This window comes from Lampetra fluviatilis, chromosome 62 (genome assembly GCF_964198595.1).
Source record: "Lampetra fluviatilis chromosome 62, kcLamFluv1.1, whole genome shotgun sequence".
Taxonomy (NCBI): Eukaryota; Metazoa; Chordata; class Hyperoartia; order Petromyzontiformes; family Petromyzontidae; genus Lampetra; species Lampetra fluviatilis.
Window position 1 is genome coordinate 2,280,286 of NC_136336.1, and position 144,179 is coordinate 2,424,464.

At 54.2% G+C, this 144,179-nt stretch overlaps 3 protein-coding genes across 3 annotated transcripts; 1 reads left to right on the forward strand and 2 right to left on the reverse strand.

Moving 5' to 3' along the window:
• The first annotated feature begins 15,450 nt into the window (after positions 1–15,450).
• LOC144951482 (uncharacterized) lies at positions 15,451–26,866 on the forward strand. The gene is made up of 3 exons (XM_078881790.1): positions 15,451–15,932; positions 24,342–24,645; positions 25,363–26,866. The coding sequence occupies exons 1-3, from the start codon at positions 15,639–15,641 to the stop codon at positions 26,283–26,285; spliced, it is 1,521 nt and encodes a 506-aa protein (XP_078737916.1). The 5' UTR covers positions 15,451–15,638; the 3' UTR covers positions 26,286–26,866.
• An 8,813-nt stretch (positions 26,867–35,679) lies between these two features.
• On the reverse strand, positions 35,680–99,208 carry LOC144951386 (macrophage mannose receptor 1-like). Its single transcript, XM_078881625.1, has 30 exons — positions 99,133–99,208; positions 95,514–95,978; positions 94,961–95,131; positions 93,640–93,804; positions 92,951–93,064; positions 92,009–92,161; positions 88,626–88,799; positions 84,808–84,971; positions 83,895–83,999; positions 78,282–78,397; positions 77,088–77,391; positions 73,878–74,005; positions 73,684–73,771; positions 72,863–73,007; positions 71,743–71,781; positions 68,665–68,831; positions 68,213–68,280; positions 67,562–67,662; positions 64,758–64,903; positions 61,100–61,211; positions 60,506–60,657; positions 59,511–59,616; positions 55,680–55,909; positions 55,533–55,553; positions 55,094–55,262; positions 54,417–54,569; positions 53,799–53,915; positions 52,898–53,065; positions 38,804–38,851; positions 35,680–35,921 (listed from the first exon to the last, which is right to left on the reverse strand). The coding sequence occupies exons 1-30, from the start codon at positions 99,206–99,208 to the stop codon at positions 35,680–35,682; spliced, it is 4,407 nt and encodes a 1,468-aa protein (XP_078737751.1).
• A 17,236-nt stretch (positions 99,209–116,444) lies between these two features.
• Positions 116,445–135,891, reverse strand: LOC144951431 (hypoxanthine-guanine phosphoribosyltransferase-like). Its single transcript, XM_078881677.1, has 9 exons — positions 135,767–135,891; positions 128,356–128,462; positions 127,579–127,762; positions 127,150–127,215; positions 125,485–125,502; positions 122,914–122,996; positions 122,332–122,378; positions 121,621–121,697; positions 116,445–120,584 (listed from the first exon to the last, which is right to left on the reverse strand). Exons 1-9 carry the CDS (start codon positions 135,806–135,808, stop codon positions 120,528–120,530), a joined length of 681 nt encoding a protein of 226 aa, XP_078737803.1. The 5' UTR covers positions 135,809–135,891; the 3' UTR covers positions 116,445–120,527.
• Positions 135,892–144,179: the final 8,288 nt, after the last annotated feature.

A 144,179-nucleotide genomic window follows, 5' to 3' on the forward strand; every position in this document is an offset into this window, starting at 1 on the left:
CCCACCCCCCTCCTCCTCCTACCCCCACCCCCCTCTTCCTACCCCCACCCCCCTCCTCCTCCTACCCCACCCCCTCCTCCTCCTACCCCACCCCCTCCTCTTCTCGCCCCCACCCCTCCTCTTCCCGCCCCCACCCCCTCCTCCTCCTCCTACCCCCACCCCCCTCTTCCTACCCCCACCCCCCCTCCTCCTCCTACCCCACCCCCTCCTCCTCCTACCCCCACCCCCCTCTCCTACCCCCACCCCCCTCCTCCTCCTACCCCACCCCCCTCCTCCTCCTCCTACCCCACCCCCTCCTCCTCCTACCCCACCCCTCCTCCTCCTACCCCACCCCCTCCTCTTCTCGCCCCCACCCCTCCTCTTCCCGCCCCCACCCCCTCCTCCTCCTCCTACCCCCACCCCCCTCTTCCTACCCCACCCCCTCCTCCTCCTACCCCACCCCCTCCTCTTCCCGCCCCCACCCCCTCCTCTTCCCGCCCCCACCCCCTCCTCCTCCTACCCCACCCCCCTCCTCCTCCTACCCCACCCCCCTCCTCCTCCTACCCCACCCCCTCCTCCTCCTACCCCACCCCCCTCCTCCTCCTACCCCACCCCCCTCCTCTCCTACCCCACCCCCTCCTCCTCCTACCCCACCCCCTCCTCCTCCTCCTACCCCACCCCCTCCTCCTCCTACCCCACCCCCCTCCTCTTCCCGCCCCCACCCCCTCCTCTTCCCGCCCCCACCCCCTCCTCCTCCTACCCCACCCCCCTCCTCCTCCTACCCCACCCCCCTCCTCCTCCTACCCCACCCCCTCCTCCTCCTACCCCACCCCCCTCCTCCTCCTACCCCACCCCCTCCTCCTCCTACCCCACCCCCTCCTCCTCCTACCCCACCCCCTCCTCCTCCTACCCCCACCCCCTCCTCCTACCCCCACCCCCCTCTTCCTACCCCCACCCCCCTCCTCTTCTCGCCCCCACCCCCCTCCTCTTCTCGCCCCCACCCCCTCCTCTTCCCGCCCCCACCCCCTCCTCTTCCCGCCCCCACCCCCTCCTCTTCCCGCCCCCACCCCCTCCTCTTCCCGCCCCCACCCCCTCCTCTTCCCGCCCCCACCCCCTCCTCTTCCCGCCCCCACCCCCTCCTCTTCCCGCCCCCACCCCTCCTCTTCCCGCCCCCACCCCCTCCTCTTCCTGCCCCCGTCTCCTCATCTCCCTGACGCACGCCTCTGCAGGGACACGTGACACCTGCCCTGCTTCGTAGCGCCGTGCACGAGAGAGGGATCAGTGATGGAGGCGGTCGCGTCCCGGTGCTGTGAGCGCCACCGCGTGCACGCGCATGGGAACCGACGCAGAGGAGTCCATAAGATGGAGCGTTGATGTTCAACTCCACAGCAACAAACAAAAACCTCCCGTGTGCCGAGTCGACAGCCCCGACCGGTTTACACGGATCGGTTACACGGGGATCCTGCTGCTGATGCTGCTGAAGTCAGCATCAGGAGGTCTGCCGTGGCCACAGCCGATGATTTCATCACTGCCACCATCGTCATCACCGCCACTACCACCACCATCACTGCCACTACCACCATCATCACTGCCACTACCACCATCATCACTGCCACCACCACTACTACCATCATCACCGCCACTACCACCACCAATACTACCATCATCACCACCACTACCAACATCATCATCGCCACTACCACCACCACTAACACCATCAATCACCGCCACTACCACCATCATCACCGCCACTACCACCATCATCGCCGCCACCAACATCGCCACTACCACCATCATCACCGCCACCATCACCGTCATAACTGCCACTATCACCAACAACAACCGCCATTCGCCACTAAATTGCGGTGACGTCACCACGACGCTTGTGCCAGGCTAGGTGCACGTTAAGGCCACGTGAAGTGTCGAACGCCCGCTGGCAGGAGGTCACGGGGCAGACCCAGGTGTCACGGGTCAACTGACTGAGATGACTGGCTGATGCACCACCTGTGCCCCCTACTGTGCCAACTTGCTGTGCTTTAGCCACCCGGCGCTCCGCTCGTTGTTGTGAGCGTCGCTCCTCCGCCCTCCGTTGTTGTCGGAGGGCGACTGCCTCCAACTGCCCAGTAGCGTCCTTCACGAGCCTCCTCCACTGAGGCCGATCTTGACACCGCTGGTACCAGTCATCGGCAAGTCCACTCAGCTCCACGTCCTCCTGTACCACATCACTCCATCTCTTTCTAGCCCGTGCCGCGCCCGTTTAGCCCCCTCGATCCGGCCGAACAAAAGCTGTTTAGGCATGCGGTGGATGGGCATGCGGGCTACATGACCCAGCCAACGCAGCCTTGCCTGCCGGAGGAGCTCACCGATGGGACTATGCCCAGATCTTTCAAGGATTTGTGAGCTCCTCACACAATCCACCCAGGTTAAACCCAGGATGGATCGTAGGCAGGTCAGCCTAAATGTTTCCAATCGGCGAAGATGCTCCATTAGGGTCCACGTTTCGCAAGCGTAGAGAAGGGAGGGAATGACTGTGGCCGAGGAGACTTGAAGCTTCGTGCGGAGCGACAGACCAGGTAGCTTCCACACAGCGTTACACAACCGATGAAAAGATAATGCCGCTCGACTGATTCTGAGTGAGACCTCTGCTGTCAAACCGGAGCCGGTCATGAGCACACTGCCCAGGTATGGGAAACTATCCACTCTCTCCACAACTGCCCCATCACCGATTGGGAGTTGTGGGGGTGGGTTGCCCGATGGTAAAAAATACCCAGGCAGGTGCTTAGTTTTGGTGAGGCTGATGGTAAGGCCCCACCTCTTTGTGGCACGCTCCAGTCTCAGCAGCAGCGCCTCCAACTCCTCCTTTGAGTGAGCGACAATTACCAGATCATCGGCATACATAATGTGGTTGAGCAATAGGAAGCCATCCCTTGATCGCACCCAGGCATCGATCAGCCTCCCATTGTATCTGTACCAGATGGAAATTCCTCTGGTACAGCCATCAAAGGCTTCACGAACTACGTGGTCGAAAAAGATGTTAATTAATGTTGGAGCCAGAGGACATCCCTGTCGCACCCCAAGGTGTACAGGGAAAGGCTCCGACTCCCGGCCACGTAGTTTTACCCGGGCCCACTCACCATCATGAAGGTCCTTAATGATCGTGAGCAGAGGGTCAGGGACTCTGAAAGCACGAAGAACAACCCAGAGCCCAGGCCTACTGATGGTATCATAGGCCTTGACCAGGTCAATAAAGCAGAGATGTAGGTCTTGTTGGAATTCCCTACACCTCTGTTCTAGCAAACGGACAGAATATGGCATCTGTGCAGGACCGCCCTTTCCTGAAACTGCATTGGGGCTCCGCAAGCCTCTCCTCAGCGTGCCTGGCAAGGCGATGTTGAATAATGCTTGCCAGGACCTTTCCCGGCACACTGAGGAGTGAGATGCCCCTGTAGTTGTTACAGTCTGTGCGGTCCTACTTTTAAGGGGGACCACCAGGGCATCCTTCCAATCCTGCGGAACCCGTCCAGTGGTCCACACTGTTGTTATGATGTCAAATAGGGCAGCTGCTGCATTAGAGACACACGCAGCTGCTGCACTAGAGAGACACGCAGCTGCTGCACTAGAGAGACACGCAGCTGCTGCACTAGAGAGACACGCAGCTGCTGCACTAGAGACACACGCAGCTGCTGCACTAGAGACACACGCAGCTGCTGCACTAGAGACACACGCAGCTGCTGCACAAGAGACACACAGCTGCTGCACTAGAGACACGCAGCTGCTGCACTAGAGACACACAGCTGATGCACTAGAGACACACGCAGCTGCTGCACTAGAGACACACAGCTGATGCACTAGAGACACACACAGCTGCTGCACTAGAGACACACACAGCTGCTGCACTAGAGACACACACAGCTGCTGCACTAGAGACACACACAGCTGCTGCACTAGAGACACACAGCTGCTGCACTAGAGAGACACGCAGCTGCTGCACTAGAGACACACAGCTGCTGCACTAGAGACACACAGCTGCTGCACTAGAGACACACAGCTGCTGCACTAGAGACACGCAGCTGCTGCACTAGAGACACACACAGCTGCTGCACTAGAGACACGCAGCTGCTGCACTAGAGACACGCAGCTGCTGCACTAGAGACACACAGCTGCTGCACTAGAGACACACGCAGCTGCTGCACTAGAGACACACAGCTGCTGCACTAGAGACACACACAGCTGCTGCACTAGAGACACGCAGCTGCTGCACTAGAGACACACAGCTGCTGCACTAGAGACACGCAGCTGCTGCACTAGAGACACACACAGCTGCTGCACTAAAGACACGCAGCTGCTGCACTAGAGACACGCAGCTGCTGCACTAGAGACACACAGCTGCTGCACTAGAGACACACGCAGCTGCTGCACTAGAGACACACAGCTGCTGCACTAGAGACACACACAGCTGCTGCACTAGAGACACACAGCTGCTGCACTAGAGACACACGCAGCTGCTGCACCAGAGACACACGCAGCTGCTGCACCAGAGACACACGCAGCTGCTGCACCAGAGACACGCAGCTGCTGCACCAGAGACACACGCAGCTGCTGCACTAGAGACACACGCAGCTGCTGCACTAGAGACACACGCAGCTGCTGCACTAGAGACACACAGCTGCTGCACTAGAGACACGCAGCTGCTGCACTAGAGACACGCAGCTGCTGCACTAGAGACACACGCAGCTGCTGCACTAGAGACACACAGCTGATGCACTAGAGACACACACAGCTGCTGCACTAGAGACACACACAGCTGCTGCACTAGAGACACACAGCTGCTGCACTAGAGACACGCAGCTGCTGCACTAGAGACACACTGCTGCTGCACTAGAGACACACAGCTGCTGCACTAGAGACACACAGCTGCTGCACTAGAGACACACGCAGCTGCTGCACCAAAGACACACGCAGCTGCTGCACCAAAGACACACGCAGCTGCTGCACCAGAGACACACGCAGCTGCTGCACTAGAGACACACGCAGCTGCTGCACCAGAGACACACGCAGCTGCTGCACCAGAGACACACGCAGCTGCTGCACCAGAGACACACGCAGCTGCTGCACCAGAGACACACGCAGCTGCTGCACTAGAGAGACACGCAGCTGCTGCACTAGAGACACACAGCTGCTGCACTAGAGAGACACGCAGCTGCTGCACTAGAGACACACACAGCTGCTGCACTAGAGACACGCAGCTGCTGCACTAGAGACACACAGCTGCTGCACTAGAGACACGCAGCTGCTGCACTAGAGACACACACAGCTGCTGCACTAGAGACACGCAGCTGCTGCACTAGAGACACGCAGCTGCTGCACTAGAGACACACAGCTGCTGCACTAGAGACACACGCAGCTGCTGCACTAGAGACACACAGCTGCTGCACTAGAGACACACACAGCTGCTGCACTAGAGACACACAGCTGCTGCACTAGAGACACACGCAGCTGCTGCACCAGAGACACACGCAGCTGCTGCACCAGAGACACACGCAGCTGCTGCACCAGAGACACGCAGCTGCTGCACCAGAGACACACGCAGCTGCTGCACTAGAGACACACGCAGCTGCTGCACTAGAGACACACGCAGCTGCTGCACTAGAGACACACAGCTGCTGCACTAGAGACACGCAGCTGCTGCACTAGAGACACGCAGCTGCTGCACTAGAGACACACAGCTGATGCACTAGAGACACACACAGCTGCTGCACTAGAGACACACACAGCTGCTGCACTAGAGACACACAGCTGCTGCACTAGAGAGACACGCAGCTGCTGCACTAGAGACACACAGCTGCTGCACTAGAGACACACAGCTGCTGCACTAGAGACACACAGCTGCTGCACTAGAGACACACGCAGCTGCTGCACCAAAGACACACGCAGCTGCTGCACCAAAGACACACGCAGCTGCTGCACCAGAGACACACGCAGCTGCTGCACTAGAGACACACGCAGCTGCTGCACCAGAGACACACGCAGCTGCTGCACCAGAGACACACGCAGCTGCTGCACCAGAGACACACGCAGCTGCTGCACCAGAGACACACGCAGCTGCTGCACTAGAGAGACACGCAGCTGCTGCACTAGAGACACACAGCTGCTGCACTAGAGAGACACGCAGCTGCTGCACTAGAGAGACACGCAGCTGCTGCACCAGAGACACACGCAGCTGCTGCACCAGAGACACACGCAGCTGCTGCACTAGAGACACACACAGCTGCTGCACTAGAGACACACACAGCTGCTGCACCAGAGACACACACAGCTGCTGCACCAGAGACACACGCAGCTGCTGCACTAGAGACACACGCAGCTGCTGCACTAGAGACACACGCAGCTGCTGCACTAGAGACACACAGCTGCTGCACTAGAGACACGCAGCTGCTGCACCAAAGACACACGCAGCTGCTGCACCAGAGACACACGCAGCTGCTGCACTAGAGACACACGCAGCTGCTGCACCAGAGACACACGCAGCTGCTGCACCAGAGACACACGCAGCTGCTGCACCAGAGACACACGCAGCTGCTGCACAAGAGACACACGCAGCTGCTGCACTAGAGAGACACGCAGCTGCTGCACTAGAGACACACAGCTGCTGCACTAGAGAGACACGCAGCTGCTGCACTAGAGAGACACGCAGCTGCTGCACCAGAGACACACGCAGCTGCTGCACCAGAGACACACGCAGCTGCTGCACTAGAGACACACACAGCTGCTGCACTAGAGACACACACAGCTGCTGCACCAGAGACACACACAGCTGCTGCACCAGAGACACACACAGCTGCTGCACCAGAGACACACACAGCTGCTGCACTAGAGACACACACAGCTGTTGCACCAGAGACACACACAGCTGCTGCACCAGAGACACACACAGCTGTTGCACTAGAGACACACACAGCTGCTGCACCAGAGACACCCACAGCTGTTGCACTAGAGACACACACAGCTGTTGCACTAGAGACACACACAGCTGTTGCACCAGAGACACACACAGCTGTTACACTAGAGACACACACAGCTGCTGCACCAGAGACACACGCAGCTGTTGCACTAGAGACACACACAGCTGTTGCACCAGAGACACACGCAGCTGTTACACTAGAGACACACACAGCTGTTGCACCAGAGACACACACAGCTGTTACACTAGAGACACACACAGCTGCTGCACCAGAGACACACGCAGCTGTTACACTAGAGACACACACAGCTGCTGCACCAGAGACACACGCAGCTGTTGCACTAGAGACACACACAGCTGTTGCACCAGAGACACACGCAGCTGTTACACTAGAGACACACACAGCTGTTGCACCAGAGACACACACAGCTGTTACACTAGAGACACACACAGCTGCTGCACCAGAGACACACGCAGCTGTTACACTAGAGACACACACAGCTGCTGCACCAGAGACACACGCAGCTGTTGCACTAGAGACACACACAGCTGTTGCACCAGAGACACACACAGCTGTTGCACTAGAGACACACACAGCTGTTGCACTAGAGACACACACAGCTGTTGCACTAGAGACACACACAGCTGTTGCACCAGAGACACACACAGCTGCTGCACCAGAGACACACACAGCTGTTGCACTAGAGACACACACAGCTGCTGCACCAGAGACACACGCAGCTGCTGCACCAGAGACACCCACAGCTGTTGCACTAGAGACACACACAGCTGTTGCACCAGAGACACACACAGCTGTTACACTAGAGACACACACAGCTGCTGCACCAGAGACACACGCAGCTGTTGCACTAGAGACACACACAGCTGTTGCACCAGAGACACACGCAGCTGTTACACTAGAGACACACACAGCTGTTGCACCAGAGACACACACAGCTGTTACACTAGAGACACACACAGCTGCTGCACTAGAGACACACACAGCTGCTGCACCAGAGACACACACAGCTGCTGCACCAGAGACACACACAGCTGTTGCACTAGAGACACACACAGCTGCTGCACCAGAGACACACGCAGCTGCTGCACCAGAGACACCCACAGCTGTTGCACTAGAGACACACACAGCTGTTGCACCAGAGACACACACAGCTAATTCCACTAGAGACACACACAGCTGCTGCACCAGAGACACACGCAGCTGTTGCACTAGAGACACACACAGCTGTTGCACCAGAGACACACGCAGCTGTTACACTAGAGACACACACAGCTGTTGCACCAGAGACACACACAGCTGTTACACTAGAGACACACACAGCTGCTGCACCAGAGACACACGCAGCTGTTACACTAGAGACACACACAGCTGCTGCACCAGAGACACACGCAGCTGTTGCACTAGAGACACACACAGCTGTTGCACCAGAGACACACGCAGCTGTTACACTAGAGACACACACAGCTGTTGCACCAGAGACACACACAGCTGTTACACTAGAGACACACACAGCTGCTGCACCAGAGACACACGCAGCTGTTACACTAGAGACACACACAGCTGCTGCACCCGAGACACACGCAGCTGTTGCACTAGAGACACACACAGCTGTTGCACCAGAGACACACACAGCTGTTGCACTAGAGACACACACAACTGTTGCACTAGAGACACACACAGCTGTTGCACTAGAGACACACACAGCTGCTGCACCAGAGACACACGCAGCTGTTGCACTAGAGACACACACAGCTGTTGCACTAGAGACACACACAGCTGTTGCACCAGAGACACACGCAGCTGTTGCACCAGAGACACACGCAGCTGTTGCACTAGAGACACACGCAGCTGCTGCACTAGAGACACACACAGCTGCTGCACCAGAGACACACACAGCTGTTGCACTAGAGACACACACAGCTGTTGCACTAGAGACACACGCAGCTGTTGCACCAGAGACACACACAGCTGTTGCACTAGAGACACACACAGCTGTTGCACCAGAGACACACACAGCTGTTGCACTAGAGACACACACAGCTGCTGCACCAGAGACACACGCAGCTGTTGCACTAGAGACACACACAGCTGTTGCACTAGAGACACACACAGCTGTTGCACCAGAGACACACGCAGCTGTTGCACCAGAGACACACGCAGCTGTTGCACTAGAGACACACGCAGCTGCTGCACTAGAGACACACACAGCTGCTGCACCAGAGACACACACAGCTGTTGCACCAGAGACACACGCAGCTGTTGCACTAGAGACACACACAGCTGTTGCACTAGAGACGCACGCAGCTGTTGCACCAGAGACACACGCAGCTGTTGCACTAGAGACACACACAGCTGTTGCACCAGAGACACACGCAGCTGCTGCACTAGAAAGACACAGCTGCTGCACTAGAGACACACGCAGCTGTTGCACTAGAGACACACACAGCTGTTGCACTAGAGACACACGCAGCTGTTGCACTAGAGACACACGCAGATGCTGCACTAGAGACACACGCAGCTGCTGCACTAGAGACACACGCAGCTGCTGCACTAGTGACACACACAGCTGCTGCACTAGAGACACACGCAGCTGCTGCACCAGAGACACACACAGCTGCTGCACCAGAGACACATACAGCTGTTGCACTAGAGACACACACAGCTGCTGCACCAGAGACACATACAGCTGTTGCACTAGAGACACACGCAGCTGCTGCACCAGAGACACACGCAGCTGCTGCACTAGAGACACACACAGCTGCTGCACCAGAGACACATACAGCTGTTGCACTAGAGACACACACAGCTGCTGCACTAAAGACACACGCAGCTGCTGCACCAGAGACACACACAGCTGTTGCACTAGAGACACACACAGCTGCTGCACCAGAGACACACACAGCTGTTGCACTAGAGACACACACAGCTGCTGCACTAGAGACACACACAGCTCTTGCACTAGAGACACACACAGCTGTTGCACTAGAGACACACGCAGCTGCTGCACTAGAGACACACGCAGCTGCTGCACTAGAGACACACGCAGCTGCTGCACTAGAGACAAACACAGCTGCTGCACTAGAGACACACGCAGCTGCTGCACTAGAGACACACGCAGCTGCTGCACTAGAGACACAGGCAGCTACTGCACTAGAGACACACGCAGCTGTTGCACTAGAGACACACGCAGCTGCTGCACTAGAGACACGCAGCTGCTGCACTAGAGACACACGCAGCTGCTGCACTAGAGACACACGCAGCTGTTGCACTAGAGACACACGCAGCTGCTGCACTAGAGACACACGCAGCTGTTGCACTAGAGACACACGCAGCTGCTGCACTAGAGACACACGCAGCTGCTGCACTAGAGACACACGCAGCTGCTGCACTAAAGACACACGCAGCTGCTGCACTAGAGACACACACAGCTGCTGCACTAGAGACACACAGCTGCTGCACTAGAGACACACGCAGCTGCTGCACTAAAAACACTCGCAGCTGCTGCACTAGAGACACACACAGCTGCTGCACTAGAGACACGCAGCTGCTGCACCAGAAACACACGCAGCTGCTGCACTAGAGACACACGCAGCTGCTGCACTAGAGACACACACAGCTGCTGCACTAGAGACACACACAGCTGCTGCACTAGAGACACACACAGCTGCTGCACCAGAGACACACACAGCTGCTGCACTAGAGACACGCAGCTGCTGCACCAGAAACACACGCAGCTGCTGCACTAGAGACACACGCAGCTGCTGCACTAGAGACACACGCAGCTGCTGCACTAGAGACATACGCAGCTGCTGCACTAGAGACCCGCAGCTGCTGCACTAGAGACACACGCAGCTGCTGCACTAGAGACACACGCAGCTGCTGCACTAGAGACACACGCAGCTGCTGCACTAGAGACACGCAGCTGCTGCACCAGAGACACACACAGCTGCTGCACTAGAGACACACATCTGCTGCACTAGAGACACACGCAGCTGCTGCACCAGAGACACACACAGCTGCTGCACTAGAGACACACACAGCTGCTGCACTAGAGACACACACAGCTGCTGCACCAGAGACACACACAGCTGCTGCACTAGAGACACACGCAGCTGCTGCACTAGAGACACACGCAGCTGCTGCACTAGAGACACGCAGCTGCTGCACCAGAAACACACGCAGCTGCTGCACTAGAGATACACGCAGCTGCTGCACTAGAGACACACACAGCTGCTGCACCAGAGACACACGCAGCTGCTGCACTAGAGACACACGCAGCTGCTGCACTAGAGACAAACACAGCTGCTGCACTAGAGACACACACAGCTGCTGCACTAGAGACACGCAGCTGCTGCACTAGAGACACACGCAGCTGCTGCACTAGAGACACACAGCTGCTGCACTAGAGACACACGCAGCTGCTGCACTAGAGACACACACAGCTGCTGCACCAGAGACACACGCAGCTGCTGCACTAGAGACACGCAGCTGCTGCACTAGAGACACACGCAGCTGCCGCACCAGAGACACATGCAGCTGCTGCACTAGAGACACACACAGCTGCTGCACTAGAGACACGCAGCTGCTGCACCAGAAACACACGCAGCTGCTGCACTAGAGACACACGCAGCTGCTGCACTAGAGACACACACAGCTGCTGCACTAGAGACACACGCAGCTGCTGCACTAGAGACACACACAGCTGCTGCACTAGAGACACACACAGCTGCTGCACCAGAGACACACACAGCTGCTGCACTAGAGACACGCAGCTGCTGCACCAGAAACACACGCAGCTGCTGCACTAGAGACACACGCAGCTGCTGCACTAGAGACACACGCAGCTGCTGCACTAGAGACATACGCAGCTGCTGCACTAGAGACACGCAGCTGCTGCACTAGAGACACACGCAGCTGCTGCACTAGAGACACACGCAGCTGCTGCACTAGAGACACACGCAGCTGCTGCACTAGAGACACGCAGCTGCTGCACCAGAGACACACACAGCTGCTGCACTAGAGACACACATCTGCTGCACTAGAGACACACGCAGCTGCTGCACCAGAGACACACACAGCTGCTGCACTAGAGACACACACAGCTGCTGCACTTCAGACACACACAGCTGCTGCACCAGAGACACACACAGCTGCTGCACTAGAGACACACGCAGCTGCTGCACTAGAGACACACGCAGCTGCTGCACTAGAGACACACGCAGCTGCTGCACCAGAAACACACGCAGCTGCTGCACTAGAGACACACGCAGCTGCTGCACTAGAGACACACACAGCTGCTGCACCAGAGACACACGCAGCTGCTGCACTAGAGACACACACAGCTGCTGCACCAGAGACACACGCAGCTGCTGCACTAGAGACACACACAGCTGCTGCACTAGAGACACACACAGCTGCTGCACTAGAGACACGCAGCTGCTGCACTAGAGACACACGCAGCTGCTGCACTAGAGACACACAGCTGCTGCACTAGAGACACACGCAGCTGCTGCACTAGAGACACACACAGCTGCTGCACCAGAGACACACGCAGCTGCTGCACTAGAGACACGCAGCTGCTCCACTAGAGACACACGCAGCTGCCGCACCAGAGACACATGCAGCTGCTGCACTAGAGACACACGCAGCTGCTGCACCAGAGACACACGCAGCTGCTGCACTAGAAAGACACACAGCTGCTGCACTAGAGACACACAGCTGCTGCACTAGAGACACGCAGCTGCTGCACTAGAGACACACGCAGCTGCCGCACCAGAGACACATGCAGCTGCTGCACTAGAGACACACGCAGCTGCTGCACCAGAGACACACGCAGCTGCTGCACTAGAAAGACACACAGCTGCTGCACTAGAGACACACGCAGCTGCTGCACTAGAGACACACGCAGCTGCCGCACTAGAGACACACACAGCTGCTGCACTAGAGACACACAGCTGCTGCACCAGAGACACACACAGCTGCTGCACTAGAGACACACGCAGCTGCTGCACCAGAGACACACGCAGCTGCTGCACTAGAGACACGCAGCTGCTGCACAAGAGACACACACAGCTGCTGCACTAGAGACACACAGCTGCTGCACTAGAGACACACACAGCTGCTGCACTAGAGACATACGCAGCTGCTGCACTAGAGACACACGCAGCTGCTGCACTAGAGACACACAGCTGCTGCACCAGAGACACACACAGCTGCTGCACTAGAGACACGCAGCTGCTGCACCAGAGACACACACAGCTGCTGCACTAGAGACACGCAGCTGCTGCACTAGAGACATACACAGCTGCTGCACTAGAGACACACAGCTGCTGCACTAGAGACACACGCAGCTGCTGCACTAGAGACACACACAGCTGCTGCACTAGAGACACACACAGCTGCTGCACTAGAGACACACGCAGCTGCTGCACTAGAGACACGCAGCTGCTGCACTAGAGACAAACACGCAGCTGCTGCACTAGAGACACACGCAGCTGCTGCACTAGAGACATACACAGCTGCTGCACTAGAGACATACACAGCTGCTGCACTAGAGACACACAGCTGCTGCACTAGAGACACACACAGCTGCTGCACTAGAGACACACGCAGCTGCTGCACTAGAGACATACACAGCTGCTGCACTAGAGACATACACAGCTGCTGCACTAGAGACACACAGCTGCTGCACTAGAGACACACGCAGCTGCTGCACTAGAAAGACAATTCTAGATTTGAAGTTTTCGTGACTGCAAGGATCCATACTCTTTGGTTTTTTCGGTAAAGTCACGTGGGTGCAAAAATATAAAATAAATTAAAATGAAAACAAATACAATTAAATCGTATTGTTTTTCCTGAAAGGTCACACAGACACACACGTCGTCGTTGTTGTTGTTGACATGGAGCGTGTTGATGTATTCGTTGTTGTTGTTGTTTGTGCACCATTGTCAACGAAGCATCAGGTGTCACGTGTTACTGAACAAGTGCATCGGTGCACCAGGAGCTGCTGATACCGCCCCAGGGGAGATGAGGGTAGGAGGAGGTGGAAGAGGAGGAGGTAGAAGAGGAGGAGATGGGGAGGAGATGAGGAGGAGGAGATGGGGAGGAGATGAGGAGGAGGAGATGAGCAGGAGGAGGTGGAAGAGGAGGAGGTGGAAGAGGAGGAGATGAGGGTAGGAGGAGGTGGAAGAGGAGGAGGTGGGGAGGAGATGAGAAGGAGGAGATCGGGAGGAGGAGGTGGAAGAGGAGGTGGAAGAGGAGGAGATGGGGAGGAGAAGATGGAAGAGGAGGTGGAAGAGGAGGAGATGGGGAGGAGGAGATGGGGAGGAGGAGAGGAGGGTAGGGGGAGGTGGAAGAGGAGGAGATGAGGAGGAGGTGGTGGAAGAGAAGGAGATGGAAGAGGAGATGGGGAGGAGGTGGAAGAGGAGATGAGGAGGAGAAGATGAGGAGATGAGGAGGAGGTGGGGAGGAGGAGGTGGAAGAGGAGGAGGTGGAAGAGGAGGAGGTGGAAGAGGAGGAGATGGGGAGGAGGAGGTGGAAGAGGAGGAGATGAGGAGGTGGTGAAAGAGGTTGATGAGGGTAGCAGGAGGTGTAAGGGGAAGAGGTGAGGACGAGATGTGGGAAGAGGCGGGAGAGAGACCCACGGCGAGGCTGGACTCTTCTCCCCACGTGTCTCCGATGTGGCCGTCCAACCTCCACACGCTGCATCGCCCTCGTGGGGCCGTGGTGGCAGCGACCACGGACCGCACAGAAAAACACACCCACCAGCGTGGTCCAGATGTCTTGTGACCCCCCCCCCTCACACACATTTAACTGTTTAAAACTTGATATGTGTTTTGAAAGTAAATGTTTACTTAAAACAGAAATGAATAGGCAACGGGAAACCAAAAATAAAATAATGTTTTCGGTGTCAATTAATTGGGAGTCACAAGACATCTGGACCACGCTGCCGTCAGCGCCCCTTCAATGTCGGGGCAGGAACAGCGGACACGAAACTCTCTCTCTCTGCTGAAGCCCTCTCGTCGCAGCCGCAGCAGCAAGAGCTCGACATCGGCACACCGAGCTCCTGGACCGTATCGCTGCTGCTGCTGCCATCGTGATGAGCAAGGATGGAGGGAGCGGCTACCACGCCCAGCGAGAAGCCAGTGGGGCCCTCCCTCAAACTCCCCAAACACAAAACTCAACTGTGATCAAGCCCTCCGCAGCATCAGTGCCCTGGTCTGGCGCCCGTGCCAGACTGTCAGCAAGTCGAGGAGGAGGAGGGGGAGAGGAGTGAGTTTGTGGGGACGGGACACAGAGGAAGTTCTTCTCGACTCGAGCCCTCCCCTCCCCACACGGAGCCATTAAAATCGCAGCGGCTGTGTTGCTTTGCTCGCTGCCTCTCCCACCCCCCCATCGCACCACCGCCCGCTCCGGTAGTTTTTTTAGGGAACGGAGGGGAGGGAAGGAAAGTAGGGAGGGAGGGAGGAAGGGGGCAGCGGGAGGGGGAGGAGAGGGGAGGGAGAGGCGAGGACGTGGCGCATATCGGCCACACTTCTCCGAGCCGAACTTCCATTGCAAGCCCCCCCCCAGCTCGCAGAGAGTACGCGGGAGCTGTCCCTCCTCCTCCTTCTCCTCCTCCTCGACCTCACAAAGTGTCCTCCGCAACCCACCACCGTCAATCCGCCCCTCCTCGCCATGGCCGCGTTGAGACAAAGAGGAGGTCCCGGGGCTGGCGGTGGCGCAGCAGGAGCAGCAAGAGTCGGGTCCGCCGCCGCTGCCTCTGCGGGCCACGTGGCCAAGCCGACCGGCGGCCGCGTGGCCTGGCAGCTGGTGCTGCTGCTGCTGGTCGTGGTGGTGGTGGTGCTCGTGGTGCTCGGAGCGCCTCTCTACCTCGTCTGGGGCCGCGTGGGGGAGACGCGCGAGACGGCGCAGAGAGCGGCGGACGCGAACGTCGAGTTGGCGCGGAGGGTGCAGGAGGTGGTGAGCCAGGTGAGGGAGGGGGGGTGGTGAGGGGGGGGGGAGGTGGTGAGGTAGGTGGTGAGCCAGGTAAGGGAAAGAGGTGGTGAGCCAGGTGAGGGAGGGGGGGTGGTGAGGGGGGGGGGAGGTGGTGAGGTAGGTGGTGAGCCAGGTAAGGGAAAGAGGTGGTGAGCCAGGTGAGGGAGGGGGGGGGAGGTGGTGAGGGGGAGGTGGTGAGGCAGGTGAGGGAGGGGGGGTGGTGAGGGGGGGAGGTGGTGAGGGGGGGGGGGAGGTGGTGAGGTAGGTGGTGAGCCAGGTAAGGGAAAGAGGTGGTGAGCCAGGTGAGGGAGGGGGGGGGAGGTGGTGAGGGGGAGGTGGTGAGGCAGGTGAGGGAGGGGGGGTGGTGAGGGGGAGGTGGTGAGGCAGGTGGTGAGGCAGGTGAGGGAGGGAGGAGGTGAGGGGGGTGACGGAGGGGGGGAGGTGGTGAGCCAGGTGAGGGGGGTGAGGCAGGTAGGTGAAGGGGGGAGGGAGGGAGGGGGAGGGAGCGCTTGCCCCCAACAGTCTGTTAAGCCTATACGGGGTGGGGGTGAATCTTTGTCTTTGTGTGACGGGAGGGAAAGTTGCACCTAGCCTGGCACTAGCACAGTGGTGATGTCACCACTCTGTGTGTGTGTCAGGACTCGTTGTGCACCTAGCCTGGCACGAGCGCTGTGGTGATGTCACCTCTGTGTGTGTGTGTTAGGACTCGCCGTGCACCTAGCCTGGCACGAGCGCTGTGGTGATGTCACCACTGTGTGTGTCAGGACTGGTCGTGCACCTAGCCTGGCACGAGCGCTATGGTGATGTCACCACTCTGTGTGTCAGGACTCGCCGTGCACCTAGCCTGGCACTAGCACAGTGGTGATGTCACCTCTGTGTGTGTGTCAGGACTCGCCGTGCACCTAGCCTGGCACTAGCACAGTGGTGATGTCACCACTCTGTGTGTCAGGACTCGCCGTGCACCTAGCCTGGCACTAGCACAGTGATTATGTCACCTCTGTGTGTGTGTCAGGACTGGTCGTGCACCTAGCCTGGCACGCGCACAGTGGTGATGTCACCTCTGTGTGTGTGTCAATACTCGTAGTGCACCTAGCCTGGCACGAGCACAGTGATGATGTCACCTCTGTGTGTGTGTGTTAGGACTCGTTGTGCACCTAGTCTGGCACTAGCACAGTGGTGATGTCACCACTCTGTGTGTGTGTCAGGACTCGTTGTGCACCTAGTCTGGCACTAGCACAGTGGTGATGTCACCACTGTGTGTGTTAGGACTCGTCGTGCACCTAGCCTGGCACTAGCACAGTGGTGATGTCACCATTCTGTGTGTGTCAGGACTCGTTGTGCACCTAGCCTGGCACTAGCACAGTGGTGATGTCACCACTGTGTGTGTCAGGACTGGCCGTGCACCTAGCCTGGCACTAGCACAGTGGTGATGTCACCACTCTGTGTGTGTCAGGACTCGTTGTGCACCTAGCCTGGCACTAGCACAGTGGTGATGTCACCACTGTGTGTTAGGACTCGCCGTGCACCTAGCCTGGCACTAGCATAGTGGTGATGTCACCATTCTGTGTGTGTCAGGACTCGTTGTGCACCTAGCCTGGCACTAGCGCTGTGGTGATGTCACCACTGTGTGTGTCAGGACTGGTCGTGCACCTAGCCTGGCACAAGCACAGTGGTGATGTCACCACTCTGTGTGTTAGGACTCGCCGTGCACCTAGCCTGGCACTAGCACAGTGGTGATGTCACCATTCTGTGTGTGTCAGGACTCGTTGTGCACCTAGCCTGGCACTAGCGCTGTGGTGATGTCACCACTGTGTGTGTCAGGACTGGTCGTGCACCTAGCCTGGCACTAGCACAGTGGTGATGTCACCATTCTGTGTGTGTCAGGACTCGTTGTGCACCTAGCCTGGCACTAGCGCTGTGGTGATGTCACCACTGTGTGTGTCAGGACTGGTCGTGCACCTAGCCTGGCACTAGCACAGTGGTGATGTCACCACTGTGTGTGTCAGGACTCGCCGTGCACCTAGCCTGGCACTAGCACAGTGGTGATGTCACCACTCTGTGTGTGTGTCAGGACTCGTTGTGCACCTAGCCTGGCACTAGCACAGTGGTGATGTCACCACTGTGTGTGTTAGGACTCGCCGTGCACCTAGCCTGGCACTAGCACAGTGGTGATGTCACCATTCTGTGTGTGTCAGGACTCGTTGTGCACCTAGCCTGGCACTAGCGCTGTGGTGATGTCACCACTGTGTGTGTCAGGACTGGTCGTGCACCTAGCCTGGCACTAGCACAGTGGTGATGTCACCACTGTGTGTGTCAGGACTCGCCGTGCACCTAGCCTGGCACTAGCACAGTGGTGATGTCACCACTCTGTGTGTGTGTCAGGACTCGTTGTGCACCTAGCCTGGCACTAGCACAGTGGTGATGTCACCACTGTGTGTGTTAGGACTCGCCGTGCACCTAGCCTGGCACTAGCACAGTGGTGATGTCACCATTCTGTGTGTGTCAGGACTCGTTGTGCACCTAGCCTGGCACTAGCGCTGTGGTGATGTCACCACTGTGTGTGTCAGGACTGGTCGTGCACCTAGCCTGGCACTAGCACAGTGGTGATGTCACCACTCTGTGTGTGTCAGGACTCGTTGTGCACCTAGCCTGGCACTAGCGCTGTGGTGATGTCACCACTGTGTGTGTCAGGACTGGTCGTGCACCTAGCCTGGCACTAGCACAGTGGTGATGTCACCACTCTGTGTGTGTCAGGACTCGTTGTGCACCTAGCCTGGCACTAGCGCTGTGGTGATGTCACCACTGTGTGTGTGTCAGGACTCGTTGTGCACCTAGCCTGGCACTAGCACAGTGGTGATGTCACCACTCTGTGTGTGTCAGGACTCGTTGTGCACCTAGCCTGGCACTAGCACAGTGGTGATGTCACCACTGTGTGTGTCAGGACTCGCCGTGCACCTAGCCTGGCACTAGCACAGTGGTGATGTCACCACTCTGTGTGTGTGTCAGGACTCGTTGTGCACCTAGCCTGGCACTAGCACAGTGGTGATGTCACCACTGTGTGTGTTAGGACTCGCCGTGCACCTAGCCTGGCACTAGCACAGTGGTGATGTCACCATTCTGTGTGTGTCAGGACTCGTTGTGCACCTAGCCTGGCACTAGCGCTGTGGTGATGTCACCACTGTGTGTGTCAGGACTGGTCGTGCACCTAGCCTGGCACTAGCACAGTGGTGATGTCACCACTCTGTGTGTGTCAGGACTCGTTGTGCACCTAGCCTGGCACTAGCGCTGTGGTGATGTCACCACTGTGTGTGTCAGGACTGGTCGTGCACCTAGCCTGGCACTAGCACAGTGGTGATGTCACCACTCTGTGTGTGTCAGGACTCGTTGTGCACCTAGCCTGGCACTAGCGCTGTGGTGATGTCACCACTGTGTGTGTGTCAGGACTCGTTGTGCACCTAGCCTGGCACTAGCACAGTGGTGATGTCACCACTCTGTGTGTGTCAGGACTCGTTGTGCACCTAGCCTGGCACTAGCGCTGTGGTGATGTCACCACTGTGTGTGTCAGGACTGGTCGTGCACCTAGCCTGGCACTAGCACAGTGGTGATGTCACCACTCTGTGTGTGTGTCAGGACTCGTTGTGCACCTAGCCTGGCACGAGCACAGTGGTGATGTCACCACTGTGTGTGTCAGGACTCGCCGTGCACCTAGCCTGGCACTAGCACAGTGGTGATGTCACCACTCTGTGTGTGTGTCAGGACTCGTTGTGCACCTAGCCTGGCACTAGCACAGTGGTGATGTCACCACTCTGTGTGTGTCAGGACTCGTTGTGCACCTAGCCTGGCACTAGCGCTGTGGTGATGTCACCACTGTGTGTGTCAGGACTCGCCGTGCACCTAGCCTGGCACTAGCGCTGTGGTGATGTCACCACTCTGTGTGTGTCAGGACTCGCCGTGCACCTAGCCTGGCACTAGCGCTGTGGTGATGTCACCACTCTGTGTGTGTCAGGACTCGCCGTGCACCTAGCCTGGCACTAGCGCTGTGGTGATGTCACCACTCTGTGTGTGTCAGGACTCGTTGTGCACCTAGCCTGGCACTAGCGCTGTGGTGATGTCACCACTCTGTGTGTGTCAGGACTCGTTGTGCACCTAGTCTGGCACGAGCACAGTGGTGATGTCACCACTGTGTGTGTCAGGACTCGCCGTGCACCTAGCCTGGCACTAGCGCTGTGGTGATGTCACCACTGTGTGTGTCAGGACTCGCCGTGCACCTAGCCTGGCACTAGCACAGTGGTGATGTCACCACTCTGTGTGTGTGTCAGGACTCGTTGTGCACCTAGCCTGGCACTAGCGCTGTGGTGATGTCACCACTGTCTGTGTCAGGACTCGCCGTGCACCTAGCCTGTCACGAGCACAGTGGTGATGTCACCACTGTGTGTGTCAGGACTCGCCGTGCACCTAGCCTGGCACTAGCGCTGTGGTGATGTCACCACTCTGTGTGTGTCAGGACTCGTTGTGCACCTAGCCTGGCACTAGCGCTGTGGTGATGTCACCACTCTGTGTGTGTCAGGACTCGTTGTGCACCTAGCCTGGCACTAGCGCTGTGGTGATGTCACCACTGTGTGTGTCAGGACTCGCCGTGCACCTAGCCTGGCACTAGCACAGTGGTGATGTCACCACTGTGTGTGTCAGGACTCGCCGTGCACCTAGCCTGGCACTAGCACAGTGGTGATGTCACCACTCTGTGTGTGTGTCAGGACTGGTCGTGCACCTAGCCTGGCACTAGCACAGTGGTGATGTCACCACTCTGTGTGTGTCAGGACTCGTTGTGCACCTAGCCTGGCACTAGCGCAGTGGTGATGTCACCACTCTGTGTGTGTCAGGACTCGCCGTGCACCTAGCCTGGCACTAGCACGGTGGTGATGTCACCACTGTGTGTGTGTGTCAGGACTCGTTGTGCACCTAGCCTGGCACTAGCGCAGTGGTGATGTCACCACTGTGCACCTAGCCTGGCACTAGCGCTGTGGTGATGTCACCACTGTGCACCTAGCCTGGCACTAGCGCTGTGGTGATGTCACCACTGTGCGTGTTGTGGGTAGCGCTCGCGACGCGGCGACCCGAGTACGATTCCAGCTCACGGCCAATGCCAGTGAACTCGTCCCGGGCCTCCCCTAGGTCGACTCAGCCTCAAATGAGTACCTGGTGTGCTGTGTAAAACATCGCCACTAGGGAGACAAAGGCGGCCGGACGTGATGCTGGCCACCCACCCCCTCGTGTGCCACAGTGCCGGCCTTCATCACAGGTGCTGCTACTTGCCCCTACAGTCTGTTGAGGCTATACCTCGCCTGATGTCACCTGTGTGTGTGTGTGTGTTGGGTCTCGTCGTGCACCTAGCCTGGTATGACTCGATGGGTAGTGACCGCTAAATCTTCACTTCAAGCTTTCGCGACTGCAGATGTTCACATTCTTTGGGTCTTTCGTGTAAAAATGAACGTAGGTGGATGACGACCGCTTGTGTTGTGATCGAAGCGTCGTAGTTTTTGTTGTTAATTTTTTTTTCCTTTGAATACGCAAAGAACACAGTGACAGTGACTTGTGCGCCACATTCATTCAACACCGTCGCAACAACATCAACAAGCACCCAGTTACGAGGTCAAATCGTGGCTGTCGGGGTGGGGGTTGACACGGCACATCATCATCATCCGCTTCTGCGTGGTCGATAAAACATGGGTGCGTGGAAGTCAACAGCCGGTTGTCCTGTGGATATACTCGCCCCGGTCACAGGAACGTGGCATTCCCACCACTCGCTCACGAGTGCCCATTTGAACGAGGAATGACTGCACGTGACTCTCTGCGAGGATTTGCAATTAATGTCACTGAGCAGCCGAGAGCCTTGGCCTATCCACTGCTGGCTGAATGGGTCTCGCCTCCCTCCCACCCCCCCCCGTAAATATTGAACGTGATAAGAACCAACGTTGGCGCAACGTTAGGCAAACGTTCAAACCACATTCGAACGTTGGGCCAACGGTGGTGAAACGTTCGTCTTCTGGTTCCGACCACATGCCAACTTTGGCTCCACGTTACCAACGTTGAAACCGTAGTCGAACGTTGCCCCAACGTTGGCCCAACGTTGGGCTAACGTTGGGGCAACGTTGGCCGAGTGCTTCCAACCACGTGCCGACGTTGGCGTAACGTCGGTGACTTCGCCGTGGAGCTGCGTGCTGCTCGTGACGAGTTGAGCGAACCTGAGGCACCATGGGGGGTTGTGGCAGGGGGGGGGTCTCTCCCCCCCCACCCTACCGACCACGTGACCCGCGTGTGTGGACGTAGCAACTCCTCGCCGGTCACGTGTGGGCACAGCTGCCCCCTGTGGGAGCTAGACAAGTGAAGGGGGCAACCACCACCCCCCACCACACCCCCCACATCCACCGCACCCACCACAACCACCCACCCCACCACACCCACCACCCCCACCGCACCCCCCGCACCCCCCACACCCCCACCACAACCACCACAACCACCCACCCCACCACACCCACCACCCCCCACCACACCCCCCACATCCACCGCACCCACCACAACCACCCACCCCACCACACCCACCACCCCCACCGCACCCCCCGCACCCCCCACACCCCCACCACAACCACCACAACCACCCACCCCACCACACCCACCACCCCCACCGCACCCCCCGCACCCACCACCACACCCCCCACCACACCCCCCGCACCCACCACACCCCCACCACACCCCCCGCACCCACCACATCCACCACCACGCCCACCACACCCACCACACCCCCCACCACACACCCACCACTACGCCCACCACGCCCCTCACACCCACCACCACACCCCCCACCATACCCACCACATCCACCACCACATTCACCACCCCCGCCACACCCACCACACCCACCACCACACCACCACACCCACCACACCCCCCACACCCACCAAACCCACCAGCACACCACACCCACCACCACATCCACCACCACACCACCACACCCACCACACCCCCCACACCCACCAGCACACCACACCCACCACACCCACCACCACACCCACCACCACACCCACCACCACACCCACCCCACCCCTCACACCCACCCCACCCCTCACACCCACCACGCCCACCACGCCCACCACCACCCCACCACACCCACCACACCCACCAAACCCACCAGCACACCACACCCACCACACCCACCACCACACCCACCCCACCCCCCACACCCACCACGCCCACCACCACCCCACCACACCCACCACCACACCCACCCCACCCCTCACACCCACCACGCCCACCACGCCCACCACGCCCACCACGCCCACCACCACCCCACCACACCCACCACACCCACCAAACCCACCAGCACACCACACACACCACACCCACCACACCCACCACGCCCACCACCACCCCACCACACCCCCCACACCCACCACACCCCCACACCCACCACACCCCCCACTCCCACCACCACCCCCCACTCCCACCACCACCCCACCACACCCACCACACCCCCCACTCCCACCACCACCCCCCACTCCCACCACCACCCCACCACACCCACCACCACCACCGTGTAGCCTCGACCAGTCTGTTGGTGCAGGTGCTGGGTCACGAGCAGCAACCTCCTCCGTGAAGGCCGCCTCTGGGAAGGCCGCCTCTGGGCACAAGGAGGGCTGGTTGGGGCCCGACGGCACGCCAGGCCACCTTTGCCTCCCCGATGCTGATGGATGTTTGTTTATTTATTTATTCTAAAATTACACAACACCGTACCGGGTACTCGTTTTGAGGCTGAGTCGACCTAGGCGCGAGGCCCCAAAGCCAGTTCAAGCCATTCGCCGTCATTTGCGGTCAGTCGTGGCCTTTGGAGCGCAGTGCTGAGCTCCGAACCCAAAGACAAAGTTCCCCCGTGTAGCCTCAGCAGACTGTTGGGGGCAAGTGCCGTGAAGGCCGGCGCGGCACGCGATGGGGAGTAGCACTCACACTGGCGAGCCGCTCGTTGCAGAGGTTCGCGGTTGGAACCCGGCAGGCCGACCTGGTTAATTCTGCGGGGTGGAGGGTCTCCGCGGTGTGGTACAATATCGAAGGTCACTATGGTGCGATTATCGCGAATTATATTAATTTTTTCACACGCAGCCTTTCACGGCCTATATCACTATTCACAATCAGTTAATCTGTCTCTCTCCGCCTGCTCTCAATCTCTCCATATCTCTCTCCCTCTCTCTCCACCTCTCTCCATCTCCACCTGTCTCTCTTTACCTCTCTCTCCACCTGTCTCTCTCCACCTGTCTCTCCACCTGTCTCTCTCTCTCCACCTGTCTCTCCACCTGTCTCTCTCTCTCTCTGTACCTCTCCCTCCGCCTGTCTCTCCCCGTCCCCCCTCCCAAGCTGGAGCCGCTGCGCGTGTCCGCGGAGGGGACGCGGCGCGACCTGGACGTGGCGGTGGCGCGGCTCGACGCGGCTGACGGCGCCGCGAGCGACTCCCTGGCGTCGCTCGAGCGCCGGCTGGCGGTCGACATCGCGGCCTTCACGCAGGAGCTCCGGCAGGAGCAGCTCCGGCGGAAGGAGCTCCGGCTGGAGGTCACGGCCGCAGCCTCCTGGCGGGAGCGTGTCGACGGGGAGATGAGCGACGCGCTCCAGAGGCTGATCGCCGTGGAGGAGCTCGGCACAGGAGTCGCTGCGCGGGACGACGGTCAGAACCACGTCCGCTCGCTCACTTTCTCGCTCACTTTCTCACTCGCTCGCCTGCCTGCCTGCCTGCCTGCCCGCCCGCCCACTCACTCACATTCTCACTTGCTCGCTCACTCGCTGACTCACTCAGCCACTGACCTGCTCGCTCACTGACCCGCTCGCTCACTGACCCGCTCACTTACTCAGCCACCCGCTCGCTCCATCACCGGCTCACTCTACCGCTCACTCGCTTTCTTACTCGCTCACCCGCTTGCTCACTTGCCGGGCCACCCGCTCACTCACTTGCCCGCTCACTCTCTCACTTTCTTACTCGCTCACCCACTCACTCGCCTGCTTTCTCACTCGCTCACCCACTTGCTCGCTCGCCCACTCATTCACCTGCACACACACTCACTCACCCGCCTGCCCGCTCACTCACTCGCCTGCCCCCTGACTTATAAGTCGATCTTTGATAGTTGTGTCCGCTCGCTCTCGTAGATTAGTTAATACCGAGTGGTTATGCGCCGTGGGAGGCGGAAACTAGAGTTCACGGAGAAGACCCACGTGTGCTTGCGAGGGCGTAACACTCCATCCCCAATGCAGATGGAACGGACGGATATTAGTGGGCACTTGGCCGCTGTGCCACCACCGCCGCCACCGCCACCTTGGGCTCCTCCCCGCCGCGCGCTGCAGGGGAGGTCGTTGACCCGTGGTCCCCCCGCCCGTCCCACCCCCGCAGAGCTGCGGCCTCGCCTGGAGGAGCTGACGGGCGGCCTGGAGTCGCTGCGGCGCGACCGGCAGGCCGCCGCCGAGCGCCTCGGGCGGCTCGAGGCGGCGGCGGGCGAGGGCGGCGCGGAGCGACGGGCGCTGGCCGAGCGCCTTTCCTCGCTGGCGGCCGCGGCGGCCGAGGAGCGGCGGGAGAGGGACGCGGACGCGTCGCGGGAGCTCGGCGCCCTCCGCGCCGCGCTGGACGCCGCCGAGCTGCGCTGGGAGGAGGCCCGCGGGCGCGCCGAGGCCGCCCTGGACGGCGCGCGGCGCGACGTCGACGGCCTCCGGCGGACCGCGGAGGACCACGAGGGGCGGCTGGGCGAGGTGGCCGAGGCCGTGACGGCGCTGGAGGAGAGGGCGGCGGAGAGCGGGGAGGGGGAGGCCGCCGGAGAGCGGCTGGGCCGCCTCGAGGAGCGCGTCGCCGGCCTGGAGGAGGCGCGGGGCCGGGAGGGCGGCGGCGGCGCGGCGGGCGCCGAGGCGGCGGCCGAGGTGGAGGAGCTGCGGGCGGCGGTGGGCGACGCGGTGGAGCGCGTGCGCGCGGCGGAGGAGCGTTGGCGCGGGGCGGCTGAGAGCGCCGGCGCCGCCGACCGTCTGCGGGAGCTGGTCGGCGACGCGGTCGCGCGCTCCGAGGAGAGGCTCGCCGCCGAGCTCGAGGCGAGAATTGCCGAGGTGGCGGCCGCCGCCGCTGCAGGGCAGAGCGAACGACGCTCGCCCGGCGACGACGACGACGGGGGCGATGATGTCGCCAGCGACGACGCCGGTGGCGACGAGGGGGAGGTGGAGACGGCGGGCATCTCGCTGGGCTCGTTGCGCGAGGAGCTCCGCCGGGTGACGGAGCAGCTGGCCGCGGTGCAGAGCGCGGTGCTGGAGGACGGCGGCGGCGGAGCGCAGTGACCAAACCACAAACCTCATCGCCCCGGCGCGTTTTGTTTTTGTGTTCCACGTCGCCCTCCCAAACTTGTGCAGCGCAGGGACAGCTGCCACCGGTTGGGAGGGGTGGGGGGGGTCCCCGAGGTTCGACCGCAGTAGCGCGACGCGCTCCGAGTTGTCGGTGCGATCAACGGAGTGGGGGGGAGGGGCGACTCCGGAGTCGCGTTGATCTCCTCCCCCTCACAACCCCACTTCCACTACCTCCCCCCCAACCCAGCGGCGTCGATCGGCTCGATGTTTCCGCGCCACGTTCAGTTCGCGAAGTAGCTTCGTCAGCAGCGAGCGGAGCGACGAGCTTCGCCCCACGACCGCCCAACCCCCCCGCGGTTGCACCACGGCGCAAGCGGGATGCGTTGCGACAAGTCACTCCGCGTGCCGTGTGCCTCTAAACCCGTGCCGTGTGCCTTTATACCCGTGCCATATTCGTTTATACCCGTGTCGCACACAGGTGGCTCCCGTCACTTGCCGAGCGAGCGCGTTAACCCCTCGTGCGTTTTTCCAATTTCGTCTTTTGAGCTCGCTACGACGTCATTTTCACCTTAAGTTAATAAAACGAAAAAAAACCCGAAAATCTCTTTCACGAACGGTCTGAAGCTTCACCCCCGCCCCCCCCCCCCCGCGAGTGATCATTCTAAATCGCCGGCGTGACCGGCGATCGGCGCTTCCCTTCCCCGGTATACTTTGGCAGTCGGCGATGTCACCCCCAAGGCACCACACGCAGTCCCCCCCCACCTACCTCGTGACGTCGTACCATCACGGGCAGCCCGTGTCGTCGCTCCTCCGTGCGTTTTTTACCCGTCGGGGATTGCGCATGGCTGGGCCGTCCTCGGGCTCCCCCCCCACCCCCCTTTAACTGGGGTGGGGTGGGATGGGGTGAGGTGGGGTGGGATGGGGTGAGGTGGGGTGGGATGGGGTGGGGTGAGGTGGGGTGGGTTGGGGTGGGGTGAGGTGGGGTGAGGTGGGGTGAGATGTGATGAGGTGAGGTGGGGTGGGGTGGGGTGGGATTGGGTGGGGTGAGATGGGGTGAGGTGGGGTGGAGTGGGGTGGGTTGGGGTGGGATGGGGTGGGATGAGATGGGGTGGGGTGGGATGGGGTGGGGTGGGGTGGAGTGGGGTGGGTTGGGGTGAGGTGGGGTGGGGTGGGATGGGGTGGGATGAGATGGGGTGGGGTGAGGTGGGGTGGGGTGAGGTGGGGTTAGGTTAGGTGAGGTGGGATGGGGTGGGGTGGGGTGGGGTGAGATGGGGTGGGGTGAGATGGGGTGGGGTGAGATGGGGTGGGGTGGGGTGAGGTGGGGTGGGATGGGGTGGGGTGAGGTGGGGTGGGGTGGGGTGGGGTGGGATGGGATGGGGTGGGGTGGGATGGGGTGGGATGGGGTGGGATGGAGTGGGGTGGGATGGGTTTGGATGGGGTGGGGTGAGGTGGGGTGGGATGGGATGGGGTGGGATGGAGTGGGGTGGGATGGGGTGGGATGGAGTGGGGTGGGATGGGGTGGGATGGAGTGGGGTGGGATGGGGTGGGATGGAGTGGGGTGGGATGGGGTGGGATGGGGTGGAGTGGGGTGGGGTGGGATGGGATGGGATGGGATGGGGTGGGATGGAGTGGGGTGGGATGGGGTGGGATGGAGTGGGGTGGGATGGGGTGGAGTGGGGTGGGATGGGATGGGATGGAGTGGGGTGGGATGGGGTGGAGTGGGATGGGGTGGGATGGAGTGGGATGGGGTGGGATGGAGTGGGGTGGGATGGGGTGGGATGGGGTGGAGTGGGGTGGGATCGGGTGGGATGGAGTGGGGTGGGATGGGATGGGATGGAGTGGGGTGGGATGGGGTGGGATGGAGTGGGGTGGGATGGGATGGGGTGGGGTGGGATGGGGTGGGGTGGGATGGGATGGAGTGGGGTGGGATGGAGTGGGATGGGGTGGGATGGAGTGGGGTGGGATGGGGTGGGAAGGGGTGGAGTGGGGTGGGATGGGGTGGGATGGAGTGGGGTGGGATGGGATGGGATGGGATGGAGTGGGGTGGGATGGGGTGGGATGGAGTGGGGTGGGGTGGGATGGAGTGGGATGGGGTGGGGTGGGATGGGATGGAGTGGGGTGGGTGGAGTGGGATGGGGTGGGGTGGGATGGAGTAGGATGGAGTGGGGTGGGATGGGGTGGGATGGAGTGGGGTGGGATGGGGTGGGGTGGAGTGGGATGGGTGGGATGGAGTGGGGTGGGATGCAGTGGGGTGGGATGGGTTGGGGTGGAGTGGGATGGATGGGATGGAGTGGGGTGGGATGGAGTGGGGTGGGATGGGGTGGGATGGGGTGGAGTGGGGTGGGGTGGGATGGGATGGGGTGGGATGGGATGGAGTGGGGTGGGATGGAGTGGGATGGGGTGGGGTGGGATGGGGTGGGATGGAGTGGGGTGGGATGGGATGGGATGGAGTGGGGTGGGATGGGATGGAGTGGGGTGGGATGGGATGGGATGGAGTGGGGTGGGATGGGGTGGGGTGGAGTGGGGTGGGATGGGGTGGGATGGGGTGGAGTGGGGTGGGATGGGATGGGGTGGGGTGGGATGGGATAGAGTGGGGTGGGATGGAGTGGGATGGGGTGGGGTGGGATGGAGTGGGGTGGAGTGGGGTGGGATGGGATGGGATGGAGTGGGGTGGGATGGGGTGGGATGGGGTGGGGTGGAGTGGGGTGGGATGGGATGGGATGGAGTGGGGTGGGATGGGGTGGAGTGGGGTGGGATGGGATGGAGTGGGGTGGGATGGGGTGGGATGGAGTGGGGTGGGATGGGGTGGGATGGGGTGGAGTGGGGTGGGATGGGATGGGGTGGGGTGGGATGGGATGGAGTGGGGTGGGATGGAGTGGGATGGGGTGGGGTGGGGTGGGATGGAGTGGGATGGAGTGGGGTGGGATGGGGTGGGATGGAGTGGGGTGGGATGGGGTGGGATGGAGTGGGGTGGGATGGGGTGGGATGGGGTGGAGTGGGGTGGGATGGGATGGGGTGGGATGGGATGGGGTGGGGTGAGGTGGGATGGGGTGGGGTGGAGTGGGGTGGGTGGGATGGGGTGGGATGGGATGGGGTGGGATGGGGTGGGGTGGGGTGGGATGGGGTGGGGTGGGATGGGGTGGGGTGGGATGGGGTGGGGTGGGATGGGGAGGGGTGGGGTGGGGTGGGATGGGGTGGGGTGGGGTGGGGTGGGATGGGGAGGGATGGGATGGGGTGGGGTGGGGTGGGGTGGAGTGGGGTGGGGTGGAGTGGAGTGGGGTGGGATGAGATGGGGTGGGGAGGGATGGGATGGGGTGGAGTGGGGTGGGGTTGGGTGGGGTGGGATGGGATGGAGTGGGGTGGGATGGGATGGGATGGGGTGGGGTGGGGTGGGATGGGGTGGGGTGGAGTGGGGTGGGATGGGATGGGATGGGATGGGGTGGGATGGGGTGGGGAGGGGTGGGGTGGGATGGGATGGAGTGGGGTGGGATGGGGTGGGGTGGAGTGGGGTGGAATGGGGTGGGGTGGGGAGGGGTGGAGTGGGGTGGGGTGGGATGGGGTGGGATGGGGTGGGGTGAGGTGGGATGGGGTGGGGTGGAGTGGGGTGGGGTGGGATGAGATGGGGTGGGGAGGGATGGGATGGGGTGGAGTGGGGTGGGGTTGGGTGGGGTGGGATGGGATGGAGTGGGGTGGGATGGGATGGGATGGGGTGGGGTGGGGTGGGATGGGGTGGGGTGGAGTGGGGTGGGATGGGATGGGATGGGATGGGGTGGGATGGGGTGGGGAGGGGTGGGGTGGGATGGGATGGAGTGGGGTGGGATGGGGTGGGGTGGAGTGGGGTGGAATGGGGTGGGGTGGGGAGGGGTGGAGTGGGGTGGGGTGGGATGGGGTGGGATGGGGTGGGGTGAGGTGGGATGGGGTGGGGTGGAGTGGGGTGGGGTGGGATGGGGTGGGATGGGATGGAGTGGGGTGGGGTGGGATGGGATGGGGTGGAGTGGGGTGGGATGGGATGGGGTGGAGTGGGGTGGGATGGGATGGGGTGGGATGGGGTGGGGTGGGATGGGATGGAGTGGGGTGGGATGGGGTGGGGTGGAGTGGGGTGGAATGGGGAGGGGTGGAGTGGGGTGGGGTGGGATGGGATGGAGTGGGGTGGGGTGAGGTGGGATGGGGTGGGGTGGAGTGGGGTGGGGTGGGATGGGGTGGGATGGGATGGAGTGGGGTGGGGTGGAGTGGGGTGGGATGGGGTGGGATGGAATGGGATGGAGTGGGGTGGGATGGGGTGGGGTGGGATGGGGAGGGGTGGGGTGGGATGGGGTGGGGTGGGATGGGGTGGGATGGGGAGGGGTGGGGTGGGATGGGGTGAGGTGGGTGAGGTGGGGTGGGATGGAGTGGGGTGGGATGGGGTGGAGTGGGGTGAGGTGAGGTGAGGTGGGGTGGGTGAGGTGGGGTGGGGTGGGGTGGGGTAGGATGGGATGGGGTGGAGTGGGGTGAGGTCGGGTGGGGTGGCATGGGGTGGGGTGGGATGGGGAGGGGTGGGGAGGGGTGGGGAGGGGTGGGGTGAGGTGGTGTGGGGTGGGGTGGGATGGGGTGGGGTGAGGTGGGATGGGGTGGGGTGAGGTGGGGTGGAGTGGGATGGAGTGGGATGGGGTGGGGTGAGGTGGGGTGGGATGGGGTGGGATGGGGTGGGGTGGGGTGGGGTGGAGTGGGGTGGGATGTCGTGGGATGGAGTAGGTTGGGGTGGGGTGGGATGGGGTTTGTTGGGCTGGGATGGAGTGGGATGGAGTGGGGTGGGGTGGGATGGGGTGGGATGGGGTGGGGTGAGGTGGGGTGGAGTGGGATGGGGTGGGATGGGATGGGGTGGGGTGAGGTGGGGTGGGGTGGAGTGGGGTGGGATGGGGTGGAGTGGGGTGGGGTGAGGTGAGGTGAGGTGGGGTGGGTGAGGTGGGGTGGGGTGGGGTGGGATGGGATGGGGTGGGATGGAGTGGGGTGGGATGGGATGGGATGGAGTGGGGTGGGATGGGGTGGGATGGAGTGGGGTGGGGTGGGATGGAGTGGGATGGGGTGGGGTGGGATGGGATGGAGTGGGGTGGGGTGGGATGGGATGGAGTGGGGTGGGATGGAGTGGGATGGGGTGGGGTGGGATGGAGTGGGGTGGGATGGGGTGGGATGGAGTGGGGTGGGATGGGTTGGGGTGGAGTGGGGTGGGATGGGATGGGATGGAGTGGGGTGGGATGGAGTGGGATGGAGTGGGGTGGGATGGAGTGGGGTGGGATGGGGTGGGATGGAGTGGGGTGGGATGGGGTGGGATGGAGTGGGGTGGGATGGGTTGGGGTGGAGTGGGGTGGGATGGGATGGGATGGAGTGGGGTGGGATGGGGTGGGATGGAGTGGGGTGGGATGGGGTGGGATGGAGTGGGGTGGGATGGGTTGGGGTGGAGTGGGGTGGGATGGGATGGGATGGAGTGGGGTGGGATGGGGTGGGATGGAGTGGGGTGGGATGGGGTGGGGTGGAGTGGGGTGGGATGGGATGGGGTGGGATGGGATGGAGTGGGGTGGGGTGGGATGGAGTGGGGTGGGATGGAGTGGGATGGAGTGGGGTGGGATGGGGTGGGATGGAGTGGGGTGGGATGGGATGGGATGGAGTGGGGTGGGATGGGGTGGGGTGGAGTGGGGTGGGATGGGGTGGGATGGGGTGGAGTGGGGTGGGATGGGATGGGGTGGGATGGGATAGAGTGGGGTGGGATGGAGTGGGATGGGGTGGGGTGGGATGGAGTGGGGTGGAGTGGGGTGGGATGGGATGGGATGGAGTGGGGTGGGATGGGGTGGGGTGGTGTGGGGTGGGATGGGATGGGATGGAGTGGGATGGGATGGGGTGGGATGGAGTGGGGTGGGATGGGGTGGGATGGGGTGGAGTGGGGTGGGATGGGATGGGGTGGGGTGGGATGGGATGGAGTGGGGTGGGATGGAGTGGGATGGGGTGGGGTGGGGTGGGATGGAGTGGGATGGAGTGGGGTGGGATGGGGTGGGATGGAGTGGGGTGGGATGGAGTGGGGTGGGATGGGGTGGGATGGGGTGGAGTGGGGTGGGATGGGATGGGGTGGGATGGGATGGGGTGGGGTGAGGTGGGATGGGGTGGGGTGGAGTGGGGTGGGTGGGATGGGGTGGGATGGGATGGGGTGGGATGGGATGGGGTGGGATGGGGTGGGGTGGGATGGGGTGGGGTGGGATGGGGTGGGGTGGGATGGGGTGGGGTGGGATGGGGAGGGGTGGGGTGGGATGGGGTGGGGTGGGGTGGGGTGGGATGGGATGGGGAGGGATGGGATGGGGTGGAGTGGGGTGGGGTGGAGTGGGGTGGGGTGGAGTGGAGTGGGGTGGGATGAGATGGGGTGGGGAGGGATGGGATGGGGTGGAGTGGGGTGGGGTTGGGTGGGGTGGGATGGGATGGAGTGGGGTGGGATGGGATGGGGTGGGGAGGGGTGGGGTGGGGTGGGGTGGGATGGGGTGGGATGGGGTGTGGTGGAGTGGGGTGGGATGGGATGGGATGGGGTGGGATGGGGTGGGGAGGGGTGGGGTGGGATGGGATGGAGTGGGGTGGGATGGGGTGGGGTGGAGTGGGGTGGAATGGGGTGGGGTGGGGAGGGGTGGAGTGGGGTGGGGTGGGATGGGGTGGGATGGGGTGGGGTGAGGTGGGATGGGGTGGGGTGGAGTGGGGTGGGGTGGGATGGGGTGGGATGGGATGGAGTGGGGTGGGGTGGGATGGGATGGGGTGGAGTGGGGTGGGATGGGATGGGGTGGAGTGGGGTGGGATGGGATGGGGTGGGATGGGGTGGGATGGGATGGGATGGAGTGGGGTGGGGTGAGGTGGGATGGGGTGGGGTGGAGTGGGGTGGGATGGGGTGGGATGGGATGGAGTGGGGTGGGATGGGGTGGAGTGGGGTGGGATGGGATGGGGTGGGATGGGATGGAGTGGGGTGGGATGGGGTGGGGTGGGATGGGGAGGGGTGGGGTGGGATGGGGTGGGGTGGGGTGGGATGGGGTGGGATGGGATGGGGTGGGGTGGGATGGGGAGGGGTGGGGTGGGATGGGGTGAGGTGGGGTGGGGTGGGTGAGGTGGGGTGGGATGGAGTGGGGTGGGATGGGGTGGAGTGGGGTGGGGTGAGGTGAGGTGAGGTGGGGTGGGTGAGGTGGGGTGGGGTGGGGTGGGATGGGATGGGGTGGAGTGGGGTGAGGTCGGGTGGGGTGGGGTGGCATGGGGTGGGGTGGGATGGGGTGGGGTGGGATGGGGAGGGGTGGGGAGGGGTGGGGTGAGGTGAGGTGGGGTGGGGTGGGGTGGGATGGGGTGGGGTGAGGTGGGATGGGGTGGGGTGAGGTGGGGTGGAGTGGGATGGAGTGGGATGGGGTGGGGTGAGGTGGGGTGGGGTGAGGTGGGGTGGGGTGGGATGGGGTGGGATGGGGTGGGGTGGGGTGGAGTGGGGTGGGATGTCGTGGGATGGAGTAGGTTGGGGTGGGGTGGGATGGGGTTTGTTGGGCTGGGATGGAGTGGGATGGAGTGGGGTGGGGTGGGATGGGGTGGGATGGGGTGGGGTGAGGTGGGGTGGAGTGGGATGGAGTGGGATGGGGTGGGATGGGGTGGGGTGAGGTGGGGTGGAGTGGGATGGGGTGGGATGGGGTGGGGTGGGGTGAGGTGGGGTGGGGTGGGGTGGGATGGAGTGGGGTGTGGGTCCCTTTGACCAAGACTGCCGGAACCTGAAAGAATGAAAAACGCTCGCAGAAACGCTCGCTCCAGAAACGCTCACCACTCTTCCACAAACGCAAGACCTTTTAAAACTCCGCAATCTCATGTTTTTATTTATCACAAACGGCGCAAGCCGGCGTGTAGGTAGTGCACAAGGTGGGGGGGGGGGGTGGGAGGGTGGTTAACCGACTCAAGTAATTAGCGACAATTAATGCGGCGACAATTAATGCGGCGGGGGGGGGATAATAAAATTACGACACTCAGATTCCCGTGATCGGCTGTTGGTTGTGCGGGGCGCGGTTCAAGACGTTTAAATCATGAGGACACCGTGAGATATCGTCAGGACAAGGTCCAGGCAGTAAGAAATAACAATCCAGGAATCCGGAATGACTTCCTGCATTAAAACAAAGCAACTTGTATTTTGATGTTAGCAGGTAAGACCCCACTGAGCTACGTAGCTCTTTTTCAGAAGCGAGCTGGCCATCAGGAATGACAGCGCGACGAAGTGGCTCATCATCATCATGATCACGTGGAAATCGACAGCAGACAAACCCTCTAGAACGCACGTCGATTCTAAATGCGGAGGGGAAAGCCGAAGGAGCCGGAGAAAAATCCACTCCACCATGGGGGAAGAGAGATAAACACCGCTAACTCCAAATAAACAGCAGGCGTCGGGGGTCGGAATCGGACCCACGACCTCCTGTACACCAGGCGAGGGAGAAAACATCTCATAGCCACCGCGGCGTGAGAACGCCCCCCCACCCCCCCGCGTGCCCACCCCCACTCTGCTCACCCCCCCCCCACCACCCCCCACCCCAACGCCCGCAGTGGGACCGACGCTCCGATCGTAGTTCGGGAATTTTCAACAAATTAAACGTTTGTCGCAGATTAGTGTTTAAAACGAGTGCAATTATCTTAAATTGGGTGTGCGTGTGCGGTAAACTCTCAATCGACGGCCGTTTTCAGTTCGCGGGCCGACAAAAGATAATTCGGGGCCCCGATTCGCGTGTTCCGAAACGATCATACAGCCGCACGTCCGTCTCTCTCCGAGCTGGTGGTCTAGACAAGGCCGAGACGACCGCACGCGCAACGCGGCGATCGCGTGCCACGCACGCGAGGCGCACCGACGGCAGCCGTGCCTTCCCGCCGCTTGTGAGCGGCACAGCCTTTGGCGAAAAATCTTGAGTTGGTGGTCTAGGCAAGGCCGAGATGCACGTTGAACTTCGTTCGCACCGTGCGTAGCCAACCGGGCTAATCGTAAGGTGCGGGGTGGCAAGGACGGCCTCTTTGCCGCGCGCGCTCGGGAGCACCGACATTCCTGATTCTCTTCCAGGGATATTTCCGCACTTCGTGCGTTGGCTTGTTTTTGTTTGGTGCGAGAAAGCATCAGAAACGTAGCCGCGACCCCCGGCAACAATCGGATCAAAACGACGACGACAGCGGCTTCTCCGTGACCCTTAAACCCAACTGCGGTCCCCCCCCCCCTTGCCCGTTGTCAGGGGGGTCCCTTTGTACAAATTCTCCCGTGCCCACCCCCCCACCCCCCCCCCCCGACCCATCGCCACCCCACCCCCCCCACAGTCACTGCTCTTCCACGTCCTGCACGAGGGCGTTGGTGTCGGCGTCGTCCGCGTGGGCGCCGTAAAGGGCGTTCTCAAACGAGCCGCCGTCGTCCACCCGGGCGGTCACCGCGGGCCCCCCCCCCGCCTCGCCCGCCGCCCGCCCCCCACGGTAGCGAGGGCAGCCAGCGCGGGGGGGGGCAGCCCCCCGGCGCCCCGAGCCGCCGCCGCTGCCGCCGGCAGAGCCAGGCGAGGGCGAGGGAGGCGCAGGCGGAGAGGGCGAGGACGCCCAGCGCCGTCGCAGAGGCAGAGCCGCGGCGCAACGAGCCCGGGAGGTCTGGAACGACGGACAAGGTGAGGCGGGGGTGGGTGGGGTGGGTGGGGAGCACATGAGAGGGCGGCTGACCACGTGTAAGCGTGTGTCTGTGCGTCAGTGTGTGTGTGTGTTCAGCACAAACAACTCCCTATCGCCTCCGTGGTGCCGGACGGTAACGCTGTGGTGAGCAGTGCCATGGGGGAGAAAGACCAATTTCATGCCATTTGTAGTCACCACAGCGGCCAAAGGGGGCTCTGGACGAGTGCGAGGGGCTGGTAACCCCTCCACCTTCAATCTAAGTACCATTAAACCACATGGGGGACAAATCTAAGCTTGTGCCGCAGGCCCCGGGGGACAGGCGTCTACGACGTCTCCTGGCCAAACCCCATTTAGTGGAACCAGGAAACTGAACCTGCACCTTCGGGGTTCCTCCAGAAACAGCAAAAAGCCACTGCGGGTGGCCATGTGGAATGTTCGAACGCTGAAGACGAACATCCGTGGAGGGATGCAGGCAAGGCCGATGAATCGGATGCCTTCTATAACCTCCTGTCACAGATGCTGGCTAAAGTGGCCCCTCGGGATAGAGTCATCCTGTTGAGTGACTTTAATGCTCGAGTGGGTCATGATTCTGGTAACTGGGCTGAAGTGACTGGAAGGGATGGGCCAGACCAGCTCGATAACAACGGTAGGATACTGCTAGAGACCTCATAGTGTAACTGCTAGACTTATGTGCAGCCCATATGTTTGTAATTACCAACACGCTGTTCTGGCATCAGTGCATCCACACAACATCATGGATGCACACTGGGTCCAAGCAAGAACATCTGCTGGACTACATAGTGACAGAACAGCTAATGCGGCCCCATGTCCTTGACAGCAGGACCTACCGTGGAGCTGATCTGCCCAATGACTATCGGCTTGTCATCTGTAAGATGCACCTGCCATTCTTCCACTCTGGTGGTGGGTGTACATTCAGGACCCCATCCAAAAACCCTTAGTGGCATGGTATCAGCTAGCTGATGAAAGTTGCAAACGAGAATTTCATCATCGCTTGCAGCTGGGGTTGGCATCGTCCCCACTCCTCCTGATGCCGAGGGGAAATGGGTGAGGTTTAGGACTGTGGTTCATGCAGCTGCAATGGCTGCTTTGGGTACACGGTCCAAACTTCCCCAGTGACCCTGGTTGACGGAGGCGGTGTTCCGGCTGGCTGAGAAAAAACAACAAGCCCACTCTCATCATCTACAGCAGGAGTTGGGAACGTACGGCCCACGGGCTGTGTAAGGCCCGCGAAATAATTTAGTCTGGCCCTGCCAAGGCAACCGCAGGCGGGACTCGAAATTCAATAAATCTAGGAGAAAACCTGGCAAAGCAGTTGCGAGTAGCAACATCATCAACACCAGCTAACATCAAGAGAAGCAGTTCCAGCCATCGCATTAGGGGTGAGTTAATTAAATGTTTGACCAAATATAACAGGATAATTTTTAAGTTGATAATTTTGTATGGACCGCAAATTATGTTATAAATATCCAAATGGCCCTTGGCAGAAAAAAGGTTCCCCACCCCTGGTCTACAGCATCCCAGATCAGAGAATGAGGAGGCTTATCGCAGCCTTCGCTCGGAGGTTCGGAGAGCCGTGCGGCATTGCAAGGATGGGTGGTGGTCACGGGTTGTTAAGGAGATGGAGTCTGCCTCAGTAGCCCACGATCACAAATCACTCTTTAACGCCATAATAAAGGTAACTTCCAGCACCACACCTATCACCACCATTAGGAGAACGGAAGGTGATCCGATCTCTGACCGCTAGGAACAGGTTTGCAGATGTGCTGAGCATTTCTGTGAGGTCTTGGGGGAGGGGAAATCCCTCAGCCTGAAAGCATCATGAGGCAAAGTGGGAATGACCCTTCTGAGGCTGCCGTGCCTCAAATATTTGAGGAGGAAGTCACCCCCTGTGAGTGGCTGGCTGAGGTGCTATCCGTTGAGGAAGTACTGAAGGCAATCCAGAGTCTGAGACCAGGAAAAGCACCGGGCAGAGATGATCTCCCAAGCGAAATGATGAGGGAGGTTGGCGTTTGTGCGCAGACTGCCCTACATGACATCATAATAACAGTTGGGACCACTGGATGGGTTCCGTAGAATTAGATGGATGCCCTGGTGGTCCCCCTCTTTTAGAAGTAGGACTGCACAGACTGTCACAACTACAGGGGCATCTCCCTCCTCAGTGTGCTGGGAAAGGTCCTGGCAAGGATTATTCAACATCGCCTTGCCAGGCACGCTGAGGAGAGGCTTGCGGAGCTCCAGTGTGGTTTCAGGAAAAGGTGGTCTTGCACAGATGCCATATTTTCTGTCTGTCTGCTACAGCAGAAGTGTAGGGAATTCCAACAAATTCTAGATTTGAAGCTTTCGTGACTGCAAGAATTCATACTCTGTGGTTTTTTCGGTAAAGGGGGGTAAATGGGCACAACATGGGCTAGAGAAAAGATGGAGTGATGTGGTACAGGAGGATGTGGAGCTGAGTGGACTTGCCGATGACTGGTACCAGCGGTGTCAAGATCGGCCTCTGTGGCTCGTGAAGGACGCAGTTGGAGGAAGTCGCTCTCCAGCAACAATGGAGGGCAGAGGAGCGACGCTCACAACAACGAGTGGAGTGACTAAAACACGGCAAGTTGGCACAATAAGGAGCACAGGTGGTGCGCATCAGCCAGTCATCTCAGTCAGTCGACCCACAGCACCTGGGTCTCTCCTGTGACCTCCTGCCAGTTGGCGTTCGACACTTCATGTGGCCTCAACGTGCACATGGCCTGGCACAAGCGCCGTGGTGACGTCACCGCCAGTTAATGGCGGTTGTTGTTGTTGTTGTGTGTGTCGGTGTGTATGTGTAGGCGCCAGCATCTGTGCCTCCTCACCAGTGGGGTCTATTGCCGAGGACGACTTGGCCGGGCTCGCCAGTGGCTCTGCAAAGAAAACACCGACAGCATGAACCCACGCGGCACCACCGTCGCCGCCGCCACCATGAGGATCTGCCATTGTCTTTCCTCTGCCTTTGTCCTCCTCTGCCTTTGTCTCTCTGCCATTGTCTTTCTGTCTTTGTCTTTCCTCCTCTGCCATTGTCTTTCTGCCATTGTCTTTCCTCCTCTGCCATTGTCTTTCTGCCATTGTCTTTCTGCCGTTGTCTTTCCTCCTCTGCCATTGTCTTTCTGCCTTTGTCTTTCCTCCTCTGCCATTGTCTTTCTGCCATTGTCTTTCTGCCATTGTCTTTCCTCCTCCCCTCCTCCTCCCGGACCAATTCCAGCAATCCAATTCCACCTGCACGTGACGAGTAATCTGATGACATCTGCACATTACCAGTAGTGCGAGTCCAAATGTGCTGAACTAGGAACGAATTGTAACGTTTTGATTACGTGACCAACCTTTACTAATTGGCTACATAGATACGGCCGCTGTGTCGCCGGTAACATCTACACGTCCGCCGTGACACGGTTACATCTACACAACCACCATGACACGGTTACATCTACACAACCACCGTGACACAGTTACATCTACACAACCACAGTGACACAGTTACATCTACACAACCACCGTGACACAGTTACATCTACACAACCACCGTGACACAGTTACATCTACACAACCACCATGACACGGTTACATCTACACAACCACCGTGACACAGTTACATCTACACAACCACCGTGACACGGTTACATCTACACAACCACCTTGACACAGTTACATCTACACGACCACCGTGACACAGTTACATCTACACAACCACCGTGACACAGTTACATCTACACAACTACCTTGACACAGTTACATCTACACGACCACCGTGACACAGTTACATCTACACAACCACCGTGACACAGTTACATCTACACAACCACCGTGACACGGTTACATCTACACAACCACCGTGACACGGTTACATCTACACAACCACCGTGACACAGTTACATCTACACGACCACCGTGACACGGTTACATCTACACAACCACCGTGACACGGTTACATCTACACAACCACCGTGACACAGTTACATCTACACAACCACCGTGACACGGTTACATCTACACAACCACCGTGATGCAGTTACATCTACACAACCACCGTGACACGGTTACATCTACACAACCACCGTGACACGGTTACATCTACACAACCACCGTGACACAGTTACATCTACACGACCACCATGACACAGTTACATCTACACAACCACCGTGACACGGTTACATCTACACAACCACCATGACACGGTTACATCTACACAACCACCGTGACACGGTTACATCTAAACAAGCACCGTGACATGGTTACATCTACACAACCACCGTGACACGGTTACATCTACACAACCACCGTGACACAGTTACATCTACACAACCACCGTGACACGGTTACATCTACACAACCACCTTGACACAGTTACATTTACACGACCACCGTGACACAGTTACGTCTACACAACCACCGTGACACAGTTACATCTACACAACTACCTTGACACAGTTACATCTACACGACCACCGTGACACAGTTACATCTACACAACCACCGTGACACAGTTACATATACACAACCACCGTGACACGGTTACATCTACACAACCACCGTGACACAGTTACATCTACACAACCACCGTGACACAGTTACATCTACACGACCACCGTGACACGGTTACATCTACACAACCACCGTGACACGGTTACATCTACACAACCACCGTGACACAGTTACATCTACACGACCACCGTGACACAGTTACATCTACACAACCACCGTGACACGGTTACATCTACACAACCACCGTGACACAGTTACATCTACACGACCACCATGACACAGTTACATCTACACAACCACCGTGACACGGGTTACATCTACACAACCACCGTGACACAGTTACATCTACACAACCACCGTGACACGGTTACATCTACACAACCACCGTGATACAGTTACATCTACACAACCACCGTGACACGGTTACATCTACACAACCACCGTGACACGGTTACATCTACACAACCACCGTGACACAGTTACATCTACACGACCACCATGACACAGTTACATCTACACAACCACCGTGACACGGTTACATCTACACAACCACCATGACACGGTTACATCTACACAACCACCGTGACACGGTTACATCTAAACAAGCACCGTGACATGGTTACATCTACACAACCACCGTGACACGGTTACATCTACACAACCACCGTGACACGGTTACATCTACACAACCACCGTGACACAGTTACATCTACACAACCACCGTGACACAGTTACATCTACACAACCACCGTGACACGGTTACATCTACACAATCACCGTGACACAGTTACATCTACACAACCACCATGACACGGTTACATCTACACAACTACCGTGACACGGTTACATCTACACTACCACCGTGACACGGTTACATCAACACGACCACCATGACACAGTTACATCTACACAACCACCGTGACACGGTTACATCAACACGACCACCATGACACGGTTACATCTACACGACCACCGTGACACGGTTACATCTACACAACCACCGTGACACGGTTACATCTACACAACTACCGTGACACAGTTACATCTACACAACTACCGTGATACAGTTACATCTACACAACTACCGTGACACAGTTACATCTACACAACCACCGTGACACGGTTACATCTACACAACTACTGTGACACAGTTACATCTACACGACCACCGTGACACAGTTACATCTACACGACTACCGTGACACAGTTACATCTACACGACCACCGTAACACAGTTACATCTACACAACTACCGTGACACAGTTACATCTACACAACCACCGTGACACAGTTACATCTACACAACCACCGTGACACGGTTACATCTACACAACCACCGTGACACGGTTACATCTACACAACCACCGTGACACGGTTACATCTACACAACCACCGTGACACGGTTACATCTACACAACCACCGTGACACAGTTACATCTACACGACCACCGTGACACGGTTACATCTACATGACCACCGTGACACGGTTACATCTACACGACCACCGTGACACAGTTACATGTACACAACCACAGTGACACAGTTACATCTACACAACCACCGTGACACGGTTACATCTACACAACTACCGTGACACAGTTACATCTACACAACCACCGTGACACAGTTACATCTACACGACCACCGTGACACAGTTACATCTACACGACCACCGTGACACGGTTACATCTACACGACCACCGTGACACGGTTACATCTACACGACCACCGTGACACGGTTACATCTACACGACCACCGTGACACAGTTACATCTACACAACCACAGTGACACAGTTACATCTACACAACCACCGTGACACGGTTACATCTACACAACTACCGTGACACAGTTACATCTACACAACCACCGTGACACAGTTACATCTAAACAAGCACCGTGACATGGTTACATCTAAACAAGCACCGTGACACGGTTACATCTACACAACCACCGTGACACGGTTACATCTAAACAAGCACCGTGACATGGTTACATCTACACAACCACCGTGACACGGTTACATCTACACAACCACCGTGACACGGTTACATCTACACAACCACCGTGACACGGTTACATCTACACAACCACCGTGACACGGTTACATCTACACGACCACCGTGACACGGTTACATCTACACGACCACCGTGACACGGTTACATCTACACGACCACCGTGACACGGTTACATCTACACGACCACCGTGACACGGTTACATCTACACGACCACAGTGACACAGTTACATCTACACAACCACCGTGACACGGTTACATCTACACAACTACCGTGACACAGTTACATCTACACAACCACAGTGACACAGTTACATCTACACAACCACCGTGACACGGTTACATCTACACAACCACCGTGACACGGTTACATCTAAACAAGCACCGTGACATGGTTACATCTACACAACCACCGTGACACGGTTACATCTACACAACCACCGTGACACGGTTACATCTACACAACCACCGTGACACAGTTACATCTACACAACCACCGTGACACAGTTACATCTACACAACCACCGTGACACGGTTATATCTACACAACCACCGTGACACAGTTACATCTACACAACCACCATGACACGGTTACATCTACACAACTACCGTGACACGGTTACATCTACACTACCACCGTGACACGGTTACATCAACACGACCACCATGACACAGTTACATCTACACAACCACCGTGACACGGTTACATCAACACGACCACCATGACACGGTTACAGCTACACGACCACCGTGACACGGTTACATCTACACAGCCACCGTGACACGGTTACATCTACACAACTACCGTGACACAGTTACATCTACACAACTACCGTGACACAGTTACATCTACACAACTACCGTGACACAGTTACATCTACACAACCACCGTGACACGGTTACATCTACACAACTACCGTGACACAGTTACATCTACACGACCACCGTGACACAGTTACATCTACACGACCACCGTGACACGGTTACATCTACACGACCACCGTGACACGGTTACATCTACACGACCACCGTGACACGGTTACATCTACACGACCACCGTGACACAGTTACATCTACACAACCACAGTGACACAGTTACATCTACACAACCACCGTGACACGGTTACATCTACACAACTACCGTGACACAGTTACATCTACACAACCACCGTGACACAGTTACATCTAAACAAGCACCGTGACATGGTTACATCTAAACAAGCACCGTGACACGGTTACATCTACACAACCACCGTGACACGGTTACATCTAAACAAGCACCGTGACATGGTTACATCTACACAACCACCGTGACACGGTTACATCTACACAACCACCGTGACACGGTTACATCTACACAACCACCGTGACACGGTTACATCTACACAACCACCGTGACACGGTTACATCTACACGACCACCGTGACACGGTTACATCTACACGACCACCGTGACACGGTTACATCTACACGACCACCGTGACACGGTTACATCTACACGACCACCGTGACACGGTTACATCTACACGACCACAGTGACACAGTTACATCTACACAACCACCGTGACACGGTTACATCTACACAACTACCGTGACACAGTTACATCTACACAACCACAGTGACACAGTTACATCTACACAACCACCGTGACACGGTTACATCTACACAACCACCGTGACACGGTTACATCTAAACAAGCACCGTGACATGGTTACATCTACACAACCACCGTGACACGGTTACATCTACACAACCACCGTGACACGGTTACATCTACACAACCACCGTGACACAGTTACATCTACACAACCACCGTGACACAGTTACATCTACACAACCACCGTGACACGGTTATATCTACACAACCACCGTGACACAGTTACATCTACACAACCACCATGACACGGTTACATCTACACAACTACCGTGACACGGTTACATCTACACTACCACCGTGACACGGTTACATCAACACGACCACCATGACACAGTTACATCTACACAACCACCGTGACACGGTTACATCAACACGACCACCATGACACGGTTACAGCTACACGACCACCGTGACACGGTTACATCTACACAGCCACCGTGACACGGTTACATCTACACAACTACCGTGACACAGTTACATCTACACAACTACCGTGACACAGTTACATCTACACAACTACCGTGACACAGTTACATCTACACAACCACCGTGACACGGTTACATCTACACAACTACCGTGACACAGTTACATCTACACGACCACCGTGACACAGTTACATCTACACGACTACCGTGACACAGTTACATCTACACGACCACCGTAACACAGTTACATCTACACAACTACCATGACACAGTTACATCTACACAACCACCGTGACACGGTTACATCTACACGACCACCGTGACACGGTTACATCTACACAACTACCGTGACACGGTTACATCTACACAACCACCGTGACACGGTTACATCTACACAACCACAGTGACACAGTTACATCTACACAACCACCGTGACACGGTTACATCTACACAACTACCGTGACACAGTTACATCTACACAACCACAGTGACACAGTTACATCTACACAACCACCGTGACACGGTTACATCTACACAACCACCGTGACACGGTTACATCTACACAACCACCGTGACACGGTTACATCTACACAACCACCGTGACACGGTTACATCTACACGACCACCGTGACACGGTTACATCTACACAACCACAGTGACACAGTTACATCTACACAACCACCGTGACACGGTTACATCTACACAACTACCGTGACACAGTTACATCTACACAACCACCGTGACACAGTTACATCTACACGACCACTGTGACACAGTTACATCTACACAACCACCGTGACACGGTTACATCTACACAACCACCGTGACACGGTTACATCTACACAACCACCGTGACACGGTTACATCTACACGACCACCGTGACACGGTTACATCTACACGACCACCGTGACACGGTTACATCTACACGACCACCGTGACACGGTTACATCTACACGACCACCGTGACACAGTTACATCTACACAACCACAGTGACACAGTTACATCTACACAACCACCGTGACACGGTTACATCTACACAACTACCGTGACACAGTTACATCTACACAACCACAGTGACACAGTTACATCTACACAACCACCGTGACACGGTTACATCTACACGACCACCGTGACACAGTTACATCTACACAACCACAGTGACACAGTTACATCTACACAACCACCGTGACACAGTTACATCTACACGACCACCGTGACACAGTTACATCTACACAACCACCGTGACACAGTTACATCTACACGACCACCGTGACACAGTTACATCTACACAACCACCGTGACACGGTTACATCTACACAACCACCGTGACACAGTTACATCTACACAACCACCGTGACACAGTTACATCTACACAACCACCGTGCCACAGTTACATCTACACAACCACCGTGACACGGTTACATCTACACAACCACCGTGACACGGTTACATCTACACAACCACCGTGACACAGTTACATCTACACAACCACCGTGACACGGTTACATCTACACAACCACCGTGACACAGTTACATCTACACAACCACCGTGACACGGTTACATCTACACAACCACCGTGACACAGTTACATCTACACAACCACCGTGACACGGTTACATCTACACAACCACCGTGACACGGTTACATCTACACAACCACCGTGACACGGTTACATCTACACAACCACCGTGACACAGTTACATCTACACAACCACCGTGACACAGTTACATCTACACAACCACCGTGACACGGTTACATCTACACAACCACCGTGACACGGTTACATCTACACAACCACCATGACACAGTTACATCTACACAACCACCGTGACACGGTTCCATCTACACAACCACCGTGAAACAGTTACATCTACACAACCACCGTGACACGGTTACATCTACACAACCACCGTGACACGGTTACATCTACACAACCACCGTGACACAGTTACATCTACACAACCACCGTGACACGGTTCCATCTACACAACCACCGTGACACAGTTACATCTACACTACCACCGTGACACGGTTACATCAACACGACCACCATGACACAGTTACATCTACACAACCACCGTGACACGGTTACATCAACACGACCACCATGACACGGTTACATCTACACGACCACCGTGACACGGTTACATCTACACAACCACCGTGACACGGTTACATCTACACAACTACCGTGACACAGTTACATCTACACAACTACCGTGACACAGTTACATCTACACAACCACCGTGACACGGTTACATCTACACAACTACCGTGACACAGTTACATCTACACGACCACCGTGACACAGTTACATCTACACGACTACCGTGACACAGTTACATCTACACGACCACCGTAACACAGTTACATCTACACAACTACCGTGACACAGTTACATCTACACAACCACCGTGACACGGTTACATCTACACGACCACCGTGACACGGTTACATCTACACAACTACCGTGACACGGTTACATCTACACAACCACCGTGACACGGTTACATCTACACAACTACCGTGACACGGTTACATCTACACAACCACCGTGACACGGTTACATCTACACAACCACAGTGACACAGTTACATCTACACAACCACCGTGACACGGTTACATCTACACAACTACCGTGACACAGTTACATCTACACAACCACAGTGACACAGTTACATCTACACAACCACCGTGACACGGTTACATCTACACAACCACCGTGACACGGTTACATCTACACAACCACCGTGACACGGTTACATCTACACAACCACCGTGACACGGTTACATCTACACAACCACCGTGACACGGTTACATCTACACGACCACCGTGACACGGTTACATCTACACGACCACCGTGACACAGTTACATCTACACAACCACAGTGACACAGTTACATCTACACAACCACCGTGACACGGTTACATCTACACAACTACCGTGACACAGTTACATCTACACAACCACCGTGACACAGTTACATCTACACGACCACCGTGACACAGTTACATCTACACAACCACCGTGACACGGTTACATCTACACAACCACCGTGACACGGTTACATCTACACAACCACCGTGACACGGTTACATCTACACGACCACCGTGACACGGTTACATCTACACGACCACCGTGACACGGTTACATCTACACGACCACCGTGACACGGTTACATCTACACGACCACCGTGACACAGTTACATCTACACAACCACAGTGACACAGTTACATCTACACAACCACCGTGACACGGTTACATCTACACAACTACCGTGACACAGTTACATCTACACAACCACAGTGACACAGTTACATCTACACAACCACCGTGACACGGTTACATCTACACGACCACCGTGACACAGTTACATCTACACAACCACAGTGACACAGTTACATCTACACAACCACCGTGACACAGTTACATCTACACGACCACCGTGACACAGTTACATCTACACAACCACCGTGACACAGTTACATCTACACGACCACCGTGACACAGTTACATCTACACAACCACCGTGACACGGTTACATCTACACAACCACCGTGACACAGTTACATCTACACAACCACCGTGACACAGTTACATCTACACAACCACCGTGCCACAGTTACATCTACACAACCACCGTGACACGGTTACATCTACACAACCACCGTGACACGGTTACATCTACACAACCACCGTGACACAGTTACATCTACACAACCACCGTGACACGGTTACATCTACACAACCACCGTGACACAGTTACATCTACACAACCACCGTGACACGGTTACATCTACACAACCACCGTGACACAGTTACATCTACACAACCACCGTGACACGGTTACATCTACACAACCACCGTGACACGGTTACATCTACACAACCACCGTGACACGGTTACATCTACACAACCACCGTGACACAGTTACATCTACACAACCACCGTGACACAGTTACATCTACACAACCACCGTGACACGGTTACATCTACACAACCACCGTGACACGGTTACATCTACACAACCACCGTGACACAGTTACATCTACACAACCACCGTGACACGGTTCCATCTACACAACCACCGTGACACAGTTACATCTACACAACCACCGTGACACGGTTACATCTACACAACCACCATGACACGGTTACATCTACACAACCACCGTGACACAGTTACATCTACACAACCACCGTGACACGGTTCCATCTACACAACCACCGTGACACAGTTACATCTACACAACCACCGTGACACGGTTCCATCTACACAACCACCGTGACACAGTTACATCTACACAACCACCGTGACACGGTTACATCTACACAACCACCGTGACACGGTTACATCTACACAACCACCGTGACACAGTTACATCTACACAACCACCGTGACACGGTTACATCTACACAACCACCGTGACACAGTTACATCTACACAACCACCGTGACACAGTTACATCTACACAACCACCGTGACACGGTTACATCTACACAACCACCGTGACACAGTTACATCTACACAACCACCGTGACACAGTTACATCTACACAACCACCGTGACACAGTTACATCTACACAACCACCGTGACACAGTTACATCTACACGACTACCATGACACGGTTACATCTACACAACCACCGTGACACGGTTACATCTACACAACCACCGTGACACGGTTACATCTACACAACCACCGTGACACAGTTACATCTACACAACCACCGTGACACGGTTCCATCTACACAACCACCGTGACACAGTTACATCTACACAACCACCGTGACACGGTTACATCTACACAACCACCGTGACACAGTTACATCTACACAACCACCGTGACACAGTTACATCTACACAACCACCGTGACACAGTTACATCTACACAACCACCGTGACACGGTTCCATCTACACAACCACCGTGACACAGTTACATCTACACAACCACCGTGACACGGTTACATCTACACAACCACCGTGACACAGTTACATCTACACAACCACCGTGACACAGTTACATCTACACAACCACCGTGACACGGTTCCATCTACACAACCACCGTGACACAGTTACATCTACACAACCACCGTGACACGGTTACATCTACACAACCACCGTGACACGGTTAGATCTACACAACCACCGTGACACAGTTACATCTACACAACCACCGTGACACGGTTCCATCTACACAACCACCGTGACACGGTTACATCTACACAACCACCGTGACACAGTTACATCTACACAACCACCGTGACACGGTTCCATCTACACAACCACCGTGACACAGTTACATCTACACAACCACCGTGACACGGTTACATCTACACAACCACCGTGACACAGTTACATCTACACAACCACCGTGACACAGTTACATCTACACAACCACCGTGACACGGTTCCATCTACACAACCACCGTGACACAGTTACATCTACACAACCACCGTGACACGGTTACATCTACACAACCACCGTGACACGGTTACATCTACACAACCACCGTGACACAGTTACATCTACACAACCACCGTGACACGGTTCCATCTACACAACCACCGTGACACAGTTACATCTACACAACCACCGTGACACGGTTCCATCTACACAACCACCGTGACACAGTTACATCTACACAACCACCGTGACACGGTTACATCTACACAACCACCGTGACACGGTTACATCTACACAACCACCGTGACACAGTTACATCTACACAACCACCGTGACACGGTTACATCTACACAACCACCGTGACACAGTTACATCTACACAACCACCGTGACACAGTTACATCTACACAACCACCGTGACACGGTTACATCTACACAACCACCGTGACACGGTTACATCTACACAACCACCGTGACACAGTTACATCTACACAACCACCGTGACACGGTTCCATCTACACAACCACCGTGACACAGTTACATCTACACAACCACCGTGACACGGTTACATCTACACAACCACCGTGACACGGTTACATCTACACAACCACCGTGACACAGTTACTTCTACACAACCACCGTGACACGGTTCCATCTACACAACCACCGTGACACAGTTACATCTACACAACCACCGTGACACGGTTCCATCTACACAACCACCGTGACACAGTTACATCTACACAACCACCGTGACACGGTTACATCTACACAACCACCGTGACACGGTTACATCTACACAACCACCGTGACACAGTTACATCTACACAACCACCGTGACACGGTTCCATCTACACAACTACCATGACACGGTTACATCTACACAACCACCGTGACACAGTTACATCTACACAACCACCGTGACACAGTTACATCTACACAACTACCATGACACGGTTACATCTACACAACTACCGTGACACGGTTACATCTACACAACCACCATGACACAGTTACATCTACACAACTACCATGACACGGTTACATCTACACAACCACCTTGACACAGTTACATCTACACGACCACCGTGACACGGTTACATCTACACAACCACCATGACACAGTTACATCTACACAACTACCATGACACGGTTCCATCTACACAACCACCGTGACACAGTTACATCTACACAACCACCGTGACACGGTTCCATCTACACAACCACCGTGACAGAGTTACATCTACACAACCACCGTGACACGGTTACATCTACACAACCACTGTGACACAGTTACATCTACACAACCACCGTGACACGGTTACATCTATACAACCACCGTGACACGGTTACATCTACACAACCACCGTGACACAGTTACATCTACAAAACCACCGTGACACAGTTACATCTACACAACCACCGTGACACAGTTACATCTACACAACCACCGTGACACAGTTACATCTACACAACCACCGTGACACAGTTACATCTACACAACCACCGTGACACAGTTACATCTACACAACCACCGTGACACAGTTACATCTACACAACCACCGTGACGCAGTTACATCTACACAACCACCGTGACACAGTTACATCTACACAACCACCGTGACACAGTTACATCTACACGACCACCGTGACACGGTTACATCTACACGACCACGGTGACACGGTTACATCTACACAACCACCGTGACACAGTTACATCTACACAACCACCGTGACACGGTTACATCTACACAACCACCGTGACACGGTTACATCTACACAACCACCGTGACACGGTTACATCTACACAACCACCGTGACACAGTTACATCTACACAACCACCGTGACACGGTTACATCTACACAACCACCGTGACACGGTTACATCTACACAACCACCGTGACACAGTTACATCTACACGACCACCGTGACACGGTTACATCTACACGACCACCGTGACACGGTTACATCTACACAACCACCGTGACACGGTTACATCTACACAACCACCGTGACACAGTTACATCTACACAACCACCGTGACACGGTTACATCTACACAACCACCGTGACACAGTTACATCTACACAACCACCGTGACACAGTTACATCTACACGACCACCGTGACACAGTTATATCTACACAACTACCGTGACACAGTTACATCTACACAACCACCGTGACACGGTTACATCTACACAACCACCGTGACACAGTTACATCTACACAACCACCGTGACACAGTTACATCTACACAACCACCGTGACACAGTTACATCTACACAACCACCGTCACACGGTTACATCTACACAACCACCGTGACACGGTTACATCTACACAACCACCGTGACACAGTTACATCTACACGACCGCCGTGACACGGTTAGATCTACACAACCACCGTGACACAGTTACATCTACACAACCACCGTGACACAGTTACATCTACACAACCACCGTGACACGGTTACATCTACACAACCACCGTGACACGGTTACATCTACACGACCACCGTGACACGGTTAGATCTACACAACCACCGTGACACAGTTACATCTACACAACCACCGTGACACGGTTACATCTACACAACCACCGTGACACGGTTACATCTACACGACCACCGTGACACGGTTAGATCTACACAACCACCGTGACACGGTTACATCTACACAACCACCGTGACACGGTTACATCTACACAACCACCGTGACACGGTTAGATCTACACAACCACCGTGACACGGTTACATCTACACAACCACCGTGACACGGTTACATCTACACAACCACCGTGACACGGTTACATCTACACAACCACCGTGACACGGTTACATCTACACAACCACCGTGAGTCGGTTACATCTACACGACCGCCGTGGCGCTAATGCGCCAACTCGAGGGGGCTACCTTTGGGGGCCTCGCACACGTATCCCCGCAACCGATAGCACGGGTCCATCTTCCAGCTCCACTCTCTCGTGTCCACGTAGGTGCAGTACTCCAGAGGACTGTGCCAGTTGTGGTCGTGTTCAAAGTGCGTGAACCTCACGGGAGCGTTGTCCATCCACAGCAACTCTCCTGATGGCGGCAGGGGTGGGGGGGGTGAGGGGGGGCGGGGGGCCACAGGGGAAATGGGAATACGTGACTGGGCGGTACTCAGAGTCTCTATGGGTCTCGGGGAGTCTCCGTTGGGTTAACCACGTGGGTCCATAGGTTGGGTTTGATGGACCACCATCGCAACGCTGTGGGCTGTCTTTAACTTTCCGTTCGTAACAGAGATGTGGCGACGATGTGGTGACGTGGCGACAATGTGGTGACGTGGTGACGTGGTGATGTGGTGACGCGGTGATGTGGTGACGTGGTGACGTGGTGATGTGGTGCGCTCCAGCCTGCTGGTGCCGATTCGCCGCGAGGACACCCAAATTTACACGAACGCGGCGGCGGCGATGACGACGACGCACGCCCAAATGTCCTCGTGGCGTCTCTGCCAAGTGCCCCTGTTAGGGATTGCCGCCAACGCCGTGGCTGCCGGCAACGCCGTGGCTGCCGGCAACGCCGTTGCTGCCGGCAACGCCGTTGCTGCCGGCAACGCCGTTGCTGCCGCCAACGCCGTGGCTGCCGCCAACGCCGTTGCTGCCGGCAACGCCGTGGCTGCCGGCAACGCCGTTGCTGCCGGCAACGCCGTTGCTGCCGGCAACGCCGTGGCTGCCGGCAACGCCGTGGCTGCAGGCAACGCCGTTGCTGCCGGCAACGCCGTGGCGAGAGCGACGACCAGGCCTGCGGGGCCGCGAGTCCCGCGGCCGCCCCTCACCTTCCTGGTTCTTGAACATGCCGATCCACATGCCGGCCACCTGGTCGCCGAGCTGCTTCACGTTGTCCACGATGAAGCTGTGCTCCACGTGGTCGTTCACCGTCGCCAGCCTCCCTCCTGGGGAGGCGACGCACCAGGTCAGCCCCTCCGCTCGCACGTCATGGCAGAGGCACCCCCCCCTCCCCAACTGCTTGGGTAGCCCCCCTACTACTCGGGTAGCCCCCCCCCTCCCCCCCCCACTACTCAGGGTAGCTCCCCCCCCCCCACTACTCAGGGTAGCTCCCCCCCCATTGCCTGCATAGACTCTCCCCACTACTATGGTAGACCCCCCCCCATTACTTGGGGTAGCCCCCCCCCCCCCACTGCTCGGGGTAGCCCCTCCCCACTGCTCGGGTAGTCCCTCCCCATTGCCTGCGTAGCCCCCCCCCCCACTGCTCGGGGTAGCTCCAGTGTCGATGCCGTGACACCTGCCCTTGAAAACGATCAGTTTCAGCAGAGCACGGGCATTTGGCCGCTGCGGTTGAGTCGTGCTCGCGGTTACAGCCATCGCTGCGGTTGCTCAACTGCAGACGTGCGGTTGCGCTGGATGTTGCGGTTGCGCGGGTGCTAGCTGGTCACCTAGGCGGTTGCAGATGAGGATGGCGTACGACCAGGTGATGGTCTTGCTGCTCTGGAAGAGGTAGCAGCTGCTGCGGAACGGGACCCACGCCGTCCCCTTCGGATCCTCCGGGCAGCGGCCCTCCACCTCGGGGGGGACCGTCGGTGGCTTGACTGGCATGTGCCGGGGGTCAGGAGGTGCACACGGATCAGATAACTAGACAGAACAGCGTGAAGGCCGCAGAGTACATCATCGTCGTCGTCGTCATTAGCCGTGATGAATCCACCGGCCTCCTTCCACTGAGCCGCCACTACCACTTCTCAAGCATCCTGCGATGCAACGATCCGCCCCGCACGCAAACGGATCTCGCCATCGCTGCATCTCTTCGGTGGACGTGTACTTTTTTTAATGTATAGTCGAGATAGAACAACCACCACCGGGTTATCGCTAAATTACTGTGAACGCCTAAACGCGACGATGCCGGGTGGGTGAGCGAGCGGGTGGGCAAGCAGGCAGGCGAGCGTGCGGGCGAGCGGGCGGGCGAGCGGGCGGGCGAGCGGGCGTGCAAAAGGGCAGATGAGCAAGCGGGCGAGCGGGCGAGCGGGCGGGCGAGCGGGCGAGCGGGCGGGCGAGCATGCGGGCGGACGAGCGGGCGTGCGGGCGGACGAGCGGTCGAGTGTCGCGGTGCAGTTGGCACCGTGCCACTTCTTGCAAAGCACGGGCATTTTGCTGCTGCAGTTGGCGACGGTCCAGAGGCCCTGATTCTGTGCCGCGGCCACGCAGCTCCCGGCGTCCGCCGGCTGCTCCGGCGCCCAGTAGGTCACCGAGGTCGGCCAGCCATCGGTCCAGCCAAAGTCGCCGCCGGTCTGCGGTGCAGTCACGCAGAGGGAGGGAGACGGAGGGAGAGACACGGTGGGAGCCCCGTGGAGGGCGACGGTGCGGGGGCAAGCTGCTGCTGCTGCTGCGTTGGGCAGGCGAGGGGTCACTTGTCCCCCTGATCCCAGGCATCATCGCGACCCCCGTCAACACAGCGCGTCTGTCGCCTGGCAACCCACACGGACCAGTGGGAGGTCGTGCACTCTCCTGCCTCTCCCCTCCCATTATCCTGTTGTCGACACTAGATCTTGACTCCGCACCTTAGAATCGTGGTCGCTCGACTGTCGCGAAGAATCGCGCGCGTGCCCCCGTCACAAATCGCATCATTATAACAACGACATTATTATCGGTCCGGCCGATAATAATCGTCTTAATTGACACGACAGCCACCCCTTGCCAGGACTGACCAGGTTCCCGTTGAGTCCTATCCAGAGCGGCCTCGTGAGGTGGACGATGAGGGCGAGCATGGCCTGCTCGTAGGGGCTCACAACGCTTGCCACGTCCGCCCGCTGTGCCCGGCACGCCGACCGCGCCGCCGTCCAGCCCAGGGGCGTCTCCAGCACCCGGAACTCGGCGTCGCCAAAACGCATGAAACCGGCCAACGGAACCGCTTGCTCCCGGTTCGGCAGCAATGGGTCTGGCGGGACAGGGGCGGGGGCGGTCGGCAGGAAGGCCGTCTGTAGTCAGCAGGAAGGCCGTCTGTAGTGGGTACAGGGCCCACGTCGTTCTTACGGCTCTGCGTGGCTGTCATCGTCGTCGTCACGGAGAAGGGCGCTGCTGCATCCCATAGACGCGGCATGGATGGGAGAGCCAAATCATCCGGAGCACGTGTACCCACGTGGCAACTTTATTTGATTGGCTCTGTCGCTGGGTGGTAGAGGGCTGTCGTAATTTTACATTGTGCCTACACGACAACCTGACCCAAAAGAGACAAACAGTTGAGTCAGAATATCTGGTCGGGAAAACCTGCCTGTGAAATTAGCTCCCTCGAGCAATGCCCTGTTGCCCTCGTCATGAACAGGCCCCAGTGGTGAACAGGGCCTAGTGGTGAACAGGGCCTAGTGATGAATAGGCCCCAGTGATTAACAAGTCCTCGTGGTGAACAGTCCCCAGTGGTAAACAGGCCCCGTGCGCTAGTGATGAACAAGGCCTAATGATGAACAGGCCACAGTGATGAACAGGGCCTAGTGGTGAACAGGCCCTAGTGATGAACAGACCCCAGTGATGAACAAGTTCTAGTGGTGAACAGGGCCTAGTGGTGAACAGGCCCTAGTGATGAACAGGCCTCAGTGATGAACAGGGCCTAGTGGTGAACAGGCCCTAGTGATGAACAGACCCCAGTGATGAACAAGTTCTAGTGGTGAACAAGGCCTAGTGATGAACAGGGCCTAGTGATGAACAAGGCCTAGTGATGAACAGGGCCTAGTGGTGAACAGGCCCTAGTGATGAACAGACCCCAGTGATGAACAAGTTCTAGTGGTGAACAAGGCCTAGTGATGAACAGGGCCTAGTGATGAACAAGGCCTAGTGATGAACAGGGCCTAGTGGTGAACAGGGCTTAGTGGTGAACAAGTTCTAGTGGTGAACAAGTTCTAGTGGTGAACAAGTTCTAGTGGTGAACAAAGCCTAGTGGTGAACAGGGCCTAGTGGTGAACAGGGCTTAGTGGTGAACAAGTTCTAGTGGTGAACAGGGCTTAGTGGTGAACAAGTTCTAGTGGTGAACAGGGCTTAGTGGTGAACAAGTTCTAGTGGTGAATAGGGCTTAGTGGTGAACAAGTTCTAGTGGTGAACAAGTTCTAGTGGTGAACAAGGCCTAGTGGTGAACAGGGCCTAGTGGTGAACAGGGCTTAGTGGTGAACAAGTTCTAGTGGTGAACAAGTTCTAGTGGTGAACAAGGCCTAGTGATGAACAAGGCCTAGTGATGAACAGGGCCTAGTGATGAACAAGGCCTAGTGATGAACAAGGCCTAGCGATGAACAGGGCTTAGTGGTGAACAAGTTCTAGTGGTGAACAAGTTCTAGTGGTGAACAGGGCCTAGTGATGAACAAGGCCTAGTGATGAACAAGGCCTAGTGATGAACAAGGTCTAGTGATGAACAAGGCCTAGTGATGAACAAGGCCTAGTGATGAACAGGGCCTAGTGATGAACAGGGCCTAGTGATGAACAAGGCCTAGTGATGAACAAGGCCTAGTGATGAACAGGGCTTAGTGGTGAACAAGTTCTAGTGGTGAACAAGTTCTAGTGGTGAACAAGGCCTACTGATGAACAAGGCCTAGTGGTGAACAGGGCTTAGTGGTGAACAAGTTCTAGTGGTGAACAGGGCCTAGTGATGAACAAGGCCTAGTGATGAACAAGGCCTAGTGATGAACAAGGTCTAGTGATGAACAAGGCCTAGTGATGAACAAGGCCTAGTGATGAACAGGGCCTAGTGATGAACAAGGCCTAGTGGTGAACAAGGCCTAGTGATGAACAAGGCCTAGTGGTGAACAAGGCCTAGTGGTGAACAAGGCCTAGTGATGAACAAGGCCTAGTGGTGAACAAGGCCTAGTGATGAACAAGGCCTAGTGATGAACAAGGCCTAGTGATGAACAAGGCCTAGTGATGAACAAGGCCTAGTGGTGAACAAGGCCTAGTGGTGAACAAGGCCTAGTGGTGAACAAGGCCTAGTGGTGAACAAGGCCTAGTGATGAACAGGGCCTAGTGATGAACAAGGCCTAGTGATGAACAAGGCCTAGTGATGAACAAGGCCTATTGATGAACAAGGCCTAGTGATGAACAAGGCCTAGTGGTGAACAAGGCCTAGTGGTGAACAAGGCCTAGTGGTGAACAAGGCCTAGTGGTGAACAAGGCCTAGTGATGAACAAGGCCTAGTGATGAACAAGGCCTAGTGATGAACAAGGCCTAGTGGTGAACAAGGCCTAGTGGTGAACAAGGCCTAGTGGTGAACAAGGCCTAGTGGTGAACAAGTTCTAGTGGTGAACAAGGCCTAGTGGTGAACAGGGCCTAGTGGTGAACAGGGCTTAGTGGTGAACAAGTTCTAGTGGTGAACAAGTTCTAGTGGTGAACAAGGCCTAGTGATGAACAAGGCCTAGTGATGAACAGGGCCTAGTGATGAACAAGGCCTAGTGATGAACAAGGCCTAGCGATGAACAGGGCTTAGTGGTGAACAAGTTCTAGTGGTGAACAAGTTCTAGTGGTGAACAGGGCCTAGTGATGAACAAGGCCTAGTGATGAACAAGGCCTAGTGATGAACAAGGTCTAGTGATGAACAAGGCCTAGTGATGAACAAGGCCTAGTGATGAACAGGGCCTAGTGATGAACAGGGCCTAGTGATGAACAAGGCCTAGTGATGAACAAGGCCTAGTGATGAACAGGGCTTAGTGGTGAACAAGTTCTAGTGGTGAACAAGTTCTAGTGGTGAACAAGGCCTACTGATGAACAAGGCCTAGTGGTGAACAGGGCTTAGTGGTGAACAAGTTCTAGTGGTGAACAGGGCCTAGTGATGAACAAGGCCTAGTGATGAACAAGGCCTAGTGATGAACAAGGTCTAGTGATGAACAAGGCCTAGTGATGAACAAGGCCTAGTGATGAACAGGGCCTAGTGATGAACAAGGCCTAGTGGTGAACAAGGCCTAGTGATGAACAAGGCCTAGTGGTGAACAAGGCCTAGTGGTGAACAAGGCCTAGTGATGAACAAGGCCTAGTGGTGAACAAGGCCTAGTGATGAACAAGGCCTAGTGATGAACAAGGCCTAGTGATGAACAAGGCCTAGTGATGAACAAGGCCTAGTGGTGAACAAGGCCTAGTGGTGAACAAGGCCTAGTGGTGAACAAGGCCTAGTGGTGAACAAGGCCTAGTGATGAACAGGGCCTAGTGATGAACAAGGCCTAGTGATGAACAAGGCCTATTGATGAACAAGGCCTATTGATGAACAAGGCCTAGTGATGAACAAGGCCTAGTGGTGAACAAGGCCTAGTGGTGAACAAGGCCTAGTGGTGAACAAGGCCTAGTGATGAACAAGGCCTAGTGATGAACAAGGCCTAGTGATGAACAAGGCCTAGTGGTGAACAAGGCCTAGTGGTGAACAAGGCCTAGTGGTGAACAAGGCCTAGTGGTGAACAAGGCCTAGTGATGAACAGGGCCTAGTGATGAACAAGGCCTAGTGGTGAACAAGGCCTAGTGATGAACAAGGCCTAGTGATGTACAACAGGCCCCGTGCCCCAGGGAATGCCTTGCACCTTTGTTCTGCGTGCAGATGAAGCCGTGCTTCCCATCGCAGTGCACGTCCTCCCACTGCCCCACGGCCTCCATCTTGCTGGTGGCCAGCAGCAAAGCGCAGTCTTGCTGTCCCCACCACCACCACGAAAGAGACAAACATCGCTCATATAGCCACGTAACATTTTTGGAGCAAGTGCTGTAAGCGAGTAGCAGCACCTATGAAGGCCGGCATTGCGGTACATCAGGGGGTGGGTGACCGGCACCACCATGCCCCGGCTCCGCACCAGGCACTCGTATGAGGCCGATTCAAACTCGGGACGGCCCAAAACTGCTTCTTATAATTATCCGTGACGTTAGCAATGAGCGATAATCGAATCCGGTTCGCCGGGTTCGTAGCGCAAAGCGCTAAACGCACCACCGCACTACACCTCCAACACCAATACACCACCACCATCACACCAATCCCATCTCACCAAACCATCCCACCACCATCACACCAACAACACCACCACCACCACCACACCAACAACACCACCACCACCAACCCCATCAACGCCAACCCACCACCACACCAACAAAACCACCACCACAACCATCATACACCACCACACCACCACCACACCGCCACCGAGACTGAGGGGTGCATGCGAAGCGACCGCTGTGATTAAACAGCGCCGATCGAAGCGGCACAACGGGGAGCCGCGACGGGAGATCAATCCCAATCGAGTCAAATTAGCTGCGCGATTTTTGTTTCTTCTTTCTAATTTGGACCGCGACCGCCAAGCACACAACGGCCAACTTTTGTTTTGCGAACGGCCGTCACGGGGATGTTTTACGTTCGCCGCGAGCGAAGGAGACGGCGCGTAGCAGCAGCGGCGGCATCAATGCGACGGTTAATACCGCACCGCGCCGCGGTATTAACCGGATTCGAATCGCGGACCTCCGCAACAAACAAGCTGCGTTCGCGCGTCCCCGACCCTGAGACGAGGCAGGGTGGGGCGGCGAGAATCCGTACCCTGCTGTGGGTCGATCGCGGAGACTTCGGGGCCCAGTTGGTGAAGAGGACGGGCACGCCGCTGGTCCACAGGAAGCGCCCCTCCATGTTTCGATCGTTGAGGCCGATCCACATTCTGCCGTTCACCGCGGCCAGGTTGCTGACAATGAAGGCTGCGACAAAGACAAAGATCGCCCCCCCCCATCCACCCATATAGGTCGTTAGGGCGAGTTCTGCGAGCGATGCGCCCATGAAGGGCGACGTAGCGCACGAGTGGAGTTGTGTAGACAGCACCGCGGCTGACTTTTGTCTGCCCCGGCGGTGATGTTTACTCACCGCACCAGGTGCAGTACTCATTGTTTGAACAAAATGACGGGGGAGAGGTATGAGAGTGCATGGAGGGGAGTGAGATGAGAGGGGAGAGGTAGGAAAGTGCGTGGAGTATAGTGAGATGAGGTGGGAGATGCCAGTAACGTCCACGGTGGATCTTAAACGGGGACGTGGAGTGGACAGGGCAATCGCTGGGGGGGGAGGTTGGGGTGGGAGTTCCAGACAGTGGGGGCAGCAGATGAGAAGGAGTGAAGGAGCGGGGGGAGGGAGGTGAAACCCGCTGACCTTGTTCCCTCCAGTTGGTGATGGAGACCAGGTCACCCCCGGCCGTGCGGCAGATGTTGCGACTGTTGATCCACGTGTCCCACTCGGACTCATTGGAGTGGAACCTGTAGCACTTCAACGACAGCCGCACCACCACCACCACACGGAGCACTTCAACGACAGCCGCACCGCCACCACACGGAGCACTTCAACGACAGCCGCACCACCACGACACGGAGCACTTCAACGACAGCCGCACCACCACCACACGGAGCACTTCAACGACAGCCGCACCACCACCACACGGAGCACTTCAACGACAGCCGCACCACCACCACCACACGGAGCACTTCAACGACAGCCGCACCACCACCACACGGAGCACTTCAACGACAGCCGCACCACCACCACCACACGGAGCACTTCAACGACAGCCGCACCACCACCACACGGAGCACTTCAACGACAGCCGCACCGCCACCACACGGAGCACTTCAACGACAGCCGCACCACCACCACACGGAGCACTTCAACGACAGCCGCACCACCACCACACGGAGCACTTCAACGACAGCCGCACCACCACCACCACACGGAGCACTTCAACGACAGCCGCACCACCGCCACCACACGGAGCACTTCAACGACAGCCGCACCACCACCACACGGAGCACTTCAACGACAGCCGCACCGCCACCACACGGAGCACTTCAACGACAGCCGCACCACCACCACCACACGGAGCACTTCAACGACAGCCGCACCACCACCACCACACCACGGAGCACTTCAACGACAGCCGCACCACCACACCACGGAGCACTTCAACGACAGCCGCACCACCACCACCACACGGAGCACTTCAACGACAGCCGCACCACCATCACCACCACACGGAGCACTTCAACAACAGCCGCACCACCACCACACCACGGAGCACTTCAACGACAGCCGCACCACCACCACCACACCACGGAGCACTTCAACGACAGCCGCACCACCACCACCACACGGAGCACTTCAACGACAGCCGCACCACCACCCCCACACGGAGCACTTCAACGACAGCCGCACCACCACCACACGGAGCACTTCAACGACAGCCGCACCACCACCACCACACGGAGCACTTCAACGACAGCCGCACCACCACCACACGGAGCACTTCAACGACAGCCGCACCACCACCACCACACGGAGCACTTCAACGACAGCCGCACCGCCACCACACGGAGCACTTCAACGACAGCCGCACCGCCACCACCACACGGAGCACTTCAACGACAGCCGCACCGCCACCACCACACGGAGCACTTCAACGACAGCCGCACCGCCACCACACGGAGCACTTCAACGACAGCCGCACCACCACCACCACCACACGGAGCACTTCAACGACAGCCGCACCACCACCACCACACGAAGCACTTCAACGACAGCCGCACCACCACCACACGGAGCACTTCAACGACAGCCGCACCACCACCACCACACGGAGCACTTCAACGACAGCCGCACCGCCACCACACGGAGCACTTCAACGACAGCCGCACCACCACCACCACACGGAGCACTTCAACGACAGCCGCACCACCACCACCACACGGAGCACTTCAATGACAGCCGCACCGCCACCACACGGAGCACTTCAACGACAGCCGCACCACCACCACCACACGGAGCACTTCAATGACAGCCGCACCGCCACCACACGGAGCACTTCAACGACAGCCGCACCACCACCACCACACGGAGCACTTCAACGACAGCCGCACCGCCACCACACGGAGCACTTCAACGACAGCCGCACCACCACCACCACACGGAGCACTTCAATGACAGCCGCACCGCCAGCACCACAAGATGGCGCCACACTGTACACTGTACAACATCGCCATTGTACTAACCTCGCTAAGTGCATTCTCGGCCGCCATCCCTGGCGAGTACTCTAAATTAACTCGTTCGATTTAAAGTTGTTACAGGACATCCTTTTGGGTATCTTTCGTCATCTTTTTTCGGTACTTACATGTAAACAAGAAATCTCTGCAAATTTCTAACCAAATTTTGTTTTACCTCCCCCTCAGGAATGTGTGTGTATATTTTTTTGTGTATTGGGTGCAATTGTGAACAACAGCCGTATCGGACATAAGAGCTTTTTTTTGGGTTAGATCGCGTAAATATATAAACGTGTCGTTAGAACCCACCACCACCCGACACAGCCAACTAGTAAAGGTTGTCACGCAAACGGAACGTGCCAATTCGTCACTAGTACAGCACTAACCGGTTGTGTGTTGGAGAGCCAAGCCACAACATTTACAATCTGAGCAGCGCGACATTTTGCCAGTAACTACAACCAGCTTCATCAGGCGACAGCAAGATCTGCGGAGAAGTCCACCTGTTTCGTTCCTTATATAGAGGCGTAGATGTGGTGACCGCATCAGACGTGAGTACATCTGTGAGGGTTTAGGTCTGGCGGCCAACCCTATGTCTGTGTGTGGGGGGGGGGGTAGCCTGCCAGAAGGCTTAACGACTTCACCAGTTTACAAGTAGCAGAGCCACTGACAAACTGCTTGGTGAGCGATGCCCGCCACACCAATCTCATTGGAAGGCATCGCAGCATTCAAATCGGATTGGTGCAAATGGAAGGGGTGGGAAGATTAAAATAATTAACAAGGAACGGTTGATAAAGAGGAAAAGAGATTGGAAGAAAGAGGATAACCTGCTAGAAAGGGGGGGGGGGGGTACAGGACATATAGGGGGCCCGAGAGAGAGCTCGGGGCGCATCCTGGAGTGTCGCATGGTCCGTATGGTCTCTATGTGTTTGCACGTTATCTGCAAATAAACGATAGAGTTGAACTATACTTACCTCGTCCCAAGTCCTTTTCACATATATCTAAATCGGCATAAACATTGGTACACTGCAGCTCAAAGACTCGCCCCTACTAGGCGTGTGGCGAAGCTAGGAGATGTCTATGGCTGAGCTCGGCATTTAAAGGCCCCAAGACCGGAATTTGTGATCTCGCCGACAATGTTTATCCTCCTATATCGTAGGTGGTGAAGTGCGTTGTTTTATTTCCGTTGTTTCACGTCACGTTGCGTTTTCCGGGGAAACGCATCCCCAACGTAAATCGAGGACTTGCCACGAAACTTACTTTGGTCATAATTTATATGATTATTACTACTATTATTACTATCCTGGAGAGACACACGCCAAGTCCCGGGACTCGTGCTCCAGGAGGGGGTGCCGCTGTTACGTTGGGTTTTCATTATTTCGAAGACTGCTTCCCTGCCAATCGATTCACGTGGGGAGAAACAGATACAGGCGGTCCTCGACTTATGAATGCCCTCACTTACGAACGCCCGCACTTATGATCACCCTTACTTATGAACGCCCTCACTCACGAGTGCCTGCACTCAGGAACGACCACACTTACGAAACAGCTTCCAAGAAATATAATTGTTTTACATTTCTTATTATTTATGAGTTTAACAAAGCTTCCCTTTTCGTTGAACCGTAACACTTTTCATAACGCTAACCATACGGGCATTTAAATACACGGTGCAACTGTTGAGTTCCCGGCGAGCCTTACCAACGGTTCGACTTACGAACCAGTTCGACTTACGAACGGGTCTACGGGAACGAAATTTCATTTTTCGTAACGCGAGAACTTGCCCGTACCTTGTTTCCAAAGGGCAGCCAGTCGGAGGGGCAGCCGCCGGCAGTGGGGGCGGTGGGGGGGAGCGTGGGCAGCCCCGCGGCCGACGCGTTGTTGCGCTCGCAGATGAACACCAGGGGCACGCCGCAGTTGATGTCGTTCCATTTCCCTGCGCCAGCCGCAGAAAACCGAGTGGGGCAATCGCCACCGCCACGCACCCACCGCCACACCGCATGCACCCCACGTCGTAAGTTTTGTATACAAAGGACGCGGTGGCGCGAACCGCTTCTGCTCAAGCCACATGCCGGAGGGAAATGAGGCCCCCTAAAAACTACGAAGCCGCCAGTTGAGCATCGATTATAATCCAGCACCGCGCGATTATCCGGCTGCTTCCAACATTTCATCCGGCAGTCCCGGGCTGATCCCGGGGAAACCGGGAGCAACTGCTCCAAAGGCTGTAAACGAGTCCGGCGATCGTCAAACACGTCGTGGTTGTGTTGAAACAAGAGCGTAGTGGTGTGTGACAAAAATAATAAAAACATAATCAGTGTTCACCCTTTCTGGAAAATAAAAAACAAAAGGTGTTAAGATTTAGATTTAAAGCTTTCGTGACTGCAGGGATTCATCTTCTTGGTTCTTTCGGTAAAGTCACGTAGAATGGAAATAATAAAATAATAAAAATAAAACATAATAAAATAATTCTCACCACGTTTTGGCCACAACGCAAGCAGCCGTCCTCAGGTGAAGACAGCTGCTTGCGTTGTGGCCGTAACGTCGTGAGAATTATTTTATTATGTTTAATTTTTATTATTTTATTATTTCCATTCTCTACGTGACTTTACCGAAAGAGCCAAGAAGGTGTTAAGATGTTCAAACACCAAATAGAAACCTTTTTTGCAAGGGATCAAGTTCGCATTAACCACACAGGTTCCTTCTGGTGAACTTCCAAACAAGCATGCTCTGATAATTACAATCAATGGCGTTGTCTTTGAAATTGATTGGCCTATACCAGTGACAGCAGCAGCCTTCTTTAGGGCCTCGTCTCACTAGCAGTGTCAGCCCAGAGGCTAACGCCAAAAGGCGGCTACGTAGTGGTGCTACGAACATCGCCCCATCGTGCAGAATCTTCGAGATTGGAGTGGTAAGTTCGGTACAGTAAATACAGGAACTTTTTTACAGTTGCATCTTTATTTTTGTCTGTTTGTATGTTTATTCATGCCAATTTCACGTAGTAAACACATTTTAAAACACACGCAAAAAACATATACACAACACCTAACATTTAATGTTATGCGAGAATGTGCAAAAATTAGCTATTTCAAATAACGATGATGTAGTGATTATCCGGCGTGTTTAAAAATCCGGCATCCCCGAAGCCGTCGGATAACACTGGTCTACAATTTTTAGACGTCGTCTGCTTCAGAAATGAAATGTGCTGTTCATTATGGATTTTGACGTGCTTAATTTCAAATATGACAAAACTGATTGGCTACTGTTCTGAAGATATTTATGTTTTTACATTTCACGTCTATGTATATTGTGTAGATAGTATAGTTACTCTTTGGTTCTTTCGGTAAAGTCACGTCGGTGAAAAAAATAAAAATAATCAAACTAAATCACAAATATATGGAACGCTTCACGAATTTGCGTGTCATTCGTGAAGCGTTCCATATTTTTGTGATTTAGTTTAATTATTTATATTTTTAGTCTAATTTTATTTTTCACCAACGTGACTTTACCGAAAGAACCAACGAGTATGGATCCTTGCAGTCACGAAAACTTCAAATCTAGAATAGATAGTATAGTTTTACTCGTAAATTTCAAACTTAGGTCTGTTCATGTCTTTATGGTTGCTTTACATGATAACATATCATCCGTCCTGTTCATCGCGTGGAAATGTATTGTCGGCCAAATTATCTCAAAACGTGCATTTCGTTGATCGTGAATGTGGAGGGGGAAAAAAACCCACAGGACCACGGAGAGAAATCCACACGTCCACGGGGAGAGACACGCAGACTCCAAATAGAGTCGTCAGGGTCGGGATCGAACCCACGACCTCCTGTACACCAGGCGAGGTAGTTAACAGCTCCTTGCCACCGTGATGATGATGATGATGAAAGAGAGACACGCAAACTCCAAATATACAGCAGTAGGTGTCAGGGTTGGGATAGAACCCACGACCTCTTGTATACCAGGCAAGGTAGTTAACATCTCCTAGCCACCGTGATGATGATGATGAGAGAGAGAGACACGCAAACTCCAAATATACAGCAGCAGGCGTCAGGGTCAGAGTCGAGATTGAACCCACGACCTCCTGTACACCAGGCGAGGTAGTTAACATCTCCTAGCCACCGCAGTGCCGCTGCGAGGGAGGCCTCAACTGAGAGGGAACTCCAGAGGGTGACCCCGCCATAGGGTCATTCTGGACCTACTCTTCCTTCATCGTCATCATCGTCATTATCATCGTCATCATCGTCATCAACATCATCGTTGTCGTCATCTTCATCATCATCGTCATCATCGTTGTCATCATTACCGTCGTCGTCATAATCATCATCGTCGTCATCATTATCGTCGTCCTCATTATCGTCATCGTCATCATTATCGTCATCGTCGTCATCATCATCGTCGTCGTCATCACCATCGTCATCCTCATCACCATCATGATCGTCGTCATCATTGTCATCGTCATCGTCATCATCATCGTCATCCCTATCGCCATCATCATCGTCGTCATCACCATGATCGTCGCCCCCCAACAACGACGGACGGGGTAAGCGCTGGCTCGGGGGACAGGCGGCGTAGGTGCAGAGTGTTGATCCCTCACCGTTCCTGGAGTACATCGTGCCACAGCTCTCCTCCATGTTGGCGTTGTTGGGCTCGTTGTGGGCCCAGTTCTCAAACGTGATGGGAGTTCCATCCACCCAGCTGTGACAACAACAACATCAACAACAACAACAACTCTCACACGTGACGGGAGTTCCATCCACCCAGCCGTGACAACAACATCAACAACAACATCAACTCTCACACGTGACGGGAGTTCCATCCACCCAGCTGTGACAACAACAACAACATCGACAACAACATCAACTCTCACACGTGACGGGAGTCCCAACCACCTAGCTGTGACAACAACAACATCAACAACAACATAAATTTTTCGATTTAAAGCTTTCGTGACTGCAGAGATTAATCTTCTTGGTTCTTTCGGTAAAGTCACGTAGAAGGGAAGTTATAAAATAATAAAAATAAAACATCAACTCTAACACAAGACGGGAGTTCCATTCCCCCAGCTGTGACAACAACAACATCAACGACGGTCAAACTCAGCCTCAGATGAGTACCCGGTGCACGCCACGTACAACATCAGCACCGGGGGAGACAAAGGCGGCCGGGCGTGGCGCCGGCCACCCGCCCCCCTCGTGCGCCGTGTGGGCCTTCGCAGGTACGGCTCCCCGGTGTGGCGCCAACTCACCGAGGTCTCCGTTCAATGCCGAGCTCCAGGCCGATGTACCACTGCTCGTCACGCGCCATCCTCGCCACCTACGCAGACGAAGAAGAAGGGGCAAAGGTAACCCCCCCCGCTCACAAGTGGGGTGCTGAGTGAGTGAGTGGGTGAGTGAGATGGTGAGGGAGTGTTTTAGTTTGTGAGTGGGTGAGAAAGTGAGTGAGTGATTGATTGAGTGTGTGTGAGAGCCGGTGGGTAGGTGAGTGGCTTATTGACGGAGTGTGTGGGTGCATCATCATCATCACCGACAGCATCATCAGTAGCAGCATCATCATCATCAGCAGCAGCAGCATCATCACCCACAGCATCATCAGTAGCAGCATCATCATCATCAGCAGCAGCAGCATCATCACCGCCAGCATCAGCAGAAAGCATCAGCATCAGCAGCACCGTGAGCGGCAGCGTGAGCGGCGGGTCACCTTCCGATAGAGGAAGAACCACTCCTCTTTGTCAGCGATGGAGGCGAGATCTCCGCCCAGGCTCCGGCAGGCTGCCCGCGCCGGCAGGAAGGACAGCTTCAGCGAGTCGTTGAGGAGGTACTCCACCCCGCCACGCAGCACCCACTGAGACCCCGGCGGCCCCGGCGCTGCGTTGCGGCACGTGGAGTAAGGGGGGTAAAGCGTAACGACGACAACAATAATAACAACAATAGTAACAATAACAACAACAATAGTAACAATAACAACAACAATAACTACAATAATAATAATAACTATAACTACAATAACAACAATAACAATTATAATAACAATAATAACAACAATAATAACAATTACAACAATAACAACACTAACAAAAATAACGGCAGTAACAATAATAATAACTATAACTACAATAACAACAATAATAACAACAATAATAACAACAACAATAACAACAATAATAATAATAACAACAACAATAACAACAACAATAACAACAACAACAATAACAACAACTATTACAACAACTATAACAACAACTATAACAACAATAATAACAACAACTATAACAACAATAATAACAACAACTATAACAACAATAATAACAACAACTATAACAACAATAATAACAACAACTATAACAACAATAATAACAATAATAACAACAACAATAACAACTATAATAACAACAACTATAACAACAATAATAACAACAACTATAACAACAATAATAACAACTATAACAACAATAATAACAACAACTATAACAACAATAATAACAACAACTATAACAACAATAATAACAACAACTATAACAACAATAACAACAATAATAACAACAACAATAACAACAACAATAACAACAACTATAACAACAATAATAACAACAACTATAACAACAATAATAACAACAATAATAACAACAACTATAACAACAACAATAACAACTATAACAACAATAATAACAACAACTATAACAACAATAATAACAACAACTATAACAACAATAATAACAACAACAATAACAACAACTATAACAACAATAATAACAACAACAATAACAACAACTATAACAACAATAATAACAACAACTATAACAACAATAATAACAACAACTATAACAACTATAATAACAACAACTATAACAACAATAATAACAACAACTATAACAACTATAATAACAACAATAACAACTATAATAACAACAACTATAACAACAATAATAACAACAACAATAACAACAACAATAACAACAACTATAACAACAATAATAACAACAACTATAACAACTATAATAACAACAACAATAACAACTATAATAACAACAACTATAACAACAATAATAACAACAACTATAACAACAACAATAACAACAACTATAACAACAACTATTACAACAACAATAACAACAACTATAACAACAACAATAATAATGACGACAAAATCTTTGGTCAGTTTAACACGCAGGCTTTTTTCGAACAGGTGGGCTTCTCCGCAGATCTGGCTGTCGCCTGATGAAGCTCGTTGTAGTTACTGGCGAAACGTCGCGCTGCTCAGATTGTCAATGTTGTGGCTTGTCTCTCCAACACACCGGTTAGTGCTGTACTAGTATACTACACTATACACTACACTATACACTACACTATATACTACACTATACACGACACTATACACTACACTATATACTACACTATACACGACACTATACACTATACACTACACTATACACTACACTATACAATACACTATACATTACACTATACACTACACTATACACTACTATACACGACACTATACACTACACTATACACTACACTATACACTACTATACACTACACTATACACTACTATACACTACACTATACACTACTATACACTACTATACACTACACTATACACTAGTGCTGTACTAGCATACTACACTATACACTACACTATACACTACACTACTATACACTACACTATACACTACACTATACACTACTATACACTACACTATACACTACGCTATACACTACGCTATACGATACACTATACACTACTATACACTACACTATACACTACACTATACACGTGTGCTGTACTAGTGACGAATTGGCACGTTCTGTTTACGTGACAACCCTTACTAGTTGGCTGTGTCGGGTGGTGGCGAGTCTAACGACACATTTATATATTTACGCGATCTAAGCCAAACAAGCCTCTATTATGGATTATAACAGATTTGGTTTTCACAGGATCGTGCGTGTGTGTGTGTATATGCGTGTGTGTGTGTATGTGTGCGTGTGTGTGTGTATGTGTGCGTGTGTGTGTGTATATACGTGTGTGTGTATGTGTGTGTGTATGTGTGTGTGTGTATATGCGTGTGTGTGTATATGCGTGTGTGTGTGTATATGCGTGTGTGTGTGTATGTGCGTGTGTGTGTGTATGTGCGTGTGTGTGTGTATGTGTGCGTGTGTGTGTGTATATACGTGTGTGTGTATGTGTGTGTGTATGTGTGTGTGTGTATATGCGTGTGTGTGTATATGCGTGTGTGTGTGTATATGCGTGTGTGTGTGTATGTGCGTGTGTGTGTGTATGTGCGTGTGTGTGTATGTGTGCGTGTGTGTATATACGTGTGTGTGTATGTGCGTGTGTGTGTGTATATGCGTGTGTGTGTGTATGTGCGTGTGTGTGTGTATGTGCGTGTGTGTGTGTATGTGTGCGTGTGTGTGTGTATATACGTGTGTGTGTATGTGCGTGTGTGTGTGTATATGCGTGTGTGTGTGTATGTGTGCGTGTGTGTATGTGCGTGTATGTGTGTTAGCGCGCTGCGCTACGAACCCGACGACCCGGGTTCGATTCCCGCTCACGGACAACACCAGTGACAATGATCTGAACCGGTCCTGGGCCTCCCCTAGGTCGACTCAGCCTCAAATGAGTACCTGGCACAGTGTGTAAACATCGTCACTGGGGAGACAAAGGCTCCCCAGCACTTGCCCCAACAGTCTGTTGAGGCTACACGGGGGATCGTTGTCTTTGTGTGCGTGTGAATCATCAGCAGTGGAAAGTTGAGGTCGAAAGGAGGAGCCCTCTCACCTGGGGCCGGCTCTGTCGGCGGTGGCTTCACAGCAACGCCTGCAACAACAAAAAGGACAAGACAAAGATCCCCCGTATAGCCTTGACAGACTGTCGGGGCAAGTGCTGCTAAGCGAGCAGCACCTATGGAGGCGGGCACGGCACACGAAGAGGGTGGGTGGCCAGCACCACGTCCGGCCGCCTTTGTCTCCCGAAAGTGGTGATGTTTTTACACACCATCACCAGGTACTCATTAGAGGCTGAGTGGACCTAGGGGAGGCCCAGGACCGGTTCAGATAATCGTCACCGGTGTTGGCCGTGAGCGGGAATCGAACTCGGGTCGCCGGGTTCGTAGCGCGGCGCGCTAACAGCAGCATCACCGCTCCCCATGCACGTACAACGACAACAACAACCACCATTTACCACTAAGTGGCGGTGACGTCACCACGGCGCTTGTGCCAGGCCATGTGCACGTCAAGGGCACGTAAAGTGTCGAATGCCCGCTGGCAGGAGATCACGGGATAGACCCAGGTGCCACGGGTTGACTAACCGAGATGACTGGACGATGCACCACCTGTGCCCCCTACTGTGCCAACTTGCTGTGTTCTAGCTGCCAAGCGCTCCGCTCGTTGTTGTGAGCGTCGCTCCTCCGCCCTCCGTTGTTGTTGGAGGGCGACTGCCTCCAACTGCCCAGTAGCGTCCTTCATGAGCCTCCTCTACAGAGGCCGATCTTGACACCGCTGGTACCAGTCATCGGCAAGTCCACTCAGCTCCACGTCCTCCTGTACCACATCACTCCATCTCTTCTCTAGCCCGTGCCGCGCCCGTTTAGGCCCCTTGATCCAGCCGAACAAAATCTGTTTAGGCATGCGGTGGCTGGGCATGCGGGCTACATGACCCAGCCAACACAGCCTTGCCTGCCAGAGGAGCTCACCGATGGGACTTTGTCCAGATCTTTCAAGGATTTGTGAGCTCCTCACACACTCCAGCGTAGTTCCACCCAGGATGGAAGGTAGACAGGCCAGCCTGAATGTTTTTAACCGGCGAAGATGTTCCTCAATCCTGGCTCCCCCCCACCCACCCCCCCACCACCCACCCACCGCCCCCACAACCCACCCCCCGACCCCCTACCCAGGCTCACCTCGTGCCACCTTGCACACCCAGTTCATGAACGCGTTGCAGTCGATGTCGTTCCACTCGGAGGCCCAGCCCCGATTCGCCTCGCCGCAGTGCTCCGTGTTGCCGTAGTTGTTGGGCTCCCCGCGCCCCCAGTTCTTGAACGACACCTGGGCCACGGGAGGGCCCCACGGGGGCGGCCGGCAAACAAGCGGGGAGAGCAGGGGGCAAGCAGTGCGAGTCAGAAGAAGGCGGCGCTGCTCCGTTCAAATTGGGGCGAGGGTCATTTTTGTTTTTTTGGGAGACGCAGACGACGACGATGATGGTGAAGATGACGACAATGACGACGATGACGACGACGACGACAACGACGACGACGACAACGACGACGACGACAACGACAACGACGACAACGACAACGACGACAACGACAACGACGACAACGACAACGACGACGATAACGACGATGACGACGATAACGACGACAATGACGACAATGACAACGACGACAATGACGACAATGATGACGACAATGACAATGATGACGATAATGACGACAATTACGACAATGACGACAACGATGACTGCAATGACGACGATGACGACAATGACAACAATGACGACAATGACGACGACAGTGACGATGACGACGACAATGACGACGACGGGAGAGGGGAATTCCAAATGGGGAGCAGAGCGAGTGGGAGAAGCAGAGAGAGCGAGAGAGAGAGAAGTGTTGTGACCTGCAGTGCGGCGAGCGCGTGGGTGAGCGGGTGAGCGGGTGGCAGAGCGACTGGGTGAGCGAATTGGTGAGCGTGTGCGCGAGTGCGCCGGCCGCACGCTCACCGGCGTGCCGTCGCTCCACACGAAGCCCTTGTCCGGGTCCAGGCTATTGAGGCCGATCCAGTAGTGGGTATCTGGAAACGGCTGACGCCTTGTCGCAGCAAATCAACAACAACAACAATCAACAAAAACAATCAGCGACGACGACGACGACGACGCCATCGACATGCCCCCGGTGCGTGGGCCCCAGGGCCCACCTGGAGACCTTGTGCAGCAGGATGGCCTCCGAGCGGTCGTGCAAGCTCAGCAGGTCGGCGCCCTGCTGGCGGCAGTGCTCACGAGACTCGGCCCACGTGCGGCGCCCTTGCAGACGCACGAAGTTCAGCTGCAGCGGGGCAGGGGGGTGAGCGGGGGGGGGGGGTGAGCGGGGCAGGGGGGTGAGTGGGGGGGGGGTGAGCGGGGGGGGTGGTGAGTGGGAGGGGGTGAGTGGGAGGGGGTGAGCGGGGGGATGAGTGGGGGGGGGGTGAGCGGGGGGTGAGGGGGTGAGCGGGGGGTGGGGGGTAAGTGGGGGGGGGTGGGGGGGTGGGGGTTGAGCAGGGGGAGTGAGCGGGGGGTGGGCGGTGAGCGGGAAGTGGGGCGGGTGAGTGAGGGGGTGAATGGGGGGGGGGTGAGTGGGGGGTGAGCGAGGGGTGAGTGGGGGGGTGTGGGGGGGTGAGTTGGAGGGTAAGCGGGGGGTGGGGGGGTGAGTAGGGGGTGGGGTGAGTAGGGGGTGGGGTGAGTGGGGGGTGGGGGGTGAGTGGGAGGGGGTGAGCCGGAGGGGGGGGGCTGAGCTGTAGCTGAGTGTTGAGTGGAGTGGAGTGGTGATGATGCAAACGATGATGATGATGACATCATGCTCGGTAATCATATGCGTAGTAGATGAGGGCGATGATGATGAAGATGACGTTGATGACGATGGCGTATGCCTGGTAAGCAGTACACATTGTTGATGAAGATGATCACGACGACGATGACGACGACGACGTTTGTGAGGACGATGCTAATGACAGCGGTGACGAAGACGACGATGACAGTGAGACGAACGACGATGTTAATGAGGATGATGTGACGACGATGACGATAATGATGATGACGATCGGTCATGTTAATGAGCATTAGGACGACGATGATGACGACGTGGCGTGACGAGGCCTTGCCTGGTAGCAGTACTCGTGGTTGCCCAACGTCGTCCACCCGACGGCGCAGGGCAGGGGGGTGGGGGTGGGGCCGGGCGGGGTGGGGGGCGGGGGGGCCGTGACCCCCTGCGGGAGGCCCCGGCACGCGACGCCGGCCCTTCCGCGCGTGCAGTTCCTGACGCTCCACAGCCCCGCGGCCGTGGTGCCGGCCACCACCACCACGCAGCCCGCCGCATCGCCGCCTTGCAGCCACAACAACAACAACCACAACATCAACAACCACTACAACAACAACCATCGTCAACAGCCCCGCGGCCGTGGTGCCGGCCTCCACCACCACGCAGCCCGCCGCATCGCCGCCTTGCAGCCACAACAACAACAACCACAACATCAACAACCACTACAACAACAACCACAACATCAACAACCACAACAACCACAACCATCGTCAACAGCCCCGCGGCCGTGGTGCCGGCCTCCACCACCACGCAGCCCGCCGCATCGCCGCCTTGCTGCCACAACAACAACAACCACAACATCAACAACCACTACAACAACAACCACAACATCAACAACCACAACAACCACAACCATCGTCAACAGCCCCGCGGCCGTGGTGCCGGCCTCCACCACCACGCAGCCCGCCGCATCGCCGCCTGCAGCCGCAACAACAACAACAACCACAACATCAACAACCACAACAACCGCAGCAACCACAACAACCAAAACAACCGCAGCAACCACAACAACCGCAACAACCACAACAACCACAACAACCGCAGCAACCGCAACAACCGCAACAACCACAATAACCGCAACAACCACAACAACCAGAACAACCGCAGCAACCACAACAACCACAACAACCGCATCAACCACAACAACCGCAACAACCGCAGCAACCGCAACAACCACAACAACCGCAGCAACCGCAACAACCGCAGCAACCACAACAACCGCAACAACCACAACAACCGCAACAACCGCAACGACCGCAACAACCACAACAACCGCAACAACCGCAGCAACCACAACAACCGCAACAACCACAACAACCGCAGCAACCGCAACAACCGCAACAACCACAATAACCGCAACAACCACAACAACCAGAACAACCGCAGCAACCACAACAACCACAACAACCGCATCAACCACAACAACCGCAACAACCGCAGCAACCGCAACAACCACAACAACCGCAGCAACCGCAACAACCGCAGCAACCACAACAACCGCAACAACCACAACAACCGCAACAACCGCAACAACCGCAACAACCGCAACAACCGCAGCAACCACAGCAATCGCAACAACTGCAACAACCGCATCAACCACAACAACCACAATAACCGCAACAACCACAGCAACCGCAACAACCACAGCAACCGCAACAACCGCAACAACCGCATCAACCACAACAACCACAATAACCGCAACAACCACAACAACCGCAGCAACCGCAACAACCGCAACAACCGCAACAACCACAACAACCACAACAACCGCAACAACCACAACAACCGCAACACCCGCAACAACCACAACAACCGCAACAACCGCAACAACCACAACACCCGCAACAACCACAACAACCGCAACAACCACAACAACCGCAACAACCGCAACAACCACAACAACCGCAACAACCACAACAACCGCAACAACCACAACACCCGCAACAACCACAACAACCGCAACAACCACAACAACTGCAACAACCGCAACAACCACAACAACCGCAACAACCGCAACAACCACAACATCGCAACAACCACAACAACCGCAACAACCGCAACAACCACAACAACCGCAACAACCGCAACAACCGCATCAACCACAATAACCGCATCAACCACAACAACCACAGCAACCGCAACAACCACAACAACCACAACAACCACAACAACCACAACAACCGCAACACCCGCAACAACCACAACAACCGCAACAACCGCAACAACCACAACACCCGCAACAACCACAACAACCGCAACAACCACAACAACCGCAACAACCGCAACAACCACAACAACCGCAACAACCACAACAACCGCAACAACCGCAACACCCGCAACAACCACAACACCCGCAACAACCGCAACAACCGCAACAACCACAACAACCACAACAACCGCAACAACCGCATCAACCACAACAACCGCAACACCACAGCAACCGCAACAACCGCATCAACCACAACAACCACAACAACCACAGCAACCGCAACAACCGCAACAACCGCAACAACCAAAACAACCGCAACAACCACAGCAGCCGCAACAACCGCAACAACCGCATCAACCACAACAACCACAACAACCACAACAACCACAGCAACCGCAACAACCGCAACAACCACAACAACCGCAACAACCGCATCAACCACAACAACCACAACAACCACAGCAACCGCAACAACCGCAACAACCGCGTGAGCGGGGTACCTGGCTGGTTGACTCCCCAGTGTGTGTAGGTCACCGGCCGTCCGTCGAGCCACCTGAAGGTCCCTGGTTGGTCGACGTCGCTCAGGCCCAGCCAATAGGAGCCCAGCGAGCCCAGGCCGATTTGGCTGGTGATGAACGCCTGCTCGAACCTAGCGAAGGCAAAGATCCCCCGTGTAGCCTCCGCTGGTGCGTTGGGGCAAGTGCCGTCAGCGAGCATCTAACGAAGGCCGGCGAATGCTGCAACGCCCGGCCGCCTTTGTCTCCCCGGCGGCGATGTTTTACACGAAAGAAACCGGGCGACCCATTTGGATAATCGTCACCGGTGTCGGTCGCGAGCGGAAAACCGAACTCGGGTCACCGAAGTTCGTAGGGGCAGTGCGTTAACCGCTGCGACCACCGCTCCCCACGTACGTACGCTACATACGCGCCGAACTTCTTTCGCACCGTACGTAGCCAACGGCGCTAGTCGTAACGCGACACGCGCAGTTGTGCGTAACGCGTGGCTGACGATGATGCGACGATGATCGTAATGATGACAATGATGACGATCGTGATGATGATAAAGATGATGAGGGCGATAATGATCGCGATGATTGTGATGATGATGATGAGGGCGTTGATGATCGTGATGATGAGGGCGATGATGATTGTGATTATAATGATGATGAGGGCGATGATGATCGTGATCATTATGATGAGGGCGATGATGATCGTGATGATTGTAATGATGATGAGGGCGATGATGATCGTGATGATCGTGATGATGAGGGCAATGATGATCGCGATGATTACGATGATGATGACGATGATGATGATCGCGATGATTACGATGATGATGAGGGCGGTGATGATCGTGACGATGATGATGAAGGCGGTGATGATCGTGACGATGATGACGAGGGCGGTGATGATCGTGACGATGATGACGAGGGCGATGATGATCGTGATGATTATAATAATGGCGAGGGCGATGATCGTGACGATGATGACGAGGGCGATGATGATCGTGACGATGATGACGAGGGCGACGACGAGGCACCGGTCGTGGACGCTGGCGAGTGCCGCCCCCTGGGATGCGCAGCGAGCGACGGCGTCGGCGTGGCTCCGGGGCGCCGCTTCAAACACAAAGCACGCGGAGAGGAAGCGCTTCCAGCCCTGCTCACAACGTCAACAACAACATCAACAACAACATCAACAACATCATCAACAACATCAACAACAACATCGTCAACAACATCAACAACAACATCGTCAACAACACCATCAACAACATCAACAACAACATCATTAACAACATCATCAACAACATCATCAACAACATCATCAACAACATCATCAACATCATCAACAACAACATCAACAACATCAACAACATCATCAACAACATCATCAACAACATCAACAACAACATGAACAACATCGTCAACAACACCAACAACAACATCATCAACAACAACATCATCAGCAACATCATCAACAACATCCTCAACAACATCATCAACAACATCAACAACAACATCAACAACATCATCAACAACATCAACAACATCATCAACAACAACAACAACATCAACAACATCATCAACAACATCAACAACAACATGAACAACATCGTCAACAACAACAACATCAACAACAACATCATCAGCAACATCATCAACAACATCAACAACATCAACAACAACAACATCAACAACATCAACAACATCATCAACAACATCAACAACATCATCAACAACATCAACAACATTAACAACATCATCAACAACATCATCAACAACATCAACAATAACAACATCAACAACATCAACAACATTAACATCATCAACAACATCATCAACGACATCAACAACATTAACAACATCATCAACAACATCAACAACATCATCATCGACAACCTCGTCGTCATCATCATCAACAACCTCATCATCATCAACAATTTCATCATCAGCAACATCATCATCAACAACAACAACATCAACAACAACATAATCATCATCAACAACCTCGTCGTCATCATCATCAACAACATCATCATCAACAATCTCATCATCAACAACATCATCTACAACAACATCATAATCAACAAGAACATCGTCATCAACAACATCAATAACAGCATCTATAACATCATCAACAATAATAACAGCATCAACCACGTGAACATTGATCGCTAGGTGATGTGACCACAGTAATTGTGCCAGGCATTCGGTGGTAGTTGTTGATGTTGTGTCTCAGCTGCGTGGTGATGATGGTTGGTGGTCAATTTTGACGGATGGATGTTGTCGCTGTATCAGCTGAAGTGCTGGTGATGTTGATGGTGGAGGCTGCGGATGGTCGTCGGTGCTGACGGTGGTGGTGGTGGTGTTGGTGCGGCAAAACAACCCCCTACCACCTCGTGGTGCTGGATGGGCAGCGCTGTCGTGGGCAGTGCTGTGGGGGGAGGGCCAATTCCGATTGGCCTTCCCCCTCATGGCGTTTGTAGCCACCACAGCGGCCAAATGGGGGCTCTGGACGGGTGCGAGGGACTGGTAACCCCTCCACCTTCAATTAATTACCACTAAACCACGACGACAAAATTGTAATAAATAAGCTTGTGCCGGAGGCCCCGGGGGGACAGGCGTCTATGAAGTCTCCTGGCCAAACCCCATTTGGCGGAACCAGGAGACTGAATCCTTACCCTCGGGGCTCCTCCAGAAACAACAAAAAATCACTACGTGTGGCCACATGGAATGTTTGAACGCTCACTGCGGAGGAGAGGCTGCCACTCCCCTGTCAGGAGCTGGACCGATATCGCCTGGATCTCTGTGGTATTCAGGAGGTCCGGTGGACCGGCTCTGGGTCCTGCCACCATGAGGGGTGGACAGTCCTTTTCTCGGGGCAGGAGACTGCCAAACAACAGGGAGTGGCTCTTCTGAACAAAAGAATGAAGGGGGCGTGGAAGCGTGGCAGTGAGGTGTGGGAAGCTGTAAGCCCCAGGCTACTTTGGGCTAGCCTTCGATCAACCAGAGGTGAGGAGTGGTGGTCATGGTTACTTATGCCCCCACTGAAGACGAACATCCGTGGAGGGATGCAGGCAAGGCCGATGAGTCAGATGCCTTCTATGACCTCCTGTCACAGGTGCGAGCTAAAGTGGCCCCTCAGGATAGAGTCATCTTGTTGGGTGACTTCAATGCCCAAGTTGGTCATGATGCTGGCACCTGGTCTGGAGTGATTGGAAGGCATGGGCCAGATCAGCTCAATAACAACGGCAGGATGCTGCTAGATTTTTGTGCAGCTCATGGGCTTGTAATTACCAACACGCTGTTCCGGCATTGGCGCATCCACACAACATCATGGATGCATGCCGGGTCCAAGCAAGAACATCTGCTGGACTACATAGTGACGGAACAGCGGATGTGGGCCCATGTCCTTGACACCAGGACCTACCGTGGAGCTGATCTGCCCACTGACCATCGACTTGTCATCTGTAAGATGCGCCTGCCATTCTTCCACTCCAGTGGTGGGTGTACACCCAGGACCCCATTCAAACCCTTAGTGGCATGGTCTCAGCTAGCTGATAAAAGTTGCAAGCAAGAATTGAGTCATCGCTTGCGGCTGGGGTTGCCATCGTCCCCCACTCCTGATGTCGAGGGGAAATGGGCGAGGTTTAGGACTGTGGCTCATGCAGCTGCAATGGCTACTTTAGGTACATGGTCCAGACCTCCCTAGAAACCCTGGCTGACAGAGGAGGTGTTCAAGCTGGCTGAGAAAAAGCGACAGGCCCACTCTCATCGGCTACAGCATCCCATGTCGGAGAATGAGGAGGCTTACCGAAGCCTTCGCTCAGAGGTTCGGAGAGCCGTGAGGCGCTGCAAGGATGGGTGGTGGTCGTGGGTTGCTGAGGAGATGGAGTCTGCCTCAATGGCCCGCGATCACAATTCGCTCATTAATTCCATCAAAAAGTAACCTGCAGTGCCACATCTATTATCCATCATTAGGGGAAAGATTGGTGATCCAATTTCCGACCCCTAGGAACAGGTTTGCAGATTTGCTGAGCATTTCTGTGAGGTCCTGGGGGAGGGGACATCCCTCAGCCTGGATAACGTGGGACAAAGTGGGGATGACGCTGCTGAGGCTACGGTGTCTCAATTATTGGAAGAGGAAGTCACCCCCTGTGAGTGGCTGGCTGAGGTGCCATCTGTTGAGGAAGTACTGAAGGTGATCCAGAGTCTGAGACCAGGAAAGGCACCGGGCTGAGATGATCTCTAAAGCGAAATTCTGAGGGAGGGTGGTGTTTGTGCACGGACTGCCCTACATGACATCATAATAGCAATCTGGACCGCTGGACGGGTTCCACAGGATTGTAAGGATGCCCTGGTGGTCCCCCTCTTTAATAAGGGGGACCGCACAGACTGTAACAACTACAGGGGCATCTCACTCATCATGTTTGCCAGGAAAGGTTTTGGCATGGATTATTCAACATCGCCTTACCAGGCACGCTGAGGAGAAGCTTGCGGAGCCTCAATGTGGTTTCAGGAAAGGGCGGTCCTACCCAGATGCCATATTCTCTGTCCATTTGCTACAGCAGAGGTGTAGGGAATTCCAACAAAACCTACATCTCTGCTTTATTGACCTGGTCAAGGCCTATGATACCATCAGTAGGCCTGGGCTCTGGGTTCTTCTTCATGCTTTCGGAGTCCCTGACCCTCTGCTCATGATCATTAAGAACCTTCATGATGGTGAGCGGGCCCGAGAAAAACTACGTGGCCAGGAGTCGGAACCATTCCCTGCACACCTTTGGGTGCGATAGGGATGTCCTCTGGCTCTCACATTATTTAACATCTATTTCGACCACGTAGTTCGTGAAGCCTTCAATAGCTGTACTGGAGGAATTTCCATCTGGTACAGATACAATGGGAGGCTGATCGATGCCCGGGTGCGGTCAAAGGATGGCTCCCTATTGCTCAACCATATTATGTATGCCGATGCTCTGGTAATTGCTGCTCACTCAGAAGAGGAGTTGGAGGCGCTGCTGCTGAACCTGGAGCTTGCCACTAAGAGGTGGGGACTTACCATCAGCCCCAACAAAACTAAGCACCTGCCTGGGTATTTTGTACCATCGGACCCTCTACCCCTACAACTCCCAATTGGTGATAGGGCAGTTGTGGAGAGAGTGGAGAGTTTCCCATACCTGGGCAGTGTGCTCATAACCGGCTCCGGTTTAACAGCAGAGGTCTAAAATAATAGGGTTTTTCCCATTTTTTCTGGCAACAAAACTGAAACCTTTTTACAATGAATCATGTGTGCATTAACCACAATACTTGTGGTTAAAATGCAAACAAAAAACACACTGATAATATATGCATTGTCCTTGAAACTGATTGGTCCACACCAGAGACGGCACCAATTGAGACGAGGCTCAAAAGAAAGCCGTGTGTTTTTTGGTTGCATTTTAACCACAAGTATGGTGATTAATGCACACATGATTCATTGTAAAAAGGTTTCATTTTTGTTGCCAGAAAAAAGGGGAAAAACCCTATTATTATATTTTGGTACTGGCAAACGAGGTCTAATGATGAAGCAGAGATCTCACTCCGAATCAGTCGAGCGGCATTATCTTTTAATCGGTTGCGTAACGCTGTGTGGAAGCTACCTGGTCTGTCACTCCGCACAAAGCTTCAGGTCTTCTCGGCCACAGTCATTCCCTCCCTTCTCTACGCTTGCGAAACGTGGACCCCCCTAATGGAACATCTTCGCCGGTTAGAAACATTTAGGCTGGCCTACCTACGATCCATCCTGGGTTTAACCAGGCCGGATTGTGTGAGGAGCTCACATATCCTTGAAAGATCTGGACAAAGTCCCATCGGTGAGCTCCTCCGGCAGGCAAGGCTGCGTTGGCTGGGCCATGTAGCCCGCATGCCTAGCCACCGCATGCCTAGCCACCGCATGCCTAAACAGCTTTTGTTCAGCCGGATCGAGGGGGCTAAATGGGAGCGGCACGGGCTAGAGAAGAGATGGAGTGATGTGGTACAGGAGGCACGGGCTAGAGAGGAGATGGAGTGACGTGGTACAGGAGGCACGGGCTAGAGAGGAGATGGAGTGACGTGGTACAGGAGGCACGGGCTAGAGGAGAGATGGAGCGACGTGGTACAGGAGGCACGGGCTAGAGAGGAGATGGAGCGATGTGGAACAGGAGGACGTGGAGCTGAGTGGACTTGCCGATGACTGGTACCAGCGGTGTCAAGATCGGCCTCTGTGGAGGAGGCTCGTGAAGGACGCTACTGGGCAGTTGGAGGCCGTCGCCCTCCAACAACAACGGAGGGCGGAGGAGCGACGCTCACAACAACGAGCGGAGCGCCGGGTGGCTAAAGCACAGCAAGTTGGCACAGTAGGGGGCACAGGTGGTGCTTCAGCCAGTCATCTCGGTCATCTTGGTCAGTCGACCCGTGGCACCTGCTGGGTCTGCCCCGTGACTTCCTACCAGCGGTCATTCGACACTTCACGTGGCCTCAACGTGCACATAGCCTGGCACAAGCGTCGTGGTGACGTCACCGCCACTTAGTGATTGTGGTTGACGGTGGTGGTGGTTGTTGACGATGGTTGACGCTGGTGGTGGTTGACAGTGGTGGTGGTGGTTGTTGTGGTGGTTGTTGGTGTTGCTGCGTGCTACCGGTTTGCAACCCTGCTCCGGCTCGGGGATTTCCGGCTCGCTCGGTGCTTTCTTGCACACAAAGTCAAAGGAGCGGTCGCACTGCGTGTCGTTCCAGCGCCCTTCCTGCACGCACGCAGCACACACGCAGCACACACACGCAGCGCACACACGAAGCGCACACACGAAGCACACACGCAGCGCACACACGAAGCGCACACACGCAGCGCACACACGAAGCACACACACGCAGCACACACACGCAGCGCACACACGAAGCACACACGCAGCGCACACACGAAGCGCACACACGCAGCACACACACGAAGCACACACACGCAGCACACACACGCAGCACACACACGAAGCGCACACACACGAAGCGCACACACACGCAGCACACACACGCAGCACACACACGAAGCACACACACGCAGCACACACACGCAGCACACACACGAAGCACACACACGAAGCACACACACGCAGCACACACGCAGCACACACACAGCACACACACGAAGCACACACACACAGCACACACGCAGCACACACACACAGCACACACACACAGCACACACACACAGCACACACACACAGCACACACACGCACCACACACGCAGCACACACACACAGTACACACACGCAGCACACACACACGAAGCACACACACGCACCTCCGATTAGCGCGGTTGGCTACGTACGGTGGCGACTGCGGTAGTCGTGGTGGTGGTGGCGGTGGTACGGGTGGATGCGGGCGGTGGTGCGGGTGGTGGCGGTGGTGGTGTGGGTGGTGGTGGTGCGGGTGGTAGCGGTGGTGGTGCGGGTGGTGGCGGTGGTGGTGCGGGTGGTGGCGGTGGTGGTGCGGGTGGTGGTGGTGGCGGTGGTGGTGGTGCGGGTGGGGGTGGTGCGAGTGGACGCGGTTGTTTTTACCGCGGCCGTCATGATCACGCAGTTCTCTCCGCTGCGGTCTCCGCCGCTCGGCTCGAAGCGGCTCCACCGCGTGAACTCCACCGCCGAGTCGTCCGTCCACTCGTAGGAGAGGAGCGAGCGGCGGTCGTGAAGGCCGATCCACACGTCTCCCGCCCCCGCTCCTCCTGCACACGGGGCGGCAAACGCATCGATCGCCCACATCCATCACTCGGACCACAAACTCGGCCCTCCACCCCTTCTCTTCCTCCTGGTGCAGGGGGGGTTCCAGGTTGAGGGCAGTTGGGGCCAGGGTCTGGCTGGCTGGATGGTGTGGTTAGGGTTGGGGTCTGGGTGGCTGGTGTGGTTAGTGTTGGGGTCTGGGTGGCTGGTGTGGTTAGGGCTGGGGTCTGGGTGGCTGGTGTGGTTAGGGTTGGGGTCTGGCTGGCTGGTGTGGTTAGGGTTGGGGTCTGGGTGGCTGGTGTGGTTAGTGTTGGGGTCTGGGTGGCTGGTGTGGTTAGGGCTGGGGTCTGGGTGGCTGGTGTGGTTAGGGTTGGGGTCTGGCTGGCTGGTGTGGTTAGGGTTGGGGTCTGGGTGGCTGGTGTGGTTAGTGTTGGGGTCTGGGTGGCTGGTGTGGTTAGGGCTGGGGTCTGGGTGACTGGTGTGGTTAGGGCTGGGGTCTGGGTGGCTGGTGTGGTTAGGGCTGGGGTCTGGGTGGCTTGTGTGGTGAGGGTTGGGGTCTGGGTGGCTGGTGTGGTTAGGGCTGGGGTCTGGCTGGCTGGTGTGGTTAGGGCTGGGGTCTGGGTGGCTGGTGTGGTTAGGGCTGGGGTCTGGGTGGCTGGTGTGGTTAGGGCTGGGGTCTGGCTGGCTGGTGTGGTTATGGCTGGGGTCTGGGTGGCTGGTGTGGTTAGGGCTGGGGTCTGGGTGGCTTGTGTGGTGAGGGTTGGGGTCTGGGTGGCTGGTGTGGTTAGGGTTGGGGTCTGGGTGGCTGGTGTGGTTAGGGTTGGGGTCTGGCTGGCTGGTGTGGTTAGGGTTGGGGTCTGGGTGGCTGGTGTGGTTAGTGTTGGGGTCTGGGTGGCTGGTGTGGTTAGGGCTGGGGTCTGGGTGGCTGGTGTGGTTAGGGTTGGGGTCTGGCTGGCTGGTGTGGTTAGGGTTGGGGTCTGGGTGGCTGGTGTGGTTAGTGTTGGGGTCTGGGTGGCTGGTGTGGTTAGGGCTGGGGTCTGGGTGACTGGTGTGGTTAGGGCTGGGGTCTGGGTGGCTGGTGTGGTTAGGGCTGGGGTCTGGGTGGCTTGTGTGGTGAGGGTTGGGGTCTGGGTGGCTGGTGTGGTGAGGGCTGGGGTCTGGCTGGCTGGTGTGGTTAGGGCTGGGGTCTGGGTGGCTGGTGTGGTTAGGGCTGGGGTCTGGGTGGCTTGTGTGGTGAGGGTTGGGGTCTGGGTGGCTGGTGTGGTTAGGGCTGGGGTCTGGCTGGCTGGTGTGGTTAGGGCTGGGGTCTGGGTGGCTGGTGTGGTTAGGGCTGGGGTCTGGGTGGCTGGTGTGGTTAGGGCTGGGGTCTGGGTGGCTGGTGTGGTTAGGGCTGGGGTCTGGGTGACTGGTGTGGTTAGGGCTGGGGTCTGGGTGGCTGGTGTGGTTAGGGTTGGGGTCTGGGTGGCTGGTGTGGTTAGGACTGGGGTCTGGGTGGCTGGTGTGGTTAGTGTTGGGGTCTGGGTGGCTGGTGTGGTTAGGGCTGGGGTCTGGGTGACTGGTGTGGTTAGGGCTGGGGTCTGGGTGGCTGGTGTGGTTAGGGCTGGGGTCTGGCTGGCTGGTGTGGTTAGGGCTGGGGTCTGGGTGGCTTGTGTGGTGAGGGTTGGGGTCTGGGTGGCTGGTGTGGTTAGGGCTGGGGTCTGGCTGGCTGGTGTGGTTAGGGCTGGGGTCTGGGTGGCTGGTGTGGTGAGGGTTGGGGTCTGGGTGGCTGGTGTGGTGAGGGCTGGGGTCTGGGTGGCTGGTGTGGTTAGGGTTGGGGTCTGGGTGGCTGGTGTGGTTAGGGTTGGGGTCTGGGTGGCTGGTGTGGTTAGGGTTGGGGTCTGGGTGGCTGGTGTGGTTAGGGTTGGGGTCTGGCTGGCTGGTGTGGTTAGTGCTAAGGTCTGGCCTGTGTGGTTAGTGCTGGGGTCTGGGTGGCTGGTGTGGTTAGAGCTGGGGTCTGGTTGGCTGGTGTGGTTAGGGCTGGGGTCTGGGTGGCTGGTGTGGTTAGGGTTGGGGTCTGGCTGGCTGGTGTGGTTAGGGCTGGGGTCTGGTTGGCTGGTGTGGTTAGAGCTGGGGTCTGGTTGGCTGGTGTGGTTAGGGCTGGGGTCTGGGTGACTGGTGTGGTTAGGGCTGGGGTCTGGGTGGCTGGTGTGGTTAGGGCTGGGGTCTGGGTGGCTGGTGTGGTTAGGGCTGGGGTCTGGGTGGCTGGTGTGGTGAGGGCTGGGGTCTGGCTGGCTGGTGTGGTTAGGGCTGGGGTCTGGGTGGCTGGTGTGGTTAGGGCTGGGGTCTGGGTGGCTTGTGTGGTGAGGGTTGGGGTCTGGGTGGCTGGTGTGGTTAGGGCTGGGGTCTGGGTGGCTGGTGTGGTTAGGGCTGGGGTCTGGGTGGCTGGTGTGGTTAGGGCTGGGGTCTGGGTGGCTGGTGTGGTTAGGGCTGGGGTCTGGGTGGCTGGTGTGGTTAGGGCTGGGGTCTGGGTGACTGGTGTGGTTAGGGCTGGGGTCTGGGTGGCTGGTGTGGTTAGGGTTGGGGTCTGGGTGGCTGGTGTGGTTAGGGCTGGGGTCTGGGTGGCTGGTGTGGTTAGTGTTGGGGTCTGGGTGGCTGGTGTGGTTAGGGCTGGGGTCTGGGTGACTGGTGTGGTTAGGGCTGGGGTCTGGGTGGCTGGTGTGGTTAGGGCTGGGGTCTGGCTGGCTGGTGTGGTTAGGGCTGGGGTCTGGGTGGCTTGTGTGGTGAGGGTTGGGGTCTGGGTGGCTGGTGTGGTTAGGGCTGGGGTCTGGCTGGCTGGTGTGGTTAGGGCTGGGGTCTGGGTGGCTGGTGTGGTGAGGGTTGGGGTCTGGGTGGCTGGTGTGGTGAGGGCTGGGGTCTGGGTGGCTGGTGTGGTTAGGGTTGGGGTCTGGGTGGCTGGTGTGGTTAGGGTTGGGGTCTGGGTGGCTGGTGTGGTTAGGGTTGGGGTCTGGGTGGCTGGTGTGGTTAGGGTTGGGGTCTGGCTGGCTGGTGTGGTTAGTGCTAAGGTCTGGCCTGTGTGGTTAGTGCTGGGGTCTGGGTGGCTGGTGTGGTTAGAGCTGGGGTCTGGTTGGCTGGTGTGGTTAGGGCTGGGGTCTGGGTGGCTGGTGTGGTTAGGGCTGGGGTCTGGGTGGCTGGTGTGGTTAGGGCTGGGGTCTGGTTGGCTGGTGTGGTTAGAGCTGGGGTCTGGTTGGCTGGTGTGGTTAGGGCTGGGGTCTGGGTGGCTGGTGTGGTTAGAGCTGGGGTCTGGCTGGCTGGTGTGGTTAGGGCTGGGGTCTGGGTGGCTGGTGTGGTTAGGGCTGGGGTCTGGGTGGCTGGTGTGGTTAGAGCTGGGGTCTGGCTGGCTGGTGTGGTTAGGGCTGGGTCTGGGTGGCTGGTGTGGTTAGAGCTGGGGTCTGGCTGGGTGGTGTGGTTAGGGCTGGGGTCTGGGTGGCTGGTGTGGTTAGGGCTGGGGTCTGGGTGGCTGGTGTGGTTAGAGCTGGGGTCTGGCTGGGTGGTGTGGTTAGGGCTCGGTGTGAGTTCTAACTGGCTGAGTCCGTGGGAGTACGGGCCAGCCGCCGTAAATTCGCGTTCGCTAAACACAACCGCCGCCACCACCACCACGACCGCCAACCCTGTGCTCTCACCGAGCTGGGCTGCGAGGAACTCGAGCTCGCGCGCGCTGTGGATGCTGGCGAGGTCTCCGCCGTCGCGCCGGCACGCGGCCAGGGCGCGCGTCTGCGTGTCGCGCCTCCCCGCCCGGCGGTAGCAGGAGCCCGCGTAGGGCAGCCACGACGCGCCGCAGCCCCGCGGCCCCGCGCCTGCCCAACGCAGAGAGAGCAGCGGTGGCCGTGGTGGTGGTGATGGTGGTGGTGGTGATGGTGGTGGTGATGGTGGTGGCGGTGGTGGTGGTGGCGGTGGCAGTGGTGGGTAAATGAGTGATAGGGTGAGTGACTGAGTGGGTGGATGAGTGAGATGGTCAGTGACTGAGTGGGTGGATGAGTGATATGGTGAGTGACTGAGTGGGTGGATGAGTGATATGGTGAGTGAATGGGTGGGTGGATGAGTGATATGGTGAGTGACTGAGTGGGTGGATGAGTGAGATGGTGAGTGACTGAGTGGGTGGATGAGTGATATGGTGAGTGACTGAGTGGGTGGATGAGTGAGATGGTGAGTGAATGAGTGGGTGGATGAGTGAGATGGTGAGTGACTGAGTGGGTGGATGAGTGATATGGTGAGTGAATGGGTGGGTGGATGAGTGAGATGGTGAGTGAATGAGTGGGTGGATGAGTGAGATGGTGAGTGACTGAGTGGGTGGATGAGTGATATGGTGAGTGACTGAGTGGGTGGATGAGTGATATGGTGAGTGACTGAGTGGGTGGATGAGTGAGATGGTGAGTGACTGAGTGGGTGGATGAGTGATATGGTGAGTGACTGAGTGGGTGGATGAGTGATATGGTGAGTGAATGGGTGGGTGGATGAGTGATATGGTGAGTGACTGAGTGGGTGGATGAGTGATATGGTGAGTGAATGAGTGGGTGGATGAGTGAGATGGTGAGTGACTGAGTGGGTGGGTGAGTGATATGGTGAGTGACTGAGTGGGTGGATGAGTGATATGGTGAGTGACTGAGTGGGTGGATGAGTGATATGGTCAGTGAATGGGTGGGTGGATGAGTGATATGGTGAGTGACTGAGTGGGTGGATGAGTGAGATGGTGAGTGACTGAGTGGGTGGATGAGTGATATGGTGAGTGACTGAGTGGGTGGATGAGTGATATGGTGAGTGACTGAGTGGGTGGATGAGTGATATGGTGAGTGACTGAGTGGGTGGATGAGTGATATGGTGAGTGAATGGGTGGGTGGATGAGTGATATGGTCAGTGACTGAGTGGGTGGATGAGTGATATGGTGAGTGACTGAGTGGGTGGATGAGTGATATGGTGAGTGAATGGGTGGGTGGATGAGTGATATGGTGAGTGACTGAGTGGGTGGATGAGTGAGATGGTGAGTGACTGAGTGGGTGGATGAGTGATATTGTGAGTGACTGAGTGGGTGGATGAGTGATATGGTCAGTGACTGAGTGGGTGGATGAGTGATATGGTGAGTGACTGAGTGGGTGGATGAGTGATATGGTGAGTGAATGGGTGGGTGGATGAGTGATATGTTGAGTGACTGAGTGGGTGGATGAGTGAGATGGTGAGTGACTGAGTGGGTGGATGAGTGATATGGTGAGTGACTGAGTGGGTGGATGAGTGATATGGTGAGTGACTGAGTGGGTGGATGAGTGATATGGTGAGTGACTGAATGGGTGGATGAGTGATATGGTGAGTGAATGGGTGGGTGGATGATTGATATGGTGAGTGACTATGTGGGTGGATGAGTGATATGGTGAGTGAATGGGTGGGTGGATGAGTGATATGGTGAGTGACTGAATGGGTGGATGAGTGAGATGGTGAGTGACTGAGTGGGTGGATGAGTGATATGGTGAGTGACTGAGTGGGTGGATGAGTGATATGGTGAGTGACTGAGTGGGTGGATAAGTGATATGGTGAGTGACTGAGTGGGTGGATGAGTGATATGGTGAGTGACTGAGTGGGTGGATGAGTGATATGGTGAGTGACTGAGTGGGTGGATGAGTGATATGGTGAGTGACTGAGTGGGTGGATGAGTGATATGGTGAGTGACTGAGTGGGTGGATGAGTGATATGGTGAGTGACTGAGTGGGTGGATGAGTGAGATGGTGAGTGACTGAGTGAATGGATGAGTGAGATGGTGAGTGAATGAGTGGGTGGATGAGTGAGATGGTGAGTGAATGGGTGGGTGGATGAGTGATATGGTGAGTGACTGAGTGGGTGGATGAGTGATATGGTGAGTGACTGAGTGGGTGGATGAGTGAGATGGTGAGTGACTGAGTGGGTGGATGAGTGATATGGTGAGTGACTGAGTGGGTGGATGAGTGATATGGTGAGTGACTGAGTGGGTGGATGAGTGATATAATGAGTGACTGAGTGGGTGGATGAGTGAGATGGTGAGTGAATGAGTGGGTGGATGAGTGAGATGGTGAGTGACTGAGTGGGTGGATGAGTGATATGGTGAGTGAATGAGTGAGATGGTGAGTGACTGAGTGGGTGGATGAGTGAGATGGTGAGTGAATGGGTGGGTGGATGAGTGATATGGTGAGTGACTGAGTGGGTGGATGAGTGAGATGGTGAGTGAATGAGTGAGATGGTGAGTGACTGAGTGGGTGGATGAGTGATATGGTGAGTGAATGAGTGGGTGGATGAGTGAGATGGTACGTGAATGAGTGGGTAGATGAGTGAGATGGTGATTGAGTGGATGGGTGGATGAGTGAGATGGTGAGTGACTGAGTGGGTGGATGAGTGAGATGGTGAGTGACTGAGTGGGTGGATGAGTGAGATGGTGAGTGAATGAGTGGGTGGATGAGTGATATGGTGAGTGAATGAGTGGGTGGATGAGTGATATGGTGAGTGAATGAGTGGGTAGATGAGTGAGATGGTGATTGAGTGGATGGGTGGATGAGTGAGATGGTGAGTGACTGAGTGGGTGGATGAGTGAGATGGTGAGTGACTGAGTGGGTGGATGAGTGAGATGGTGAGTGAATGAGTGGGTGGATGAGTGATATGGTGAGTGAATGAGTGGGTGGATGAGTGATATGGTGAGTGAATGAGTGGGTAGATGAGTGAGATGGTGATTGAGTGGATGGGTGGATGAGTGAGATGGTGAGTGACTGAGTGGGTGGATGAGTGAGATGGTGAGTGACTGAGTGGGTGGATGAGTGAGATGGTGAGTGAATGAGTGGGTAGATGAGTGAGATGGTGATTGAGTGGATGGGTGGATGAGTGAGATGGTGAGTGAATGAATGAGCGAGAATGAGAATTAGTTTTTATGATGTGTCGTGGTGTCGTGCATGATATGGCGGTGTCGTAGTGCGTGGTGCCATCTGTGGTGCAGTGTGGTGGTGATGGTGTGGTGCCTCGTGTTTAGGTGTGGTGGTGATGGTGGGGTGGTTACCCGTGGCTGGCTGTGGTGGAGGCTGCGTGGGAGAGGCGATGGTCTTGTGGCAGATGAAGCCCAGGCGCTTGGAGCACGCCAGGGTGACCCACTGGCCTTGGGCCGAGGCGTCGAAGGCGCCACAACTGGCATCCTCCTCGTCAGTGGGGTGTCCTGGCAGGAGCGGAGACAGCGAGGTCACTCACCCGCTAAACCAATCACAACTCACCTACTCTCTCGCTAAACCAATCACAACTCACCTACTCTCTCGCTAAACCAATCACAACTCACCTACTCTCCCGCTAAACCAATCACAACTCACCTACTCTCTCGCTAAACCAATCACAACTCACCTACTCTCTCGCTAAACCAATCACAACTCACTCACCCACTCACCCGCTAAACCAATCACAACTCACCCACTCAACCACTAAACAAATCACTCATGCACTCACCCACCCACGCACTCACCCACCCGCCCGCCCGCTCACCCACGCACTCACCCGCCCGCTCACCCACGCACTCACCCGCCCGCTCACCCACGTACTCACCCGCCCGCTCACCCACGCACTCACCCACCCGCCCACCCGCTCACCCACGCACTCACCCGCCCGCTCACCCACGCACTCACCCGCCCGCTCACCCACGTACTCACCCGCCCGCTCACCCACGCACTCACCCACCCGCCCGCCCGCTCACCCACGCACTCACCCGCCCGCTCACCCACGCACTCACCCGCCCGCTCACCCACGTACTCACCCGCCCGCTCGCCCACGCACTCACCCGCCCGCTCACCCACACACTCACCCACCCGCCCGCTCACCCACGCACTCACCCGCCCGCTCACCCACACACTCACCCGCCCGCTCGCTCGCCCACGCACTCACCCGCCCGCTCACCCATGCACTCACCCGCCCGCCCGCTCACCCACGCACTCACCCGCCCGCTCACCCACGCACTCACCCGCCTTCCAGTTGAGATAGCGGAAGGGTCGGTGGTCGCTCCACTGCCACCCCCCGTGCTCGTCCAGCTCGTTGAGGCCCGTCCACAGCGTGCTGTCCTGCGAGCTCGTCAGCCCTGGCCACGCACGCCGCAGCGTCACGCGCGCGACACCGCGAGGCAAAGGAGCAGCCCTGCACCACCCCCCCCCCATCCCCCTGCTCACGCCACCGCCCCCGAGAGCCCCCTCTGGACGCTTTCAACTTCCCGTTTCTTGCCGGCGCCCGCGCTGTTTCGTTTTCCCACCACGTGGCCGCTGAGTCCTCGGGACGCGGCGAGAGTCACCCTCCGCCGTGACCTCCAGGGCCGAGCGGTGGAGTCCACCGCGGGGACGCGGGGCTCTTGACCCGTCGGTCACCACCCCCCCCCTCCCCTGGCCGTGACACGTCCTGAACCCAGACCTGTCAACCCCTTATCAGTGCCTACCTTATACACATCCACCGCTCCTCCGATTGGCACGGTTGGCTACGTACGGCGCGAAAGAAGTTCAACACACATCCACCGCACCTCCAATTGGCACGGTTGGTTATGTACGGTGCGAAAGAAGTTCAACGTACGCAGCACACATACGAAACCTGCCCTTGAATCGCGCCCTGAGAACGCTTGTGTTTGAGTGCGCTCCACGACTGCCGGTTGTGGAGTGGTGCCCTCACCGGAGAGGAAGGCCTGCTCGTGGAGCTGGGTCACGCTCAGCAGCTGAGCCCCGCGCTGGCGGCACGCGCTGCGGGCCTCGTACCACGGCAGGGCGGCCGACAGCGCCAGGTGGTAGCACGATCCGGAGCGGGGGTCCTTCTGCCAGAAGTGCTCGCACGAGTCGCCTGACATCGGGGGGGGGGGGGGGGGGGTGGCGGGGGGGCGGTGGGGGGCGGTGAGGGGGTCGGACCACATCATCGCAACCAGGCGACGAGGCTGTCGCCTGATGGGGCTAGATGTTGTGGTTGATGTTGTGGTTGTTGTTGTTTTGGTTGTTGTGGTTGATGTTGTGGTGGTTGATGTTGTGGTTGTTTTGGTTGTTGTGGTTGATGTTGTGGTTGATGTTGTGGTTGATGTTGTGGTTGTTTTGGTTGATGTGGTTGATGTTGTGGTGGTTGATGTTGTGGTGGTTGATGTTGTGGTTGTTTGTATGTTGCGGTTGATGTTGTGGTTGTTGTTGTGGTAGTTGTTTTGGTTGTGGTTGTCGTTGTAATCACCGGACGAAACGTCACGGCACTCACACACACACACCCGCGTATGCTGAACTCCTAACTAATGTGCACGTTCTCTTGACGCGACCAGCTTTTTCAGTTGGCTGTGTCGGGTGACGGTGGGTTTCACGACGCATTTATATTTACGCAATCTAACCAAAACACCCCCTTTATTATGGATAATATAATTACCATCGGTAATCGGTAGCCAACCGCACTAATCGGAGGTGCGAGGAGGGACAAGAAACTAAACGCAAAAAGCAGTTCTAAAAAAAACCGAGTTTGTCAATGTAGATGACGATTTAAAAGTGCACAAAGCTCTCCAGCGTTCCAGACGGCCGCAGCAGCGCGTCTGAAAGCACCGCGCGATGATGACGATGCGGCGACCAGCGTCTCAGCCCGACGGTCGAAGATGAGCGGACTTCGCGTGATGATGGTTGATGACTCCGCGACGAGATCGGCAGCGAGGTGTTGTGCTCGATTTGTGGCCCAGCGTTTTGTGCGTGCGGCGAGGGCGACCTCACCACAACGACCTCACCACAACGACCTCACCACAACGCATTCGGTCCGGCAACCGGTCAGGCGACCGCGGGAGCGCATCTGAAAGCGCCCCGCGATCACGATGACCGCTGCATTTGTTCGATGGCCAGCAGTCAAAAGCCGCTGCTGCTGCTGCTCGGCCTCATCGCTACGATCCTAGCGGGGTGTGTGGGGGGTAGCGGATGGTGGGGGGGTGGGTGGTGGGGGGGTAAGTGAGGGGGGGTGGTGGGTGGAGGCACGCCGCCCTCACCTGGCACGGGACAGAACCCCCACTTCCCCTCGCCGTAGTCGGGGGTGGTGGCGCACCATAGGAGGCCGTCCTTGCGCCCCTGCGTGGTGCAGCCCCCATACCACGTGCCTTCGAAGCGGAACGGCACGTGGCACGGCTGCCCCTTGGCGTTGCCCTCGAAGGTGTAGACGGCTGCGGCGCGGATCGTCACAGACGGGGGGCGGGTGGAGAAGGAGGGGGGGGGGGCTCTGTGACTTGCCAGCGGCTTGAACTACTCGCGTTTAATTCACTGGCCGTCTGATTGGATGTCACCTGTGCTGTCAGTGAAATTACTATTATTCGTAATTACTAGTTCCATTGGCTTCTATCGTGCTTCGCCTGCATTCCTATCTGCAGTGCGAGTCTAGGTGTTGTCATCGTCGAAGAATGGAACAGATTATTTGTCGAATAATGGCACCATCGGTAATCGATTGACTAAGTGACAAAGCTACCCAGCACAATTCCCGTACCCGTGTAGGCACGGCTCGGTTAGCGGCAGTAGAAAAGCGGGAGCTACCCAGCACAGTTCACCTACCCGTGTAGGTGCGGCTGCAAAGACTGTCGCGGGTATCCCACAACACCCAGCGGCTCCACCCCAGCATGCCCCTGAACAGCACGGCCACCGAGCCCTGGGTCCCGCGCCAGTTCAGGTGCAGGTCCGTTCCGCTCAGTGACAGCAGCGTGTCGTTACGGCACTCCCAGGCCTGCAGGAGGCCGACCTTGCCGGCCGCTACGCCCCCCGTGGCCGCCGTCGCCGCGGCTGCCGCCGGCCCCCCGCCGCACGGCGCCAGCTCCACGGGGTTGAGCTCGGCGGGCTTGAGGGGCCCCGAGAGGCACAGGCCCGGGGAGGAGGCGGCGAAGAGGGTGGCCGAGGAGCCCCACTGCCACCGCTGGGCCGGCGCGTCGGCGTCGCACTTCGCCACCCCCGTGGTGGAGCCCTTGGCCTCCAGGCAGCGGTCGTGGGCCGCGTTGTAGATCTGGAAGGTCGAGCTGCTGGGACCTGTGGAGGGTTACGGGGTTGGTGGGGGTGGTGGTGGTGGTGGTGGTGGAGAGACGGGAGGTCACGAGGTGGGGAGCTCCAGTTGCTGGGACCTGTGGAGGGTTACGGGGTTCGTGGGGGTGAGGAGCAGTGGTGCAGTGGTTGGCGCTGCGAACCCGGCCACCCGAGTTCGATTCCTCCTCACGACCAATAGCAATGGCGAATATGTGAACTGGTCCTTGGTCTCCCCTAGGTTGACTCAGCCTTAAATCACGACCTGGTATGATCTGTAGAACAAGCACTGGGGAGACAAAGGCCGCCGGGCGTGGAGCTGGCCACCCACCCCCTCGCGTGCCGTGCCGGCCTTCATCGTTGTCGTGATTGTCCCACGCGATCCCTGGGACCAGAGTCGTGAAGAAGGCAGCAGCAAAACACTCAACGCTCTGATTGGTTAGGGGCACGGGGAGCCAAGCGCATTGGCCGGGACGTTCAAAAAGGAAAAAGAGCGGGAAAGTCGGGTGAGTGACGGGAGGGACGGTGATGTCAGGAGAGGGGAAGAGAGGTGATGATTGGTGGAGACGGAGCGGGGCGGGGCAGAGGGGGGCGAGGGGCGGAGCCAGGAAGAGGTTAAAAGAAGGAGCGAGAGGCGGAGTTCGGGGGCGTTGCGGGAGAAAGCAGCGACGAAGGTTGTGGACCAGAGGTCGCAAACGGGTTTTGATTCCTTACCCGTACCCGTACCCGGCCGCACCAGGGTCGCAAACGGGTACCCGTACCCGGCCGTACCCGGGTACGGGTAGGGTACAGATATCGGATACCTGATTGCGACCTCTGGGATGAAGCCATGTTGCAGGCGCGGGTGGGTTGATTCTAGGAACTTGAATTGTCAGAAGAGACAAGACGTTGGGAAATGAGTGACAAACGGTTACTCACCAGTGACTCACGGCCTACCCGTACTCGGCCGCACCAGAGTCGCAAACGGGTACCCGTACCCGTACCTGGCCGGGTACGGGTAGCTGGGTATCGGGTAGGGTACGGGTATCGGGTACCCGGTTGCGACCTCTGTTGTGGACCCGTGCCATGGAGTAAAGAAAGAAAGGCCTTCCTAGCCTTGTGGATAAAGAAAAGGGCCAGAGTATTCTTTCATAGGTGCTACTCGCCAACGGCACTTGCCCCGATAGCTCTGTTTAAGGCTATACAGGCGAGCTTTTGTCTTTGGGGGCCGTCCATAAATGACATCACGCGATTTTTGACTTTTTGACCCCCCCCCCCCGCCTCGTCACACGGCCTCACAAAAAGTCAGACCCCCCCTCAAATATGACGTCACAAAGCTCTGCCCCTCCCCCCCCAAACCATATTTCCATTTTTAAAATAAAACATGCTTCAAATCTTCTTGGTTCTTTCGGTAAAGTCACGTAGTAGGGAAGTAATAAAATAATAAAAATAAAACATAATAAAATAATTCTCACGACGTTTCGGCCACAACGCAAGCAGCCGTCCTCAGGTGAAACCAGATCTGTCGAGGCGACAGCGTTGTGGCCGAAACGTCGTGAGAATTATTTTATTATGTTTTATTTTTATTATTTTATTACTTCCCTTATACGTGACTTTACCGAAAGAACCAAGAAGATGAATCCCTGCAGTCACGAAAGCTTTAAATCGAAATTTATGCTTCAAATCGCTTTAAACTATTGTCATTGTAGTGCATATTTAATGTGGCGCTGCACTCTGATGTTGTAGGAGTGTTGTTATAACAATTAGTGTTGTTATAATAATTCTATATTTATTTAAAGTTGCGCATTTTTATGTGACGTCACATTTCTCAACCCCCCCCCGTCACACATCGTTACAAATGTCTGACCCCCCCCCCCAGGTGCGTGACGTCATTTATGGACGGCCTCTTGATGGAGGTTGACGATGTCGGTCTATGGGTCTCTATAAAAAAGGCAGAGACTAAATTTCGACTTAAAGCTTTCGTGACTGCAGGGATTCGTATTCTTGGATCTTTCGGTAAAGTCACGTAGAAGAGACATAATAAAATAATAAAAATAAAACATAAAATTCACAGACAGCATCCTACATTAGGACGCTGTCTTTCCGACAGCTCTATTCTTCACCTGAGGGCGGCTGCTTGTGTTGTGGCCGAACCATCTTAAGAATTTAATTATGTTTTATTTTATTTTATTATTTCCCTTCTACGTGACTTTACCGAAAGGCAGCGACTATACATTCTCCCTCTCATACCTGGCCCTCGACACGTAACACATTACGAGTTTACGACTCACGCACCGCTCAGGACAACTCAACTCGACGGTCCCCCACCCAACGTGGCTGTCTCATTACGTCACAGATTACATCAGAATGGGTGTCCTATGACGTCGTCGTCGTCATCATCATCCTACACCGCAATGTGGAATTGATGATTTCTGTACGATTCTTAAAGTGTAGAGCAGCGGTTCGTAGCCGGGGGTGCACGCAGCCCCTGTGGGAGCGAGATGCCCTTTCTGGGGGTGGTGAGACGTGGCCAGGCCTTTTTTTAGAAGCTAAACCATCGAAACGCAAATTAAGTACGGGCACGTAAGTAACAACTTACTTCGTTTCATCAAACCCTGCGTATGTATTAACATCCTACATTGTTTATCTATTGAGAAGCATGGGGGTGCAAGGCTGCAGTCAAGGTTAAGAACCGCTGGGGCAGAGTTCTCCTCCTCGATCAGCGGCATTCCAGAACCCTGGCCCCTGAACCCTGCCTCGCCTGCCGGAGGAGCTCACCGATCTTTCAAGGATGTGTGGAGCTCCTCATACAATCCAGTTTCGTTACCCCCCCCCCACCGCCCTTAATAGAGTCGGTAAACGACGACAGGAAGAGCCATTTGTTTCGAATTCTGTTCGTGTTTGCGTGTTCAAGAGCCGCAATGCACTGTGGGTGAACACGAGACGGTGAATCGCGACTGAATAACGGCCACGAAGCCGTGAGCCGCGTGCGGCTCCGGAGACGCAGACTGCGGAGTCGTGCCCGAGGGGATGTCCCACGACTGCTTCGGACATTCCCGTCGCTGGCGTCGGGAGGCAGCGAGCGGGAATCTAAAAACTCGGGTGGGCGGGCTCGGAGCGCAGCGCGCTAACCGCTGCGCCACCGCTCCCCACACAGTCAAAGCAAGCGGACACTCACCGTCACCTGCAGAGCTGTTTGGCACGAGCAGCAGCTGTAGGAGCAGCAGCAGCGGCGTGCGTGCAGGAATGCCCAGCGCCATGAGGTCCAGCAAATCAGCACTCCCACACTCAGCAGCCTGAGCTGGAGAAAGAGGTGGCGGCGGTGGTGGCGGAAGATGATGATGAGGCAGTCGCTGGTGGCAGTGGTAATGGAGGATATGGTGCTGATGGCAGAGATGAGAGATGGGTTGTGATGGTGATGGTGGTTGTTGTTGAAGTGGTGTTGGTGAAGGAGGTGATGGCGGTGACAGAGGTTGGTTAGTAGTGATGGTTGATGATCGTTTTGGACAGTAAGTGGTGATGAAGGAAGTGGTGATGGAGGTGGCGTTGGTGATGAACGTGCAGTGGTGATGATGGGTGTGATGGTGGTAGTAGTGATGGAGTTGAGCGCGGTCGGTGATGCAATTGTGGTTGTGGTGATGGAGACGAGTGTGATGGTGGTGGAAATGGTGGTGGTGGAGGCGAGTGTGGTGGTGGTAGATATGGTGGTGGTAGTGTTGGTGGTGGAGGCGAGTGTGGTGGTGGTGTTGGAGGCGAGTGTGGTGGTGGTGGTGGATATGGTGGTGGAGGCGAGTGTGGTGGTGGTGGATATGGTGGTGGTGGAGGCGAGTGTGGTGGTGGTGGATATGGTGGTGGTGGTAGTGGTGGTGGTGGTGGATATGGTGGTGGAAGTGGTGGTGGTGGAGGCGAGTGTGGTGGTGGTGGTGGTGGTGAAAGGAAAGTTCCGATTCAGGAGGTCGTGGATGGACGTGAGTTATGGTGATGGTGCTGCTGCTGCTGCTACTGCTGCTGGTGGTGGGAGTTGAATCGAATCGGCAATCTTGGGATTTATAGGCTTGGGGTCGGGAGAGAGGGGGGGCACATCCCGTGCCACTGTTTCCCGTCACGAGTAGACGGGGGGGGGGATCTCCACAAAGTGAGAGAGGACGCGGGTTACAATGGGAGGAGGTGCAGACAACGTGGGGTGGAGGGGGGGGGGGCTTGAGGGAGGGGGGGGGGCACTGCAGCAGATAGCCATGGGAACGCGCATTTCTCTATCGCTGCCCTCCATGGAGGCGAGAGACGGCTTCTCAGCCCTCGCCAACGAGCCAGCCAAGCACTTAGCGAGGGGCCACTGAAGGTGAGAACTTCCTCCAACCCAACCAGTCAACCGGTACCTAACCACCGAGTGGCAGCCACTTGAATTAGCTCTGACCCTAGGCGACGAGATGAGTTCTAGCCGCTAGCACTATAACCCTTACCCTCACACGAGTTAACCAGCGATATAGCCCAATCTTGAATTATAAACACACACTCACCGGGCATTAACCATAGCCCTCGCCACACTCGCCAACCAGCCCCTAGCCCCATCCTGAATCATAACCACACACTCACCAGGCATTAACCATAGCCCTCACCACACTCTCCATCCAGCCCCTAGCCCCATCCTGAATCATAACCACACACTCACCAGGCATTAACCACAGCCCTCGCCACACTCGCCAACCAGGCCCTATCCCAATCCTGAATTATAACCACACACTCACCGGACATTAACCACAGCCCTCGCCACGCGAGCTCCAGCTCTTCACTGCACTGCTGCAGACACGATGACGTGCAAAGTGAACACAACATTTAAAAAAACGAAACCGGACTAACGACGAAGAAGCTGCGGGCATCTTTGTTTGAATTCGCAAAATTTCCAAACATTTTGCAGAGGGGGAGGGAGAAATGAAGAGCGGTTGTCCTATGGATAGACTCGGCCGCGCCATGGGAATGTGGAATTTCCACCACTGGCTGCGCAGGGCCGTGAACAGGAGATGCGCGCCAATGCCTCGATGCTAAAACTGAGGAGCAAGTCAGCCTTGACTGGCAGAACTTGAGACGATGTCAATGGGGAGACACTTAACCGACAGAGTAACGTTCATATCTCGGTCTCTACACATCTCCCACCAACCCCAACTTCCTCATGAAATGCCGTCAACCCTTTCCCCCCAAACACAGGTCGTCCAACAAGCCCGCGAGCACTGCCATCCCGCGCGTTCAACGGCCAGCTGAGCAGAAACGAAGCGTCAATAGCAATGAGCGCGGCTCCCATAGACGGGTGAGCCCTGTATGTAGAATTTTTTTTTATTCCAATTGTAAAATACATCATGCATCTCGATTTAAAGCTTTCGTGACTGCAGGGATTCATCTTCTTGGTTCTTTCGGTAAAGTCACGTGGAAGGAAAATGATAAAATAATAAAAATAAAACATAATAAAATAATTCTCACGACGTTTCGGCCACAACGCAAGCAGCCGTCTTCAGGTGGAGAACAGGTCTTTCCTTCTACGTGACTTTACCGAAAGAACCAAGAAGACATCTTGCATCCTTACGGAAGGGGCTCATGCAGCACGCTGAGCACCAGCTGTTTTCAGAGCTGTTTCCTCTGAAGACGGTGAGTGGTTCTTCTTCGTCACCCTGGGGTGCACGCACGACCTGGGGGTGCGAAATGCCCATTCTGGGGGTGGCGTGACATGGCCATTAGCGCGCTGCTGCCGCAGCTCGTGTTTTGCTTGCACGCCTCTTCCCCCCCCCGCCCACTCACTCACCTTGGAACCGCTAATAAGCAGCTACGTTTGGAGGCTTGCCCTTCTCTTTTCTCTCCGCCTGATGAAGACCGCTTGTTGTTGCGATCGAAACGTCGTGGGTTATTGTGCTATTATAATTTTCAATTTATTTTATTTGAATTTTACTATTTTTATTTTACTGTGTTTTTTTGCTTTTATTATTTTCAATTTATTATTTGTATTTTTTTAAAGTTTATTTTATTATTTACATTTTATTTTTGGATTTTTTTTTCTATTTACGTGACTTTACCGAAAGAACCAAGAATATAAGATACATATACTATATAGTTACGACATATCTTGGGTTTAAAGGGCTGACCCACTTCAACGACGTTTGATAAGGGGCGCGAGAATACATTCACGTTGAGAGCCGAAGGGGAAGCGGCAGGCTGCAGTAGCGGGTCAGAGCTACTGCTCTAAGATGACGCTTGGACAGCTACTTCTGCAGTCAACCAAACAAGCTGATCTCTTTCGATTTAAAGCTTTCGTGACTGCAGGGATTAATCTTCTTGGTTCTTTCGGTAAAGTCACGTAGAATGGAAATAATAAAATAATAAAAAATAAAACATAACACCTGAGACAGCGTCTCCCCGACAGACCTGGTCTTCACCTGAGGACGGCTGCTTGCGTTGTGGCCGAAACGTCGTGAGAATTATTTTATTATGTTTTATTTTTATTATTTTATCATTTCCATTGTACGTGACTTTACCGAAAGAACCAAGAAGAAGCTGATCTCTCTCTCCATGTGCAGTGTGGGCACGGCGTTTATCTAACACGTCCGCCAAAAAGGGTGCTCGTGTACGTCAGCAAGTTTTGGTGCACGGGGCTCAACGCCGAATCGAGTGAAACCCAACCGACACAAAGCAAACGAGTGGTTCGGAAGCACACGAGGAAAACGGGACACCGCCCAACAACAACATCAATGACACTGCTGAGACGCGTTGGTTATCTGGGCTCGTTGAACAGCGGCAACAGCAGCAGCTGATACGACAAATTCGACCTTAATTTTTGAATGAGAATAATCCTTCGTTGGGTTAACGTCTCGCCGTAGGTATCCGTGGGGGCTCAACTCTCAAACGCGTCTCGAGCGCCACGTGTCTTTGGCTCCCGTGCCGTTTCTCCTTCCAGAGAGAGAGGGACACCGCGCACATGAACGTGACGGGGGTTGTTCTGCGTGTCTGTGTGTGTCCATGCGTGTGTGTGTGTGTCTGTGTGTGTCCATGCGTGTCTGTGTGTCCATGCGCGTGTGTGTCCATGTGTGCTTGTGTGTGTCCATGTGTGTGTCCGTGTCCCGCTCACGGCCAACACCATTGACGATTATCTGAACCGGTCCTGGGCCTCCCCTAGGTCGACTCAGCCTCAAATGAGTACCTGGTGCAGTGTGTAAACACCGCCACTAGGGAGACAAAGGCGGTCGGGCGTGGTGCTGACCACCCACCCCCTCGTGTACCGTTCCGACCTTCATAGGTGCTCGCTAACAGCACTTGCCCCAACAGTCTGTTAAGGCTACACGGGGGATCCTTGTCTTTGCCTGTGTGTGCAGTCATTGCAGGGAGTGGTCGAGTAGCGGTTGGCGCACTGCGCTTCGATCCCGGCGACCCGAGTTCGATCGGGCGCCGTGGATGGTGAGATGTTAACTGCCATGCAGGTCGTGGGTTCAATCCCAAGCCTGACGCCTGCTGCTGTATATTTGGGGTTTGCGTCTCTCTCTCTGTCTCCCCGTGGTCGCGTGGATTTTTCTCCGGGTCCTCCGGCTTCCCCCCACCCCCCTCCACGTTTAGAATCAACATCACGCGGGTTTTTGGCTGCTACAAACCCCCCACGTGATGAGAAGCCACTTCGCTGAGCGGTCATTTGTGGCAGCCAGGACGCTTATCTAGCTCAGCGAGGCCTTACCCGGTACAATAAAAATTAACCCGTAAAAACAAAGTTTTTCACTCTAAATCCTTTATATGCGTGGCGGCTATAGAGTCCTCTCGTCCTCTGGCTTGAGATGGCTGCCACCTATGGGTCAGATGATTGTCTGCCAGCATTAAGCAATTGGGAATTAAATACTTATTTATTTTTCCCTAAACAGTGTAAAATTTAGGAAAACATTTTTCACGAAAATTAATTGTCACGCACAACGAGTCTGTGTGCAAAATGTCAGCTCGATTGGATCACGGGAAGTGGGTTAAAAAACGACCGAAAGATTTGCACGGTCGTAAGCGCGCAAGCAAATGAACCTAATATAAAGGATTTAAAAACACACATTTTAGTTCGAGTTTCCCCGCTCACGGCCAACACCAGTGACAGCGAATACCTGAACAGGTCCTGAGCCTCCCCTAGGTCGACTCAGCCCCTAAATGAGAACCTGGTGCGGTGTGTAAACATCGCCACTGGGGAGACAAAGGCGGTCGGGCGTGCTGCTGGCCACCCACACCACCCATCCGTGTGCCGTGCCGGCCTTCATCGGCGCTGCTACTCGCGACCAGCACTTGCCCCGAAAGTTTGTCGAGGGGGACAGGGGCGGGGGATCTTTGTCTTTGCAGTTATTGATGACCGCGCAGAGATCATCGACTCGTTCTAGATTTGAAGCTTTCGTGACTGCAAGGATTCATATTCTTAGTTTTTTTCGGTAAAGTCACGTAGGTAAAAAATTGAAATTAAAATTAATAAAAGTAAAATAAAAATAAAAAAATCACAACGTTTCGGAGGCAACACAAGCTTCCGTCTTCAGGTGGAACCGTCACGGCCACGACAGCTGTATCAAGTAAATGAGAGATTACAAGAGCTACCACTCCGTATATATAATGGTTGAGGGGGGAAGGTGCCCGGAAAGGCACGCTTTTTATTTTATTTTATTAATTTTAATTTCAATTGTTTTACCTACGTGACTTTACCGAAAAAACTTAAGAATACCATCGACTCGCTACGGCAGAGGCCTCCGGTTTCAAACCGCGAAGCGTCCCGGACCGCAGCATTCGAAGCCCGGATCCTCAGCGTTGGAACCGGCTCGAATGTTGTCGTTTGTTACAGGACGAAGCCGCCGAGTCAAAGACACTTCACCTCAACCGCAAACCTCCACAAGTCGCCACGCGCCCGCCTGGTCACGGTCGCCGTGGCCTCAATCGCCGACACAGACGGCGAAACGTGCAGAGGAGAGGGCAGTGGCAACACTGGCGGACTATGATGATGATGATTATTATCATATACACGCACAGACATCATCTTTGGCTTACGGGCCCCTTCGGAGGAATCTGGCAATTCCGCTGTGTGGACTCTGTTGCTAAGCGGCGGATAACCTCGCTTAGCCGCTGAAGCAGGCCCGGTCAGGAGGTGACTGGGGCGTGCGTGTGCGAACGGACGATCAACCACCACCGTCTGTTTCATCCGTCACATGACCTCGTATTAAACAACAACAACCTTCGATTTAAAGCTTTCGTGACTGCAGGGATTCATCTTCTTGGTTCTTTCGGTAAAGTCACGTAAAAGGGAATAAAATAATAAAAATATTATGTTTTATTTTTATTATTTTATTACTTCCCTTCTACGTGACTTTACCGAAAGAACCAAGAAGAAGAACAACAACCTATCTTGTTATTATACATTTGACATTGTATGTCATTCACGCGATGTTCGTTTTACGTAGAGCGATGCCTCCATTGATGCGCAGTGCGGGGTATGAATGAGGATCGGTTGGTCATGAGCGCTAACAAGAGTACGTACATAGCCTACACACGGTGGGGTTGGGGGGTGGTGGGAGCGTGTATCGGATGTGAAATATTGCGGGGCCTAGACCACCCCCCCCCACCCCTCCTCCACGTTATTTGCGAGCGCGTGTTGTTTTGGAACGATCATCAGAAAACTCTGGGAGGGACATCGCCATTGTGACGTCACTTCCACGCCCCTCCCCCCCTCCACGAACAGCGGCGTCACCGCTGTCAGCACTAAAGACGCGTTACATCCTCAGCGTACAGTGCAGCATTCGCTGAAAAGGAAAGAAGTTATACTGGTAGGAACCTCCTGGTTACACCAGCCCACAGGGGATTATTGTGTCCGTCCGTCCGTCGTGCATCCAAAAATTGGAGGGGTGGGTCTGGGTGGAGAGGGGAGGGTGGGGAGGGGCTGGGTGGGGAGGGGAGGGGCTGGGTGGGGGGTGTTCGGGGTGGGGCTGGGTGGGGAGGGGCTGGTCACCCCGTGGTGCCCTTATAAAACTCAACGTTTAACCTACTCACGCCGGCTTGTGCCCGCCCTCACAGTCGGGCATATTTGCGGAATACACCACGCCGCTGTTGACCCTGGCCATTGACGGAGCAACCCAACGTTCCTACCAGCTCCCTCCGCAGGAATGTGTTTTTACACGCTCTTTATTAACTCACTCAGTCTATTGTTGTTGTATCCTCAAATCTTGTAACAAAATTTTAACCCACTTCCCAATGTGGTATCGACTGCAAACTTGTTATACTTACGTCATACTGATGACAATACTATATTCTATCATAAAAACATATTTTTTTAAACTTTTTTTTATGTTATGTTTCGCCTTCGGTATAATTGTCCACGCTCAACTCACGTTGCGTGTAAATCACCACGGTCCCTGACGTTATGGCAAGCTTCGGGGCCACTTCCTGGAGTCGTGGAGTTCTTCCATTCGTACGGTACATTTCATTAAAGCGTGTTTTTAAAAAAAAATGTTCAAATATTACTTATTCTTATGAACGTGTTGAATTCAAAACGTATCCCCCCCCAGTAGACACCATGACGTCATCTGGGTAACTGAATGAATATTGAGGTGGCCATTGCATCGTTGCCCTCCCCGTCTGCTTGCGGCCACGGTGGCCAGGAGATGATAACTACCTCGCCTGGCATGCAGGAGGCCGTGGGTTCGATCCCGACCCTGACGCCTGCTGCTGTAGATTTGTAGTTTGTCGTGTCTCTTTCCGTGTTGAGATGTTAACTACCTCGCCTGGCATGCAGGAGGCCATGGGTTCGATCCAGACCCTGACGCCTGCTGCTGTATATTTGGAGTTTGCGGTGTCTCTCTCCGTGTTGAGATGTTAACTACCTCGCCTGGCATGGAGGAGACCGTGGGTTCGATCCCGACCCTGACGCCTGCTGCTGTAGATTTGGAGTTTGTGGTGTCTCTCTCCGTGTTGAGATGTTAACTACCTCGCCTGGCATGCAGGAGGCCGTGGGTTCGATCCCGACCCTGACGCCTGCTGCTGTAGATTTGGAGTTTGTGGTGTCTCTCTCCGTGTTGAGATGTTAACTACCTCGCCTGGCATGCAGGAGGCCGTGGGTTCGATCCCGACCCTGACGCCTGCTGCTGTAGATTTGGAGTTTGTGGTGTCTCTCTCCGTGTTGAGATGTTAACTACCTCGCCTGGCATGCAGGAGGCCGTGGGTTCGATCCCGACCCTGACGCCTGCTGCTGTATATTTGGAGTTTGTGGTGTTTCTCTCCGTGTTGAGATGTTAACTACCTCGCCTGGCATGCAGGAGGCCGTGGGTTCGATCCCGACCCTGACGCCTGCTGCTGTAGATTTGGAGTTTGTGGTGTCTCTCTCCGTGTTGAGATGTTAACTACCTCGCCTGGCATGCAGGAGGCCGTGGGTTCGATCCCGACCCTGACGCCTGCTGCTGTAGATTTGGAGTTTGTGGTGTCTCTCTCCGTGTTGAGATGTTAACTACCTCGCCTGGCATGCAGGAGGCCGTGGGTTCGATCCCGACCCTGACGCCTGCTGCTGTAGATTTGGAGTTTGTGGTGTCTCTCTCCGTGTTGAGATGTTAACTACCTCGCCTGGCATGCAGGAGGCCGTGGGTTCGATCCCGACCCTGACGCCTGCTGCTGTATATTTGGAGTTTGTGATGTCTCTCTCCGTGTTGAGATGTTAACTACCTCGCCTGGCATGCAGGACGCCGTGGGTTCGATCCCGACCCTGACGCCTGCTGCTGTATATTTGGAGTTTGCGGTGTCTCTCTCCGTGTTGAGATGTTAACTACCTCGCCTGGCATGCAGGAGGCCGTGGGTTCGATCCAGACCCTGACGCCTGCTGCTGTAGATTTGGAGTTTGTGGTGTCTCTCTCCGTGTTGAGATGTTAACTACCTCGCCTGGTATGCAGGAGGCCGTGGGTTCGATCCAGACCCCTGCAGGACATTTAAAGTTTTCGGCGTCTCTCTCGCCCCCCAACTCCGTATTTGGCTGCCACTATAAATTTCCACGCGATAATGACAAGCCACTTTGTGCGAGCTATCATTTGTGAGGACCAGGTCACTTCTGAATAAAAAGAGCGCTACATAGCTCAGTGGGGCCCTTACCTGGTGAAATAAAAGCGCTTTAGTTTAGTTCATGGGTTCGACCCCGACCCTGACGCCTGCTGCTGTATATTTGGAGTCTGCGCGTCTCTCTCTCTCTCCTCGTGGCCGCGTGGATTTTTCTCCGGGTCCTCCGGTTTTTCCCCTCCACACACTTCACGAGTTTAGAGTAATTGGGCTGCTGCTATGCACTTCCACGTGGTGACAACAAGCCGACACTTCGTCGAGCTGCTATCGTCTGTGATGGCCAAGCCGCGTATGAAAAAGAGCTAGGGAGCAGATTAGTGGGGAGGGGGGGGGGGGCCTTGCCTGGTCAAGTAAAATTAGTTTGTAGTTATCTTCTGGGTTCTAGCGGTAAAGTCACGTAGAAGGGAAATAATAAAATAATAAAAATAAAACAATAAAATAATTCTCACGACATTTCGGCCACAACGCAAGCAGCCGTCCTCAGGTGAAGAGCAGGTCTGTCGGGGAGACAGCGTCACCTGAGGACGGCTGCTTGCGTTGTGGCCGAAACGTCGTGAAAATTATTTTATTATGTTTTATTTGTATTATTTTATTATTTCCCTTCTACGTGACTTTACCAAAAGAACCAAGAAGATGAATCCCTGCAGTCACGAAAGCTTTAAATCGTAGTTTGTAGTTAGTCAGTCGCCAACCCCATTCCGTGAAAACACCAATGGGAGTATTCTCTTCGTTTTTTTCGGTAAAGTCACGTAGGAAAAAATAAATACAAATAAATAATAAAAATTATAGAAATATTAATACCAATGGGAGGTTTGCTACACAAGCAGCGTTCCACTCGTACGCCAGAGCCAACGTCGTCGTCGTTATTATTATTAAACACAACTGTGGACAAGGTGGTGTTTCAACACTTCCTGTTTTATTGCCAGAAAGGGGAAAAACTTACTTTTATTTGTCATACTTTGATACTGGCAAAAAAGGTATCCCATGGTAGAAGCCGCTCACCCCGAGCTTGTGAATGCTCTGACACGTGCATTGTCTTTGTGCTGTTCGACTTTTGGCGTGAGTCTCTGGCCTGACACTGGTGGGACGAGGCCATACAGAAGACTGTCTCTGGTGTAGACCAATCAGTTTCCAAGACAATGCGTGTATTATTACGTTCACAAGTACCGTGTTTGGTCAATGCAGACTTGATACATTGCAAAAGGTATCTATTTGGTGTTCGAACATCCTAACACAACACCTGCTTTATTGGCAGAAAGATGAAAATCGATTCTTATATTCCTTGGTTCTTCCGGTAAAGTCAAGTAGTTAGAAATAAAATAAATCACGACGTTTCGATCGCAACGTAAGCGGTCGTCATTGTTGCGTCTGAAACGTCGTGATTTGTTTTATTTGATTTCTACCCACGTGACTTTACCGAAAGAACCAAAGTATGGATTCCTGCAGTCACGAAAGCTTCAAATCAACACCTATTCTTATTTTTCACACAACCCGTGGAATTGGTTGGTTATTTTCGTTTTTAAACTCGCCGCCGTCCACACGCTCACGCCACTCGTGTACTATTTGTTTTTTTAGTTTTTAAAACATTTTCAGTCCTTACAACGAAAGCCACCGGACGTTGCCCCAGGCGGGCAATGCTCTTCACTGCGATTGGCCCGGCAACAACAGCTGCCAATGGGGGACGGAGCGAGGCAACAAACGAGCCAGGCATTTGCCAAAGTTGTCCCGCGGAAGCAGCCATCGCAGAAGCGCTTCTTAGATCCGCTTTAAGTGGCGCTCTTTATCCACGCATCCTGTTACAGCAGAGCTCGCCGTCGTATTGACAGTCAAAACGTATGCAGGGTACTCCTCTACTTACGAACAAACAGACTTACGGACGTTCAGATACGAACAAACCTGTCCGTTTTAAAGCTTTCGTGACTGCAGGGATTCATCTTTTTGGTTCTTTCGGTAAAGTCACGTAGAAGGGAAATAATAAAAATAAAACATAATAAAATAATTCTCACGACGTTTCGGCCACAACGCAAGCAGCCGTCCTCAGGTGAAGAACAGGTCTGTCGGAAAGACAGCGTCTGTCGGAAAGACAGCGTCTCATTCAGACGCTGTCTTTCCGACAGACCTGTTCTTCACCTGAGGACGGCTGCTTGCGTTGTGGCCGATACGTCGTGAGAATTATTTTATTATGTTTTATTTTTATTATTTTATTATTTCCCTTCTACGTGACTTTACCGAAAGAACCAAGAAGATAAACATGTCCGTATTTCACGTAGATGCCACATGAAGCACCAGTGGCGTATACTCCTCCAGAACATGAAGAACCAGTGGCATCTGCAGAAAATTATACAACTTTAAAGCCATTCCCCGTGTTTAGTGTACATGCCGTACATGTCTGTAACTGACAGGCGTAAAGTTGGACTTACCAACAGACCTCTGGAACCCAACCTGTTTGTAAGTAGAAGAGTCCCTGTTTTTACTTTAATTCTCAAGAGCTGGGATTTCGCCAAATTAAGTCCAAAACGTATTTTAATGTTGCTATAATTGGTTTTTTACCCTTCTATCTGGCAACAAAACTGACACCTTTTTTTACAAGGAGTCATGTTTGCATAGACCACAATACCTGCAGCCATATTGCAAAAAAACATAACTCTGATAATATATTATATATTATCAGAGTTATGATAATATATATCAGAGTTATGTGCAGGTATTGTGGTCTATGCAAACATGACTCCTTGTAAAAAAAGGTGTCAGTTTTCTTTCCACATAGAAGGGTAAAAAAACTATTATCATATTTTTTACTGGCAAATGAGGTTCCAATGGTGTTTAATGTTGTTTGTGTGGAGTAACTCAATCCAGTGCTACACTTGAGAACCCGGTCTAATCACAGGGGGGGGAGGGGGGGTGGCTGAAACCCAGATTGGAACTCAAGTGATCAACGTCTGAGCCACCCTGGTCACCTGAATAAAAGTATGGATACAAATGTAATCCGTGCGAGTTACTGGCAAAAACTTCCTGGACGGGCTGACCGATGGCCTGCCGAGAACACAACGACACTGGCAACACCGTCTTCCACTCCTCCCTCTATAACCCTGCCAAGGTGTTCACGTGTCGAATCTATTCTAGTTCAATTTAAAGCTTTCGTGACTGCAGGGATTCATGTTCTTGGTTCTTTCGGTAAAGTCACGTAGAAGGGAAATAATAAAAGAATAAAAATAAAACATAATAAAATAATTCTCACGACGTTTCGGCCACAACGCAACGTCGTGAGAATTATTTTATGTTTAATTTTTATTATTTTATTACTTCCCTTCTACGTGACTTTACCGAAAGAACCAAGAAGATGCATCTATTCTAGTTGGGGGGTGGTGGGGGGGGGGAGCGGTGGCACTGTGGTTAGTGAACCGAGCTATGATATGAACCTGACGACCCGTATTCGATTCATCGTCACGGATAACATCAGTGGCGAGCGATGTCTGCACTGGGTTCTGGTACCCTCACCAACCCCACCACACGCCATCTCCCGCTTCGCAAACAATCACTGAAGAGCGTGGTGAGGTACGGTCGAAAAAACACCCATGACCGCCACGCCACAGGGGAAGGCCCTCATCCAGCAGTGGACTGACAAGAGGGCTGGTCAGGTGAGCAGATTCCAAATCGTGAACACTTCACGGTCACGTTCCCATCCCAACAAAACGTTTACGCTTGGAATTCGAGCAGCCAGCATTGCACTACGACCTTGTTGCAATTGCGCCCATCCCCCACCACCACCACCAACCCCCCGGGGAAGATGACAGTCACGCAGCGCAGCCCTCTTTCGCACCGCGCGGTAAGAATTGTGCTTGTGACATGCCCCGTGAAGTTGGCTGCAACGGTGTTGATTGAAAAGGCAAAAAAAAATGCTGACCGAAGCGTCGCGAGTGAGCGATGGAAACTCGATGTACGAGCCACGGCAGCTGGACAACTCTGAACCCAGCGACTATTTCTGCCTGCGGCCACAGTGACGCTGCCAACTCGTGAAGACAATTTTGGGGGCAGCACCTGCCTGGGGGGGGGGGGCTTAAGCGTGTGTCCCCCCCGCGCCCCCCACCCCGATACTGGATGGCCTCCCACCGCACATCCCGGGCGACCACGCCGATGTTCTAGAGCGGTGTGGTTCTTCACCTGGGGGTGCGTGCACGCAGCCCCTGGAGGGTGCGAGATGACCTTTCTGGGGGGCGCGAGACGTGGCCAGATAATTTTTTAGGGGAGTAATTTTGCGGTAAAAGTTATAAGCACCACGGTTGTAGAGGAATGCGGCGAGGCCGAGGGGACCGCTCCGCAAGTTGTTTGAAAGGTCTGGTTAAGATCCCTGACCCCGACGCCTGCTGCTGTATATTTGGAGTTTGCGTGTCTCTCTCTCTCTCTTTCTCTCCCCGTGGTCGCGTGGGTTTTTCTCGGGGCCCTCCAGCTTTTCCCCTCCGCATTTAGAATCAACATGACGCGTTGAAGAGTATTTGGATGCTGTACATTTCCACACGACGATAAGCAACTTCGTTGCGCTCACACATTTGTGGCCAGGTCGCTTGTCAACAACAGCGACATAGCTCAGTGGGCCTTACGTGGTAAAACAAAAATTATTCTTTGGTTCTTTCGGTAAAGTCACGTCTAAAGATAAAATAATAAATTAAATAATAGCATATTACGACGTTTCGATTGCAACACAAGCAATCATCATCAGGGATAAAAGAAATAGCAACAAAAATCTAACTAGAAAACTATAGACAGACATACAAGTAGACAGACATCACATGCCTGATGATGATTGCTTGTGTTGCAATCGAAACGTCGTAATATGCTATTATTTAATTTATTATTTTATCTTTAGACGTGACTTAACCGAAAGAACCAAAGAATAATTCCTGCAGTCACGAAAGCTCCAAAATTAAGATTAAAACAAAAATAGTTTACAGATTAATGACCGATGTTTGGGGGAGACGTAGAGGGAGGGGGACGCAGTGGTTTCAGACCCTCGACCCTCGAGTTTGAACCCGGATAAGATCTCAACTCGGCACAATGTCTCTGCGACGTCAATGAAATACACACGGCTACTTTGCAGGGAGGGTTAAAGCGGTCATCAAATGGAACTGGTCCCCACCACGGGAATATGGAATTTCCACTATTGGCTCAACAACGGAGGTGTGAGCGCTGCCGAATTTTGCTGACTTGAGCTACAAGACAATTTGGCTCGACATAAATAATAATAATGCCCTTTGCTTGCGTACCCAGGAAAGACCCAACATTTTTCCCGAAGGGTCCAACATTGGAATGTTGGGACAGTCCCTCTCCTCCTTGTTTGGCTTAGCTACGACCTTGCCAAATGCACGCCACATTCCACCAACGTGTCCACCGTCTGCCACCAACTGGACAGGTGTAGGATCTAACCCTGTTACAGCAACACAAGCCCCAGCTATCAGGCAGTCCTCGGTTTATACTTTGGCAATTCGGTCCGCGATAGAAGTAGCAGCAGCAGACTTCGCGTCCGGGGCGCGGCGTTCCGGCGGCTTGAAGCCGGGCACCTCTCCCTCCTCCCCCGTCAAGCGGTCCCCGCTCTCAAAAAAATTTCACCAATGCGCTACCGCGAGCATCTTTGGGGAGATGGAACCGAAGAAATTTCTCTCGCTCCCGACGGCGTGTTAACGGCGGGGACCGGGTGGGTCTCGACCATTCGGTATCCGTGCCGTAGTTATGTAGCGCAAGGCGTTAGTTTCAGCAGTCGGGGGCGGATCTGTTGCGCGTCATCCCAACCGAGCGTTGCGCAGGTACATCTTCAAACTTTGAACCGTGACGCCGGTACCCCACGGCCTACTCTTTTCAAACGACGCCACTGTGAAGCAGACAGCGCCGTGTATTCAACAGCCGCAGTTGTAACAGGGCTGGGGGAGCGAGGGGGGGGTGTGGGGTTGGGGACCCTCTCGGATCCGAACCACGCTCCTCCGCGGCGAGCCGACGCAGGCCAAGCACGACGCGAGGCGCAGCCGTCGTGCCATTCGGTCACGACGGCTGCGCCTCGCGCGACCACCACGGCGCGGGTGCCGAGTGCCCCAGACCGGGGGTTGGAGTCAGCAAACCCTCGACTCTGGAGCTGCATGTGGCTCTTTAAAGACCACCGACTTGTATCACGTGCATTGCGGCTTTTGAATTTTTTGTTACCGAATTGGAAACCAAAAAAAATGGCTCCGTTTTTGGTTATTCTGGTTGCAGACCCCTACGCCAGACCATTCCCTGAGCGGCGGCGATCATCGTCACGCGAGCTCTGTGATCGTCACGCGAGCTCTGTGATCATCGTCACGCGAGCTCTGTGATCATCGTCACGCGAGCTCTGTGATCGTCACGCGAGCTGTGATCATCGTCACGCGAGCTGTGATCAACGTCACGCGAGCTCTGCGATCATCGTCACGCGAGCTCTGCGATCAACGTCACGCGAGCTCTGCGATCATCGTCACGCGAGCTCTGCGATCATCGTCACGCGAGCTCTGCGATCATCGTCACGCGAGCTCTGCGATCATCGTCACGCGAGCTCTGCGATCATCGTCACGCGAGCTCTGCGATCATCGTCACGCGAGCTCTGGGATCATCGTCACGCGAGCTCTGCGATCATCGTCACGCGAGCCTTGCGATCATCGTCACGCGAGCTCTGCGATCATCGTCACGCGAGCTCTGCGATCATCGTCACGCGAGCTCTGCGATCATCGTCACGCGAGCTCTGCGATCATCGTCACGCGAGCTCTGCGATCATCGTCACGCGAGCTCTGCGATCATCGTCACGCGAGCTCTGCGATCATCGTCACGCGAGCTCTGCGATCATCGTCACGCGAGCTCTGCGATCATCGTCACGCGAGCTCTGCGATCATCGTCACGCGAGCTCTGCGATCATCGTCACGCGAGCTCTGCGATCATCGTCACGCGAGCTCTGCGATCATCGTCACGCGAGCTCTGCGATCATCGTCACGCGAGCTCTGCGATCATCGTCACGCGAGCTCTGCGATCATCGTCACGCGAGCTCTGCGATCATCGTCACGCGAGCTCTGCGATCATCGTCACGCGAGCTCTGCGATCATCGTCACGCGAGCTCTGCGATCATCGTCACGCGAGCTCTGCGATCATCGTCACGCGAGCTCTGCGATCATCGTCACGCGAGCTCTGCGATCATCGTCACGCGAGCTCTGCGATCATCGTCACGCGAGCTCTGCGATCGTCACGCGAGCTCTGTGATCATCGTCACGCGAGCTGTGATCAACGTCACGCGAGCTCTGTAATCGTCACGCGAGCTCTGTGATCGTCACGCGAGCTCTGTGATCATCGTCACGCGAGCTGTGATCATCGTCACGTGAGCTCTGTGATCATCGTCACGCGAGCTGTGATCAACGTCACGCGAGCTCTGTAATCATCGTCACGCGAGCTCTGTGATCATCGTCACGCGAGCTCTGTGATCATCGTCACGCGAGCTGTGATCATCGTCACGCGAGCTGTGATCAACGTCACGCGAGCTCTGTAATCATTGTCACGCGAGCTCTGCGATCGTCACGCGAGCTCTGCGATCATCGTCACGCGAGCTCTGCGATCATCGTCACGCGAGCTCTGCGATCATCGTCACGCGAGCTCTGTGATCATCGTCACGCGAGCTCTGCGATCGTCACGCGAGCTCTGTGATCGTCACGCGAGCTCTGTGATCATCGTCACGCGAGCTCTGTGATCATCGTCACGCCAGCTCTGCTATCATTGTCACGCGAGCTCTGCGATCGTCACGCGAGCTCTGCGATCGTCACGCGAGCTCTGTGATCGTCACGCGAGCTCTGTGATCATCGTCACGCGAGCTCTGTGATCATCGTCACGCGAGCTCTGCGATCATCGTCACGCCAGCTCTGCTATCATCGTCACGCGAGCTCTGCGATCGTCACGCGAGCTCTGTGATCGTCACGCGAGCTCTGTGATCATCGTCACGCGAGCTCTGCGATCATAGTCACGCCAGCTCTGTGATCGTCACGCGAGCTCTGCGATCATCGTCACGCGAGCTCTGCGATCGTCACGCGAGCTCTGCGATCATCGTCACGCGAGCTCTGCGATCATCGTCACGCGAGCTCTGCGATCATCGTCACGCGAGCTCTGCGATCATCGTCACGCGAGCTCTGCGATCATCGTCACGCGAGCTCTGCGATCATCGTCACGCGAGCTCTGCGATCATCGTCACGCGAGCTCTGCGATCATCGTCACGCGAGCTCTGCGATCATCGTCACGCGAGCTCTGCGATCATCGTCACGCAAGCTGCGATCGTCACGCGAGCTCTGCGATCATCGTCACGCGAGCTCTGCGATCATCGTCACGCGAGCTCTGCGATCATCGTCACGCGAGCTCTGCGATCATCGTCACGCGAGCTCTGCGATCGTCACGCGAGCTCGACGATCATCGTCACGCGAGCTCTGCGAACATCGTCACGCGAGCTGCGATCATCGTCACGCGAGCTCTGCGATCATCGTCACGCGAGCTCTACGATCATCGTCACGCGAGCTCTGCGATCATCGTCACGCGAGCTCTGCGATCATCGTCACGCGAGCTCTGCGCTCATCGTCACGCGAGCTCTGCGATCATCGTCACGCGAGCTCTGCGATCATCGTCACGCGAGCTGCGATCATCGTCACGCGAGCTCTGCGATCATCGCTACGCGAGCTCAGCGCTCAGGTCTCCCCCGGGGACAAGACGCCATCCTTCGCCTGGCTTTCGAGCGACGCTGACCGTCAGGATCATGGTCATCTTTGTCCGTGAAACGCCGTGCACGTTATTGCAAGATTATGATTATCATCATATTATTTATCATTCACCATTAAAGTTCGAGGCTTACAAACCAAAAACACGCATGCAGATTGAAATGTAACCTTTTTTTCTTTTAACGCTCCGGCAATGGAGAAATCGCAATGACTGAAGGTGCCATATATCACGCGTGCGCACACAAACCGGTCGTCCGAGAGTGTGCGTGATAAAATAAAATACTGGGAAAATACAAACACATGCTGACCAAAAACAAAACCTCCTGAGGACTTCAAACAAAAATCAAGCTATTCAACCGAATTAAAATCTCTCGCCTGTGGCCCACGCAGCACATTGCGTTCCCTTTGCGTTTCTTTTCAAGAGCAAAACGCACGAGGTATACAGTACAATGTTGCATATCCGCCCTGACCAGTCATTTCAACTAGACAAAGACCCACCGTATAGCTTCAACAGACTGTTGGGGAAAGTCCGGTTAGCGAACACCTATTAAGGTTACCACGGCACACGAGGGGATGGGTGGCCAGAACCACACGTCAGGCCGCCTTTGCCGCACCAGCTACTCATTTGAGACCGAGTCGACCTAGGTGAGGACCCAGGACCAGTTTGGATATTCGTGACTGAAGTTGGCCGTGAGCGGGAATCGAACCCGGGTCGCCAGGTTCGTAGCGCAGCGCGCTACCCACTGCGGCGCCACCGCCGCCTATGCACGTGCACACAACGGTGCGATGTTCGTGCGCGGTGTTTAACGATAAATTTCTGTGGATGTTCCCGTAATCGGCCGGTTCACATAGCGGCCTATACCCTGGTCCCCCCCCCCCGTGCGAGTCGGATATGCGACATTGTGCTGCGTTCACGAAACTGAACCAAAGCCACAATCAGCAATTGCTGATACGATAACTACCCTAGGGGTGCATCGATTCAGTACTCCCCCTCCCGCGAAAACTCACGCATGAATTGTTGCAATTCAGGGTCACGATTCGACTCAAGAATCAACTCTTGTATATATATTATAAATATTTTAAATTTGTTTTGGCGAATGTAGCGGCCTCCAGGGGGTGGTCGGTGGCGATCACATGAACCCGATTATACGCAACGTACGACAAGGGCAGACCGTTGTTTTCTTGCGCGCGCGATTCCACGCCGCGTGAAAATCGCGAGCATAAAAAAAGACCGGTACCGATCGATGCGCCGTCCACATCCCCCACCCCCCACCGCCAAGGGCAGCACCCCCCACACCATGTGGCAAAAGGGGACAATTTTTCCTCCAAAACCTCAAACAAGAGCCCCTCCCCCCCATAGATCTTTTTCGTTTTAGTCGCGAATTAATAAGCGCTACACCCCCACCCCCCATGGGGCATACAGCCCCAGGCCTCCAGGAAACCCTGGGTTGGCCCTGCCTGCCACTCGAGGGTTGGCTTATTCCTACGCGGCTAGCGGAGGACTGAATGGATTTGCTCCCTGCCATCCACAATTACCGTTCACACACAACAACAAGCGCACACAATGTATATATTACATTTACATATAATGTGTATATATACTTTAAAAAATAAAATGGTTTCACTCGATTACTTTACAGCCTCGCCGTCCATAAAACGGTAAAAGCGTTACCGTTTTACACACGGCGTGAAAAAATATTTGGCTGTAAAAAAAAAAAAATCGTATCAACACAGGAGCACCGATGTCTTGCAGCAGGCGGAAACGCACGATTCATCAAATCCCACGATGCTTCGGGGTTCACGATTACATAAGATTTGTTTTTGTTGCCCTAGCGGTGCACACAGAATCTGAGCGGCTGCGTTGGCTCCCGTCAACTTCGTGCAACGGCTGTGGACGGCCCGGTCCTCATAGGAAACGTAAAGATTCAACGATGAACGTAACACACTCGCGCGCGCGCGAGCGCCTATGAATTGGGAGATTGGTAGCGGCCAACGGAGCCGGCTCGTGAGAGCGAGACGAAAGATTTGTTGCGCAGCCGGACCGCGAGATATAGAGCGTGCGCGGACTTGGGGCGGCCTTCACCTGGCAATGGATCGACCACGACTCACGACGATTTCGCATGTGACCCGTTCCGGGGGGAGGGGGGGGGGGAAGAAAATAACAACCCTCGACGACTCCGCGTGCACCGGCGAAGTCAAAATAAAAGGGCTTTGCGAGTTGAATCGTGACGACTGTTCTAATTGAAATGCATTGAGGACGGTGGTGGTGGTGGTGGTGGTGGGGGGTGAGTGAAGACATGGGGCCGCTCGTGCAGAACACACTGGACAGGGGGGGGAGGGGGGGGGCGTTAACTCTCAAACATTGCTACCGAAACACTCCACTGCCACACTAATAACTAGGCACGTGATGATTGATTTGGCCCCACCACCACCCACTCCACCCCCCCCCCCCCCCATGGAATTGTTTCGATTCATGGGTCACAAATTGAGAAAATGATTGGTTATTTTTCTCAGCATTTTTGTTTTGTTTTACCATCACACTGCCATCGTTTTATTCGTTTAGCTCCGTGGCGGGCTCTGTATACATTCAGCCCCCTCCACCCCCCACATCAGGAAGATTTCGATGAATATCAGCGCGTCGCGTTTGGGTTCTAAAATCGATTTTTTTTTCGTTAGAATAGAAAAAAAAGCTACTGGCGAATGCCGTTGCCCTCTAGTGGTTACAGGGGGTGACGAGAAACCGCGATTACCTACAACGCGTACACGTTGAGGAGCACCGGCTCTAGCACACACACACACGCAGACTTCGACGCATTACACGAGCGGACAAACCGACAACTAAGCGCAGCGCCGCTACGGTCAAAATTAGCCAACGGGATAATTTGCTCAAAGAAATGCCGCTAATTATGTGTGGGGGGTTTTTTTTTTTTACCCGCAGCCCCCCACAAGGGATTCAACGCGTGGATCGTGAGAACCTGAGAGTGGACCTGAATCGGGGAACCACGAAGGTGCCTGGCGAGAGAGCTTCACGCCAACCATTCAACCATGATTATAAAATGATAACAATATTATAATAATCAGCACAAACTTAAGAAACCCAGTGACCAGCTTGGTGAAGTATGGTCAAACATACTTCCCTCTCCCCCCCACCGCCAGTGACAATGTGGTGGTGGTGGGGGGAGCGGGGTGGGGAACTCCATCAGTAGTAGTTTGACAATGAGGGGTACACATACATTCGAATTACTTTATAATGACAAATTATAACTTAATAATAATAATGATATCCATGACGTTTATGTGAAGGGCAGCAGCGCCTCGGTAAAAGCCGCCCGGCTGCCCGCATGACACAACTCCCTCCAACGTCCAAATCCAGCGTCTCCGCTTGACATCTAAACGAGGTTGGGAGGGAGGTGGGGGGGTGGGGGGGCGGGCACAGCTATCTGCCACCGCCGTGTCCTCCGGTCATGCCGGATTTAGTTTTCGGCACGAGGTCCGACGTTTCGCCCTCTGGCCGCTTCCACAGGAAAAAAAGAAAAAAAACGAACTCGGTTCCGCCACACGTGCCGTCGCTCGGCAGCTAATTATCGGGAACCGAACGCAGAGCGGCGCGCAACCCGGGACACGCGGCGGGAGAGTGGCGCCTTAAGCGGAGTCAACTCCGAAAGCCAACGCGGGTCGTGGCAGTGCAGGGGTGGGCGTGCGGGCGTGCGGGCGAGCGGGCGGGCGGGGTGCTGCTGCTGCTGCTGTGGCGGCTGGCACACGGTGCTCAGGCACAGTTGTTCTTGTACTTCTCCTTGCCGTGGTTGTTGATCACGCAGATGTGCTGTGGAAAAACGCAAGCAGGACACAAAAGTGAGCGCGCAAACAGCCGTCCGAGGAAGTCAACAGGAAGCTCAATAAAAGTTGCTGCAAGACAAAACAGCCACGCGCGCGCGCGGGCACACACACACACACGACAAAAATCTCCCCCCATCCCCTTCCCCCCCATAGCCTTTCAACTGACTGTTGGGACAAGTGCCGTTCCCGAACACTTATTAAGGCCGGCATGGCATACGAGGGGGTGGGTGGTCAACAGCACACCCGGCCGGCCGCCTTGTCTCCCAAGTGCCAATGTTTACTCATCGCACCAGGTACTCATTTCAGGCCGAGTCGACCCAGCGGAGGCCCATGACCCGTCAGATAATCCTCACCGACGTTGGCCGTGAGTGGGATTCGAATTCTGGTCGCCGGGTACGTAGCCCAACGCGCTAATCGCTGTGCCACCGTACAAAAACAAAGACCCCCTTATAGCCTTAACAGACTGATAGGGCAAGTGCTGTCAACAAACACCTCCCTCTGAAGACCGGCACGGCACACGATGGGGGGGTTGGGTGGGTGGGTGGCCAGCACCACGACCGCCTTTGTCTCCCTAGTGGCAATATGGTGATGTTTACACATCTATTTAGGCCGAGTCAACCCAGTCGAGGCCCAAGACCGGCTCTGCTATCACTCGCCACTTGTGTTAGCCACGCACAGGCGTAGACAGGAAGGTGTTGGCTGACTCAGGGGTCAGATCCGGCACACTACTGAGGTTTCAGTTTCCCATCATTAAACCGGATTCTCGAGGGGAGCGAGCTGATAGGTTGCCACCATATGACCCAGAGCCGTTGGTGCGAGTGATACAACCTCACTGCCATTGTATTTAGAGTATTTCGTTTAGAGTATTACGCTGCTGCCGCTATAAATTTCCACGTGATAAGCCACTTCGTTGATTAATCAATTGTGGCCAGAGCTAGATAGCTCAGTGGGCCTCACCTGGTGAAATAAAAACGAGTTTAGTTTTTTTTTTAGTCTTTTAGTACACGTGTACGTCAACTCACATTGAGGTCCCGGAAGTACTCGTTGTAGTCCAGCGCGTATCCCACAACAAACTCGTCCGGGATTTCGAAGCCGATATCTGAGAGAAAGAGAAACGATCAGGTGAGAGTTTACGTGAACGGGCTGCGTTGGCAAGTGGTGCACGAGCACAAATAATAATGATGGTGATAAAAACTCGACACGTTCGTCGACAATTAAACCGTGGCCTTAAAAGTAAAAATATTTCTAGCAGGCGATGTTTCTGGCAATGGGCGCGCGGAGAAACAGGCCAGAGAGACAGGGAGGACAATAAGAGTTGGAGACAGCACTTTACACCACGGGGCCTGAGGAAAATTACATGTTTTTTTGAATTAGTCACGGTATTGTCAGTTACTGAGTAGCTATGAGTGTTTGTGGGTGGGTGGTTGGGTTGGTAGGGTGGGTGAGTTGGTTGGCAGGGTGGGTGGGTTGGCAGGGTGGGTGGGTGGGTTGGTATGGTGGGAGGCTTGGTTGGTAGGGTGGGTAGGGTTTTTGGGTTGGTAGGGTGGGTGGGTTGGCAGGGTGGGTGGGTTGGCAGGGTGGGTGGGTGCAACTGCAATCACCAACTCTCAGACGAAACAATCGACTGGCTCAAATCACTTAGAACTAAAACTCAATTAGGCGGCGCTCTTCGTTTACCGCACGAAACAAGAGGAAGTGGACAAGGAGGGGGGTGGGGGACGCGCGCTACTCACAATCCGGACGGTATCCCACGCTGCGCGGCGTCCGCTTTACCAGCAAACTGCCGAGACAGCACAACGCGCCACAACGCGGCACCACAAGCGTCAACGCAGGTTCAGGCCCGACGAGTCGTCCACCGTGCAGCCAAAATCGCGAACCTCGACATGAACCGCGTAGCTTCGTCGCCGCCTGCGACCATCGGGTCCGCATCCGAGCGAGTGGATGCGCAACCAACATCGCTCATTTCCAAGTCCGTTTGCGAGTGGCACGCACGGACCACAGCGACGCGCTCAACCGGATCGGCACTCAAAACTGGCAGGGCTTTAATAAGGAACGCAAAAGACAAAGATTCCCCGAATAGCCTCAACAGACTGTTGGGGGGCAAGTGCTGTTAGCGACCACCTATGCAGGCCGGCATAGGTGCTCGCTACGGCACACGAGAGGGTGGGTGGCCAGCACCACGGTTTAGAAATTCGTCACTGGTGTTGGCAGCGAACAGGAATCGAACTTGGGTCGCCGGGTTCGTAGCAGTGTGCAAACCACTGCGCCACCGTTCCCCACCTGACACACACACACACACGCACGCGCGCACCAACCTGGCCACCTTCACCATGTTGGGCTTGTAGTCCTTCAGCATGCTCAACAGCGTCTGCATGGTCCTGCCTGTGTCAATGATGTCCTGCAAAAACACAGAACAGACACACCTCAAACAATTCTGGGCTGCAACAATAACCTTAGCACGTTTAGGTCTACGTACAGCGTCGTCGTTCGTGCAAACTGCAGCTCACAATCACCGAGGAACCAGAGAAACGAGCTGGATGGTGGCAGCCAAGCGGTGAGCCAACGCTACCAACAACCGCCGAAACTCTGCGGTCCTCTCTACCGTAGACTCTCGATTATCCGCGCTAATGATGGGGAGGATGGGCACAGAATAACGGATAATCCAAAGATATACATTTTCTGCGGATCTCTATGCCGAAAACCACTAATATAGGCATAATTTATGTTTAAGTTGAGAAAACTGAGTTGCTCAGTGATAACACTTTCCTGCTCCCACGCAGAAGACTCGGCACTCTAAGTGGAAAGCAGAGCCACGCCAATCGACGTCAATCAAACCCCGCACACTGTTGTAAAGATATGCCATTACTGTACTGTAGAGGTGATCATGTAGATTTCCGATTCACCAGAGCAACATATTTGTTCGGTTTAAGCACGTGACTTGTAATAAACATTCCAAGAATAGCAATGTACAACTGTTTTTAGATCATTAAATTGGCCTTAAGAGAATAATCCATGAGTTAGGTATTTATGTACAAATCTCAGGTGTGCGGTTAATCCGCAAATCGGATAAACCGCACGTGAATAATCGAGTTCTAATGTATATTCAGAGGTTCATATTCTTAGGTTTTTTCGGTAAAGTCACGTAGGTAAAAAATTTTTTTTTTATAAAAGTAAAATAAAATAGACGGAAGCTTGTGTTGCCTCCGAAACGTGATTTTTATTTAATTTTTATTTTACTTTTATTAATTAAATTTTTTTTACCTACGTGACTTTACCCGAAAAAACCTAAGAAAATAAATCCTTGCAGTCACGAAAGCTTCAAATCTAGAATTATATTCAGAGGTTTTTCTGCCAATTAATATTTACCCAAGTGGTAGGAAATCGGAGTGCCTGGAGAAAACTGACGCGTGCCAAGGGGCAACATCTCGTCCCGCCCGTCGCTGTCCCGCCCGTTGCTGTACCGCCTTCCCTTGGCGAGCCAGGGTAGTTACACGGATTCTCCTCGACGCCCGCGGGATAAGAAGAGTTTCGAAAAATTCGTGCGACCCACCAACCCGCTTTTGCCTCCGCAGCGCTGGAGTACAGAACCACGCACGCGGCCACCGACGCCCGGCTAACAGGCTGTACGACGTTAAGACTCTTCAAAGAAGCGCAAGACGGCAACATCAACTGGTACTTATAGGGTTTTTCCCCTTTTTCTGGCAACAAAACTGACACCTTGCTTACATTAATGTAAGCATGATTCCTGACACCTTTTGCAAGGAATCATGCTTACATTAATGTAAGCATGATTCCCGACACCTTTTGCAAGGAATCATGCTTACATTAATGTAAGCATGATTCCCGACACCTTTTGCAAGGAATCATGCTTACATTAATGTAAGCAAGGTGTCAGTTTTGTTGCCAGAAAAAAAGGGAAAAACCCTATTAGTAGATGTTGGTGCTGGCAAAGGAGGTCCCATGATCAGTTTAACACGTAGGCTTTCGCGACCAATATTGTTCATAATCAACGATTTTTGGGTTTAGATCGCGTTATTTATAAATGTGTCGTAACCCTCCACCACCCGACACGGCCAATCAGTAAAAAAAGTGTCACGTTGACAAAAGACAAATAGTTCACTGCTTTAGCCCACCGGTGTGTTGAAGCGTGAAACCACAACATTTACAATTTGAGTACGACGTTTCGCTGGTAATTGCATCCAGCATCATCGGGCAATTCGCCAGAATTCTGGCGAGGGTTACGACACATTTATAAATAACGCGATCTAAACCCAAAAATCGTTGATTAGGTCCCATGATGTAGCTGCTCACCCCGAGCTCTCATTACTCTGGCAGTGCGTTGTCTTTGAACTGTGCGCCTTTTGGCGTCATCTGGTCGAACACCATATGAGACTAGGCTCTAAAGAAAGCTGTCTCTGGTGTGGACCAATCAGTTTCAAAGACAACGCATACATTATCAGAGTATTGTTTTTTGTTTGCATTTGACTGCAAGTATTGTGGTTAATGTAAGCATGATTCCTTGCAAAAAGGTGTCAGTTTTGTTGCCAGAAAAAAGGGGAAAAGCCCTATTAGTATATTTTGGTACTGGCAAAGGAGGTCCCATGATGTAGCATCAACTTGCTTAAACATTTTTCACCACCTAAGCTGTGCGACACGATGCAATGCCACGCACGCCCAGCGCATTGCTCCCAGCTCCGTAACAGGGGCCCGAACGCTCCGCCACCAGCTTCCCACAAAGAGGTTCTCAATTTTATCCACCGCATGGGGGAGGTTAGAGCCGATTCCATTCCCGGCGAGATATGCGAACCTGAGCTGGGGCTTACCGAGTTGGTGCCCTAACCGCCAGGTTTATATCACCCACCGATCGAAAAACAAACGGCACTCACCTCAACGATGAGCACATTCTGAAACACAAAAAAATCCACACAAAATAGGTTAACAGTGCAGCCTCCACACACTTCATGCAGTGCAGTGGTGATCAACTTATAAATAGTAAGCAGTGCTCAAAAACGCTGAGCTTGTAGCTTTAGCGAGAGGCAATTTCATTTATTTATTTTGCGCGGGGCACCTTATGGCGGCCACAAAGGTCAAAAGGTTATCAGATGGTAATTCCTCCCGGCACCGACCGTGAAAAGTCAAAACAAATACCGCGTTATTACAGCCGTAAAACTAAAGCCTAATTAAACAGAGCAGAGCGATACGAAACGAGGGACGATTTTGAGATGGACAAACGAGGCACGATTTGTATTAAAATAAAGATATCGGAAGCTTTATAATGCTTGCACGACAAGCACAGGAATTAAGTAATCCTCGCCCGGCTAATAATGTGGGGTGCGGTATTAGCCGTGAATGACTACGCGCCTTCCGGTTCACTCACAGCGGACGTCCAAGACCTCCCGCAACGTTACTGGAAAAAGGCCAACAGCCTGCGCCGCCGCCGCAGAGATGCGGGGTGTAAATCTGGGGATCAGCCGCTCGCTATTAAACCAGTTTCTCAAATGCAGCGAGTCGATGGTTCATGCGCTTTCTCATCTAAAGTATGAAAAATATTTAATTGTTGTGCAAATTTACAATTTCATACTCTCACATTAACCCCCTCCTCTGGTGCGTACACCTGATCGTGTCACAAGTGGAGACATCACATTTATCCCCCCTAAGACCAAAACAGGAGGAGGATTTCTCCACAAATCTGGCTGTCGACTGATGAGGCCGGTTGTAATTTCCGGCGAAATATCACAGGACTCGAATTGTAAATGTTGTGGGTTCACTCTCCAGTGTGCTGAACGAGTAACAAATTGGCATGTTTTATTTACGTGACAAACCTTACTACTTGAACTTGGCTGTCGGGTGGTGGCGGGTTTAACAACACATTTATATTTATGCGATCTAACCCAAACACATTCCTGCGGAGGGAGCTGGTAGGAACGTTGGGTTGCTCGGTCAATGGCCAGGGTCAACGGCGGCGTGGTGTATTCCGCAAATATGCCCGACTGTGAGGGCGGGCACAAGCCGGCGTGAGTAGGTTAAACGTTGAGTTTTATAAGGGCACCACGGGGTGACCAGCCACTCCCCACCCAGCCCCACCCCTCCCACCCTCCCCACCCAGCCCCTCCCCACCCACCCAGCCCCTCCCCACCCACCCAGCCCCTCCCTCCCCACCTAGCCCCTCCCTGCACGACGGACACAATAATCCCCTGTGGGCTGGTGTAACCAGGAGGTTCCTACCAGTAAAAACTCTAATGAACTGCCGTCATGTTAACAGACTTCCTGGATTTTTACTCTCTCACTTCCTGGGTCGTGTCTTGATGATGCTTGACAGTTTCAAGCGGAACGTCGCCTATCTAATGGAGATACATTTTATTGGGAGAACTGCTCAATAACTTGACGGTGAGCGAGCCGAAAGTAGTTCTGTAATGTCATCTTCCGGAGGCCGTTCCAAAACATGATTTTACACTGCTTTCTGCGGAGACTTCTAAATGTGAATATCTGCACGTCACGGCAACATTACACAGGTAGCCGCGCAATCGTTTAAAACCAAGAGCATCGGTTACCTTTCCAGTTAATGTGCCGAAGTCATCGCCGCCAATCACGCGGATCTGTCCCGTCGACTGATCGTTCTGCACATACGCGCGACACACGCAGCCCCGTCAATTTCGTCATCGCGTGAAGCCGGAGGACAGTCCGTTCCATGGACGAGGTGGCCGTGGCACCAACACAACACTCAACTGACCATCAATGGGGGGTCAATCGACTCCACCACCAGACAAATTATCGCCGTTTAACGACGCACGCCGATATTTTAGTTTGAGCTCAAAACCACTGAATGAGTTCGAGAACGATTCTCACGACCAGACGCAGCAGCGATCAGATAACGCAACATTTCACTTGGAAACTGGGTCAAGCTCGGCCACAAACGCAAGCGTCCCGACGCACGAAGACGGATCGAAGTCTCGGCGCCGCGCGAGTCCCCGCTCACGCACGCAGTAGCTCTTGAGTCGGATGAAGTCGACGGTGAGCGGGATGGACTGCTCCGTGTTGCGGTTGAGCGCCTTGATGAAGTCGAGGAGATCGGCGAAGAACTTGTAGCCGCCCTTGAGGACGCACAGCGCCACGATGTGGTGCCCGCCCATGTCCTTCAGGATGTCCCGCGCCAACCGCTCCGTCCTGCGGGCGCGACGAAGGGTGGGCTGAGCGTTGCACAAAACCCACGACGTCCGCGATTCGCAATCGGCGTTCGGGGAAGGCCGCGTAATGATGTCGTCGTTAAGAACCCTCCGCCACCCGACACGGCCAAACAAACGTAATTGTCACGTGGTGTGCAAGCGTTTTAACGACGTGCCAGCTCGCTCGCCGGTGAGGTGAAGAACGATTCTCTCGCAACCGAATTGGGCAATTGGATCCGATGTTTCGCTCGAAATTGCGTCAAGCATCTTCGGGGTTAGAAAAAAATGTTCGCGTAATCATTACTTGATCTTACACGGAAGTAAATTATGAATCACATTATTGCAGTGTGCAAGCACCACTATGAAGATTAGGGTCGTTAAGCGGTAACCGGTTTAAGCGGTAACCATTTTCAGAACCAATTCCCAGATTTTGAAAAGTCAGGATCCAGTAACTGATTCCACTGGAACGTTCCTGGGGTGAGCAGAATTCAAACTCGGGTCGGTGGGTTCATAGTGCAGTGTGTTAAAACGCTGCATCGCAAGTGCACACACACACACAAGCACGTGCACACACACACACACACGCGTGCACACCTGTCCATGATGAGTCCATGTGGGATGAACACCCGGTCCAGGTCATCCATGTAGTGAGTGGGGATGCAAAACTTGCAGAGGTCGTAGCCAGGGTCAGTATCCCTAATCTGCAAACAAGATTTTAAAGCGGCGCCTTTCAATTACTGTGTTCCCGTGAGCCACACGCAACTGGGGTGCCGACTCGCGTCGTCTCACTCCTACCCTCTCTTCCCCTGGCACCACCTCAATTCCACATTTTAAGACGACTGGACGATCGAAACAAGTCCAGGCCGTTTGCTGGCGTCAACAATTGCCGATTGATTATTTGTCATTTGGTCGCGAAAGGCGATGAAAAAACCCCACCTTTTTTCTATTTGTGTGGAGACAAGAAACGGAGATTGCTGCTTGTACTGTTCTGCTTGGAAGAGGCCAAAAAATATATAAACGATCGCAAAAACACGGGAACAAACAAAACACGAGCACGCGGCGCCGACCGCCGCATTAACGCGTAAACGACGCGTGACGCTAAGCGGATTGGCAGTCCGGATAAACCTGCCACGGCACGGAGCACTTTAATTTCATACGACCCCTCGACACCGCCACCACCGCCGTTAAGCGCTTAAGCGGTGCCCCATTTCATCTCGTGCCGCGTCCGTCTGTCCCCCCCCCCTCTCCAGCTCCCGCACCACCCACGGGAGCCGTCGACCGCTGATCAACCCGGGTGGCATCCTCCCTTGTGCGCGTGCGTCGCCATTTAGACCGCGGCGCGGCACAAATTATTTTCCGCAGGTGCTTTCGATCCCTCTCTAGGGAGACAGTGTGTATAATATTATATCACCACGAAGAACAGTAAGTATAGACAAGCAGAGCACTGGTGCATACAAAGTCCACATTAAATATGCGTAACAATGGGACTTGTAATGTACACTGTACAGCCCCCTATCAGCCACTGCTGGATAAAGACCTATCCGTGACGTTCCGTCACGTGGGGTTGTATTACAATACCTCACCATTCTGGCATGCAGAGGATGGTAAAGGGGGGGGGGAGTTGGGGGGGGAGGCTGTATTCAACCATGGATTGACCATAGCCGATGAGTATGCTGTTTAATGGGAGCCCCCCAGTTTAATCTTCTTTTAAAATATATCCTGAAGCGGAAGATTAGTGCTGGATACAAACCCATTTTGCCAATACGATTTATAACTTTGATCCTTACCCGTGCATCGATAGTTCAATTTCCAAGTGCCATTTTACCGAGACATTGCGTGTTGGCTTGGTGTGGTCTGGGACTGTTTTTGTTGTCGTTTTGCTGACTTACCCAAACTTGCATTAAGTTATATAAAAAATCCAACTTAATTCCTTTGTTTTTATTTTGTTATTTGCTTACCATTTTCTCTATTCTGCACTCCCATCGTCGTTTTTTTATTGTGTGTAACTTGCTGACCCGCCCTTACTGGGCATGATAGTTCATCGGATTCCTCCAGTCTAAATAAAGATTCTGATTATCTAGGAAACGATAAAAGAGGGATAATATTTTAAATAGAGAAACAAGAGATGGACAGGCAGAGATAGAAAAGAGGAGCTTGAAAGATGGTTTAACGCCTCGTCACATCTGGGGAGGAGCACCCAGTTCCCACCTCACCAGATTGACTCCACTGGAGGTCACAATGCCACACTCACTCACCCACTCAATAACTCGCTCACACTCACTCACTCACTCACCCGGTCACTCAACCACCACAATGCAGGTCACCTCACTTGTCTTTCTGCTTCTTCCCTCGCACTGCTCCACTTTGGAATTCCCTCCCATCGTCTCATTGCCCAAGCACTTATAATAATACATTTACTTCAATTAAAAAAGACATGATATCTTATCCCTATTACAACTGTGACAGTGCTGTTTGTTGCTGGGTGGTTGACATTTTAGGAACATTGCTCATCAACTCTGCAAGTTTATTTGCGACACAAATACAACATGTTAGGTGCTGTACACAGAGGCCCCTTTTAAATGTTGTGCCCAAACACCACCGGCACCCCCCCACCCCAAAACAACAAAACCCTTCCCTCCCCCCTTCCTCACAGGGTCCCCAAACATACTCCTGTATAGGCCCCTACCAAACCACCCACCCAGAGTCAAGATCACAAACGAAAAACCTTCCTACAACGCACGAGCGATCCCTTGCGACAGATCCCCCAAGGTGTTCTCAAGCGTGGTTATCCGTTGCATCAGATTTGGCCATAGCCCGAGAGCCTGCTAATTTATGAGTCATCCATTGCACTCGATTGTGAAAGTCTAAGGGGCACTAAATCCGCAGTCGGGTACCACGTGAGAATGAAAGGATGCCTCCATCTTACACCCAAGTGCAGATGGATGGGCCTGGCATTGGCCACGTGACATCCGATACAGAGTTCGGTGAAAACTGCTGAGGTTAACAACAAGAGTCTCACGGCTGAGCCAGCATTTGAACCTCCTGGATTTATACTCCCTTGGTGATGGCAGTCGTGGAGCATATGAGAACACACGGAAGCCGTGGATGGTTTCATGCACACACGGAGACTCAAGGACGCTCCACAGAGAGTGTGAAAGTGGCACACGACTTCTAACCGTGGATCACTTGAGTGAATATCTGCCCCCCCCCCCACATCACCTTGTTCACTGAACTCACTATTCGTAGCGGTGCACATGACGTTTAGTCTCAACCTGCGCATGTTCCTCCCATCCACGTGTTCCTCTTTCCAGCTCGCAGCGCAGTTTCAATGACGTACATCCCCACGTCGTGGTGTTATGTGACAGATATTAAACAAGTATAACCCGTAAAAACAAAGTTTTTCACTATAAATCCTTTATATGCGTGGCGGCTAGAGTCCTCTCGTCCTCTGGTTTGAGATAGCTGCCACCTATGGGTCAGATGATTGCATCGCACCATTAAGCAATTGGTAATTAAATATAATATTTTTTCCTAAAAAGTGTAAAATTTTGGAAAAAAAATTTCACGAACATTAATTGTCACGCACAACGAGTCTGTGTGGAAAATGTCAGCTCGATTGGATCACGGGAAGTGGGTTAAAAAACGACCGAAAGATTTGCACGGTCGTAAGCAAACAAGCGAACTTAATATAAAGGATTTAAAAAACAACATCAACCCTCCAGAGCCAACAATTTCAGTGCGATCTTGTGAAGGAGGAATTTCCAGCATTGCAACTAGGGCCATCAACAGCCACGCGGGACACTAAATGACTCGTGAACGGTAAAAGCTAGCGTGGGCGTGGGCAGGACGCGTCGCTCGGAGGGTTGATGTTCGGTGGTGGAGCGCAACGACGGACGTGGCGGCAGCCAAAAAGAGCGAATTAACGGGAGAGGCCCTGCGCAGCGAAGGTGCGGAGCGACGAGATCTGATCACGTGCAGGACAGCCAGACGGCGCATCGCGAGAGAGAGGGTGACGACTTGGTCAGACCTTCGCCCAGCAGTGGACAAATCATAGCCCTGATCGTGACTTTGCCACAGACTCGTAACCAACTGTTTACACGTCTACTGAGTACATGATGAATTGGGGTGGGGCCACAGAACGTGAGGATTTCAATGGAATATTACAAAAGCGCCTCAATCTTTTGTTTTTTTAATGGATATCTTTACATTTGGCGTTTTATTATCAGTAGGCGATTAATATTGGTTTTAAAGGTTACCGACCTCAAAGCACTGATAAGGTGATTGTGGCAGGCCTGTTTACCCCATTATCCAACCGCTTCGTGAAATGCCAAATCAAACAGTGAGGAGTCACCAGACGTAAAGCAAATATTAGCTCGAGTCTGGTCCTATGGTATGGCAGGATATGGAATGTTGCTATGGTTCAAGTAAACAAACTTATTTTGTGTTTGTTGTGGAGAATTATGGATACAACAAATTCCGATTGAGTCTCCACATGTAGATTTTTTTTAAATGTTCTTAATTCATACCTGTCAATCCCTTATCAGTGCCTACCTTATTAAGACTAATTCAGACTTTATTGGTCACCCCCGTGCCCTTATAATAAATCTCAACGTTCATCCTACAAAGTCCCATCACAAGGGAGAAACACAAATAGATTACATTTATTTTTTGCCCGTATTGAAACGGCTTCATGCCATATGGACCTGAAAACGCAATTTCCCTGTACAAGACTACGGGTAAACCGTATGGGTTGACAGGTATGTTAATTCCACCGACCTATTGGTGGCTAACCATTTTCTGTGCAGAAACAAAGACGCAAGATTGGCTGGTAACGGTTGTAAACCCGGAACGACGTTGGACGAACGTGGGCCATGAACGCGCGAGACTTGACCCCTCCTCCTCCTCCTCGCCATATTTGTCTCTCCCAGATAAGTTCGTTCGTTTCTCAAGCCGCCTGTTCTGGTGAGGGCTGCGGCGGCGGCAGCGTGTTGAGAAGTGGTGGTCCAGACCTCCCTTTTCCTGGCGAAACAGCCTCTAGCAGTTCCTGGAGAATTCCCAGGCGTTCCCAGGCCAGCCGAGCGACATAGTCCCGCCAGCGTGTCCTGGGACGGCCTCAGGGTCTTCTCCCAGATAAGACATTTAATAAATAAAACAAATTGGGTTGAGGGGTTGACTCAGCCCATTATCTCTCCTTCCAGGGTCGATAAAATATGCCACTGCTTTGTGCGTGTGTGTAGGGGTGAGTCGCAGGCGGGTGTTGTCCTTATGGGGAGACTCACCCCTTTACCATAGGAATGTGGAATTGTCATCACGAGCCTCTTACAGGGCTGTGAACGGAACATAAGCACCAACGCCCCAACCGATCTTCATATAAGGAGGTACTGTAACCCCTTGACTTTTTTTTATTTACCCCAACACAGACCGATCGTTGAGCGTCCCTTGTGGAGAAAACGACAAAAAATAAGCAGACGTTTGTGTCTCCCATCGGCCACACAATGCATGCCTTTCATGGGGAGGGCATCTCAAATCAGCAGCGTTTGTTAAGACGCGTGGCAGCGGCAACAACGCCTCCCTCACCCCCTCCTCTCCTCTGGACCGGTTTCGACATTCGGCGTCTCATCAAGCAGCGAGCCTGGTGAACTGCCCAGGCAGGTGGCGGCATTCCAAGAAAAGGGGAACGAAACATGGCGTTATCGCCTGACGAAGCTGGTGGCGTTATCACATAGCCGTCAACCCATACGGTTTATCCCGTATTCTTGTACAGGGAAATTGAGTTTTCAGGTCCATACGGCGTACAGCCGTTTCAATGCGGGCAATTTTTTATATTTTTGTGTCTATTTGTTTGTATTTCTCCCTTGTGATGGGACTTTGTCGGATGAACGTTGAGAATGATTATGGCCACGGGGTGACCAAAAAGGTCTGAGTTGGTCTGTAATAAGGTAGGCACTGGTTAGGGGTTGACAGGTATGCAGTGGTGAGTGTAGTGGTGAGTGTACTAGTGGTGAGTGTACTAGTGGTGAGTGTACTAGTGGTGAGTGTACTAGTGGTGAGTGTACTAGTGGTGAGTGTACTAGGGGTGAGTGTACTAGGGGTGAGTGTACTAGGGGTGAGTGTACTAGTGGTGAGTGTACTAGTGGTGAGTGTAGTAGTGGTGAGTGTAGTGGTGAGTGTACGAGTGGTGAGTGTACTAGTGGTGAGTGTACTAGTGGTGAGTGTAGTGGTGAGTGTACTAATGGTGAGTGTACTAGTGGTGAGTGTACTAGTGGTGAGTGTAGTAGTGGTGAGTGTAGTAGTGGTGAGTGTACTAGTGGTGACGATCTATTTGTTTCTTCCTGGTGATGGGACTTGAGATTTATAAGGGCACAGGGTGACTAATAAGGTCTGAGTTGGTCTGTTAATAAGGTTGGGGCACCGATAATTCACTGTGTAACAACATTTGTTTGTTCCTGGGTAGTAAGTGTTATTTCCTAATTGCTTAAGCCTCAAAGGTATAGAAAATGGCTATTATTCCCCACAAACTTTGCTTTTGTGACCAGGACAGTGATATTTTGAAGTCTACCTATTTTCAATGAGAAAACGTGCGCATTTGTGTCTTTCTTTCACAAAATCCCGGTTCCCAAATCAAAGTTTGTGGGGAATAGCCATTTTCTATACTTTTGAGGCATAAGCAATGAGAAAATAACACTTACTATCCAGGAACAAAACTCGTGTTACATAGTGATAAGGGATTGACAGGTAGAAAATTTGAAATTTTCTTGCTGTGGATTTCACACCTTTTTGATTGCTTGTGTTGTAGTCGAAACGTCGTGAGAATTGTATTGTTTTATATTTTTATTATTTTATTATTTCCCTTCTACGTGACTTTACCGAAAGAACCAAGAATATGAATCCCTGCAGTCACGAAAGCTTAAAATCGAATAACCTTGGTTGCAAAAGCCTCCCTACTACTGCTGCTACTGCTACGTGTTTAAACTTGACGCAGCTGCCGAGTCTTACTTTTAAGTTTTTTCGGTAAAGACACGTAGGGGGAAAATAAATAAGTAATGGAATAGAAATTATAAGATAAATACAATAGTAAATCATGTATTGATTTTTTTTCATATTTATAGATTTATTATTACATTTTTACCTACATGGCTTTATCGAAAAAACCTAAGAGTATGAATCCTTGCAGTCACGAAAGCTTCAAATCTAGAACTGCCGAGTTTTGTTTCTATATAAAACTAAAATCGCGAAGCAAAGGGCTCGACTTGAGCTGGCACAGGTGGCAATGACGAGGCCGCGGGCATCGCCTCAAGGATAACTCGCTCATCTCACCTCTCTCTCATCTCTCTCTCTCTGCACCACATTCAAAGGCGATATTGAACATCCCCCACCCACCCCAAACAACGCAGTCGTCTAAGCAACGATTTTGTTTAAAAACTAACAAAAGCTTTCGCTTCGTCACCGTTAAACTAGACGCACCGCTGCACGTGTTAGCACTGTACACGCCACGCACTCGCTTTCACAGAGCCCTGTAGAGTGTTTACTTTGTTTTACTGCGACACATTGACGTCGTTGTTGCTGGTGTGGTGTTGCGAGGGGAATAATTGCGTCGTTGAGTCGCTTTCAGTGTAAATTAAACGTGTACAGTGCGCGTGGGCTTAACCAACCACACATCCGTTAAGGCACGCGGGCACACAAAACGTCTCTTTGTAATAAACGAAACAAAATATCCCCCCAAAAAAACACAAAAGCCGCCTTCAACATTCGCTAACGCGTCGCACACAAAAACAAATCGGCAACCAAAGCTGAATGTATTTTTAAAAAAACATTTAAATATAAATCGCCTCATGCACCGCACGCACTGTACGCACGGCAACCGCGTTGACATTGAAACGCCGCCACGAGGAGGATTTTTTAATGTTTTAAAAATGTGTTAAATCTTAGAAGCGAACAACATTTCCCTCACAGTTATGTCCGACGCCCTCGATTAATCAGTGAAATGCGTCTCCGAGTCGCTCACCACGACGCAGTTTCCCGCGCTGCTCTCTGCAGGGGCGTCCATGGCGGGAAGGGAGCGAGAGGCGAACGCGCCGCCTACAACTCGAGATCTCCTCCCTCCCTCCTCCCTCTCTCTCCACGCTATCTCCTCCCTCCTCCCTCTCCCTCCCCCTCTCCACGTTATCTTCTCCCTCCTCCCTCTCCTTCTCGCTATCTCCTCCCTCCTCCCTCTCCCTCCCCCTCTCCACGTTATCTTCTCCCTCCTCCCTCTCCCTCCCCCTCTCCACGTTATCTTCTCCCTCCTCCCTCTCCCTCCCCCTCTCCACGTTATCTTCTCCCTCCTCCCTCTCCTTCTCGATATCTCCTCCCTCCTCCCTCTCCACGCTATCTCCTCCCTCCCTCCCTCTCTTTTTTTTACGATCAGTGGAAACAACAAGATGCTCGGTGTATTCGACACTTCGCTTCCTTCATCATTTCGTAATATTTTTTTAATTAAAATTTAAATTTTTTAACTTTGCTTTATGTAAACCCCCACCTCTCGCTCACTCTCACTCTCTCGCTCGCTCTCTCTCCTCGCTATCTCCTCCCTCTCTCTATTTTTATTTTTTTTACGATCAGTGGAAACAAGAAGATGCTCGGTGTAGTCGGCACTTTGCTTCGTTCATCATTTCGTTATTTTTTTTTAAATAATAACTTGGCTTTATGTAAACCCCCACCTCTCGCTCACTCTCTCGCTCACTCTCGTTCCGCACGCAGCCCTTCTCGCAGTCCGACGGCCTCCGACGGGTAGCTCATATCAGCATGCAGAGCTCCCCGTCATCTGCCACCGAGCACACGGCCTCCTCCATCGCCCACTGCTCCTTGAAGGCCGGCACGGCGTGGGTCAGCCGCGCATGGCGGAACTCCAGCCCACACACCCTGGCTCCGACCAGAGCGCGGAAGATGCCCAGGCTGCTGGCCGGACGTTTCCCCTCCACGACCACCTTCCTCGCCCTGTATATGGCGAGCTTGGCATAGCCGACGAGCACGTTGACCAGCCCCTGAAGATGTTGGGGTCTGTTGCCCTTCGGGTATCCAAAGATGAGGACCGTCGGGGAGAAGTGGGAGGCTGAACCTTAGGAGGCTGTTTCTCAGGACCTTGAACAACAAGTCCAGGCTCTTGCACTCCACGTATTGGTGCGCCACCTTCTCCACTTTACCGCAGAACCGGCACTCCGGGGACGTGTCGGTGAAGCGCGCCAGGGAGGCGTTGGTGGTGCCGGTGCCGTGGGCGATGCTCCGGCTGAGGTCACCGATGCGGTTGTACGTCGGGCTGGAGTAGAGTTGCCTCCAGCGAGGCCTCTCCGGAGACAGGGTCCGCGTAGCTAGTTAGCACGTCGGAGTCTCGTTCGTTATCAGAATGAACCAGACAAATCGCTCCACCAACTACGAACGGCCATGCACCTCCCTCCCTCTCTCTTCTCGCTATCTCCTCCCTAACTCTCTCTCCTCGCTATCTCCTCCCTAACTCTCCTCGCTATCTCCTCCTTCCCTCTTCTCGCTATCTCCTCCCTCCCTCTCTCTCCTCGCTATCTCCTCCCTCTCCTCGCTCTCTTTTTGCCTTCTCTTTTTTTTGCGATCAGAGGAAACACGAAGATGCTTGGTGTAGTCGGCACTTTGCTTCGTTCATCATTTCGTTTTTTTTGTTTTTTTTCAATGCTTTGTTTTATGTGCCCCCCCCCCCCTTTTTTAAATGAAAGATTTCACAATATATTTCACGCTCTGCTCTCCTCCTTCTTACACCTTCCCTCTCTCTCTACCCCCCTCCCCGCTCTCTCTTCCCTCTCTCCCCGCTCTTTCCTCCGCTCTCTCTTCAAATGTACAAGTCTCCCGTAGCCAAACGCTGCGGTGACCTCCAGTGGAGGTTGGCACACTGCACGTTGCCATCGGCCGTGTGGCTCAGCCGAATCTCGCCAGGGGTAACAGACTTGTGCATTTCCTGCGGTGCCAGGGCGGATCTGCCCCACCAGTACTTACGCTGCCAGCGGCTCAAACCAATGTTTCGCCTTTTGGGGGACATCTTCAGGAAACTGGGGGTGCCCTTCTACAACAGCAGCAGCTTCGTATATGGGGTGGTGCCTTACCTGGCTAACAAGCGCCATGACCTCGCCAACTTCGCCTGTGCTCAGGCGAAGTTGGCGGTGTACAGAACGATAAAAAGATGCTGGAGGGTGACACTGACGGCTGCTCTGTGCTCCAGTGTTCAGAGGCCTGCTCAAGGCGCGGCTCCAGCTGGAGCACGCGTACCACACACATGCCGGTGATGTGCACGTCTTCTTCGAACGCTGGGGAGCCGGACAAGCCCCTCTCTGTACCAGCGTGGACGGCACCCTCGTGTTCACCTTCTGAAGCGCTCGCTCGTCACCGTGGCGTGCGCGATGACCACCACCACGTGACTTTTATTTCGTGTTGTGCGCGCTACATTTAACGTCACAGCGCGTGGATTTATAGCGAGTATTTGTTTGCTGGTGACTGTATTTCATATCGGAATCGCCTCCAGTGCTGTTGCTGCTGATGGCAATAAAAGTTGTTTATAAGTCAAAAGTCTCTTCCCTTCCCCCCTGTACTCTCCTCACTCTCTCCCCGCTCTCTCTTCCCTCTCCTCACTCTCTCCCACTCACGTCTTCTCCCTGTCCGAGAGGACCTCAAAATGCCACTTACAGGAGACTCGGCGACTCTCGCCACGTGCAAGGAGACACAGATTCCACACAACACCCACAGTCTCTATATATCTCTCTCTCTATGCGACCTTTGCCCAGTATCAAAGTATGAAAAATAACGAGAGGTCTTTCGCCTTACTGGCAATAAAACGGGAGTTGAGTTAAGACGTTCAAGCACCAGAGATCCCTTTTGCAAGGCATCAGGTCTGCATTCACCACACCAAACAGTACTTGTGGGGAGAAAACATGCAAACGTGGTCTGATAATTATAATTAAACACGGCGCAGTGTTTGACATTTGGCGTTAGTCTCTGGTCTGACACTGGTGGTTGAGACGAGGCCATAAAGAAGGCTGCATCTGGTGTGGGCCAATCAGTTTCAAAGACGACGCGTATACGTGTTGTTCATTATCAGAGCACTTCTGTTTGCATGTTTCGCCATAAGCACTGTGTGTGGTTAATCCACAACTCCTGTTTTTTTACACGGTTTTATTTAACTCACTCTGTTGTTGTATCCTCAAATCTTGTAACTCAATTTTAACCCACTTTCCAATGTGGTATCGACTGAAAATTTGGTATACTTATGTCATTTTGATGGCAATACTATATTCTATCATAAAAAAAATATATATTTTTAAACAATCTTTTTTATATGTTATGTTTCGGCTTGGGTCTAATTGTCCACGGTCAACTGACGTTGGCTGTAATTGGCCACGGTCTCTGACGTCATGGCAAGCTTCGGGGCCACTTCCTGGAGTCGTGGAGTTCTGCCATTACTGTCACATTTCATAAAAGCGTGTTTTTATAATTTTTTTTTATATTACTCCTTTGTTGCCAGAAAGCGGTAAACACCGATTCCACATATGATCATATGATAGCCCAATGAACAGACCGGTTAGGGGACAAGTGCTGTTAGCGAGCGCCCATCGCACCAAATTCCTACCGAGTAAAACCAAGCAAACGTTTGGTGCTCGATGTCTACCGATGACCCCAATGTTTGACCCTCGACATTCCACGGCTACCGGGCAAACTCCACCTTGCGGGGGAGGAGGAGGGGGGGAACGGAACCTCGTCACGACAATCAATCACTCAAACTTTATTTATAAAGCACTATTCGTGCAAAGCTATTTCAATGCATAGTGCTTTACAGGCATGAACAATACAAGTGAAATTGTACGCAAAATAAAATCACGTAACAAAATTCGAGCAAAGTCATGATGAAAAAAAATAACGTGACGAAAATTCTAATTAAAATCCAGTTTAAAAAAAGTAAGTTTTTAGTTTAATTTTAAAAGTGCTTATTGATTTTGAAGCCCTCGTATCCCCTGGCAGGCTGTTCCACAGGCGACGACCCGATACACTGAAAGCTGCTTCTCCCTAGGGTTTAGTCCTGGCCTTCGGGACGACTAAAAGACCGGTACCAGAGGATCTGAGGGATCGTTTTGGTTCAAATCTTAAAAGCATGGAAGAAGCGTGTAACGGGTGCCAGACCATTCAACGACTTAAAAACCCAGAGAAGAATTAAAACATAAATTATTTCACTGACTGGCAGCCACTGCAAGGATCGTAATATGGTGTCACGTGAGTGCTCTTTCTGGTTTTCGTCAGAACACGCGGCGCAGCATTCTGAATTAGTTGCAGTTTACTTTGGGGCCGTCTATAAATGTCGATTTTTAAGCCCCCCCCCCCCTCGTCACACGGCGTCACAAAAAGTCAGACCCCCCCTAAAATACGACGCAGCAAAGCTCTGCCCCCCGCCCCCCCAAAACCATAAAACATGCTTCAAATCGCTTTAAACGATTGTCATCGTAGTGCGTATTTAACGTGGCACTGCACTTTGATGTTGTAGGAGAAAACTATTATTTAAAAGTCTATTTAATTAAGTAGATCGTGTTGTCTGTTTTTTTTTAAAGTTGCGCATTTTGATGTGACGTCACATTTCTCAAACCCCTCCCCTCGTCACAAATGTCTGACCCCCCCCCACCCCCCCCCCCCCAGGTGCGTGACGTCATTTATGGACGGCCCCTCATTAATTTCTTCGGAAGACCAGAAAGGAGAGCCTTACAGAGCATTACAATGCGGTCTTTGCAGCAAGGGCAACAGGGCCCAGTGTGCTTCTATGAGCTGCCACAGGCGGGTGCGTGTGGGGGTGCCTGTGGTGCCGAGCTGGCAAGCAGAGCCGTCCATGGGGTACGGCGAATCGGGGCGACCGCCCCGGGCCCTGCACTTTGGGGGGTCACGCGGCGTGATTATCCCCGGGCCCCGCACCACCCCCCCCCCCCCCCTATGGACGGCCCCGCCTGCAAGTTCCAATTTGGGTCTTACTCAAGCTGCCTAAGGGGCCTTCCATAAATGACGTCACACACCTAGGGGGGGAGGGAGGTCAGACATTTGTGACGATCTTGATTTGAAGCTTTCGTGACTGCAGGAATCCATACCCTTTGGTTATTTCGGTAAAGTCACGTGGGTAGAAATAAAATAAAATAAAACAAATCACTCAGGAATCCATACCCTTTGGTTATTTCTACCTACGTGATTTTACCGAAAGAACCAAAGGGTTTTTGTGACGATGCGTGACGAGAGAGGGAAGGTGGGTTTGAGAAATGTGACGTCACATCAAAATGCGCAACTTTAAATAAATATTAACTAAATCGAGTTGTTATAACAACACAAATTTTTTCTAATTTTCATTATTAACTATTTGATTATTTAAATTTACTAAGGTCACCTTTTATTCCATAAAGGAGCATTTTGCTTCTCCATGGGAGAATGGAGAAGCATAAATTTAGTAAATTTTCTGAATGATTGTTATTTAACATTTTTATTCTAATGATTCTACCAGGGCGTTTCATTCTGTGGAATGAATATGATTGTTATAATCGTACTCTCCATTTTGCTTCGTTCTACTACAACGTTTCAAGTATTTTTTTAATAGTTAGAATTACTTTTAATATTTCATAATTATAAGAGAATTTCAAAATAATATTCTGAACATCTGCAGTTTTAGTTCGACGTTGAATATTTTCAAGTGAATTTTATGCTAAATTTAAACTTTCCAACGCCTCCTTTTTAATTCATGTTTTCTCCTACAACATCAGAGTGCAGCGCCACATTAACTACGCACTACAATGACAATAGTTTAAAGGGATTTGAAGCATGTTTTATTTTCAAAATGGAAATATGGTTTTGAGGGGTGAGGGTGTTGTATTCTAGCCTTCTTCCATCATTGAGATATAATGAATGAAAACACACCAAGAAGCAGCAGGCTGCAAAACACCAGGTGTTGTTGAGTAATGAACTGAAGGAGGGCTAGGATGGCAGAATTTGCAACCTTGCTTCAAGGAAAGATAAGGCCTGATAAACGACACCTGTCACCCGTGCTGGGCAGAGACAGTGGGAGAGTCAGCCAGACAGAGTTAAGGCAAAAAGTCCAACCATCTATGACCTCAGCACATGGGCGAATAATGGGGCAGTGTCGACTCGAAGGCAATGGAAGGAAGCAGAGGCGCCTTTGTCTGGATCACGGCCACAGAAGGCCGGGGGGTCATCACTGATTGTGTGTTTAGGGATTTCGAGCTAATTGGAACACGTGCACACAGGGAGGAGAAATACGCCTTGTTCTCCTGCAGCTGAGGGAGCCAAGATAAACCCAGCTCAAGGTTGTGTACACAGGGGAGGGAGCTGATTAACAACCCTGCACGTCTGAACGTGAGGGGGCTTTTGTCCTGAAATTAATAACACTCCCAGAGCAGAAGGTTGGATGACCACAGTGAAGGGTGTTGTGCATCTCTCAAGGCTGCAGGCTCAGCTGAACAGCGAGGCTGCGGGGGTCACCAGAAGTTCGTGTTCGCCTAGTTAAGTCAAAAAGCTCAATTATTCTGTATTGCTATTAAAGTCACGTTAAAGTCGGAATTTAACAACAGGGTAGGCTAAAGTTGTTGATATGAAATGTCATTTCCATACTTTAATACTTTATATACAACTCGACCCGAAGCATAACGGGATGAATCACCACCAGGTCGAATATAAAATACATAATAAAAGAGCGATGTTAAACCCAGGGTCGGAGAGAAAGGGAGATCCCGGCCGTCTTTGTATCCCCGCAGCGCGGGATATGAGTGTGTATACGCTCGGGGAAACACCTCCACTTGAGTCAAGCACCACGATGGGAAATGACAGACCTTAGGTTACATACAGAATCATAACTGTGAAATGGTAAGGGACAAATGTTAAAACTTTTACCCATTTCTTTGTGCGTCAGTGAGGGTCGGAGGGAGTGCCCCTCCCTCCAGGTCGTGCAACACGGACAGAGGCGCCTGTGAGACGATTTGTAACGTCTGTGTTTTGGTTCATGAAGAAGGCCAGACAAGAGATAATATTGCACCCAGACAGAGAGACGATTTCGAGGCAATTTGTAACATCTGATTGTTTGCTCATGGATTTTATGGAGGGAGTATGACAACGGAATATACCGTGGGTGATGCACACAAGGACACGGACGTACGGACACACACATGGACACACCTACCTACGGACAGATCCTGACACAGCAAAAATCGAAAGAAACCCCGCCTTGTGGGCAGGACCCAAAGGGATTTTTCAGCCGAGTTCGACCAGTGGGTCGGCTCAGGAGCTCGACCGGGAGGGTCGGCTCAGGAGTTCGACCGGGAGGGTCGACTCAGGAGCGAGCTGCGACCAGCGGGTCGGCTCGACTCATCTTTAGCTCGACCGGGAGGGTCGACTCAGGAGCGAGCTGCGACCAGCGGGTCGGCTCGACTCTTCAGCTCGTCTGGGACTCAGCCGAGTTCAGCCGGCTCTCGGGGCTCGACTCAAGCGGCTCCCCATCTCCTCTGCAGGCGGGCAAGACCCGCTTGACAGCTCAACTCGGCCTGCGTGGGTCAACCTCTGCCGAGTCGGAGGTCTCTGCTGCCGCCAGGGTCGCGGTTTGGCGACGAGGCTCTGTGCTTCCCCTGGTTGACGACCCAACACTGCACGCTGCGAGCGAGCTGTGGGCGCCACCTACCGACCGGGTTCCGAGCTGCGACAGCGTATCAACGGACATCCGAACCAAGTTCACCACGGTGACAGGGGAGCGACTGATACGTATGACGCGCACCGCCCCCTCACCACACGACCACCAGGCGTCTGTTTGACATAAAGAACCGACTCCGAACACTGACTCTTCAAGACAACTCTTACCACTCAAAAACACTCGAGACCGAGTGATGGCCATCCGTCGTTTATAAGAGTATTCGTAATTTTTATCTTTAATATTTAGTGGGCTGTACTCTTAATTGCATAAATTCCCAACAGATCCATCAATACGAATTGATTCTTGGCACCTCCTTCCGCCAAGCCACGCTCACGTGGGGAGTGGTGGCCCACCAGATCCTTATCAGGTGATCTGGTCCCCAATTAGTAAACTTGATAAGATAACGATCTTCGGAAAAGGAGCACCGTCGCAGGCCCTTACTCCGAGCCATTCTGTTGTCAGATAACCTGCCGATGTATCTGTTGAGATTGGTGCCTTTAAGAATAATAACTGTTTTTGATTGTGTTTTTCATCACCGTATAATCTTTCAAGTATCTTTCAGTCATAATCGCCGCACGTACTCGCATCCTCTACAGAATATTCAACTGTCCCGTGACCCAAGGTGCTAACAACGTGATAAGGGTTGCGTATGATCAATAAGGAGGGCGGTACTGCGTGAACAATATTGAGTAATCATTTATTAACG

Excerpts from the sequence above, each read along its gene's own strand:
- LOC144951482 (XM_078881790.1), top strand. The coding sequence starts at position 15,639 with ATGGCCGCGTTGAGACAAAGAGGAGGTCCCGGGGCTGGCGGTGGCGCA. Across the intron at positions 15,933-24,341 it reads TGCAGGAGGTGGTGAGCCAG|CTGGAGCCGCTGCGCGTGTC; the intron begins GTGAGGGAGGGG and ends CCCCCTCCCAAG. Across the intron at positions 24,646-25,362 it reads AGTCGCTGCGCGGGACGACG|AGCTGCGGCCTCGCCTGGAG; the intron begins GTCAGAACCACG and ends CCACCCCCGCAG.
- LOC144951386 (XM_078881625.1), bottom strand. The coding sequence starts at position 99,208 with ATGGCGCTGGGCATTCCTGCACGCACGCCGCTGCTGCTGCTCCTACAG. Across the intron at positions 95,132-95,513 it reads TTGCAGCCGCACCTACACGG|CCGTCTACACCTTCGAGGGC; the intron begins GTAGGTGAACTG and ends TCCGCGCCGCAG. Across the intron at positions 53,066-53,798 it reads CATGTTCAAGAACCAGGAAG|GAGAGTTGCTGTGGATGGAC; the intron begins GTGAGGGGCGGC and ends TGCCGCCATCAG.
- LOC144951431 (XM_078881677.1), bottom strand. The coding sequence starts at position 135,808 with ATGGACGCCCCTGCAGAGAGCAGCGCGGGAAACTGCGTCGTG. Across the intron at positions 127,763-128,355 it reads CATGGACTCATCATGGACAG|GACGGAGCGGTTGGCGCGGG; the intron begins GTGTGCACGCGT and ends TCGCGCCCGCAG. Across the intron at positions 122,379-122,913 it reads AACATGGTGAAGGTGGCCAG|TTTGCTGGTAAAGCGGACGC; the intron begins GTTGGTGCGCGC and ends CTGTCTCGGCAG.